The 144,179-nt window shown below is 42.7% G+C and overlaps 3 protein-coding genes across 5 annotated transcripts; 1 reads left to right on the top strand and 2 right to left on the bottom strand.

Annotated features, from left to right (window-relative positions):
• Positions 1 to 7,807: 7,807 nt before the first annotated feature.
• LOC118396469 (receptor-type tyrosine-protein phosphatase zeta-like) lies at positions 7,808 to 79,408 on the bottom strand. Of its 3 annotated transcripts, XM_035790704.2 has the most exons (31): positions 79,133 to 79,406; positions 49,385 to 49,456; positions 40,807 to 40,986; positions 40,193 to 40,344; positions 39,259 to 39,354; positions 37,284 to 37,350; positions 36,473 to 36,630; positions 32,545 to 32,695; positions 29,670 to 29,854; positions 29,268 to 29,394; positions 25,562 to 25,602; positions 24,796 to 25,396; positions 23,338 to 23,877; positions 20,192 to 20,330; positions 16,221 to 16,312; positions 15,850 to 15,935; positions 15,110 to 15,130; positions 14,821 to 14,917; positions 14,650 to 14,732; positions 14,366 to 14,500; positions 14,120 to 14,254; positions 13,715 to 13,878; positions 13,183 to 13,318; positions 12,796 to 12,942; positions 11,832 to 11,925; positions 11,221 to 11,297; positions 10,823 to 10,969; positions 10,579 to 10,731; positions 9,872 to 10,014; positions 9,242 to 9,377; positions 7,808 to 9,129 (listed from the first exon to the last, which is right to left on the bottom strand). In XM_035790704.2, the coding sequence occupies exons 1-31, from the start codon at positions 79,191 to 79,193 to the stop codon at positions 8,986 to 8,988; spliced, it is 4,560 nt and encodes a 1,519-aa protein (XP_035646597.1). In that variant the 5' UTR covers positions 79,194 to 79,406; the 3' UTR covers positions 7,808 to 8,985. The 3 variants fall into 3 exon arrangements, with proteins under 3 accessions (XP_035646597.1, XP_035646596.1, XP_035646598.1); XM_035790703.2 differs by having other exon boundaries at positions 23,338 to 25,396; positions 79,133 to 79,408; XM_035790705.2 differs by lacking the exon at positions 23,338 to 23,877 and having other exon boundaries at positions 79,133 to 79,405.
• A 16,748-nt stretch (positions 79,409 to 96,156) lies between these two features.
• Positions 96,157 to 104,442, top strand: LOC118396470 (dihydrolipoyl dehydrogenase, mitochondrial-like). The gene is made up of 14 exons (XM_035790706.2): positions 96,157 to 96,322; positions 97,219 to 97,294; positions 97,446 to 97,525; positions 97,780 to 97,848; positions 97,981 to 98,050; positions 98,186 to 98,286; positions 99,126 to 99,269; positions 99,371 to 99,472; positions 99,610 to 99,800; positions 99,945 to 100,115; positions 100,271 to 100,460; positions 101,895 to 102,032; positions 102,131 to 102,220; positions 103,741 to 104,442. Exons 1-14 carry the CDS (start codon positions 96,284 to 96,286, stop codon positions 103,804 to 103,806), a joined length of 1,527 nt encoding a protein of 508 aa, XP_035646599.1. The 5' UTR covers positions 96,157 to 96,283; the 3' UTR covers positions 103,807 to 104,442.
• A 22,055-nt stretch (positions 104,443 to 126,497) lies between these two features.
• Positions 126,498 to 133,597, bottom strand: ppp1r3ab (protein phosphatase 1, regulatory subunit 3Ab). Its single transcript, XM_035790707.2, has 4 exons — positions 132,732 to 133,597; positions 132,368 to 132,420; positions 132,157 to 132,245; positions 126,498 to 131,126 (listed from the first exon to the last, which is right to left on the bottom strand). Exons 1-4 carry the CDS (start codon positions 133,595 to 133,597, stop codon positions 128,124 to 128,126), a joined length of 4,011 nt encoding a protein of 1,336 aa, XP_035646600.2. The 3' UTR covers positions 126,498 to 128,123.
• Positions 133,598 to 144,179: the final 10,582 nt, after the last annotated feature.

Consider the following 144,179-nt stretch of genomic DNA (forward strand, 5'->3'; position numbering starts at 1 on the left):
TATGACTGGAAGTCTATGGTTATCTACTAAAGTTTCAGTCATGGGATTTGTTTTGCTTTAAGCCCTGTAAATGTCTTTAATTAATACTGTTTGTATGGTCGGGTTCGGGATGCTGAGTAAGGAGGTCGTCCCACATGCAAACACCCTGCTTCACTGGCTAAGCACTTAGAGGCCCTCCTTTGGTAATATGTGCAGAAGTTCTCCCTCTACTTTTTTTACTTCCACAAACACCAATATGTATATCTTTCTCCATAATCTTTATATTCCTCCTTCTCTTACTTTCTTTATACAGAAAATAGCAGTAAAGATGATTTAAAAATAGTATAACCCTCTCTCTCCTTCTCGGTCCATCCGTGTCCTCTCCTGTGGATAAAGGCGAGCGGGACATGATCATCATGAGGAATGACGTGGGCCGGCGCCACGCCACAGGCGAGCTTGAGACCAAGCACATCAGCCTGGTGGTCTACAGAGACCCCAATGGCTACTCTGCCATGGCCAAGACCGTGGGCAACCCTGCTGCCATCGCTGCTCGCATGGTGCTGGATGGTCAGTAGGGTACAATTGAGTCCTCATTGCACTTGTCATGTCTGAGATGTTAAGTATGGTTTCGTGAGGTAATCAGCCATTTTGCTAAAGCCATCAGGTAACCACTAATTTTGCTAAAGACGAATGTACAACCTTAACGTGTCTGTAAAAGTGAAGTGAAAACTGACTTTCAATCTGCAGAAGAAATCCGTATGAAGGGACTGGTGGTGCCAATGACCAAGGACATCTATGGAGTGGCTCAGAAGAGACTGCAGGAGGAGGGCTTACAATTCACTTCAAAAGCACCATCCAAGAGTAGTAACTCATGAATCATCAGCTGTGTCTCAAATAGTGTATATTGATTTCCTTTCCTGGTGTCCTCTCCTTCATCTACACTGATCCAAAAATGACCCCACACATGAAAAAATACAATTATATTCAATTCAGTTAAATTATTTCAGAAGAGTGCAGATAAAGAAAAGGAGATGAAGAAAAAAAGCTAGTTTAAACAATTGAGAAATATATATTCAACGCCAAGACAGATGGGAAATACAGCCAATCATTGGCTGTCTACCAAGGCCCAGAGAAACCATCTCCATAGACCCAAGTTACTTCCTCTGTTTATCTCCATGCCTTCATCTGTGCTCATCTGAAAAGGCAGGGTGGTGAATGCAATATGGTAGAAATTGTAGGAGGACAGGAGACAAGGAGAGGAAGCCTCAGGCTAGTGAGAGACGCACCCTGACTTTCTGCTTGTTTCAAAGGCATTTCCTCACAGCCTTGCCTCACCTCAACCAATTTATTGTTTCAAACATGTGGCAAATAGAACAGTTACATTGCAGGTGAACAGTTTCCAAGCAACTTCTTTAAATAAGGCTGTACAATTCATGACATGGAGAACCACAAAACTTGCTGAGTGTCGTTTATAACATGTAACAATCCTATAATCTTTGCAGACCTGCTAAGGCGATGTGTATCAGAAACTCACCCAAAGGGTCTAGTCTTTCCTTGACCATAACATATTCCTGTTATTGATCAGCTGCTGCAGTTCCATTTTACACATATTCTTCCCACAGTTGTGCCAAATTGACTGGATGTCCTTTGAGTGGTGGACCATTCTTTTTTTTTCTGTTGAGGCTGAAAAACCCAGCAGCATTGCAGTTCTTGACACAAACCAACCAGTGCGCCTGGCACCTACTACCATCCCACGTTCAAAGAAACTGAAAACTTTTGTCTTGCCTATTCTCCCTCTGAATGGCACACAGACACAATCCATGTCTCAAGGCTTACTTTTTTTAACCTACTGTATCTCCTCCCCTTTATCTACACTGAAGTGAATTCTTATCGGCAGACTCAACAGCCTCGGTTTTTCGGATGACTGCCTTGCCTGGTTCACCAATTACTTTGCAGACAGAGTTCAGTGTGTCAAATCAGAGGGCATGCTGTCCGGTCCTCTGGCAGTCTCTATGGGGGTGCCACAGGGTTCAATTCTCGGGCCGACTCTTTTCTCTGTATATATCAATGATGTTGCTCTTGCTGCGGGCGATTCCCTGATCCACCTCTACGCAGACGACACCATTCTATATACTTTCGGCCCGTCATTGGACACTGTGCTATCAAACCTCCAAACGAGCTTCAATGCCATACAGCACTCCTTCCGTGGCCTCCAACTGCTCTTAAACGCGAGTAAAACCAAATGCATGCTTTTCAACCGATCGCTGCCTGCACCCGCATGCCCGACTAGCATCACCACCCTGGATGGTTCCAACCTTGAATATGTGGACATCTATAAGTACCTAGGTGTCTGGCTAGACTGCAAACTCTCCTTCCAGACTCACATCAAACATCTCCAATCAAAAATCAAATCCAGAGTCGGCTTTCTATTCCGCAACAAAGCCTCCTTCACTCACGCTGCCAAGCTTACCCTAGTAAAACTGACTATCCTACCGATCCTCGACTTCGGCGATGTCATCTACAAAATGGCTTCCAACACTCTACTCAGCAAACTGGATGCAGTCTATCACAGTGCCATCCGTTTTGTCACTAAAGCACCTTATACCACCCACCACTGCGACTTGTATGCTCTAGTCGGCTGGCCCTCACTACATATTCGTCGCCAGACCCACTGGCTCCAGGTCATCTACAAGTCCATGCTAGGTAAAGCTCCGCCTTATCTCAGTTCACTGGTCACGATGGCAACACCCATCCGTAGCACGCGCTCCAGCAGGTGTATCTCACTGATCATCCCTAAAGCCAACACCTCATTTGGCCGCCTTTCGTTCCAGTACTCTGCTGCCTGTGACTGGAACGAATTGCAAAAATCGCTGAAGTTGGAGACTTTTATCTCCCTCTCCAACTTCATACATCAGCTATCCGAGCAGCTAACCGATCGCTGCAGCTGTACATAGTCTATAGGTAAATAGCTCACCCTTTTTCACCTACCTCATTCCCATACTGTTTTTATACTGTTTTTATTTATTTACTTTTCTGCTCTTTTGCACACCAATATCTCTACCTGTACATGCCCATCTGATCATTTATCACTCCAGTGTTAATCTGCAAAATTGTATTATTCGCCTACCTCCTCATGCCTTTTGCACACATTGTATATAGACTGCCCATTTTTTTCTACTGTGTTATTGACTTGCTAATTGTTTACTCCATGTGTAACTCTGTGTTGTCTGTTCACACTGCTATGCTTTATCTTGGCCAGGTCGCAGTTGCAAATGAGAACTTGTTCTCAACTAGCCTACCTAGTTAAATAAAGGTGAAAAAAAAAAAAAAAAAGTGGATTTAATAAGTGACATCAGTAAGGGATCATAGCTTACATCTTGATTCACCTGGTCAGTCTGTCATGGAAAGAGCAGCCGTCCTTAAAGTTTTGTACACTCAGTGTATATTTGTATTTTAAAACTGCTCAGATATTATAATGTGGCATAGAGTACAGTTGAAGTCAGAAGTTTACAAACACCTTTGCCAAAGACATTTAAACTCAATTTTTCACAATTCCTGACATTTAGTCCTAGTAAAAATGTCCTGTTTTAGGTCAGTTAGGATCACCACTTTATTTTCAGAATGTGAACTGTCAGAATAATAGTAGAGAGAACGATTTCTTTCAGATTTGATTTCTTTCATCACATTCCCAGTGGGTCAGAAGTTTACATACAGTATTTGGTAGCATTGCATTTAAATTGTTTAACTTGGGTCAAATGTTTCGGGTAGCCTTCCACAAGCTTCCCACAATAAGTTGGGTCAATTTTGGCCCATTCCTCCTGACCGAGCTGGTGTAACTGAGTCAGGTTTGTAGGCCTCCTTGCTCGCTCACCCTGTTTCAGTTCTGCCCACACATTTTTGATAAGATTGAATGTGATGGCCACTCCAATACCTTGACTTTGTTGTCCTTAAGCCATTTTGCCACAACTTTGGAAGTATGCTTTGGGTCGTTGTCCATTTGGAAGACCCATTTGTGACCAAGCTTTTGTGACCATATCTTGATGTTGCTTCAATATAGGGGTGGTAGGGTAGCCTAGTGGTTAGAGTGTTGGACTTGTAACCAGAAGGTTGCAAGCTCAAATCCCCAAGCTGACAAAGTACAAATCTGTCGTTCTGCCCCTGAACAGGCAGGTAACTCACTGTTCCTTCATTGAAAATAAGATGTTGTTCTTGACTGACTTGCCTAGTTAAATAAAGGTAAAAATATATATATATGTATCCACATAATTTTCCTTCCTCATGATACTATCTATTTTGTGAAGTGCAGCAGTCCCTCCTGCAGCAAAGCACCCCCACAACATGATGCTGCCACCCCCATGCTTCACAGTTGGGATCGTGTTCTTTGGCTTGCAAGCCTCCCCCTTTTTCGTCCAAACATAACGATGGTCATTATGGCCAAACAGTTCCATTTTTGTTTCATCAGACCAGAGGACATTTCTCCAAAAAGTACGATCTTTGTCCACATGTGCAGTGGCAAAACGTAGTCTAGCTTTTTTATGGCGGTTTTGGAGCAGGTTATGTCGATATAGGACTAGTTTTACTGTGGATATAGATACTTTTGTACCTGTTTCCTACAGCATCTTCACAGGGTCCTTTGCTGTTGTTCTGGGATTGATTTGCACTTTTCACACCAATGTACGTTGATCTCTAGGAGACAGAACACGTCTCTTTCCTGAGCAGTATGATGGCTGCGTGGTCCCATGGTGTTTATACTTGTGTACTATTGTTTGTACAGATGAACACAACTTCAGGCGTTTGGAAATTGCTCCCAAGGATGAACCAGACTTGTGGTGGTCTACAAAAAAAATGTCTTGGCTGATTTCTTTTGATTTTCCCATGATGTCAAGCAAAGAGTCAATGAGTTTGAAGGTAGGCCTTGAAATACATCCACAGGTTCACCTCCAATTGACTCAAATGATGTCAATTAGCCTATCAGAAGCTTCTAAAGCAAGACATAATTTTCTGGAATTTTCCAAGCTGTTTAATAAGGCACAGTCAATTTAGTGTATGTAAACTTCTGACTCAGTGGAATTGTAATACAGTGAATTATAAGTGAAATAATCTGTAAATAATTGTTGGAAGAATTACTTGTGTCATGCACAAAGTATATGTCCTAACCGACTTGCCAAAACTATAGTTTGTTAACAAAAAAATGTTGTTGAGTGGTTGAAAAATGAGTTTTAATGATTCCAACCTAAGTGTATGTAAATTTCCGACTTCAACTGTATGTGGTTTTCCTTTTTTGTATTTCATAGAAAAATTTAAGGGAAGTGATCCGCATGAAGGTTTCTTGTGGCTCTGTGATTAAATTGATTGAATAGTGAGTCATTAATGCTCAAGTACCTACACAATGTGAAAGGTCGATTGCATAAAAAATATCTAAAAACTATTTTAATCTTGAATCAGTGGATCATTTTCAGCTCATCTGTGTTATCGTGGAGCAGCTTTTTAACATCCTTGCATTTCAAAATTTTGAAGGACTCGATAGTTATTTTCGTATTAAAAAATTTGGTAACACTACATGGCACTGAGATTTTAGATATTTTTGTTATAAATACTCTAAATATATATATTTTTTAAATCCAATTTTCATAATGATAATGTTGGAAATATAGCTGAATTGCTTTCCCTAACATCATTGTTAGGTCTGGTTCCTAAAGAGATTATTTTTAGTTGACATGAGCTATGGTTCCCGTGAGGCACCAATTATCAATAAGGTATGCATTTTATCTGTGTACCATATCACATGTTACTCATCAACTATTAACATTTCTGCATAAATCAATGATAAATACAGTGTATGCATCCATTCTGTTTTCAATGGATATAGCGGTGTTGTCTCATTACATCCTCTTTGAAAAAAACAATCAGCTTTTCCTTCCACTCAATGTGGGCCCGCCCATGCAAACTAGGCCACCAAGCCATGGATAATTGGGCATGTAATTATTAAAAGTCAAAAATGCAAATTGGGGTATGGATACAGCCCCTGATTAAGACGGTGTCTGGACACTTGACCTAATTTCCCCTGAAAATGCACATTTCTTTTGGAGTCTTATATGGATTAGAACATGGAAATCTACTGGAATAACCAATTCTCCACATGGATTATTCCATAACTCCATAGAGTCGCATCTCTGTCTCCGGGAATCCATAATCCAGTGTCTAAAATGGATCCGGTTTCATCAAGACACCCGTTTGTCTTCTGACCTCACATATTGTTTCTTAAGGGCTTATCAGGAGCCTGCCGAAAGATCATTTTATCATAGCAAATCTTTGATCACCCCCACAAAGCCCCCTGATCACATTTGGGTGAAGGGTGTATATAGGAGGTAGGTGGTTCAAGAGGGGACAAGACAATGAGGAAGTGGCAGTTATCTTTTTTCTAACCATAAACAAATACTTTCTTTGGGCCTAGTCTAGGCAGACTGGGCCCAATTCCGATCTGAGTTAAGCATGTGAAAATGTTAAGTAGTTCCCTTTTTATGCACTTTTCTTTCTGTGTATTCTGACCTTGAATTTAAGCTTAATGCTATTCACCTGCTACACCTAATGAAGGTATGGCGGAGGTGTGTCTACAGATACTGAACGCAGCCCAGGTCAGATTATGGTGTAAATTTTTACGTTCTGGTACGTTCAATTGAAAGGAAACAGTACTAAACGACCAGTTGAAAAACAGCTCTTAAATCCCAAATAATGCCACCACCTTAACGTGTAAGGAAATCATGAATAATGTCTCGAGATCCTACCGGCATCTACTTGATTTTTTTCAGATAGAGATAACACCATTCTCAACGCACTGTAATTTATAACCTGATAAGAACTATTGATAAGAGCTAGGTAAATGAGTACTCTGGTTGGATAAGAGAATTGAAAACATAAATTACAAAAAAGTTTTACATCTGTTTTACCTGGAGACAAATGTGAAGCCAGTCATATGGCAGCAAATTGAAGCATAACTTTCCCACTGTAAAATGTATGAAATGCTGTGTGGTTGTTGCGGAGAATCATTAGTAACGGTTGATAATATATAAATAAAGACATGTAGGCTAATTAAATTGTTATGGAGCGGAGAGCAGACCACACCATAACAGTTTGAACCTGACGCATGGCGCCATTCTTGGCTGTGTAATCACACAGTTGCATGGTTAGTGCAGGCAATAGAGGGTATAGCCTACTATTGTACACTCTTCTCCCTGTTACAATTCTATATACACTAATATTCCAACATTACCATGACTTTTCTTCCTTTTGTGCATAAAGGCTCTCCAAACCTCTTTTTTTATGATTCAGAAACACATTCCTGAACCTAAATAATCTAAAAGAGCATTTTTAAATCGACCAATTGGTGCCGAAACGGAGACGAATATGCATATATTTAGATATCTTTCTTTCATTGATTCCTAATATTCAGAACCTGTTCTCTCAATATACTGAAAACCATATTGAATGAAAACTCCACAAGAAAATTTGTTGGCCAGCAAGTGGGAGGGTTTTGAGCAGTTGAATGAAATGTATTCAGAGTGCGCAAGGTAGCCACACCTGCAGACCGCATTACACGACTGAATACGGTAAGCCTGAATACCAAATACTGAGAAGTTCGCAAGAAAGGCGTGCATAGGAAAGGCATCAATTCCTAAATTGGAATCAGGCCCACGGTGAATACTGTCAAAAAATCCATTAACATTAAGAACTATCTGGTTGAAAGCTCAGTTTACATTTTAGTTAGTTCATTTGTATCTGTTCATCTTATGAATAGTAGTGTCAAGGACAGAGCAAATGCATTCACTCATTGCTATACTTGTGCCCTTTATTGTAATGTACTTTTCTTGAGCGATTACAGATTCCCATTATTGGACAGCTCATACCTTGGGTTGATTGTTAAGGCTTAGCCCTGCTGCCTCATTTGGAAATGATCATGCATAATAATTATTTCAAACATCTGCTGAACAATTTGATGGGGTCAGATGAACTCTATTGAGTCACTAATAACATACTGTATATTCACAATGCACCTGACCTGAGGGCATGATGCCGCCCACGCCTCAGGCTGTATAGTGCTAGCATCCAGTTCAATGTGAAGTTACAACAATTATGGAACAGTTGATCTTTAATGTACTGTGCACCCACAGGTCTAGATTGACCTTCACAGTAGTTTAAGAAAAATGGACAGACCAAAAGCTCCTTCCTTGGTTTTCTTTCACTTGTTTAATCCTATGTCTAATCATCCAGCAAAGTTTCATGTACAGCTAAAACGTGTCAGTACCCCAAGCTTCATATTTAGTCCGTTACAAAATACAGAACATTAGCTATAACATTAAAACATACAAAAAAATGCTTTGACTAAGTTATTAGAATGCAGCCATACATTGAAAATTGACTAAAAAAAACTGTAGTAAAATATAAAAATCTAGAAGTATAAATAGAAATTTGGTCCATTGTCTTGGTTGCTATAATATTATTTACATATTAGATTTATTATTTATGCCAATGTGCATTTTTGATTTCAAAAGCTCACCGTTGCTACAAACAAAATAGTATTTACATTGTCTAGATGGAAGAATGAGTTGCTCAATGCATTGACTCTACAAAAAATAGGCTAACAAAATGTTGTTTAACATAAAAGTTGCGTTTTCCCTTCTTTTTTTATAGCTTACTGCCAATAAATACGAAAGTTTAGGGAAAACAGTTAGTTAAGCAAACATCTCAAGATGACGGTATCGACAAAACATCGTAAAGTTAATCTACAATTGTATGAACGCCGTTAGAAGTACAAGATGAATGTACAAAGGCACACATTACAGGGTCGTGCGGTATCATGTCCAGCGGTCAGGAAACTGCCATTCAACGACAGAACAGAAGAGGAGAAAAAAAGGAGGGGGAAAAAGGCAAAGCTGCTGTCTTTAAAAACGGAACACAGTGAGACAGGCAAGAGTCCATACTGGCAAGTTAGGGGCCCCGTTGCCATGGTTACACCAGGGACTCAAGGCTCTCGGCTGTGCTGACAGGGCCCCCTGGGACCGTTCCGTTGTTGTCAGAGGACTGGAGCGTCCTCTCGTCCTCCTGTGTGCCAACCAGGCTCAGCATGGCTTTGTACAGGAACTGGTACTGCTCCTGAATGAGAAAGAAATAGAGAAACTGTGCTGTTGAACGGAGAATGTTTTAACACAAAATGGCTAATGTGCATCACTCAGGTACAGTCAGGTGGTGATTCAGATTGACTAACAACATCATTGAAGGTCCCGGGCCTCATGAGGTTGATCATCTTGGCCACCTGGTACACGTCCACAGAGCTCTCATACTCTAGTTGGCACACCAGAGTAGACAGGGCACAGAAGGTTCCCGCAGTCACACCGCCAACCCTGCAAAATCAGACCGGTGCCATGAAGTACCGAAAAACTGAAAATAATAGCCAGGGGATAAGCCAGTTTTAGATACTTTGGAGTAATTCCAAGACATATTTGGAAAATGTTACAAACTGGAGCATAGAGCACTAAACCTGTCAGTATTTACTGCACCTTTACAGTATTATCTGTGGTTAAAACCAAGGTTTGAGTGCCATACAAGAGTATTGAGACAGGTGCAGTGTTTCAGTTCCAAGAAATATTAAGTGTATTGGAAATATGGACATATCTACTTATCCTCTTAGGTCAGAGTGGATCGTCTTTAATCTATTACCAGTGGCCAAAATAAAAAAATAGAAGGCAAAAGAGGGATTCAGGGGTATTGAGCTTGCCTGGTTCCAGGTGGGTGAGATTTGGACTTTTGGGACTATTCCATTGGTTCCAGGCCTTGAAAAAGGTTTAGAGTGGATATCATTACCTTATTGCACAGATAAATAATCAATAGGTCTTACTCATCATGGACAACCATGGGGCCCTCCTTGGAGGAGCTCTCCTCCCTCACCAGGCTGAGCAGCTCGAAGGTGCTGCTGATGGGGCTGTCTGGGTTGGGCCAGCGAGGCGCCCGGTAGTGCCTCACCTCCAGAACATAGTCATCCTGGCCCAGAGGGGGACAATAACACAATAAGACAGAGTGAGAGATCGAAAGACTGCGAGAAAGAGAGAGAGTGTGTGTGTGCCTGTGTGTACGTGTGTTGAAAGTGGTCCAGTGATTGGAGGTACAGATGGTTGAGTGAAAACTGTGTGAAAAATAACAGCTGTGCTCCATTGATGTGTGGGGATTGTGTATTGAATTCCATTTCCACCCTTCATTTGGTTTCACCATGGGCCAAGATCCAGGGAAATATGAGCAGAACAACTCCTAAATGGAATACTCATGTTGCTATATATTCCCTCTGTGTAACAATAAACAGTGGTTAAATGTTTTTGGGGTATAGACACAGTAATAACATTTGCTGAGCACTAGCTACTGGTCCATAACGACTGTTCCATAGCGACTGGTCTTTTCTATGAGGCTGTTCTTTTTGGGCTGATCCCACAGTGTGCGGCTGATCCTCCTCTTCAATGTAGTTAGTCTATTCTAAGTAGACTATTTTATTGTGACTGATCTCTTATCTTATCAAGCTGATCTCCCTGGTCTTACTGATCTCCCTCAGCTCACCTGTGTAGCCTCCAGGACATAGTCCTGCACCACCAGCATCTCCTCGTTGGCCAGACACACATGGTTCTCGCTCCGCAGGCTCACTGTGAACGCCTCACAGCTGATTGTCTGCTCTTTGCGGGGCCAGTACACGTACGGCTCCTCCCCCTCTGCCTGAAAACACAGAAATATGTGATAAGGACTTCCTATTTGAGGCACAAAATGGCTGCCAGTTTTGTGTCCAGGAGGACAGATAGATACCCACCAGGCTTGGTGTTCCCAGTGTTGCTGGTGTTCCCGGCAGTGTGACGATGACCTGAGAGTTGTGATCCCAGATCATCCTCCAGAAGTCTGTCACCGTGCCGGCCAGTGGGTTCTGGGTCACGATGAACTCAGTGCTCTGCCGGTACCCCTGAGGAACACAACCGGTGGTAGAAAATTTAGACAGGTGGTATAAACATTCAGACAATTTAGACCAGTAACCAAAAGTGGAATTTACTGAAAATGATGGCTGGAATGGAGTGAATGGTATCAAACACATAAAAACCATACATTTGATACCATTCCATTCACTCCATTCCAGCCATTATTATGAGTAGTCCTCCCGTTAGCAGCCTCCACTGATGCATCTGACTCTTTAATGTAGAATGGTTGGGTTCTTACTGTAATGTATGAGGCGTTGATGTAATCTGATGTAGTTTCTCCCACCACCGTGGACAGACACACCCTTGACCTTTCAACTGGAGACAAAGCCACACGATGTTAAACTTCCTCATTAGGTATAGAGAAGGTCATTTTGTATAATATTAATATTACAATGATTAGCTTTATTAAAGCAGTATTACTTAACCATAACCACTGCTTATCTACCTAAAGTGATTTTGTCACACACATTTGCTTACACCAAACAAGAGTAAAACAGTTCCCAAGGTTTAAGCTTTCAAATAACGTTTTTTTTTTTACATTTTTTTTTTTATAACAGTTTTTGTTGAGGGGTTCAAGTGTGGGGGAATTTTGTTAAATGTTCAATTGAAAGTGACAATGTTGAGGCCGGGTGCGGTCTCATTGTATACACACTGTTAAAGGGATTTGACATGTTAATGTCTCTGTGTCCAGTATGAAGGAAGTTTGAGGTAGTTTCCCGCTAACGCTAGCTAGCATTGGCTCGTGAAACTACATCTAACTTCCTTCATACTGGATGCAGAAACATAAAAATGGTGTCCACACGTTCGTCTGCCTCTGGAGAAGTATGAACAAACCTGTCTGGAACTCACCGGGTATTAAAGAGGAGTTTCTGTTCTTCTCTCTGTTACACTCTTTCAGGGCTGCCGAGTAGTCACACTGTTTGGCATTAGACTGGGATACCAGCTGTAATCACATTGACTACGGTTACATGCACACAATATGATTATTGTGAATAGTCAGATTAATATAATTTAATCGTTTACATGTTTTCCAAGAAGAACGAATTCCCAAATAATCCTGCTTACATAAACACATCTGAAATCAGACTACCCGATGGGACTGTGATAAATGCAGAAAATCGCCAATCTAAATATATGTTCTACCACAGCAACCATGTTATTTTTGGGAAGCCTATTCGATTCTGAGTTTCGGATAGCTAAAGTTTGTATGTGAAAATCATTTCTAAAGATACACACTTTCAGTTTTTTTCCGAACTCACTTCACTCGTGCAAGAGATGGAAGTTTCACTCGCGCTGCTCGTGCTAGCACACGTGCAGATCAAACACCCCGCTGGAAGTCCGATTAAGCTGCTTACGTGTCCTAATCATTTGAGAGATTGCTCAGAAAACCAGGTGTTTTAATAGGCGTATATGTACTTCGATTATGACCGATTAGGATGAGCAGAGTAAGGCGTATGCCATATTCGGCTTACTGACATAATCTGTTAATATTGAATTACTCGTGTGCATGTAAACGTACTCAGTGGCACTAGATTAACTGTTAGTGTTTAAACATGATGTGCCAGCGGTTGCAACTGCTCTTTTCAAAGGACAAAAAAATACAATTGTCTTTAAACCCCATAGACAAATTCTCCTTTAAATGCATGTTTTACTTTCTGCCCTTCATGTCCTTCTGCCCTTCATGTCCTTCTGCCCTTCATGTCCTTCTGCCCTTCATGTCCTTACTGGAGTTCTTATGGAAAGTTTACCAGTTGTACATTTTGCTGTAATGCAAATACATCCTCTATGACTTGTTGTAAGCATGTGTCTTTACCTTAAACTGTTTCTCCAGCTGCGTCCTGCCGGAGGGCCCTGGGGTCAGGAGGTCATTGACGTAGCTGTGGATGAGGCTGGAGGAAACCTCCGTCTCCTTGCCCAAGATGGCCTCCACCAGGGCGTCGTGGATGAACACATACTGCTCCTGAATGCACAGGGAAAGTAGGGTTGAAAGCCTTAGTTGGGTGTTGACATTCGTACAGTTTTGGAAAGGTAACAGCACAACTGATCATAGCAGATTCACTGTTTTCTTGTTGGTATCAGACCTGGGATCAAAAAGTATTCTTTCAAATACTTTAGAAGCCTTTATTTGAGCTTTTCTGGCGCAATGGCACCAATGGAAAAGTCCCAAAAGTGCAACCCCCCCCTCTGGCTGAGCTCTCACCTCTGTCTGTACCAGGTGGTTCCTCTGTGTGCGGATGTGTTTGAGGAAACCCATGATGTTGACCGTGCCCTCTTCTTTGATCTGCTTCAGCATGCTATCCAACACTATGTAGGTGCCAGTCCTGCCTACGCCCGCACTGGAAACACACCGAGGTACACAATTTGGTTTACATTTAAGAGACACATTTAAATAGAGAATTGTGAAGAACTTGGATAGAGGAAGGTTCTTATATAGATTGTGAATCCTGGTATTTTGAGTTCACTCTAGTTCTCTATGAAATAATGTTCCATGTTGACCTTCTCAGCTGGACTAGATGAAAGCAGCCACAGAATGCATGTTAAGAGATTGCATTTAATGGAGGACCAAGTCCATTCTATTCTATTTCTATGCCAGTCCGAATGTAAATGTACTTCCTAAATTGAATCATTCACATATAGAAGATGGGACATTTTTAATTAATTGAATTTCGGTGGGGAAAATGATATTGACCTCAAAGCTATTCTATACATTCTGCAAATCTATGGCTTCCCACCTGCAGTGCACTACGACAGGCCCCATGTCATCTGTCCTGGCTTTGGAGGACTTCTGGACGAAGGTGAGCACGGGGAGTGTGTACTCAGGCACGCCCATGTCTGGCCACTGGGTGTAGTGGTACTGTGTCACGGTCCGCTCGTTAATCCGCCCCTTCAGTGAACCCTGGGGTTGGCGGGAGGAAACAGGAAGTGGTGAACAGGATGGGACTTTGGCTGTCACTTTGACACTTGGGATTCGTGAGCTCCATACGAAATGTTCAGAAACTAAAGTTGTAATGATGTAGTGCTTCAACTGACTTGTAGGGTAGGGGCAACAAAAGTAGATAATATATGTGAGGAAGTAGAGGTGAAACTATTAATGGTGAATGAGAGGTAAATGTGATGTAAATAGTGTGACCTCTAACCTTTTGGACCTTGGTGTTCCTGAGGGTGAAAGTTCTCTCGGTGTAGTGGGCCAGAACCTTGCTGCTCTTCACCGTCACCAGGAAACCACCGTACTCATCCTGGCTCTCCAGGGGCCAGTACTGGTCACACTTCCTCTGAGAGACACAGCGAAACACTTTCGTGTACTTTCATGAATAAGCATGAATAAACTATTTATAAACTATTACTAAATATGTATAATCGTATAGGTGGCCCCGGTCTCTCACCCGTCCCTTCTCCATCAGGTTGGTAATCATGATGATGACGCCCACGTTCTGCTCCCACACCATCCTCCAGAAGTCCTCGGTGCTGGACTTGAGAGGGCCCTGGGCCGCGATGTAGGCCCTTGACTTGTTGAAACCCTGTGGAGGGAAGGGCGGCAGGGGAAGGTAAAGAGAAAGAGAGTGAACAACAGATTAGCTACTGACACGTCAACAAGACATTTGCCCTCATAACACTGCTAACATCTGACGTTATTGTGCAGATAGAAATGCAACAAAAAACGTATTACGTCAACGTAGTTTGCGTTAATGTAATCTCCACTCTTCCCGTCTTTGTCAGCCTGGGTTGAGAGTCTTACTCGGCTGTGGTCATCTAGGAGTAGAGGAGGAAAGAGATAAGCTGGGTGCGTTCAACAATGTATGTGTGTGTACATGCTTTTGAAGCTGCATGTTTGACTTACAGGCCAGGATATTGATGTATCGGTTCTTGTTCTTGTTGTCTGGATGGTTGGAGCCGTCTGCGGTGATACCCAGGTCCACTGTGCACACCTGCACCTCCTAAAAAAACACATGACCTTCAGCACTCCGCCCCTAACATCCCACCATCCTCCATTACTACGCAGCCAAACAAAAATGTGTCATCATGCCTGACAAAAACGTCAACATGGGCAGCTGGAAATGTGACAAACATCTACACATGATTACTACAGAAATAATCTAATCAAAAGAGAAAAGGGAGACACAGCTTACCTCGTAACACTCTTTCAATATCTAATGGAGGGGGGTGAGAATGCAAAAAGCACAGCAATGTAATGTCATGACACAAGGTGAGCAAAAAAGTCCAAATAAATAACAAGAAAACGGTTTGTGGGCAAATCTCAACTTAAAGACACTGTTCATGCGATACACAGGGCTTAAAAAGTGGCTTTCAGATTCACTCGATGTACCATGTGAATGTCCTTATATTAGCTTTGACTTACAAACCTATTTTTGTGTTATTGACAACATTTACACATGTATGCATTTACACAGCACTGATAAAATGCCAAGCTGGATTTAACATGGTGAGCAATGGTAAATATCCAGTTGAACCTATCTTAACAGAGAAACATCAACATCCATGAATGCAGTGTAGATTATGATACACTTGTAAGTCACAGTGGTAAGGACAACAGACATGGCTCCTCAGAGGAATCTGGGCCTGTAGCATGTAGCATGAGAGAGAGTGTGAGTTTGAATGGCCATCACAGTGCATAGCCTACCGCCTCATAAGGTTTCTGCATGCTAACCTTAAAATAATGACAGCCGCCATGTAACATCGCAAACGACACGTAACAATTTCGCCAAGATGGATACACACAGAACAGCATTAACTCAAAAAACAGGTAGACAGCTGACTGGAAACACGTAACAAATAAATACTAGTGTTTTTGTCATAAACCATATCCTGTCTTCTGAGGGGGCAAAGGTTACAGAACTTGACAGCACACCTCAAACTCCCGGGAGAATGCGTTGGTGTGGTGGAGCTCTGTCACGTGCTTGACAAACTGCTTCACCGCAAGGGCTTCATGTTCATCTGAAAGGCAGAGAGCAAAGGTATTGAGATGATTAACAAAAGTCCTTTATCAGAATGAACGTTTGAAATGCCACACTCTGTCAGAAGCAGATGTTGAGTGAGGTAGTGTTAATGACAGAGGTAGGCTTGATGAAAATGTAGAGCATGGACAGATGGAGAGGGTAACTGTCTACATGGCTCTGTGCTTGTTAACACTTTTGTGTGTGTGTGTGTGTGTGTGTGTGTGTGTGTGTGTGTGTGTGTGTTTTGTATTGCGTGAGAGTGTGCTTGTCTCAGGATGGTTACCTGTAGCTGTAAGCAATGGTGTGGGTGGAACAGATATGACTCTGGGCGATGTGTTGTCCTCTATGTAGAAATGGGCAGTCTGGAAACACTTTCTGTGGAAACATATGTATGATGATATAAGTTAATAAACAATAAACTTGTATTAGATGAGATGGAAAAAAAGCTTTATATTTGTCTCCGTGACCTATTGCCATTGATTATTTTACTTTTTGTAAAAAAAAATATATAGCTTTTATCCATCTCATCTAACCCAAAAGGGGTATTTGTATGCTTTGTTCTCATTTGGAGAAAAATGTGCAAAAAAATTATGACAAAGACAATAATAATATTGGTGTTATGATTGAGTAAAATGTAATACAAAGACAATAACTGTAGATATATTTTTGAGACGCTCAGAGACAAGAAAGGCCTAAAAAACACTTTTGTTGTTGTGTTTTTTAAGATACAAAGACAACCACAGATGTTGGCGAACACATGGTAATCTGTCCGTAACACAGGGGGAAAAAAATCCTTCTAATCTCGGACACGTTTTTAACAGGATCACGCATGCATTTCTCTTTGATGAGCCTGTGTTCAGCTACCCAAAAATGGACATCGCCACACAGATTACTCTGGACGACAAAACCATCAAGGAGATGTCCCCAGTAGACAACATGTTTGTGTTTCTAAAAGACGTACCCACTTTGCTAAACCCAAGTGCACAGCTATGGGGTTGCCAAATGAACACCGTGTCACCAGGGGAAGTACAAGGATGCGACACGGAAGGGATTACAGCAATTTAGCCTCGCGCCACTCGTTTTACAAGACGCTGACACGACGCCTTCATGTCGGACATAATGAGACACAGGCCCTTTCCCCAACCACTGGACGACCCCGAGCTCAACACTCTACACCCTGAGTGGGGTACATCTATCAGATTTAATCCCTTAGCAACGCCAAGATTACTGTGGCTTAACATGAAAATACAAAAACAGGGTAGAAAGCATGAACAATATGTCACGTCTCCAGCCCAGTGGATGAGAAATGTACAGTCTTAAAGTGTTTACATTTTTGAAAGTGTGTCCTTGATTGGATTGCAGAAGTTGGTTATTTTTACTGTCCGACCGGTCAGTATGCCGCCACAGGGAAAAGTAGTATTTTTCTATGATCTCAGTTTGGGCAAAATATCTTTATTCCCGAAGACGCGCAACTCTGAATGCTGTCAGTTATGTGTAAGTGAACCTACCCAAACACAGCAAAGCTCATGTGAAAAGCCAGACATCAAACCGTAGTGATAGATATTGGATGTGTCATGTGGAAGTGTGTGAGAGTGAGAAGGAGATTGGGCCCATGTCACAGAAGATTAGGCCTCCCAGTGAGACAGACAAATATGAGGTTCTTAAGGTCAACCCCCTCCCCCCTTCGCATACGCCACCTCCCGCTTCACTCCACCCGTGCCCCCTGATGTCTGGGGACCAACCAGACCCAATCCTCAGCGACAGATGAATAACAATATGACAGGTATCAACCCTGGGGCAGTTCCACACAGCTGTTCCATTGGGAGGCATGAGGTTTACTGGTGCCAGTGTGTGTGGAGCCTATCAATGCAGAAAGGAAGCTGTTGTTCATGTTCTGTATCTTAGCTGTCTGATTATACAGATGATGCTTAGGGTCAGAGGGGTCAGTGCGGAAACGATACTCATCATCATAATTGGATTTAATAATAATAATAATCATAATGGATCTCCGAGTTGGGCATCTCCGGCGCGGCCCACGCTTGTTGCGTCCTACCTGACAGGTCGCTCCTACCAGGTGGCGTGGCGAGAATCTGTCTCCTCACCACGCGCTCTCACCACTGGTGTCCCCCAGGGCTCTGTTCTAGGCCCTCTCTTATTCTCGCTATACACCAAGTCACTTGGCTCTGTCATAACCTCACATGGTCTCTCCTATCATTGCTATGCAGACGACACACAATTAATCTTCTCCTTTCCCCCTTCTGATGACCAGGTGGCGAATCGCATCTCTGCATGTCTGGCAGACATATCAGTGTGGATGACGGATCACCACCTCAAGCTGAACCTCAGCAAGACGGAGCTCCTCTTCCTCCCGGGAAGGAAGGACTGCCCGTTCCATGATCTCGCCATCACGGTTGACAACTCCATTGTGTCCTCCTCCCAGAGCGCTAAGAACCTTGGCGTGATCCTGGACAACACCCTGACGTTCTCAACTAACATCAAGGCGGTGTCCCGTTCCTGTAGGTTCATGCTCTACAACATCCGCAGAGTACGACCCTGCCTCACACAGGAAGCGGCGCAGGTCCTAATCCAGGCACTTGTCATCTCCCGTCTTGATTACTGCAACTCGCTGTTGGCTGGGCTCCCTGCCTGTGCCATTAAACCCCTACAACTCATCCAGAACGCCGCAGCCCGTCTGGTGTTCAACCTTCCCAAGTTCTCTCACGTCACCCCGCTCCTCCGCTCTCTCCACTGGCTTCCAGTTGAAGCTCGCATCCGCTACAAGACCATGGTGCTCGCCTACGGAGCTGTGAGGGGAACGGCACCTCAGTACCTCCAGGCTCTGATCAGGCCCTACACCCAAACAAGGACACTGCGTTCATCCACCTCTGGCCTGCTCGCCTCCCTACCACTGAGGAAGTACAGTTCCCGCTCAGCCCAGTCAAAACTGTTCGCTGCTCTGGCCCCCAATGGTGGAACAAACTCCCTCACGACGCCAGGACAGCGGAGTCAATCACCACCTTCCGGAGACACCTGAAACCCCACCTCTTCAAGGAATACCTAGGATAGGGTAAGTAAGGGTAAGTAATCCTTCTCACCCCCCTTCTCACCCCCCCCAACAAGATTTAGATGCAAGTGGCTGTTCCACTGGTTGTCATAAGGTGTATGCACCAATTTGTAAGTCGCTCTGGATAAGAGCGTCTGCTAAATGACTTAAATGTAATGTAAATGTAATAATAATAATTATGGATCTAATAATAATCATTATGGATCTAATAATAATGGATTATGGATCTAATAATAATCATTATGGATCTAATAATAATGGAATATGGATCTAATAAGAATCATTATGGATCTAATAATAATTGATTATGGATCTAATAATAATGGATTATGGATCTAATAATAATCATTATGGATCTAATAATAATTGATTATGGATCTAATAATAATGGATTATGGATCTAATAATAATCATTATGGATCTAATAATAATGGATTATGGATCTAATAATAATCATTATGGATCTAATAATAATTGATTATGGATCTACTAATAATGGATTATGGATCCAATAGGAATGGATTATGAATCTAATAATAATGGATTATGGATCTAATAATAATGGATTATGGATCTAATAATAATGGATTATGGATCTAATAATAATGGATTATGGATCGAATAAGAATGGATTATGGATCTAATAATAATGGATTATGGATCTAATAATAATGGATTATGGATCAAATAAGAATGGATTATAGATCTAATAATAATCATTATGGATCTAATAATAATAGATTATGGATCTAATAATAATGGATTATGGATCTAATAAGAATGGATTATGGATCGAATAAGAATGGATTATGGATCTAATAATAATGGATTATGGATCCAATAAGAATGGATTATGAATCTAATAATAATGGATGATGGATCTAATAAGAATGGATTATGGATCTAATAATAATCATTATAGATCTAATAGTAATCATTATGGATCTAATAATAATCATTATAGATCTAATAATAATGGATTATGGATCTAATAATAATGGATTATGGATCCAATAAGAATGGATTATGAATCTAATAATAATGGATTATGGATCTAATAAGAATGGATTATGGATCTAATAATAATCATTATAGATCCAATAGTAATCATTATGGATCTAATATAATCATTATGGATCTAATAATAACCATCCTCCTTCTCCTCCTCCACCTGCTCCTCCTGGTCTTACCTCCAGTAGATGAGGATGCCCACCAGGATGATGAGTCCCACGAAGGTGAGGGTGGAGACCACCGCCAGAGGGACCACGGCCCTCCTCTCCTTATCCCTGGCCAGACCCACCCTGGACTCATGGCTGCTGTTACTGGCCTCTGTAAGTGGGGTGAAAATAGATAAGGAGGGGACAATGGATGAGGAGTGAGCTAATGTTGACTATTGAGACACACAACACAACTCCCACAACAAATCATTCACTCAATCAGCTTCTACAGTGGCAAGAAACCCTTTGGAATTACCTGGATTTCTGTGTAAATTGGTAATACAATGTGATCTGATCTTTATCTAAGTCACAGCAATATAAAAAAAAAACAGTGTGCTTTAACTAATAACACACAAACAATTACACATTTTCATGTCTTTATTGAACACACTGTGTAAACGTTCACAATGCAGGGTGGGAAAAGTATGTGAACCCTTGGATTTAATAACTTGTTGACCCTCCATTGGTAGCAATAACCTCAACCAAACATTTTCTGTGGTTGCGGATCCGACCTGCATAACGGTCAGGACGAATTTTGTCCCATTCCTCTTTACAAAACTGTTTCAGTACAGCAATATTCTTGGGATGTCTGGTTTGAACCACTTTCTTGAGGTCATGCCACAGCATCTCAATCAAGTTGAGGTCAGGACTCTGACCGGGCCACTCCAGAAGGTGTATTTAGTTTAATCTGTCCACAGAACATTTTACCAGTAGAGCTGTGGAACAATCAGATGATCTTTTGTGAAGATCAGATGTGCAGCAATGGGTTTTTTTGGACAGCAATGGGGTTTTTTGGACAGCAGTGGCTCCTTCCGTGGTGTCCTATGAACACCATTCTTGTTTAGTGCTTTACGTATCGTAGACTCGTTAACAGAGATGTTAGCATGTTCCAGAGATTTTTGTCATCTTTAGCTGACACTCTAGGATTCTTCTTAACCTCACTGAGCATTCTGCGCTGTGCTCTTGCAGTCATCTTTGCAGGACGGCCACTCCTAGGCAGTGTAGCAACAGTGCTGAACTTTCTCCATGTATAGACACTTTGTTTTACTGTGGAATGATGAACATCAAGGCTTTTAGAGATACTTTTGTAACCATTTCCAGCTTTATGCAAGTCAACAATTCTTAATCTTGGGTCTTCTGAGATCTCTTTTGTTCGAGCCATGGTTCACATCAGGCAATGCTTCTTGTGAATAGCAAACTCAAATTTTGTGAGTGTTTTTTTATAGGGCAGGGCAGCTCTAACCAACATCTCCAATCTCATCTCAATGACTGTACTCCAGCTTAGCTGACTCATGACTCCAATTAGCTTTTGGAGAAGTCATTAGCCTAGGGGGTCACATACTTTTTTCCAACCTACAGTGTGAATGTTTAAATGATGTATTCAATATAGACAAGAAAAATACAATAATTTGTGTTATCAGTTCAAGCATACTATGTTTGTCTATTGTTGTGACTTAGATGAAGATCAGATAACATTTTATGACCAATTTATGCAGAAATCCAGGTTATTCCAAAGGGTTCACATACTTTTTCTTGCCATTGTACATACTGACTCACGAACACTTCAGTAGTAAATCAATACACCAACTCAGTACTCAAGAACAAACATCGCAAAGGTTGAGCAAGTAATGCAATATAAACATGTGATTTCACATAGAGGTGAGACAAAACTTGGCAAGTGAAACGTGTTAGCATCGAACTACTCTAGCATTTGAACTACTACTATTGTCGTTTTGTACCAAAAGAAAAAGCACTTTTAAACAATTGTCCAACTTGTCTTTGTGTTCTAATACATCGACTAATTCAGAGCTCCTGCTTGAACTACGTTGACTTGTTGACTTCAATTTGAAACGCTACCCTTGATCTTTGCTTCAACATCTTTATACCCATTCAGCCAACAAATCTAAACCCGTAGCGACCTCTCTAAACCTTATACAATGGCGGCAATAAGGATGAAAGTGAACACAAATGCTTTCACATAGTTAACATGCACTAAAGGTTAGTTCATGAGTATGGCTCGAAGCTTGTAGCACACAATGGCTTAAATCTATGGGAATCTCAACGCAGCAAAGGTATAAGAAGTGTGAATGAGTGGAGACCATAAAAACCTATTGGGCAAAACTGTTTTCTGGCCGCTTCTAATGCAAAGACTTAAATGCAGGTGATAGTTTCTATCGATGAGTGTTTTGTGAATTACATTGACTGTTTAATGGGGAATTTGACCACTCGTGGTCTGCCAAGGCAAACAATCTATTGGTGCGAGTTGGGATTTGCAAGAGATCTGATGCCCTTGCAGGATGTCACATGATGTCACAGCAAACACACAGTAGAGACACAGCAAACACACAGTAGAGACACAGCAAACACACAGTAGAGACACAGCAAACACACAGTAGAGACACAGCAAACACACAGTAGAGACACAGCAAACACACAGTAGAGACACAGCAAACACACAGTAGAGACACAGCAAACACACAGTAGAGACACAGCAAACACACAGTAGAGACACAGCAAACACACAGTAGAGACACAGGAAACACACAGTAGAGACACAGCAAACACACAGTAGAGACACAGCAAACACACAGTAGAGACACAGCAAACACACAGTAGAGACACAGCAAACACACAGTAGAGACACAGCAAACACACAGTAGAGACACAGCAAACACACAGTAGAGACACAGCAAACACACAGTAGAGACACAGCAAGTAAATGTGAATGAATATAACAGAAAATACGTAACAAAGAACACTGAAATGATGATGACTATGGAACTGATTGTGAACTTCAACATGATGCGGCATGGATCTAAATTGTTAGGAGGTCTACAATCAAAATGTATAAAAAAGTGATGTCTTTGTTCTACAAAGAAAGGCCACGATGGTGAACACACACACACAGGCACAAACACTCTCACACACACTTTCATCTTATGGGATTTTAGTTATCGTAGACAGGTGGTGTGTTAGGTGATGTGCCTCCTAAATTCCAGAGTATTTCCTGTTCCATTGGCATCATGGAAGCTGTAGTTTTCCCCAATCCAACAGGTGCAGCACTGTGCCTTGCCTTGATGTACGGGGAGATGTTGCCCCCTTGTGGATGTTTGTTTTACCTGCGATTGGCTCCTCCTCCTCAGAGTCTCTCTCTGTGCGCTCGGGGATACTGAAGTCTGAGGACATCTCGTTGTCGTATGGGCTCTCGCCCTGTCCCGAGCCACTCTGCTCCTCCCCACCTAGCGGCCAGGGCACCGCCACAGTTATCGCAGATACCGTTGCCGTGCTCCCTGCCGTCTCCGTGGCGACAGCGCTGCCACTCTCACTCTCAAAGTAAAACGCAGAGGAGCGTTCATCATTGTCGGAATCGGGAGAGGCGGCAACCTCAGAGGTGAATGAGGGGGGGGCGGTGGGGATGTAAGGGAGCATTCCCTCCCCTGAGGCCGAGGCCGAGGCTGAACTCTGAATCCTGTCCCACTCTTCATCTCGCTCCTCCTGAGCTTCTCCCGACAGGGTCGAGCCAGACGCATTACTGTCTACCGTCTGCAGGTCAGGGGTGAGGGTGGGGGTGACGGGGGAGGCCGTGCGGGAGGAAGAGGAGGAGGGGGCGGAGGTTCGGAGGGCCGAGACCCAGCGGTCCTTGGAGCGGGGCGGCGTGGCTGTAACAGAAACGTGCAGGTCACCATGGGAACCGGAGAGAGGAGGATGAGGAACAGGAGGAGAGGAGGAGGAAGAGAAGAGAGGCTGACCTACAGACGGGTTGGTGGAGCCCGCCAGAGATGAATGGATGAGATGGTCTAAGTCGCTACCGGAGGAGTAGAGCGCTAGGCTAGCCGCCCCCCAGTCAGACGTGGGCAGGGGGAGATGAGGAGAGGCATGCAACCAGGAAGAGGACGAGGTGCCATCCAGAGAGCAGCTACACAACGACTCCACACCATTGCTAGCTACCGTGAACCCTCCGCCACCATCAACAACCCACGACAGAGAAGACTCTATTACACCGCCCGTAGCATAACTAGAGTCCCCCAGCCTGCCATAGACATAGTCAGTGATTCCCGGGGTGGCCCCGGACAGAGAGAAGTCACTAGAGAGGAGAAGAGAGGGCTGCAGGGAGAGAGAGGCTGTAGGGAGCGGTCTAGAGGCTAGCTCAGACAGGTCCCGCTCGACGGGCGAGTCAGGGAGAGTTTGAAGGGGGGGAGTGTCACTAAATAGTGCGGGGTCACCTGAGGCCATGGATGAAGAACCAGACAACACATCGCCATCACCACTATCATCATCGCCTTCATCGCCAACACCACGAGAGACTACGGTCTCCCAACCAGACAGGGGGTGTGAGGGGTCAGGGAGGAGAGGCAGGGTGGGGGAGGAGAGGGAGGAGGGAGCGAGGAATGAGTCACCACTAGACAACAGTGCTGTAGCAGCATGCGGGGAGTCCCGAGCAGGAGGGGTCACAGACGACACAGGTCTAGACGAAGGAGGGGCATGCAGGCAGGCGGTGGGGGCATTGCTAGGGGCGGAGCCGGGGTAACCAGGGGTCGACGTGTCACACACAGGAAGGGTGGAGGGGAGGATCTCACCGTTGAACACCGGCTGCGTGGTCTGCGAGAGAACACTGCTGAAGGAGGAGGCAGTGGACGAAAACAAGGGCATGCTGGGACTTGTAGGCTGTGGTGGTACCCCCTGAAAAAGGGAGGGGGAAGAAGTGGCCACGGTCCAGCTTTCTGGGAGAGGGATGGCCATGGGAACACCACTGCCTTTGCCGCTTGGGACGGTCACGGGGTGAGCCACCCCTCTGCCCTTCTCCTTTCTGGTTGAGGAAGTGGTGACGCCATCGGTGCGAGACAGTGGCATGGAGGCTGTTGTGGTATACTTCTGGGTACTCCCGCTCCCTCTGCTGCCTGGTGAGATGGCCCCCTCTACTGGTGCTCTGGTTGTGGTGCGGTACCTTACACTCGGCTCCGTGGACGTATGGGATCGGTTGGGCTGAGTGGTCTTGACAGGAGACCCTGGAGTGGTGGTTCTCCTCTGGACAGAAGGGGTGGTTGTTCTGATACCAGGCAAGGGGAGGCTTGGTAGGCCAGTGGTTGTTTTGGGCCTGGTCGTCGTAGAGCTTGGGGTGGTCCAGTCCATGTCATTGTCCTGGTCTTCACCCGGTTCAACCCGGGGTCCATAGTCCTCCTGGTGGGGAAAGACACAGTCACACACCACATATACTGATGCCTTGTTATGAGACACTACTCCTTGTCCTATGTTTGAATTCATGTTTTTTCTTGCAGTGCGCTACAGACAGTATCACCACATTGCATTATGAAATAAGTCAGATGTATGTTATGTTATGCTTACTTCCTCTGCAAATCCAGTAGAATCTGGATCAGGGGTCTCCTCTGAAAATAATCACAGATGAGAGCGTTAGAAACATTTTGGAAACAATTAAGAGCTAAATAAGTTTTTGGGAGGTAGAAAATATGTATATATATATATATATATATTTTTTTTAATTAAATACGCCTTTTCAACGTCTTGTGCTCACTGGGTTACTGTAAGTATGTTCATACAAATAAATAACTAAGACTGATACTTGATATATCTCAACATATTATGGTCAACAGTCTGACAAGTTAGGAAGATTGTTTTTCTTCTGGCCTTTCAATTTAGGGCTCTAATCAATCTGTAAAGCTGAAGCATTACAGATTCTGTGAAATAAATTGAAGGGTCATTTCCGATTGAGCCGACATATGCAGCGTTTACTGTGCATAAGAGCATCAGCTGTTCCGGACGACTGTGTGATCACGCTCTCCGCGGCCGATGTGAGTAAGACCTTTAAACAGGTCAACATTCACAAAGCCGAAGGGCCAGAAGATTACCAGGACGTGTACTGCGAGCATGCGCTGACCAACTGGCAAGTGTCTTCACTGACATTTTCAACCTCTCCCTGTCTGTCTGTAATAGCAACATGTTTCAAGCAGACCACCATAGTCACTATGCCCAAGGACACTAAGGTAACCTGCCTAAATGACTACCGACCCGAAGCACTCACTTCTGTAGCCATGAAGTGCTTTGAAAGGCTGGTCATGGCTCACAGCAACACCATTATCCCAGAAACACCAGACCCACTCCAATTTGCATACAACAGATCCAGATGATTTACATTTACATTTACATTTAAGTCATTTAGCAGACGCTCTTATCCAGAGCGACTTACAAATTGATGCAATCTCTACTGCACTCCACACCTAAAAGGAACACCTATGTGAGAATGCTGTTCATTGACTACAGCTCAGCGTTCAACACCATAGTGCACTCAAAGCTCATCACTAAGCTAATGACCCTGGAACTAAACCTCCCTCTGCAATTGGATCCTGGACTTCCTGACGGGCCGCCCTCAGGTGGTAAGGGTAGGTAACAACACATCCACCACGCTGATCTTCAACACGGGGGCCCCTCAGGGGTGCGTACTCAGTCCCTTCCTGTAATACCTGTTTACTTATGACTGCACGGCCAGGCACGACTCAAACTACAGCTGCACCATTGAGAGCATCCTGACAGGTTGCATCACTGCCTTGTATGGCAACTGCTCGGCCTCCGACCGCAAGACACTATAGAGGGTAGTGTGCACCGCCCAGTACATCACTGGGGCCAAGCTTCCTGCAATCCCGGACCTCTATATCAGGCTGTGTCAGAGGAAGGTCCAAAAAATTGTCAAAGACTCCAGCCACCCTAGTCATAGACTGTTCTCTCTGCTACCGCATGGCAAGCGGTACCGGAGCACCAAGTCTAGGTCCAAGAGGCTTCTAAACAGCTTCTACCCCCAAGCCATAAGACTCCTGAACATTTAATCAAATGGCTACCCAGACTATTTGCATCCCCCCTCCTGTTATCTATGCATAAGTCACTTTAATAACTCTAATAATAATATGATCTCAATTACCTCGGCTAACCGGTGCCCCAGCACATTGCACATTACACACATTGCACAGCACTCTGTACCGGTACCCCCTGTATATATCCTCTCTATTGTTGTTTTACTGCTGCTCTTTAATTACTGTTACATTTATTTTTATATTTTTGTCCGGGTATTTTTCTTAAAACTGCATTGTTGGTTAAGGGCTTGTAAGTAAACATTTCACTGTAAGGTCTACACTGAATAAAACAGGTGTATGTGACAAATAAAATGTATTTGATTCATTTGATTTGAATGCAGTGTCCGCTAAAGCAGGAACATTGCCTTTAAACCCTTAGTTACAACTTTGACAATTAGTAACAATGACATTGTATTCTGAGATATTGGCCCCATTGGCAAACCCGATGACGTTCTTACAGACAGACACTTCACTTCAAACGTACTTTAAACTGTAACTGAGAGAATAACCACAAGGAGACACTCACACACACAAACAGATTGAGTATTTTGTGAAAACCACTCTGTTTTTGATGGTATTTGTTTGATGAACTGGGTGCAAAAACTTTATTTTAATTCACAGATTGGTCTTCGGGTCCAGGATAGAGGCTTGACAAAAATCTTCGGAAGCTTGATATCCACATCTTTCAATGGGTCCACAGTATATGGAGCGGCAAGTCATTAGATAGTATGAACCTATATTAGAAATCTTGGTGAATATGTTGCTGTCTCACCAGGTGAGGGAGAGGGAGAGGGAGAGGGAGATGGAGAGGGAGATGGAGATGGAGAGGGAGAGGGAGATGGAGAGGGAGATGGAGAGGGAGAGGGAGAGGGAGATGGAGAGGGAGAGGGAGATGGAGAGGGAGATGGAGAGGGAGAGGGAGAGGGAGAGGGAGAGGGAGAGGGAGAGGGAGAGGGAGAGGGAGATGGAGAGGGAGAGAGATAGAGAAATAACAACAGGAGGGAAAGTTATCCACAGGTAGTACTTCCGCGTCAGCACAAACTGAGTGTTAACGCACCCATGCACATGCACACACAGGCCCACGCACACACACATCCTCTTACCTGGATGGGACTAAGTTACACATCATGGAGGCCTCAGGCCAGATCAGAGTGGGTTTGTAAAGCATGAGGTGGGTTTTTCAAAAGTTAAGTGGAGAGGGAAGGGATGAATGAATGAATTCACAAACACGATTCACAAATGAGTTGTTTTGTCACCACAATTGTCACAGCACATTCGGTCACACAATTGTTTCAAGTCATTTGGATGAGTGTACACAATTCATGCACATCGAAATATGATGCCGAGTATTTTTAGCAAGACAAAATGTGTTTATTATAAACTTACAATTCAGGATATACAGAGAACCCATCATTTCATACAAATGCTGCACATAAGCAAACATTCTCTTACTGTGACAGGAGGAAAAGATGCCATTTCAAAACAAAAGTGCCATTTTTTATATTTTGTGTGACATAGACGGTACACGTGGAATAACCTTTGACCTTAAACAAACAGATTGAGGGGGGCATTCTTCCATCTTAGAAATCAAAGCACAGTTGAAAAGGGTTCAAAGAAAGATGAACAGAAGATTTCACCAGAGACAGAGTACAATACACGCAATACATTTACTGTGGCACATAGAGGAACTGGGTGCATGTTTAAAGGAACAGAACTGGACAAAGAGAAGACACAGAGAATCAGGGGGGGGGGGGCTTCTCAAATCACAAACAACGTCATACAGAGAGCATGGCCAAGACGGCTAGGGAAACAGAAGTGGCTCTGGAAACCAGCGACAGTTCGGTGGGTGTGAAATGTGTGGTCATTTGCGGACACCACGTGGACACCAATCAGAAACCACGACAGAACTACATCTTTAACTTCTTCAGAATTCCCTTAACACAATCTGTTCATACTCTATCTGAGAAGCCTTCAGGGCATCTTATCGGCAAACTGACTGACTAGACTACACTAGCGGTAAGTGTGACTTTGCTGTTAAGACCTACCATTAAGTAAAGGGAACTGGTTTGAAAATGATCAACCGTCTATGTTTGGTCTCTACTCTCTGTGTCAGCAGAACGCTACGGCAGAGTATAACACCCCCTATGTACGGTCTGTGTAGACGTATTGGCGGTCGCGGTCGCTCTTACCGGGGTCGTCGATCGGCATGTCGACAGTCAGCTGCTCGCTCACGCGGCCGTACAGACCGTTGGTGCAGACGGCCAAGACCTGAACCACGTAGCTGGTGTTGGCCATCAGGTCCTGCAATATGGCCCCCTGTGGAACGACGGGAAGAGGGGAGTACATGGGGTTTAGGGTGGAGGCGATGTGGAGGGTTATACCTTAGTAGGATCTGTTCTGGCTTTCAATCATACTATGGTTCTCTAGTTTCTTTGTTTGTTTCTTCATCCATTCCCTCATTCATTTGCTCATTCACACAAACCTTCCAAAATGTGATTGGCCTCAGTTGGTGATTTGCGTGTTAGTTTGCTGAGCTCCAGATCACAAGCATTAGTTCTGTGAACAACCCCCGCTACATAAATGTCCCTCACCACATCCTGGTCTCCGTCGGTCAGGTACTCAATGGCCGGAGGGTCCTCTCCCTGGGCCAGCTTGTAGGTAACTGAGTACTTCTCTATCCCGGCGTCGTACACCGCCCGTGGCCGCTCCCACATCACCAGCAGGCTGGTCAGGTTATGGGGGTCTGCCTGCACGTTCTCCGGCTCTGAACTGCAGACTGACAGACAGACAGACAGACAGACAGACAGACAGACAGACAGACAGAGAGAGAGAGAGAGAGAGAGAGAGAGAGAGAGAGAGAGAGAGAGAGAGAGAGAGAGAGAGAGAGAGAGAGAGAGAGAGGCAGAAGAAACAGAGAAAGAGTGAGAAATAAATAAATCAATCCAAATTATTTTAGATTCATAAGAATTCCACGTAAAATAATCACTTGCAGTGGTAGAAAGAAATGCTGTGTAGAATAAATGTCAAACTTCATTCCGGGCACCAAAACCAAAATATTTGCATCGGGGAATAATGGTCATCACAAGTGGGTGTTTCTCCCGTTAAGAGAGGTAAACCCATGCCTCATGCCTGTGTCAAAGGTCACCATCAAAGATTAGTGCTGCGGCACTAATGCAGCTCACAGACACACTGAGACTCTGGGATTAACACAGATTAGAGGGGGGAGAAAGAGATTTAAATCAATCAAAATGAGACCTGAGACAATGGCCAGGGACAACAACTAAACCGTTGACACATTATCTACACGATCTACGCTAAAGCCTGCACTTCAGTTTACTTAGTTAAGTATCCTCTTTTCCCAGAAGGGTCATAAGGGCGCCACAAGATTAGACCATGGAAATCATTTGTGGTGAGGGGGTGAATGCATTCATTTCATGTTTTTAATGATGCTGAGGGATTCAAGAAAGATACTCACATTTGTACTAACCCCTTTTCAACACAAGAGGGCAGAGAGGAGCAAAGAAACAGCAATATTGTTCTCCAGTTCTTTTCTTTATTTTTTGGTGATGTGCATCTCACACCGATTCATGTACATTATACATCATATTCAATGCACTGTATCCATTTTCCGAAGACATTTGGAAAGTGCTCTGTGAAAGGGAGGGGGCAGCCACAGTAACCTAGCAACACCTAGCGACCACCAGGTCTAAAGAGGGGAGAGAACTTTAAACTGAAAGACTAATACCATTGCTGGCATGTAGGGAAAGAGAAAGGGAGAGAGACATAAAGATGAGAGCGCGAGAGGGGCTAGTGTATTAGCCTGGTGCCTAAGCATCCACAGCAATTCAATTCTCCCTTCAAGGATAGAGAGTCCGGGTATAATTAAGAGAGGCACACACACACACAGATGCTGACACACATGCTGTCTTATATTGAATGCCTGCCAGCATGCCACATGCTAGTTAAACTCCTGATTAATGCTGATGTCTAACCAGAAAACACACAACAAACTGCCATCACGGCTTTAGTAGGGTCAGGAACCAGTCATAGTATGATACATCAAATGAGCTCTGAGACAGCCACAGTGTACCATGTGTATGTGTGTGTGTATATGTGTGTGTGTGTGTTTGTGTGTGTGTGTGTGTGTGTGCACGTGTGTGTCACAGATTACCTTTGCCCATAACAAGCTGCAGGTTCTCAGTTGGGTTACCAGTCTTGCCTCACATGTATCAAAATCCACGTATGACATTTTATTTGGCCACCAAAAGTGTCACAAATATATTTAAGATGTTTGTTATTGGTATGTTGCAAACTGCTGGAGCTGAAGAAGAGCGACGTCACACTCACTGTGCCCCAGTCCCCCAACTTTTCTGACCGTTTCCGCATGTAATGGCTGAGGGAAAGATTTTGTGTGTATATATCTCTGTGCTCCGTTTTGTCTGCCTTTTTAATTAGCTACCATTAACTCCCATGGCTCCTATAACTCTTATTATTTTGCACGCAACAATGCTAATGCTAATATGTGAGAAAGTAAACTCCCAAGTTCCATCGATGACTTCCCATTTATCAATAAAATTAGGTACATTTGTGATTTAGGATAAATATAATTTTTTTTCTGCTCAGAATGAAGCATTCTATGCTCTGCTGCAATGACAATGTAGGCTTAATACATATTAATGCTCTATTTGTCTGCGAGTTACTTGGCAGCAGACTTTATTCAGCAGACAGCATTAACAAACCTGAATCTATTCATCACCTAATCATCAAGACCATGATTAGTTGAATCAGGTGTTAGTGCCAAGAACCAGGAGTGAATACGATAGATGGTTGGATGGATTATTGGAGACAGACAGACAAGACAGACAGGTACATACTGGGAATGAGGACCTCCTCTGACAGACAGACAGACAGACAGGTACATACTGAGAATGAGGACCTCCTCTGACAGACAGACAGACAGACAGGTACATACTGGGAATGAGGACCTCTGACAGACAGACAGACAGACAGACAGACAGACAGACAGACAGACAGACAGACAGACAGACAGACAGGGAATGAGGACCTCCTCTGACAGACAGACAGACAGACAGACAGACAGACAGACAGACAGACAGACAGACAGACAGACAGACAGACAGGTACATACTGACAGACAGACAGACAGACAGACAGACAGACAGACATGTACATACTGGGACAGTGAGGGACCTCCTCTGACAGACAGACAGACAGACAGACACAGACAGACAGACAGACAGACAGACAGACAGACAGACAGACAGGTACATACTGGGAGTGAGGACCTCCTCTGACAGACAGACACAGACAGACAGACAGACAGACAGACAGACAGACAGACAGACATACTGGGAGTGAGGACCTCCTCCTCCTCTGACAGACAGACAGGTACATACTGGGAATGAGGACCTCCTCTGACAGACAGACAGACAGACAGGTACATACTGGGAGTGAGGACCTCCTCTGTGCCAGTGTAGGAGGAGAAGGCCTGGCCCATGAACTGCTGCTGCTGCTCCCTGTAGTTGTTCTGCAGGTAGTCCATCAGCATCACGTAGCCCGCCTGCTGCATGGTCATCACCTCACAGAACATCTCCAGCTACAACACAATGAACAGTTATAACCTCTTATAACACCTCATAGCATAAACTCAAAATAATGTCACAGAGGAAGTCTGCTGTATGGTCATCACCGCACAGAACATCTCCAGCTACAACACATGCAACCAACACATTCATACACACATTATTACATAGCTATAACATGTCTTAATGTTATATAGTCTGCTATATGGTCATCACCTCACGGAACATCACCAGCTAGAATACAATACAATCAACACATTCATACAGAACAATGCCTCTGAGATTTCTAGGAATATTTTAACCAAATTAGTCCCAACATTTATCCACGGCATAGCCATCATTGTAAAGCCCTAGTTATTTTTTGTTGCTTCGACAAAGTCATTTCTTGAGATTTTTCATTTATTTTATGTGATCAGTGATTCATTTACGTCTGGCCCTCAGTTTAAGATCGACCCTGTCACGTGAACTGAACTCCCCTTTAAATATGGTGAAACTATTCCTTTTTAAATATTTCATTCAAGATAAATATTGAACATTTCATAGTCAAATCATGGTGTAAAAGCAGGTGAGATGGTTCTACTCTTTTTGGCCATTTTCTGGTCAACCCTCTTACAGTCAACCTTGTTACTTTACTTGGCACTTAGTATGCACTTACTATAGTCTTTTTTAAAATTATAAATGTAACCTCTTGAGATGGGAAGACGTGTTTTCTTATTAAGTTGAATATGTTTTCTTTATGACAGAATGTTAAAATGAGGTGAAATCTTCTCAAAATGCACTAACTTGATGGCACTACCCACATACTAGCTAATTACTATTATCATGATACATTCTCACAGACCTTCAAAACTATGGGTCATACAGTATTCAGACGTCACACAACCTAACACACAGGCCATCAAAAAACAATTTTCTGTAAATAAGAACTTTGCAAATACGAATTTGTTCTTTAATTGACTGGTAAAATAAGGTAAAATAAAATACACACATGCTAGACACATCCTATATGCCTGTCCTATACACCTCTTCTACAGTTGATTGCGTAACACTGTACAGAACACTGGTCCTCTGACTCACACAGCATTCCAACCAGAGTGGCTGTGAGTGTGACCGGGGGCCAAAAACCATGACTCGGGCAGCCTCTGCAACAGCCATTGGTATGTACAAATGTAATGATAGGTGTGGTGTTGTCTAGAAACACACAGTAGGATTCATGATGATCATGGCGCTCTTATGACACAACTTTTGAAAAAGACTTTTGCATATGCACAGGCATTGGTTATTAGTTAAGGTTATCAAAACAACAAATATGTGGATACCGTTGTTTGAATATATTGGCTACTGTATGCACGACTGGCGATATGGTAATTCTATCACATAAGAGCTAGTGTACGCCTCCAGGGAGTGTTTGAAAAGCTACCAAGCTACACAATAGAGGAACAATTCTCCCAAAATGGCCTTCCAAAGTGTTTTGAAACTTGAGACGTGACATTACCATACCATACAGAAACCCGAAAACGGGCAGACTGAAAGCCAGTTTAAATGGAAAGAGGGTGTGTGTCAGACAGTTAAAGACTTAAAAGGAGTGTGAGTGCGTGTATGTCTTCCCTGTTACCCTCGGGGTATTTGTGATTGACAGGTATATAACAGCTGTAATTAAAACAAACAAACAAAGGCGCACAGAGGCCTTTACTCTACTTAAAACTGAAACGCATGGTGCTGACACACACACACACACACACACACACACACACACACACACACACACACACACACACACACACACACACACACACACACACACACACACACACACACACACACACACACACACACACACACACACACACACACACACACACACACACACACACACACACACACACTCAGAAAGCCACGATCAATTATGAATGCAGACATAAATCAAAAGCAGAGGTCTGGCACAAAGTCCGACACAAAAACAAAAAGACACTGGCGCCGGCATAATGAAACAGTTTAGAAGTGACTTGTGAAAACAACCTTGTGCAATGCCTTTTATCTATACAGATGAAGGAGTGTATGTTAAGGTCCCGCCCAACCCATTCACACTCTAAAAGACATCTGTCAATTCCCACTCGCCCTCTTCGTGTTGCTCACGCTATCTCTTCTTCTGTACTGACAAAAACAACATTTCCACACACTCTCTGATTTCATAAATGCACACACAGGTGCTCAGTTGAAGTCAGAGGTTTACATACACCTTAGTCAAATACATTTAAACTCAGTTTTTCACAATTCCTGACATTTAATACTTGTAAAAAAAATCCCTGTCTTTGGTCAGTCATCACATTCCCAGTGGGTCAGAAGTTTACATACACTCAATTGGTATTTGGTAGCATTGCCTGTAAATTGTTTAACTTGGGTCAAACGTTTTCGGGTAGCCTTCCACAAGCTTCCCACAATAATTTGGGTGAATTTTGGCCCATTCCTCCTGACAGAGCTGGTGTAACTGAGTCAGGTTTGTAGGCCTCCTTGCTCGCACACTCTTTTTCAGTTCTGCCAACAAATGTTCTATAGGATTGAGGTCAGGGCTTTGTGATGGGCACTCCAATACCTTGACTTTATTGTCCTTAAGCCATTTTGCCAGAACTTTGAAAGTATGCTTGGAGTCATTGTCCATTTGGAAGACCCATTTGCGACCAAGCTTTAACTTCATGACTGTGGTCTTGAGATGTTGCTTCAATATATCCACATAATTTTCCTTCGTCATGATGCCATCTATTTTGTGAAGTACACCAGTCCCTCCTGCAGCAAAGCACCCCCACAACACAATGCTGCCACCCCAGTGCTTCACGGTTTGGATGGTGTTCTTCGGCTTGCAAGCCTCCCCCTTTTTCGTCCAAACATAACATATGTCATTATGGCCAAACAGTTTTATTTTTGTTTCATTAGACCAGAGGACAAAACGTACGATCTTTGTCCCCATGTGCAGTTGCAAACCGTAGTCTGGCTTTTTTATGGCAGTTTTGGAGCAGTGGCTTCTTCCTTGCTGAGCGGCCAATCAGGCTATGTCGATATAGGACTTGTTTTACTGTGGATTTAGATACTTTTGTACCTGTTTTCTCCAGCATCTTCACAAGGTCCTTTGCTGTTGTTCTGGGACTGATTTGCACCTTTCACACCAAAGTACATTCATCTCTAGGAAACAGAACGCATCTCCGTCCTGAGCGGTATGACAGCTGCGTGGTCCCATGGTGTTTATACTTGCATACTATTGCTTGTACAGATGAACATGGTACCTTCAGGCGTTTGAAAATTGCTCCCAAGGATGAATAAGACTTGTGGAGGTCTACAATTTATTTTCTGAGGTCTTGGCTGATTTCTGAATATTTTTTCCATGATGTCAAGCAAAGAGGCACTGCGTTTAAAGGTAGGCCTTGAAATACATTCACAGGTACACCTCCAATTGACTCAAATGATGTCAATTGGTCTATCAGAAACTTCTAAAGCCATGACATAATTTTCTGGAATTTTCCAAGCTGTTTAAAGGCAGTCAACTTAGTGTATGTAAACTTCTGACCCACTGGAATTGTGAGACAGTTGATTATAAGTGAAATCATCTGTCTGTAAACTATTGTTGGAAACATTACTTGTGTCATGTACAAAGAAGTTGTCCTAACCGACTTGCCAAAACTAGCTTGTTAACAAGAAATTTGTGGAATGGTTGAAAAACAAGTTTTAATGACTCCAACCTATGTGTATGTAAACTTCCAACTTCAACCGTACATGGACACACTCACACACAGACCCACCTGCGTGTCGGAGATGGCCACAGTGTTCTTGAAGACGATCCACTCCACGGTCTCAGTGCAGGGTGGGGTGGTGAGGGAGCCGTTGTAGATGAAGTACTTCTCTGTAGAGTTGGGCAGGAGGCCCCGGAGAGAGAAGGGACCCACCCTCCCACTCTTACCTAGACAGGGGGAAAGTGTAAGGAACGCAGACAGAGAAGCAGAAGTGAAAGGAACAGATCAAAAGGAAGAAAGAATGACAGACGATAGAGATGAACCGATACAGGATAATCAATACAGGATAAACGATAGAGTATGAATGATAGAGGATAAACGATAGAGGGTAAACAATAGAGGATAAATTATAGAGTATGAACGACAGAGTATGAACGATAGAGGATAAACGATAAGAGTATGAACGATAGAGGATAAACAATAGAGTATGAATGATAGAGTTTAAACAATAGAGGATGAATAACAGAAGATGAATATATAAGAAAACAGTGTGTGTGTGTTTATGCATTAGGGCGTGCCTGTGGGTTACATTAAGGCACAGTGAGGTAGTGGGTGTGTGATTGTGGGGGATAGTGGCCCTTGAATTTACATGAAATGAGTTGATGCACTCTGTAATGCCTACCTGCATTGAAAACTTCAACCTCCATTAGCATGAACTATCTACTGTACAACATACATGTACTGAAACTTAGGAACAGTGCTGTGCAGTAATACATCAATAATGAAATGCAAGGGAGATAATTATGGTTGTGCTTACAGCAGGTGAGTAAAAAAGAGTTGATTGGTTGAGAGTTATTAGGGTTAAGTCAGGTTGACATACCGAATCGGCTGACACTGTTGATTCCATCGATAATGGCTATGTAGTTGTCATTGTCTTCGATGCTAGTCTGTGAAGAGGGAAAGGCAGTAGGTTAGTCAGGCATCTCAAAAGTCTACAGTAGCTTCTTCTACTCATCTCCTCCCCCTTACCTTTTTGTGTCCCTACATTTCTTGGGCTGCTTTAAAGAGGCAATCTGCAGTTGCTACATCCATTTTGGGACATACGTGTATTTATGTTATACTTTATTTAACCAGGTAGGCCAGTTGAGAACAAGTTCTCATTTACAACTGCGACCTGGCCAAGATAAAGCAAAGCAGTGCGACAAAAATAACACAGAGTTACACATAAACAAACGTACAGTCAATAATACAATAGAAAAATAAATGAATAATGATGTAGCCATTGATTCTTGAAGAATATAACTTATAAATGCCTCATGATCTCATTTAAACTGTCGTACCCAATCAGAACCCAAAAACATAACCTTGTTTAACTACATTGGTTGTAAACAAAGTAAATGTAAATAAACACCTTGCAGCCTCAAAATAATTGCTAAAACTATAATGTTGTTATAATGGACGGTCAGTCCTTGTATACATAGCTCTGTCAATGAATTTGAGAGTGCTTACATTTCTCCAGCCCCATCCCTCAGCTTTTTACTAAAACAATGCCATGGATATCACTTTGTTATTGCTTGAACTGCTGAATGCCCCTTTAAAGCTGTGACCCGCTTAGCTGAAGCTAACACTGATGCTAAGCTAAAGCCAACACTGATGCTAAGCTAAAGCCAACACTGATGTTAAGCTAATAGCTAGAGACGTGATATTCCACAGCTGACCGTCTATGTACTGTGGCATGTCTAATCTCTGCTCAGTCTGATGCTGTAGTGGGTAATCCGTTCCACTCTTCTGTCCCCTTTGATTTCCCAGGTGGGCAGCAGAGTGTAGCCTAAAATGTGTGGGCTAATCTCCTCAACAAACACACACACGCTCACATACATGGTATTGACCTGCTGGTATTCTACACTGTCAGTTACTGCCAGGCTGTTTATTCAGTAGAGGTACTGTTCAGACTAGTTATGTAGACACAGTAAGTCATCCCTCATCGACTATGAAAATCATTGCTGGTATGGATGCAAAATGATCCATCAAACACTCTTGACACAGGTCACAAACACATGCACACCTGCACAAAATCAAATCCATCAGCACACTCCGCTTCCTGTCAGTGTCAGATGACATACCTGTCAAGGAAACCCACTCCCCCCAATCTACAGTACCTACCTACCTGAACACACAGGTAGGTCGGTACTGTGGCCATAGGAGGTCAAAGCATACAGACCAATGGTAGAAAAAGTACCCACTGTCATACTTGAGTAAAAGTAAAGATACCTTAATAGAAAGTGACTCAAATAAAAGTGAAAGTCACCCAATAAAATACTACTTGAGTAAAAGTCTAAAATTATTTGGTTTTAAATATACTTAAGTATCAAAAGTAAACATACTTGCTAAAATATACTTAGAAAGTAAAAGTATACATCATTTCAAATTTCTTATATTAAGCAAACCAGACAGCACCATTTTCTTGTTTTTATTTTATTTACAGATCGCCAGGGGCACACTTCAACACTCAGACATAATTTACAAACCAAGCATTTGTGTTTAGTGAATCCACCAGATCAGAGACAGTAGGGATGTTCTCTTGATAAGTGTGTGAATTGGACCACTTTCCTGTTCTGCTAAGCATTCAAAATGTAACGAGTACTTTTGGGTGTCAGGGAAAATGTATGGAGTAAAAAGTACCTTATTTTCTTTAGGAATGTAGTGACGTTAAAGCAAAAGGTGTCAAAAATAGAAGTAGTAAAGTACAGATACCACTAAAAACGACTTAAGTAGTACTTATTAGTATGTTTATTTAAGGACTTTACACCAATGATACAGACACAGGCAGAAAAGAACCACACACTCACGCCCACCTCAAACAGCACAGAGAGAGCTGTGATCCTGCCCCCGTCCTTGATGGCGTAGTCTAAGGACTCAAAGCGATGCGCTTCATAACAGTAGATCTGCATCTGGAACAGACAGATACAAGGTACAGGAGATGGTTGATATCCTGTGTACTGTCCTTGAGAGTAGGGCTGAGTGCTATATCCTATTTTAAGGTATACTGGCATGGATCCACATACCGGTTTGGATTTGAACAATACTGTCTATAGCGATATTTTGATACAATGCTAAACTGATCGGACTACTTCACAGTCAATTTTGTCCTAGTTTGGTTGTCTATAAAACCATCAGAATGGAGAAAGCCCATTAAAACCACTTAGAATTCCTACGGTCATGTACAACGCATAAAACATGTTTAGAGCTTTTCATAAATATGTTACAAATATCTCTAATGTTCGCCCCAATGTCAGTTTTTTTTTATGCGAGTGATGTCTGAATGCACTCACTGTTCAAAAATGTGATTGTTACGCAACAGGACAGTTAACCCGCACTGCCCTCAAACCAAGACATTCTGCCTGCTAATTATCTATAGGCTATGTATCAACGTTTGCATTTTCTAACAACAGTTTGAATTGAGGTGTGTACCGCCTCCTCTTGAACTCTTACAGTAGTAGTCCATTTCACTGTTGCGGACGTTTGAGGCTTTACTGAGCCGAACAATCTCTCTTCGAAGAGAGCCCAAGCACTTATTCGGTTTGAGTGTACACTGCAGGGAACACTGTAGAATGATCACATCCGTTAGTTGGTAAGTGTCAAAGGGATAAATACTGTCAAATACAGCCAAACAGTCAAAAATTTGAAAGCCCTACTTGGGAGGTTAAAATGAGGTCATACTCTGTCATATGGAGGTTATAACATGGTTATACTCTGTCATAGTTATAATGGGCGAATGTCAGGTCTTACCTCAAGGGGGTACTTCACCCCGTTGAGGCTGTGTTCGGAGCCCTCTGAGGAGGCGTTGCAGCGTCCCCAGTGGAAGGTGATTCTTCCCACCTTAAACCTGCCCCTCAGCCCCCCTCCACTCACATAGAAGTCCCCCTCTGGGTTCACCGCCACTGGAGAGGACACACAGAGGGTGTTAGTTGACCCCATTAAACAACCCACACATACACTCACACACACACTATATTGATGTGGCCTGAAGCTTTCCAAGTGAAAACACAAAAAGTCACGTACACACACACACATCCATCGGCTTTAAAAGTGGCATAAGTATACACTATAACAATGCCCAATCTTTCAGTATCTAACCATATATAATCATTTCCACATCATCATATTGTATTGCATTCTTCCTTCCACTCTTCTTCTCCACCTCCTCCTTCTACTACGACACTGTAGTATTGAAGCCCAGACCACAAGGCTCTGAGGCAGTTTCTACCCACAGGCAGTGGATACTGAATAGGTGACTGAATGGCTGGTTGCATATAGGACTGTTTTACTGTATTACTTTGGCTTTACAGCTTCATTGCTGGCTGCTGTAATGCTGTTTTTTATGGGGACGTGAGAGTGCATACCTGTCTTGCCGTCATTCTTGATGGTGGTCCCATCAGACATCACTTCCTCCCAGCCCTCGAACTTCAGCTTTTGGAACTGAACTTTGACCTGTGTCAGCTCCTCCTCGATGTTGATGGGTGACTGTCTGGCATTGTTACATGATGGGTACTTCTTGGCCCAGTTGTTTTGGTTGAGAGTCCCTGCCAAAAGAGAGTTTGAATGTGTTTATTGCATGGTAGAGGTAGATAGCTAACATATTGGTGGTGCGTCAGCTACATTAATCTGCCCAAAAACACCTACACCACCCGATGTCACCGGAAGGCCATAAAGATCATCAAGGACAACAACCACCCGAGCCACTGCCTGTTCACCCCACTATCATCCAGAAGGCGAGGTCAGTACAGGTGCATCAAAGCTGGGACCGAGAGACTGAAAAACAGCTTCTATCTCAAGGCCATCAGACTGTTAAACAGCCACCACTAATATTGAGTGGCTGCTGCCAACACACTGACTCAACTCCAGCCACTTTAATAATGGGAATTGATGGGAAATGATGTAAAATATATCACTAGCCACTTTAAACAATGCTACCTAATATAATGTTTACATACCCTACATTATTCATCTCATATGTGTACGTATATACTGTACTCTATATCATCTACTGCATCCTTATGTAATACATGTATCACAAGCCACTTTAACTATGCCACTTTGTTTACATACTCATCTCATATGTATATACTGCACTCAATACCATCTACTGTATCTTGCCTATGCCGCTTTGTACCATCACTCATTCATATATCTTTATGTACATATTCTTTATCCCCTTACACATAAGGTAGTAGTTTTGGAAATGTTAGCTAGATTACTTGTTGGTTATTACTACATTGTCGGAACTAGAAGCACAAGCATTTCACTACACTCGCATTAACATCTGCTAACCATGTGTATGTGACAAATAAAATTTGATTTGATTTGAAAATTGTACATGCCGTTTTCCATTTCAAAACACAACTCAGTTGTTTTCCCTTTTCCCGGAAGTGTAATCTGGTTTCTTCCTCTCTAATTAGTGACCAACTGATTGCAGGTGTGATCCTGCGGGGAGCTAACGTGCTAATCACCTTCAGGTGTATCTGCTTTGACAGGTTATCTCTGGGGTGTAACATGCAGAACTGTGGAATTTCTCAAGCCTTTCCTGGGGGATCCCCAGGGTGTGATAAATATTTTTTTTTTATCCCAGCACTAATACCTAGGGGTGCACGATATATATCAATTAACATATTAGCTAAAAATGCCACCATCGGTATCGGCCGATGTTAACCTCTCTAGGGTAGGGGGCAGCATTCAGAATTTTGGATGAAAAGCATGCCCAAATTAAACGGCCTGCTACTCGGGCCCAGAATATATGATATGGTAGATTTGGATAGAAAACACTCTAAAATTTCCAAAACTGTTAAAATAGTGTCTGTGAGTATAACAGAACTGATTTGGCAGGCAAAAACCCGAGAAAAATCCATTCAGGAAGTTTTTTTTATTTGTTTTTTTAGTTTTCTATTCAATGCCATTACAGTATCCATGCCTTCCAATAGATGTCAACAGTCTTTATAAATTGTTTCAGGCTTGTATTCTTATAAATGAGGGAGTAAGACCAGTCTGAATGAGTGGACCCTGCCGTGTCACAGAGGTTTTTCATGCACAATCCCGAGAGAGTGCATTTCTTGTTTACCTTTTATATTGACGACGTTATTGTCCGGTTGAAATATTATAGATCATTTAGACTAAAAACAACCTGAGGGTTAAATATAAACATAATTTGATATGTTTCTATGAACTTTACGGATACCATTTGTATTTTATTCTGCCTGTTTTGACTGCGTTTGAGCCTGTGGATTACTGAAGAAAACGTGCAAACAAAACTGAGGTTTTTGGATATAAAGAGACTTTATCGAACAAAAGGAACATTTATTGAGTAAATGAATGTCTTCTGAGTGCCACCATATGAAGATCATCAAAGGTAAGTGATTCATTTTATCTTTTTTGAGTTTTGTAACGCTTCCGCTTGGCTGGTTACTGTTTGTAATAATTTGTCAACTGGGCGATGTTCTCAAATAATACGGTATGCTTTCGCCGTAAAGCATTTAAAAAATCTGACACTGTGGTTGGATTCACAACAAGTAATCTTTAAACCTTTGTAAAATATGTTTTGTTTTCAGAATTTATATGAATGAGTATTTCTGTATTTGCGCTCTGCAATCTCACTGGATGTTGGCCAGATGGGACGCTAGCGTCCCTGAAGAAAAGCTTGGGCGGCAATTCTCAAGACCAACTCCAGGTATCGTCGACAAGCGGACCTTCGTCAGACCCCAGCTCCCCACTACCACATTGGGCAGAGGGTATGGCTTTCCACTCGGGACCTGCCCCTTCGGGTGGAGTCCCGCAAACTGTCCCAAGATTCATTGGTCCTTTTCCCATCTCTAGAGTCCTTAGTTCCACTGCTGTCCTTCTTGTGTTACACCGTACCCTCTGTATTCACCCTACCTTCCATGTGTCTACGATTAAGCCTGTGTCTCACAGTCCTTTGTCTTCTGTTTGTAGGCCCATCCCTCCCCCCGGGTCATCGATGGCCAGCCAGTGTATACGGTGAGACGCCTCCTGAGAGTTCGACCAGGGAGCAGGGGTTTCCAGTACCTGGTTGACTGGGAGGGTTATGGCCCGGAGGAGAGGTGCTGGGTCCCTGCTAAAGTCATCCTGGACCCGGCCCTCATCGCCGATTTTCACCGCCGGCACCCCGGGCCAGCCAGGTATGCGCCCAGGTGGGGGGGTGTGTACTGTAACACCCTGATCTGTTTCACCTATCCTTGTTATTGTCTCCACCCCCTCCAAGTGTCGATTGTCTTCCCCAGTGTATTTATCCATGTGTTTCCTGTCTCTCTGTGCCAGTTTGTCTTGTATGTCCAAGTCAACCAGCGTGTTTTTCCCGTGCTCCTGCCTTCTCTATTCTCTTTTTGCTTGTCCTCCCGGTTTTGACCCTTGCCTGTTTCTGGACTCTTTACCCGCTTGCCTGACCATTCTGCCTGCCTTGACCTCGAGCCTGCCTGCTACTATGTACCTCCTGGACTCTGAACTGGTTTTGACCTTTTGCCTGTCCACGGCCATTCTCTTGCCTTCCCCTATTTGGATCAATAAACATCTAATACTCCAACCATCTACCTCCTGTGTCTGCATCTGGGTCTCGCCTTGTGACCTGATAGTGTCCATGTGTGTGTGTTAACTATTTAACTGTACTGGAATGGCAGTTAAAAGGCAGCTAAAATTTTAAATATCGGTTACCGGTATCATTCTTTTTTGTAATCATGGGTTGGGTGATATGATGAGTAGTTCAATCAAGTCCAATCTACATGAAGTGCTTATGGCAAAGGGTTGCTATGGGGATGTGCATAGAGCTGATGTGCCTATTCCACACAATAGAACAATTTAATGTCATGCTTTCATTCCAAAATTTGCTCCAGCTCATTCATTGCTGTACATTTTCCAGTTTAACTGGAGTCAACTAAGGGGCTGGCAGTATAATTTTCAGAGTATTGGTCGCATGGGAGGCCTAAATTGCCTTCCTGAGTTTTGTAACCTAACTCATCCTATCAAACCTGGTTGCCAGTCTGTTTCTGTTTTAGCCAACACCTGTCTCATATGACATAGACAACAACAAAAGCTGGCTTAAACATCAGTGACAGTGAGTATGGGTAGTGTTTATTTCACTTGCCTTGGAGTTTCCAGCAGATAGATTTGATATGCATTGCTTAGGCTATATACTGTGAGCATGTAGATACACACACAAACACACACACTCACACACACACACATACTACTACTACTACTACTACTATTACTCGTTACAATTTCTAACTGAATTTTAGTCCTGGGGCCCAAATACTGTAGAGACCCATCTGAGCCAGAAGACAATGAGGCTGAATGAGGTCATTCTGAGTTCTGGGTCAGCTCATTAGCATGTCAATGGCTCCACACACACAGTAGAGGGGATATGATGCAACAGTATATTCTTCATCATCTATCTGTTATGGGCAATTGTAGCTTCTGGTGTGCTTACCCCGTGATAATCGTATAAATAAGCTGTTGTGAAAAGCCAAATGTAAAAATCTTTGTTATCTAATGTTTTTTTCTAAATGGTTCTGATGGTTTTCATGCTCAAATTCTCAACATTCGCTAAAACTGCAACAAAACCTCCGGAAAGGCACCTGGGTATTCATGATTCCAGTCACTGCTAATCGACAGGGTCAGCGCTACTTTGCTCAGCTTCATTTGTTGCATTCAGCCAATTTCATAAAATAGATACAGTTACATATTGCAATATTATACTTTGACCTCAAGTATCAATTTGTACTTTTTTGTTGTTGCTAGGTAGCGTTTTTGCGGGTTAGGCTACCGTTGAACAAACATGAAAATGGACTAAATTCCTTTGAATGATTTATCAAGCTAAAATTTCATTTTCACTTTTTTGATGTTTTGATCTACATTTTTCAGTCATTTCAATTGTTGATATGAAAATTCCGTTAGAACCGTATTTATTATATACAGGTAAATGCCAAAATAAAGGGAACCTCCTAAATGAGGGATACAACATATATATTGAAAGCAGGTGCTTCCACACAGGTGTGGTACTTGTTCCTGAGTTAATTAACCAATTAACATCACATCATGCTTAGGGCCATGTATAAAAATGCCCAGTTGCCTATTATTTTGGCTACTATGGCTAGAAGAGATTAATCAGTGAATTTGAGGGGTCTCAAAGCAGCATTTTTCATGGAAGAATGGTGTCGAATCCTCCAATAGAGTTTCAGACACTTGTAAAAATCTATGACGAGGCGCATTGAGGCTGTCCTGGTGGCTCGTGATGGCCCACCGCTCTATTATTAAGAACTTTAATGTTGGTGTTTCCTTTATTTGAGTAGCCACCTGTATGTGTGCGTAATAATATTTCACATGATAATATTGTTATTAGTGTGTTTTTGGGCGCGTGCAAAAAATAATCTGGTGCATTGGAAGAATTGTAAATCCAAAGTGAAAACATGTTTTTAGAATCTTTTGCAAATGTCCTGAAAATTAAATACAGAAATAGCTAATTTACATAAGTATTCACACCCCTTTGCTATGACACTCCAAATTGAGCTCAGATGCATTAGGATAAATGCTTGGTAAAGATACCGTTCTTCCCTTTCTAAGAGAGGTAATAGACCATTCATTTAGCGGTGATAATGACGGTACTGTACAGTGTTCGTATCCCATAAAGGTATGTCAGAGGAGCCTGTCTATTATGGTTTTAGGATAAGAAAGATCAGGGCTGAAGGGATGCATCGCTCAAAAGGCATGCACAGCAAAAGATAATCCTTTCCACACACACAACCCCAAGAGCATACACACACACATACAGATGATCAAATGGAAGCACACACACACCTGCATTATGATAGCACATACACACAATGCAGATTATCCAATAAAATCACACACACACACACACACACACACACACACACACACACACACACACACACACACACACACACACACACACACACACACACACACACACACACACACACACACACACACACACACACACACACACACACACATCCACAAATCACCACTCCAAGCCCTTTGGCTGGGAGGGCCCACCATGCAGAATGATTCTTTAACTCTCATTAGCTTCTATATTGTGCCTGAACAAAATAGTCCTTGCAATATTAATAAGCAATGTAGTGTATGTGTGTGTGTTTGTCTGTGTGTGTATGGGGGATGAACAAGTTTATCTGAACGTCGAACTCTCTCAACTGTTTTTCTATTTCTAATATATCTTCAAGCCTCCAACATAAACCTTCTGAAGCACAGGGTAAGTATAGCGTCCATAGGGCCATTGGACCAGGGCTGTTTTTCTGTTTATGCTAGTTATACAATAGGCCTATAGATGGGGAAGGTTATTGAGGACGGGGAAGTTGGGGAGGGACAGGGGCATGTAAGGGTGGCATTGGCAGTCGGAATACAGTTTGTCCCCCCGCCTGGCTGCCTGTGCCCACATGTCTGTGCCCTCACCCAATAATTTCCCCATTGTTGTGCCAGTCTCCCCATGTGTCACCCAGATTCAGTTTGTTGTGACGCCGACCGAGGCGAAAGGGGAGGTATGGGTAGGAGGTGCGGTAAAGAGATAGAGAGGGAGCAAAGGGAAGACGGAGAGAGAGCGTTGGGAAAGGGGTAGGAGTAGACTAGACAGTGTGAAGAAGAGGGGGAGTGAGAGAGAGAGAGAGAGAGAGAGAGAGAGAGAGAGAGAGAGAGAGAGAGAGAGAGAGAGAGAGAGAGAGAGAGAACACAAAGAGAGGAGAACACAAAGACAGCAAGGGGTGGAGAGAGGGGTGCAAGGAGGGAAAGAGAATATATTTTTTCTTGTCATGTCTAGTGAAAGCAACGATTGACAGAGAGATATGGGTGGTGGGGGTGATTATTGTGTGCTCCTGCCTGAGGGTCATTGTAAATATATATGGTACATTTCCATGCCAAATGATGAATCTATTTTGTAGAACATGCTCTATTACTGACTTTGACAACTGTATAAAATATAAACATGCTAATAATACAAACTGTATCAAAGTCAATGTTGAATTGAAGAGAAATACACACATTTTGCTACACATCATACATTCTATGCCGTATTGGCTAGTCATAACCCATGTCATGTCTCTTTCCAACACAGATCAGACAAGCTAGGCTAAACAGCCGCTCCAAACCAGGAGCTGAATGTGCCCTGCTTTCCAAATATGGGTCCCAGAGCTTAACACAGTGAATTCTCTCACCACCAGGGAATTCTCCATGGCTGAAAAAATAAATAAAGGAATAGTCCCTGAGAAGAGAGTCCCTAGTGTTTTGTGTGTGTGCGGTGGGGTGTAATGTGTGTGTGTGTGTGTGTAACCCTCTGTCAAATGAGGCTACGCCAATACACTGCAGCTCTTGCACTGTTTAACAGCTTGTGTTACAATATTGTGTATATTTGGATGTTGTCAACATTCGTTGAAAAGAGATTGCGGGCCATATTCTGAACTTGAACCTCAGTTTAAATAACTCTTCCTTTCTCATCTCCCCATCAATTCTTAACTGAAAACATTTCGGTTGAAACTTGCCTGCTCTTTCCCCCAACCAGTGGTTATTGAGTAAAGGAGAGAGAGAAGGCCATGCCATTTACTATAGGAACAAGGCACCAAATGACCCCCAATGATAACCAATCCATTTCCTTGTTGATCTCTCCCCACACACAATGCCAAACGTCAGGCGAATTCATGAAGATCAAATGAATTTCTAAGGGGATACGTATTCAAATGCAAATCTCAAAATGGGACCATGGGGGGAAATTGGAATGGGTTCAGATGATCTTCAAGAGAAGGGGGAGAATGCGTGAATGTTTTCTCAAATTATATTTTCAAATAGGACATTAATTCCCAGGGCTCTTTGGCGTCCCCGTTTCAGAAGATATTCATGAAACCAAGCTATTCATTATGACCTGCATTGTAAACAGAATTATTGCCAAATTATTGCCAAATTATTCTCCAAATGGCCTACTCTTTTGATGTCTGCCGCACATGCACACACACCTTTGTTCTTCCTCTCAAAAAATGGCTTATATAGAGATGCCAGGAGTGGCCATTCCTAAGAAAATCCCAGTCTACTCCAAGGTACAAGCTTCGTGAGGAGAACAAGCTTCATGACTAGGCTACTCCATTTTTCTCTAACCAGTCAGAACATTCTAGTCTAAGGCAAGACCAGTCTAGCCTAATAGGTTTATTAGAAACCATAACAGCTCTGTTAAAGGATGAATCAAACCGATAAAGACAAAGTTAATCCCTTCTGATATTTTACACATGCACAGACTAGACCGTCTCTGTGGTTATCTGTTATCACATTACACACATTACACGCGCACATTACACGCGCACACACGGTACACGAGTCACAAGCAACTACTAGTCTGTCACTACCAGCTCAAAATACAAGCGTTTCCCAGTCATCTATTTGACGCACACTACTTATCGATCACATACTGACTCACTGTGTGCCTGCGCACTTGCACACCCACGGGTGCACGCATTCACACACACACGCACGCACACACGCACACACACACACACACACACACACACACACACACACACACACACACACACACACACACACACACACACACACACACACACACACACACACACACACACACACACACACACACACACACACACACACACACACACACACACACACCTCATAAGAGGAGCTTTGAGGACACATTGTGGCAGTCCAGCAGACATCAAAGTCTTGTCTCCGCCAGAGTACCACTCCACTCCTGACCACCTTGTGGATTCACGGCTAGTGAGGAACACGTTCAATCTACAGGGTAACACTTCCAACTGGTCTTTGGTATTATAATGCTTCAAAATCACTTAGCTTCAATATATCAATCATTTATCCCAATGTATGCTACTGAGATAGACGTAGAACATTTAACCAAACTCGTCGGGTCCCCTACACACTTACCTGCATAGGACCAGTCGATGTCTTCTGAGAATTTGCGCTGGGCCCGGTATCCGTATCCTTGCACCAGTTCAGCTGCAACAGAAAGAAAATAGCTCTCAAAAACAGCTCTGCTCTCAAATATGAAATTTGGTTAAATCAGACTGGATTATTCTTATCATGGCACCAGAATTATTATACGTTCACACAGCCTCTAGTTGGTCTGTTTTTATTTGAGAACTGAAAGACATACACGTCACTTTGAAAGATCAATTCACGATACCCTCATTCCAAAAGATCATGGCAACAAAAAAAATAACAGTGCGTTATTACACGTAACAATATTGCTTATAGGCCATTATGTGCAGTGCAACATTGAGGACCACTCATTTAGAGTTATATATGAGAAAATATCAGCAAAAGAGGGAGGTCTGAGATTGTACAATAAAAACAATCTGTTATCTTTTCCGTCTGACGAAATTAGCTCAATTTTGAGAATAATGAGTAAGATTTACAGTGCCTTCAGAAAGTATTCACACCCCTTGACTTACTCCATAAAATGTTGTGTTACAGGGTAGGATTAACATTGATTTAATTGTCATTTGTTGTCAAAGATCTACACAAAAAACTCTAATCTCAAAGTGGAAGACAAATTCTAACATTTGTAAAAAATATAGTGAAAAATTAAAACACTAATACATATTTTTTTAATTCTTCAAGCTCTGCCAAATTGGTTGATGATCATTACTAGACAGACAATTTTAGATTTTCAAGTCGAATTAAGTAAAAACTGTAACTAGGCCACTCGGGAACATTCAATGTCGTCTTGGTATATTTGGTTTTAGGTTATTGTCATGCTGTAAGGTGAATTTCTCTCCATGTCTGTTGGAAAGCAGACTGAACCAGATCTTCCCGTAGGATTTTTCCGGTGCTTAGCTCTATTCAGTTCTTTATCCTAACAAAACTCTCTAGTTCTTGCCGATGACAAGCATACCCATAACAAGATGCAGATATCACCAGGCTTGAAAATATGAAGAGTGGTACTCAGTGATGTGTTGTGTTGGATTTGCCCCAAACATAACACTTTGCATTCAGGACATAAAGTTAATTCATTAATTTTTTGCAGTTTTATTTTAGTGCCTTATTGCAAACAGCATGCATGTTTTGCAATATTTGTATTCGGTACAGGCTTCCTTCTTATCACTCTGACATTTAGGTTAATATTGTGGAGTATCCACAATATTAAACTCTGTAACTGTTTTAAAGTCACCGTTGGCCTCATGGTGAAATCCCTAAGCAGTTTCCTTCCTCTCCGGCAAATGAGTTAGAAAGGACGCCTGTATCTTTGTAGTAACTGGCTGTATTGATACACCATCAAAGGTGTAATTAATTACTTCACCATGCTCAAAGGGATATTCAATGTTTGCTTTTTTTACCCATCTACCAATAGGTGCCCTTCTTTGCGAGGCATGGCAAAACCTCCCTGGTCTTTGGGGTTGAATCTGTGTTTGAAATGTACTGCTCGACTGAAGGACATTACAGATAATTGTATGTGTGGGGTACAGAGATGAGATAGTCATTAAAAAATTATGTTACCTTTTCACGTGTGAGTTCCAAATATCAGTAACGGTTGACCCCAATGTCAGTTTTATTATGCGCATGTCAGAATGCACTCACTGTTCCAAAATGTGATTTTTACGTAACAGTACAGTTAACCTGCGCTGCCCTCAAACCAAGGCACGCTACGCTGCCTGCTAATTATCTATAGACAATGTTTCAACTTGCCAATTTCAAATTATTTTCTAACAAGTTTTATTTTCTAACAACAGTTTGAAGTAGCCCATTTCACTGTTACGGACAATTTATCTTTGAGGCTTTACTGAGCCGGACAAACTTCTCTCTTCAACAAGAGCCCAAGCACTTCCCCAATGTTTCCCCAGATCAAATATGAAGACATTGTGCTTCTCTAGTCAGAACAGGCTCCAAACTCCACTATGGCCAAGACCAAAGAGCTGTCACACGACACCAGAAACAAAATTGTAGACCTGCACCAGGCTGGGAAGACTGAATCTGCAATAGGTAAGCAGCTTGGTTTGAGGAAATCAACTGTGGGAGCAATTATTAGGAAATGAAAGACATACAAGACCACTGACAATCTCCCTCGATCTGGGGCTCCACGCAAGATCTCACCCGTGGGGTCAAAATGATCACAAGAACGGTGAGCATGGGGGTGGAAACATCATGCTTTGGGGCTGTTTTTCTGCAAAGGGACCAGGACGACTGATCTGTGTAAAGGAATTACACAGATCAGGGGCCATGTATCATGAGATTTTGAGTGAAAACCTCCTTCCATCAGCAAGGGCATTGAAGATGAAACGTGCCTGGGTCTTTCAGCATGACAATGATCCCAAACACACCGCCCGGTCAACGAAGGAGTGGCTTCGTAAGAAGCATTTGGAGTGGCCTAGCCAGTCTCCAGATCTCAACCCCATAGAAAATCTTTGGAGGGAGTTGAAAGTCCCTGTTGCACAGCAACAGCCCCAAAACATCACTGCTCTAGAGGAGATCTGCATGGAGGAATGGGCCAAAATACCAGCAACAGTGTGTGAAAACCTTGTGAAGACTTACAGAACGTTTGACCACTGTCATTGCCAACAAAGGGTATATAACAAAGTATTGAGATAAACTTTTGTTATTGACCAAATACTTATTTTCCACCACAATTTGCAAATAAATGCATTAAAAATCCTACAATGTGATTTTCTGGATTTTTTTTCTCATTTGTCTGTCATAGTTGAAGTGTACCTATGATGAAAATTACAAGCCTCTCTCATCTTTTTAAGTGGGAAAACTTGCACAATTGGTGGCTGAATAAATACTTTTTTGCCCCACTGTATATCGTCCTGTCATTTCTACTGTAGCATACCGTATGTATGTATGTATGTATGTATGTATGTATGTATGTATGTATGTATGTATGTATGTATGTATGTATGTATGTATGTATGTATGTATGGAGCAAAATGTATTTCACTGTTTTATTCGCATGTTTTCAAGTACTGCTGACAAATAATGCATTCTGATTCTTGCATAGATTTTAATGGACACATAGGATGTGTGTAAAATATTTTTTGAATGTTGTACTGATTATGATGAGCTAATACTAAGCTATTTTTCAGCTATATGTGGCGCCATGTTTGCACAATGCATTCTGTAAGACCAAAGATGATAGTTCACTCAACTGACTTATGGTGTATTCAAGACAACTGGGAACTCAGAAAAATATTAGGTCAAATCATGATGTCAGTGATTTTCAGGTCAGAAGGTCAGAGCTCCAGAAAGAGGCCAGAGGTCTCATGTTTAAATTCCGAGTTGGATGACCATTCAAAACAGTTTTCTCCAGTCGGAGCTCGTTTATTTTTCAAGTTCCCAGTTGTCTTGAACGCACTGAAGTCGGAAGTCAGAGATTTCCGAGTTTCCAGTTGATTTCAACGCGGAATCAGATTGTAACTATGGTAGGTCAGGGTTGCCAGCTCAGACTGTAACGATCGTCGTCCTTCTCGTCTGAGGAGGAGTAGGAAATATCGGACCAATGCACAGCGTGGTACGTGTTCATGATGTTTATTTGCCTGAACACTGAAATACAAAATAACAACGTGAATAAACGAAACAAACGAAACAGTCCCGTGTGAAACAAACACTCACACTGAAAAATAATCACTCACAAAACACAGGTGGGAAAAGGCTACCTAAGTATGATTCTCAATCAGAGACAACGAACGACATCTGCCTCTGATTGAGAACCATACCAGGCCAAACACATAACCACAACATAGAAAAAGGAACATAGACTACCCACCCCAACTCACGCCCTGACCATACTAAAACAAAGACATAGCAAAATAACTAAATCCCCCCTTCAAAGTCATTTTCCCTGCATCTTATCCCCCCATGATACCTTCCCCGATATCTACCCCCCATGAACTTATACACTGTAACAAGTACGTCGAAGATTTGTAAAATGCTTTCAAGTGGCCAAACTAAGTTAATATTTTTCAGGCAATGAGTGCAGCCATCTTTGTCTTTGACTTTGTTTACGTGCATCTTATAGTGAATGGCATTCTGGGATTAGAGAGTTTTCACTTGTCAAACATGAACCATCATAAAGAATTTAGCTGCTGATAGCTTAGCTGACACGCATCTCTTTTCTAAACAATAAAAGGTGAAGTTGAGGAATAAAGTTGTGAAGACCTTTATTTCCCAGCAGTACAAAACATTGTTTACATGCTTTTCAAACAACAATGCTTTTTAGACGCGTTTGTTGCATTATACGTTCTGTCGCTACTGTTCCAATCACATATTGGTGATGGAACGCTGCAGGTACCAGTCAAAAATGATCACAATATGTGAGCGTACGCATCAAAGAGTTCAACACTATTATTGCACATAGAGTGACTCCATGCAAATTATTATGTGACTTTGTTAAGCAAATTCTTACTCCTGAACTGATTCATGCCATAACAAAGGCGTTGAATACTTATTGACTCATGACATTTCAGCTTTTCATTTTCTATTCATTTATAAAAATTTATAAAAACATAATTACACTTTGGCATTATGGGGTATTGCGTGTAGGCCAGCAACACAACATCTCCATTTAATCCATTTTAAATTCAGGCTGTAACCCAACAAAATGTGGAAAAAGACAAGGGGTGTGTCTACATAACTGATGGCACTGTAGGTCTGCAGCACACAGACCATTAACATAATGCACTCTGGGGGTTGTCTGTGGAATATATCTATGCGTGTTTGTTGACTTGTCTCTAGAAAACCATCCGTGCACGCACGCACGCACGCACGCACGCACACACACACGCAAACACACACACACACACCTCACCAGCAGACATAATTATCCTTGCATTTCACTGTACCAGTGCTGCAGAATGATTAGGAGGGGATAGTTTATTATTACAATGCCCTATGAGTCCTGTCTGGGAAATGAATTGGAGCCAGATCCCTCAGGGCTACACTGCCAGGCAATTACAGAAGAGTTACTGTCAGAACCAACATGCCTCATTATCATAGCTTGCACAAAGCACCTGCTCACTAAAGCATAGGGAAACAAACCGATTCCACCAAACGTTCTGAAAATGTTGCTGAAGCCAAGTGATGTCCATGAATGGGAGACGAGGATGTGCTACATTTCTGCAACATTAATAACGCCAAAGGTTTTCAAAAAGCGTGGACACCAGGGACCCTCGCAGAGCGACTGATCGAAAGCAGGAGGAACTGATTAGAAGAGAGGGTACCGGTTTGACCTTTTCCAAACATGTTCAACCTTTAAACAACATTCCTCCGTAGTTGAGCATTTTGTCTACAAAAGATTGTCATCTGGGGGGGATGAAAGAAGCTTGTTATCCTTTATAAAAAAAACGAATTCACTTACAAATGCTTAGGCCCCAAAGTCCAACAGTACTGGAAACGTGCTGGAAGGGTCAATGTAAAAAGAATATATCTACGTCAACACAGTACGGCTCGGGTTGGCACAATAGTGTGAAAAGGGTCTTAAACCATGTCCAAATCTTGACCTGACCTGACTCTGGTTGGAAGAAGATGAGGATGGGGACTCGTGCTCTGCTGGGCTGTTTTCATGTTTGCCTGTGATATCATTTCTCTGTCTAATCCTGGATTAAATGGCTTAGCCCAAGCAAAAGTCCACTTTTCTCACAATCTTCCCAAAGCGGTATACCAGTAACTCTTCTGGGGAGTTCAAAGAATGCCGCTGCAGAGCATTTGCTATGTGTTGTATACTGAGCTGGTTTAAATAGCCATTAAGGATATCATCCAAAAGGTGCAAAGGGATATAGTCCCGCAACTAAATAATATTTAGGAAACTAGAAGTGATAAATAGCTCTCTTTTTTTCCCTTTTTGCATTCTCTTCACTATTATCTCGATCTTGTGGTCTTCCTCACATTGTTGGACTTCACTAGTCTGTGCCCGCCTAACAGTGGGGTCAGCCAAGGGTCATGACCTCTCGTTAAAAGGTCAGGGGTTGGAAGTTCACTCACACACAACCCTTTGTCTTCTTAGGCCTTAAAGCAACGCATTTCTTTCCAACACAGGGACATCTCTACAAGGGATTCCTCTCCTCCTCTCCTCTCCCTCGCAAATCCGAGAGATATGATTGCCTACAAGAGTATTTGGCGTCCTATTCTTTCTGTTCAGTGAAGATGAGGGAAGGGTACAAGGAGAGGAAACCTTTAATGATTATTGAGATACAGCCTCACTGTCCCTATCTCCCTTGGCTGACCTTCTGATGTACCATACTGAGACCATACAGAAAGGAATGGAAGCCGGCAATGATATTTTCGACTCATACTTCTGTTATGCTAATTGGCTAATTCATGTAGGAGAGACAACTGTAGCTCTCTTACCGCTCATCCTCCTTTCCTCTCTGTTTCGCAAATTACTTTTATTTATATCTCTGCCATGTTCCTTTTCCTCCCTGAGATGTGTTGGACATACAGTAAGTAGGGTCTATAGCAGGGCTGTTCAATTCTGGTCCTGGTGGGTCGAAAAACGACTGTTTTTTGTTCCTAACTGTTAGTTAATTGCACTCACCTGGTTTTGCAGGTCTGAATTAGTCCCTTATTAGGAGAAGATGAAAACTAGTAGTGTTTCGGCCCTCCAGGACTGACATTGAACAGCCCTGGCTACTGAACTCCTTATGCCCATCTGTCTCTCTCTCTCTCAGCTCATTCCTCTCCCTCTTGTCTCTCTTCTCTCTCTCTCCATCCATCTCAATCTCTCTCGAAGCTACATACTTCTTCTCTCCCACTTGATCAGTATCTGCATTTATCTCTCTCAGCCTCAGTCTTTTCTCCTCTGTCCCTCTCTCTTTATCTCTCTCTCTCTCTCTCATCTTATCCTGTTTGTCTAGAGACCTAACTTCTCTATTTCACCAGTACAGCAGTCACTCACATGCCAGTGTTCTGTCTATAGAGTGTAAACAATGGCTTTCACATGAGACACCTGTCCATTCAATAGGCTTGATTATATTACACCGTGTGTGTGTGTGTGTGTGTGTGTGTGTGTGTGTGTGTGTGTGTGTGTGTGTGTGTGTGTGTGTGTGTGTGTGTGTGTGTGTGTGTGTGTGTGTGTGTGTGTGTGTGTGTGTGTGTGTGTGTGTGTGTGTGCCTGCTTGACTACATATGTGTTTGTGTATGTTGTACATGTGCATCTGCTGTGTGTTGCATGTGTGTGTGTGAGGTGAAGGGCACCATGCATATCCCTATTTAACATCAACAGAGGATTACAACATGGGCTCGTCTTGCTTTGTCTGGTGATCCTCTTTAAGGATCAGTGGTGCACCTGTGACTGAAAGGGAACAAAAAGCTTTCCTTAAATTACAACCTGGGCTGCTTAACTCATTGTGGCTCAGTGTCTCCTTTTGTGGCGTTTCCGAATTGAAAACTACAATTGTCTCGACAGACATTGAGCATCTTTCGAAAATGGATTGTGTGAAACTGTCGAAGCACATTTGCTTTACACGGCTTGTACAGTGCTACCATCTCATGTAGTTATCACAAGAGGTCGTCCCAAGTAACTGAGAGCTATACTCCCAGACAGATACTTCTTGTCCCGTTGTCTTGAGTTGTCTCCTTGATTGCCTTCCCCTGTCTAAATGCCCCCCCCGCCCGGTTCGGTTTCACTCATTCAACAGAGGTTTTTATTTCACCAAGGGGGGCAGCCTCATAGCCTACATCCAGACACCAGGTTTCAATTTCCTGTTGTAACTTTGTCTGAATGGAGTTTCAACAAACAAAAACCAGTCTGAATGGCACGTCGCTCGTACATGCACAGATCAAACAGCCCATAGATTCAGTTACAGTGAGACTACAAAGAGCACATCTGCTAAAACAAGTGTGACCACTGTAGAACGGAAATATTCATGCTCATTCAGTAAGTACAGCAGGAAGGCCATTGGAAAACGTTCTATTTCAAATCGGGGAGCGGACTGTGGATCTGTCTCTGTCCGTTCCAACGTTCGTCACATGCGATATCTCAGCACTGGGAGGATTTTCCAGAAACTCGGTTTAATGATGCATCTAGCCATAGAGATCAGGCTTTTACAAAACTCCACTGATTGGCCTAAGGCGGGAACTATAGTAATTAACTGAAATGTGTTTGTCACAAGCAGTATCTCAATTGGCCCAAGGGGGGGGTGCTGCCTCACTCATGGGGGACGACATGTTTACTGTTGCCTTGTTAATTGCTTGTTTTATTCAAGGGAATAATGTCGGTGAAGAACGAATGTCAATCCCTAAAAAACATTGACTGTCGAAAGCTTTGTTGAACTCCTGCTATAAAACTCTACTACCTCATTATCCTCATCAGAATGTAAAACGTCAGTTGGTAGTAAATCAAGTGGTGCTGGTGGGTTTGATGAGCCATATAGTGTGTGAAACAATGGTGGGAAGAATGTGCGGTCTCACTTTACAGTGCTCATGAATTAATGAAGAAGGTTTAAAACACACACAGACGGTCAGGGTGAATGAGGTTAAACTAATAGTAACGATGGGGCGGACAGATTCATTCTGCATTTCTCTGAACGATAATACTGTAGTCAGCTGAACAAAACAATAGTCTCCTACTTTAAGAGTGATTTTCTAAAGAGTTTTTATCACACATTTTCCCATTACAATATCCTTTCAGTGATAATTGAATCTGAATCCTGCCTGACGCTCAACATCGAGGACGGGAGTTATGAAGTCCTGCAATTCAAGAGAGGGACTGAATAGTTCCCCCACAATGCTTGTCCAGTGAGGGGAGATACTTTATTGTAAGACTTCTCCTCAGTATGAGTAATCCTGAGCTTACTAGTTAGAGAGAAGGAGAGACACAGAGAGGGAGAGAGAGTAAAGAGAGAGAGAGAGAGAGAGAGAGAGAGAGAGAGAGAGAGAGAGAGAGAGAGAGAGAAAGAAAAAGAGAGCAAGAGAGTAGAGGGAGAAAAAGAGAGAGAGAGAGAGAGAGAGTAAAGCGAGAGGGAGAAAAAGAGAGAGAGAGAGTAAAGCGAGAGGGAGAGAGAGAGAGAGAGAGAGAGTAAAGCGAGAGGGAGAGAGAGAGAGAGAGAGTAAAGAGAGGGAGAAAAAGAGAGTGAGAGAGTAAAGAGAGAGTAAAAAGAGAGAGAGAGAAAGAAAAAGAGAGCGAGAGAGTAAAGAGAGAGAAAGATAGGCCACGACCACATCTGTGTGTTTCTCCAACAGAGGGTGGCCAGCCAGCCTTGTGTGTGTATGTAGCCTATAGAAGGCTGTGGGTCTGTGAAGCATCCATCATGCTGCTGCATGGTGAATAAGAGGATTAACCAGACCCTGGGAGGCACAGAATTCTACCTTAGCCAGAAAGGTTGAGTAAGGCAGCCCATGGCAATGGGGACCTCTTGAAACCCAACAAATGTGCAGTTCCTCTCCAGAGGTCACTGAGAAAGTTACAGCAGAAGACCCTGTTTGATATAAGAAGTGTCATGCTAAGTGTGGCTGTCTTCCTTTGTAAATCAACAGACAGACTATTTCATAGTCCTGTAGCTCAGTTGGTAGAGCATGGCGCTTGTAACGCCAGGGTAGTGGGTTCGATTCCCGGGACCACCCATACGTAGAATGTATGCACACATGACTGTAAGTCGCTTTGGATAAAAGCGTCCGCTAAATGGCATATATTATTATATATTAGGCAAAGGAAGTAGTCAAAGTGGTCACGGGTAAACAGACAACCGGCTTCTATTACTACACCCCCTCACACACCCTGCATTCACACAGAACCTGTGCCAATAATTTCATTGGCAATAGCCAATGTCATATCTCAGTTCCCAGGTTGCATCGAGACAGTAGGGTAGAGGTGCAAATCCTCCATGGAGTGATGCCACCAAACACACAAAGGCAGCCTGTCATTCATTCAATAAGGATTACCATACACATATAAACTGGCAAGTTCTACAATGCATCATTTTGCTTGGGTGGGAAAGCATGACTGATGGTCTTTGGGGATTCCTGTTTGATGGTGTGTATATTTATTTATTTATTTTTTTACCTTTATTTAACCAGGCAAGTCAGTTAAGAACACATTCTTATTTTCAATGACGGCCTGGGAACAGTGGGTTAACTGCCTGTTCAGGAGCAGAACGACAGATTTGTACCTTGTCAGCTCGGGGGTTTGAACTCGCAACCTTCCGGTTACTAGTCCAACGCTCTAACCACTAGGCTACGCTGCCGCATTCCGCATATATATATATATATATATGCGGAATGCGGAATACATATTTTGGTTGAATGCATTCAGTTGTGCTACTGAATTGGTATATATATATTTATATATATGTGTGTGTGTGTGTGTGTGTGTGTGTGTGTGTGTGTGTGTGTGTGTGTGTGTGTGTGTGTGTGTGTGTGTGTGTGTGTGTGTGTTTCGTGTGGTGTGAGTCCAGCTGCTGATCTGAGATCTGCAACATGCCACACTTATTAGCCCAGGGCAGTCTGCTCTCTAAACTGATAATGTGGCAGCACAGCTGGATCATTAGGAAAAGGGGATACCAATTCAGTAGCACAACTGAATGCATTCAACCGGAATATGTATTCCGCATTTAACCCCACCCCTCTGAATCAGTGAAGGGTGGGGGGTGGGGCTGCCTTAATCGATGTCCACGTCATTGGCTCACACACTTCAACAGCGGGGGTGGCAATAACACTCAATGCATCATCAATTATCCCGAGGGCCATCGTTTTTTACATTTTTTATTGTCAGGGCCACTGACCAAAGCGCCTGGAATTTGCACACAAGGAAGAAGTACATGGACACTGGTTCAAACCAACAAAGGGAGTTGTAATAGAATACTTTAAACTTCCTTGTTGGATGTTGAATACGTCAAATGAACCATTTGCCGGCACATCAGGACTGAGTTGATGATAAACATCTGTAACTCAAAAGATAATATTTGACTACGGGCCGGGTTTAATCAAACCTGCCTTAGCAATGTTTATCCAGTTTCATTATTTACATAACTAAACCTACTGCCCACAGACTGATCTCAAAGATCCTACCTGTGAGAGGAGTCGACGTTGTAGTTTATAGTGTCCAAGCACATCATGCAGCTTTAGTGACGACGTAGAGAAAAGGTTTCTGTCTAAACGCCGATGTCTAAAATCAGGGTTCTCCAATCCTGGTCCTGGAGAGTAAGTCCAGGCTTTCATTCCAGCCCCTCAGTAAAACACAACAGACCGAAGGCCCTGAACAGTTGATTATTTGATTACTGTGTTAGTAATGGGCTGGGGGAAAAGCATGCACACACCCAGTATTTCCCCAGGACTATAGTTGGAGGATCCTGGTTTAATTGTGGATTGAACTGATTTGATCCTTGTATACACATGGCTGTACAGTGCTGGCTCTTGTCCAGACTGTGGAGGATTCTAGAATGATTCCACATTCTGTAGAGTAAAAGCTCATGTCACTGTGAGATGGGTCAATTGGCATTGTGGGCCTGTGTGGGAACAGGCTGTATGACAGGCATCCTGCTGGTTCTGGCACACTCTCATTGTGCCTTTTTTAAGTGACACTGGAGAGTGTCTGTCGATGCCCGGGAGGCATGACGACGTGCCACAGTGTGCGTCCGACGGGAGGAGTGTGAAATGAGTTGGAGTGTAAAAGTGTGTGGTCACACTTTTCGTTGCATTCTGATCTCTCCGGCCTGTATTCTCCAACACCAGGTCCCCTGTACCGGGGTGATAAGACTGAGTGGCCCAAAGTGTGTGTGTGTGTGTGTGTGTGTGTGTGTGTGTGTGTGTGTGTGTGTGTGTGTGTGTGTGTGTGTGTGTGTGTGTGTGTGTGTGTGTGTGTGTGTGTGTGTGTGTGTGTGTGTGTGTGTGTGTGTGTGTACCTGCATGTGTGTATGTGTGCTAAGTGCTTAGGGCTGGGAATTGCCAGGGACCTCACGGTACAATATTATCACAACAGTAAAGGGGCCGGTACAATACGTATTGCAATTCTCACGATTCTAGATGTACTGCGATTCGATACTGTGATTCTATTGCGATTCGACGTTCCAAACATATTGCTCACCATATGTCTGCTGCAGAGGATCCAGAGAGAGCCATGAGAAACCCAGTTTGGATCAGTCATGGAAATAAAAGTGCGGCAAAAAAATACTAAGATAATACTGGAGTTTTGGAGCAGGTACAGCCAACTAGCGCAAAAAATAACGTATTGTCAAAACGATGCGATATACTGTCAAAAATAACATCCCAAAATGAAACTTTATCAATAATTTCCCCATCACTATACATGCGTACAATTAGGAGTATGTGTGCATGTGATAAAGAACAGATGAGGGAAAGAAATATAGTATCTCTGTGTGTGCGTGCATTAGTGCGAGCGTCCGTGCATTAGTGCGAGCGTCCGTGCACGCGTACGCTCCTTCCTGTACATAATGACCCATCCAGAGAGTCTGTCTGATTGTGGACTCTGTCTAATGGCTCCAGCCGTTTAAGGTTTCCATCGTTATCCTCCCTGGACTCGGGCCAGACACACAGTGTTTATCCAGCGTTTCTAATGTGTCATCATAACGTTCCCCTGCAGAACTGAACTGCAAGAGGATAAGCAAGGCCTGGTCCAGTAGCCAGCCATATTCCGAGCACCTGATCTAGCTCTTGAGGTCATCTGGCCAGAGCAAATCAGCATGCAGGATTCGTGGGGCCCAACTCCCTGGAAAACAAGTGGACCGCATTATGACCTACAGGCACAGTGACTTCCCCCGGTCTCCCACACATTGCCATGGCCACAGATTCAGCCTGTTTCCTCTCACTGCCTGTCTTGGTTAGGATGTACTGTATCATTTCACACCACAGAGAAATCACGATCTTGCAATCTGCATCTCTGTCTCTCTTATCACCTCTGTCCCGATCACTCTCTGGGTGGTGTGAGAAAAAGGATCGTGTCGTGTCATTCAGACAGTCTTCCAGAAGTCTCTTTCTTTTTCTCCCGCTTTGTCATTAGTTCCTCGCCCAAACGTCTCTAGAGCGGGACAGTGAACGTTTTAAACAAGATATCACTTAGCCCGGCTTGTTTAGAGGAAAAGAGAGAGACTTACTGGAATCAAAAGGGGAGAGTTCCATCATAATGATCTCAGAGGACTTCTTTATTTATTTTTTAAATCAACTTTGGGTAAAACGCAATAGCGTACATTGAAGTGTGGGAGTGTCTACAGAAAAGACCATTAAGGATTATATACAGGCTGTGATTTATGGAACAAGAGCCATTTGAAAGCAATTTAAAATGTATTTGCTATGGCTACATGACATCACTGTATTTGGCAAATTGCTCCTTCAGGAAGAACGGTGTGCATTCGGTCTCCATATGGTACTCTGCCAATTATGAAAGTATTCACACCCTCGGTTCTCTGATTGTCCCCTGTCCCCTCAGCTTGAAGCTCTCACCAATTAGAGCTACCAGCTTTCATGTTCCTGTCCGGTCATCTTGATTAGGTGTCTGTCACGTCAATAAAAATGAAGGGAACATGAGTAACGGCAGCTTCTAGGCTAATTTGTCATCATTCTTATGAAAAAGGTCGAGATCATGGTTGTTAGGAGGCATAGAGGGCGGTTACACAGTCTTCTTGATTATTTACACTGCCCCATTCATTGATGGTATCACAATATGAGGCAGGTGCTGAACATGATAGTCTCAGTTGTCTGGCTTGGGAGATCAAATCTGTGTGTGTGTGTTTGATGAAATGCAGGATAGATGCCAGCCCTTACATAACCATTCTATCCTGAATCCAGTCATCAATCAGGTACTATCTCCGTCCTCACGGATCGGAATAGCATAAGATAGAAGACTGGACCCCTGTCATTATTCACCAAGTAACACGCCTGTGGCAAAGAATTAAATAGGAGTTGAAAGCTAAGCATACAGCTAAGTACATTTTCTGAGGGGGGGACGGCATTGATGTTCAATGAAATTAAATATGCTTCGCCAACACACAAACACACACACACACACACACACACACACACACACACACACACACACACACACACACACACACACACACACACACACACACACACACACACACACACACACACACACACACACACACACACACACACACACACACACACACACACACACACACACACACAATTGCCTCTATAAAATGCAGTTGACAAGACAGAAACTGTCTTCCCAATTCCACCGGGACCAATGGCAGAGATAAAAAGTCCTATTCCACAGAAGAGATACTTTCGGCAACTGTGGCAAATCGTTTTAACCAGATTTCAAAATGCATAAAGGATTTGTTCTGATCATGGAGCCTGGTGAGGCTATTTTGGCATGGGCTCGTCTAGACATAGATCTAATCTAATTGGACACATGGAGCCTGAACAACAACAGAAATAGAAGAAGAGCAACTAAACCACATCTGAGCCGGATGGGTGCATTTTCGGGCCAACATTGTCTCCACATTGTCCCGGGGGTGTGGGTGGCTTGGAGGGTTTGTGAATGAGTGTAGGAGGACTCCGCTGCTTGCTTTCATGGTATTTCTGATAAGCAGATTGGATTTCTTTATGGGAGGGAAGGAGAAAAACATTTTATGGGTAAGTTCAAGGAAGCACCTGATCATAGGATGAATTGTGATTGCTAAAACTATGATGCAATTAGGACAATATAAATGCTCTCAAAGAAATACCAGAAATAAAAGTTCAAATAAATGCTCTCACTAAGAGCAATGAATGTCTCCATCTCTGAGTTGTGTTATTGTAAGTGACAATGGAAGATACTGACAACTGACACAAAGGCTTTGAAGGGAAATTACAGCACTCCCATTGAGTTCCCTGCCTTCCCCTGAACATGCTGGACACAAGAGGTTGCACAGCCGGACGCAGTCAGCCTCATCCGAGCGTGACTGTGCTCTACTTCCCAGAAACACCTATTCTCCTTGTACCCTGATGGTGGAAACATGGACCGACACAGATGACCAACAGACCAGAGAGGATATCGCAGGGCTACAACATGCTGCTTGCTCCAAGCTCTGGGCCAACTCATTCCCTTTAATCTCTCTGAACACTCTCTCTGGCCTCCAACACAACCATATTTCTCAGTACTGAGTTATCCTTTAGTCTTCGTGCAATATCCGTCTTTATGAGCAAGTAACATTTTATTTTTAAGTCATAAAAGCTCAAGGATTCTTGTATTGGAACATCTCTAAGGAACAAAAGTCCTCCCACATGTTTCATTGTTAGCGGGGTCACAGAAATAAGATGACACAATATCATAAACCACCAACCTGGAGCTCAGTAGGAACCACAAAGCAGGGCTTAGGGGTTAGCCTACGCACTAATTGCTTTTCATGTAGATTAATCCACTGTGGCTGTCCCTTGACCATCCATCAAGGTCAGAGTGAGTAAAATTACCAACTCATTAACAATCACCCAGTATTACCATGGTGGCTTGGGGGATGTACGTCTGTAGCCATTTTGAGAGATACGTTAACTGTGATTACATAGTACCTGTCTTGATTGCATCAAATCGTGAGAAGCTAGTTAAGCTAGCTAACTTAACCTAGCTAGGCTAATTGAGGCTGCAGTGCATGCGCTTTCACATCCAACAGTCAGTGCTTGACAAGGACTGAAATAGGTGCCTGTACTCATTTTGGGTGCTGGTACTGTTTATATTTAGATTCAGGAGCTCCACAATACTTTTGAGCTAAAGAGGAACAGGAGCTCAAGCAGTAGAACATTTGAGGTGCAGGTACTCAGCTCCGACAAGCTCCTGCCCAAGTCAAGCACTGCCTACAGTTTAGAGGTTGACCGATTAATCGGAATGGCCGATTAATTGGGGCCGATTTCAAGTTTTCATAACAATCGGATATCGGTATTTTATTTTTTTACACCTTTGTTTAATCTTTATTTAACTAGGCAAGTCAGTTAAGAACACATTTTTATTTTTAATGACGGCCTAGGAACGGTGGGTTGACTGCCTTGTTCAGGGGCAGAATGACAGACTTTTACCTTGTCAGCTCAGGGATTCAATCTTGCAACCTTATGGTTAACTAGTCCAACGCTCTAACCACCTGCCTCACGAGGAGCCCTGTTACACGAATGCAGTAAGAAGCCACGGTAAGTTGCTAGCTAGTGTTAAACTTAATCAATCATAATCACTAGTTATAACTACTCATGGTTGATGATATTACTAGTTTATCTAGCGTGTCCTGCGTTGCATATAATCGATGCAGTGCGCATTCGCGAAAAAGGACTGTCGTTGCTCCAATGCCTTTCTTAAAATCAATACACAGAAGTATATATTTTTAAACCTGCATATTTAGCTAAAATAAAACGAGGTTAGCAGGCAATATTAACCAGGTGAAATTGTGTCACTTCTCTTGCGTTCATTGCACGCAGAGTCAGGGTATATGCAACAGTTTGGGCCGCCTGGCTCATTGCAAACTAATTTGCAAGAATTTTACATAATTATGACATAACATTGAAGGTTTTGCAATGTAACAGGAATATTTAGACTGATGGATGCCACCCGTTAGATAAAATACGGAACGGTTCCGTATTTCACTGAAAGAATAAACGTCTTGTTTTCGAGATTATACGTTTCCGGATTCGACCATATTAATGAACTAGGGCTCGAATTTCTGTGTGTTATTATGTTATAATTAAGTCTATGATTTGATAGAGCAGTCTGACTGAGCGATGGTAGGCACCAGCAGGCTCATAAGCATTCATTCAAACAGCACTTTCGTGCGTTTTGCCAGCAGCTCTGCTGTTTATGACTTCAAGCCTATCAACTCCCGAGATTAGGCTGGTGTAACGATGTGATGTGAAATGGCTAGCTAGTTAGCGGGGTGCGCGCTAATAGCGTTTCATACGTCACTCGCTCTGAGACATGGAATGGGTAACGCTGCTTCAAGGGTGGCTGTTGTCGTTGTGTTCCTGGCTCGAGCCCAGGTAGAAGTGAGGAGTGGTATAGAAGCTATACTGTTACACTGGCAATACTAAAGTGCCTATAAGAACATCCAATAGTCAAAGGTATATGAAATACAAATGATATAGAGAGAAATAGTCCTATAATTCCTATAATAACCTAAAACTTCTTACCTGGGAATATTGAAGACTCATGTTAAAAGGAACCACCAGCTTTCATATGTTCTCATGTTCTGAGCAAGGAACTTAAACGTTAGCTGTCTTACATGGCACATATTGGACTTTTACTTTCTTCTCCAACACTTTGTTTTTGCATTATTTAAACTAAATTTAACATGTTTCATTATTTATTTGAGGCTAAATTGATTTTATTGATGTATTATATTAAGTTAAAATAAGTGTTCATTCAGTATTGTTGTAATTGTCATTATTACAAATACATTTTTTTTAATCGGCCGATTAATCGGTATCAGTCTTTTTTTGTCCTCCAATAATCGGTATCGGTGTTGAAAAATCATAATCGGTTGACCTCTACTATAGTTACAAATACAGTTACAACAACTCCATTCAGAATATTAAGTAGCAGCCTATCTGTTGGCTCTTAGTCGTTGTAGCCTATCCTCCTGTAACTTTTAATTCCGTCATTTTAATTCCATCTTCCATTGAATAGATAACTACTAACTTTTGCACAGAGGCTTTATGACAGTAGCCTATTGCCACTTTGATGACTTATAATTAGCCAACAACAACAACACGCTACACTTGCCACGCGCAATGCTCGTGAAAAGCAAGAGCAGCAGCATAAATCCCAAAAATGTCTCGCGGATCTGTACGGGTCCTTCCGGACTAGTCAGTTATAATTACACATACCCGAAAACCAGTGACAATTATATCGGATCTGACCCCAGACCTGTGAAAGTACCCGCTCGGGTCCCGGATCGGGTCTCAGGCACCCGGGTACAGGTGGATCTGTGAAGACCTCTAGTGCAGACAACCAACTTTTTGTCTCCGATAGTCTCTTATTTTCTGGGTTGATTTATCAGTAAGCTTTCTGAGGTTCCACTGATGGCCTACTTTTGAGTGGTATCATTCATCACCAATACATTTCTGTCACAGAGGATGAAAGTTCTATTTCAATGGGCATGACATGTCTGTCATTAACCTCCTTCGATACGGGCCAGCATCACAGATTGGCCTCTCCAGATGTACCCGGACATGGTTCCGGACCCCTGACGGGAGCATTAGTATTGGCCACCCGCTGCCATGTGTCCACCACCAGCTGGGGCCAGCTGCCACCCTCCACCAAAGACCTGGCTAGTCTGCCAATCAGGACATTTGGGAATCATGGTGCGGTACAGAATAGGATACAGTTGAAGTTGGAAGTTTACATACACCTAAGCCAAATACATTTAGTTTTACACAATTCCTGACATTTAATCCTATAAAAATTCACTGTCCTGGGTCAGTTAGGATCACCACTTCATTTTCAGAATGTGAAATGTCAGAATAATAGTAAAGAGAAAGATTTATTTAAGCTTATATTTCTTTCATCACATTCCCAATGGGTCAGAAGTTTACATACACTCAATTAGTATTTGGTAGCATTGCATTTAAATGGTTTAACTTGGGTCAAACATTTCGGGTAGCCTTCCACAAGCTTCCCACATGTCACACCCTGACCTTAGAGATCCTTTTTATGTCTCTATTTTGTTTTGGTCAGGGCGTGAGTTGGGGTGGGCATTCTATGTTTTGTGTTCTATGTTTTCTATTTCTTTGTGTTTGGCCGGGTATGGTTCTCAATCAGGGACAGATTTCTATCGTCGTCTCTGATTGGGAACCATACTTAGGCACCCTTCTTCCCACCTGTGGGTGTGGGAAGTTGTCTTTGTTTGTAGCATTATAGCCCTTAGGCGTCACGGTCATTGTTTTTTGCCAGCGTCATCCGAAATAAAGGAATATGTATGCTCACCACGCTGCGCTTTGGTCCTCCTCATTCAACGATCGTGACCACAATAGGTTGGGTGAATTTTGGCCCATTCCTCCTGACAAAGCTGGCGTAACTGAGTCAGGTTTGTAGGCCTCCTTGCTCGCACACACTTTTTCAGCTCTGCCCACACATTTTCTATTGGATTGAGGTCAGGGTTTGTGATGGCCACTCCAATACCTTGACTTTGTTGTCCTTAAGCCATTTTGCCACAACTTTGAAAGTATGCTTGGGGTCATTGTCCATTTGGAAGACCCATTTGCGACCAAGCTTTAACTTCCTGACTGATGTCTTGAGATGTTGCTTCAGTATGTCCACATAATTTTCCTACCTCATGATGCCATCTATTTTGTGAAGTCCCTCCTGCAGCAAAGCACCCCCACAAAATGATGCTGCCACTCCCGTGCTTCACGATTGGGATTGTGTTCTTCGGCTTGCAAGCCTCCCCCTTTTTCATCCAAACATAACAATGGTCATTATGGCCAAACAGTTCCATTTTTGTTTCATCAAACCAGAGGACATTTCTCCAAAAAGCCCGATCTTTGTCCCCATGTGCAGTTGCAAACCATAGTCTTTTTTTATGGCGGTTTTGGAGCAGTGGCTTCTTCCTTGCTGAGCGGCCTTTCAGGTTATGTCGATATAGGACTTGATTTACTGTGGATATAGATACTTTTGTACCTGTTTCCTCCAGCATCTTCACAAGTTCCTTTGCTGTGGTTCTGGGATTGATTTGCACTTTTCGCACCAAAGTATGTTCATCTCTAGGAAACAGAATGAGTCTCCTTCCTGAGCGGTATGACGGCTGCATGGTCCCATGGTGTTAATACTTGCATACTATTGCTTGTACAGATGAACATGGTACCTTCAGGTGTTTGACAATTGCTCCCAAGGATGAACCAGACTTGTGGAGGTCTACAATTTGTTTACTGAGGTCTTGGCTGATTACTTTTGATTTTCCCATGATGTCAAGCAAAGAGGCACTGAGTTTAAAGGTAGGCCTTGAAATACATCTACAGGTACACCTCCAATTAACTCAAATTATGTCAATTAGCCTATCAGAAGCTTCTAAATCTATGATATTATTTTCTTGGATTTTCCAAGCTGTTTAAAGGCACAGTCAACATCTGACCCACTGAAATTGTGATACAGTGAATTATAAGTGAAATAATCTGCCTGTAAACAATTTTTGGAAACATTACTTGTGTCATGCACAAAGTAGATGTCCTAACCGACTTGCCAAAACTATAGTTTGTAAACAAAAATTTGTAGAGTGGTTGAAAAACAAGTTTTAATTACTCCAACCTAAGTGTATGTAAACTTCCGACTTCAACTGTACATGTTGTACACAAAACAGGAGGCAGACAGGCAGTCAAAGTAGTACTGTTTTTTTTCAGCAACTCTGACTAGTGGCTATGATATGGCAGCAACTACAAAGATTAGCCTACATCATCACACAAAGCGCAGATAGCTTTTTACTCCAATATAATGTGTAGGGACTGTGTCCTGCTTGTGCAACTGCAATATCCATTACAATAGAGAGGTTATAGCCTTCAAAATGGCTTTGAATGTTCGTTCAACTCGCTGCAGGGTTTTAATTTCAGCTGTTCGTAAATATGAGGCAGCAATATGAGGCAGAGACGGGCTACATCATCATGAGTAAAGAGAGGAATATGAAGGGAGGTGGAGTGTGAGTAGCAGCTACAGATGTAGGATCTTAATATGAGACCATATGCTACAGCAGGAAAATAATCCTACAGAAACAGGAAATGTGAATTATTATGTGCATTATAATTAATGGACATTTTTGTAGGGGTTAATACATTTTAAGGGAAAATCAAGTCTGAAATTTCAAAGTGGAGATTACAAACTTTCAAAAGCCTTTTTAAACTTCAAAAACACAACAATTTTGACATGTCATGCATTGCAGGAAAGTTCTCCTGCAACAGAAATTAAATTAAGATCCGGTACGTAGAAAAAATTTGTGCATAAAATTACACATGCGCAGAACGTGATCCAGATCCGTAGCTTTGAGAAAGAGGTTTTTGAGAAAGAGGCTCTAACTCCTCTAGCTCCACAATGAAATACGGTGCATGCCTGCCAGCTTAGTGGGGTCTGCCACTAGCATAGTCAGTATAGTCAGCTCAGCTTTCCCCATTGAGACCATGACTGTGCCTCGATCTAGGTCGGGCAAAACTAAACATGGCGGTGTTTGCCTTAGCAATCTCACTGGAATAAAGACCTCCAATCCTGTCATTATTGAAAGAGATTGTGATAATATCTTACATCTGGAAATATAACTACTTAATGTTAGATCCCTCACTTCCAAGACAGTCATAGTCAATTAACTAATCGCTGATCATAACCTTGATGTGATTGACCTGACTGAAACATGGCTGAAGCCTGATGAATTTACTCTGTTAAATGAGGCCTCTCTTGGATACATTAGTGACCATATACTCTGAGCATCCCGCAAAGGCAGAGGTGTTTTTAGCATTTGCGATGAGGGTGACGGTGTTCAGCGGTGCGCAGCGACATAGCAGATGACTGCGATTTTGTATTTTGAGCATCTTGTCATTAAATCTATGCAGTCTACTCAATCACCTTTTATAGCTACTGTTTTACAGGCCTCCTGGGCCATATACAGTGTACATCACTGAGTTCCTGAATTCCAATTAATATATATTCACATTTTTGGTGACTTCCAATATTCACATGGAAAGAGTGGCCTTTTTATTGTCCCCAGCTCAAGGTGATTCTGTGTAATGATTATGCTGTTTAATCAGCTTCTTGATGTGCCATACCTGCCAGGTGGAAGGATTATCTTGGCAAAGGAGAAAGGCTCACTAACAGGGATGTAAACAAATGGTTGCACAAAATGTGAGAGAAATTAGCTTTTTGAGTGCATGGAAAAAAACATTAAAATGTTCTGTTTATATTTTTGTTCGGTGTAGCTCCCTTGTATACAGATAATACCCGAGCCCTGAATGCAAACTTCCAGAAAATTGGAACAAAAATGGAGCTAGACCAAAATGGAACTCTTCCGACTAGCTTGGAAAGACAGTACTGTGCAATATTGAAGCGCCCTCACTGCTGCTCGATCAGCCTACTTTTCCAACCTAATTGAGGAGAATAAAAACGATCCAAAATGTGATACTGTCACAAAGCTAACTAAAAAGCAGCATTCCTCAAGAGATGATGGTCTTCACTTAAGCAGTGATGAGTTCATGAACATTTTCGACAAAAAGATCATGATCATTAGAAAGCAAATTACAGACTCCTCTTTGAATCTGCATATTTCAGTTGTCCTGAGTCTGGACATAACTGCCAGGACAGGACCTAGGATCAATGGAGACACTCAAGTTTTTAAATCATGTATCTCTCTTCACATGTACCAAACTCACTAAAAATGGCAGTAATAAAGCCTCTACTGAAAAAGCCAAACCTTGACCAAGACATTTTTATAAAAAATATGAACCTATATTGAATCTCCCATTCCTCTCAAAAATGTTAGAAAAAGCTGTTTGTTCTCTGACAAATCCATTGTAAGTTTCGGTGTCCTCAAGGTTCCATTTTAGGACCACTATTGTTTTCACTATATATTCTATCTCTTGGTGATGCCATTCGGATATGCAATGTCAACTCACTGCTATGCGGACAACACACAGCTGTACATTTCAATGAAACATGGTGAAGCCCCAAAACTGCCTGCCCTGGAAGCATGTGTTTCAGACCTAAGGAAGTGGATGGCAGGAAATGTTTTACTTTTAAACTCAGACAAAACAGAGATGCTAGTTCCAGGTTCCAAGAAACAAAGATATCTGCTGTTTGATCTGACAATTCATATTGATGGTTGTACAGTCGTCTCAAATAAAACTGTGAAGGACCTCAGCGTTACTCTGGACCCTGATCTCTCTTTTGACGAACATATAAAGTATATTTCAAGGGCAGCTTTTTTCCCATCTTTGTAACATTACAAAAATCGGAAACTTTTTGTCGAAAAATGATGCAGAAAAGCTCAACCATGCTTTTGTCACTTCTAGATTAGACTACTGCAATGCTCTACTTTCCCGCTACCAGGATAAAGCACTAAATCAACTTCATTCAGTGCTAAATACGGTTGCTATAATCTTGACTAGAACCCAAAAAAACATATCATGTTACTTCAGTGCTAGCCTCTCTACACTGGCTTCCTGTTAAGGCTAGGGATGATTTCAATGTTTTGCTGCTAACCTACAAATCATGACATGGAGTTGCTTCTACCTATCTCTCCGATTTGGTCCTGCCGTACATACCTACACGTACACTAGTCACAAGACGCAGGCTTCCTTATTGTCTCTAGAATTTAGAATTTATGGTATGGTCTGCCTATACATGTGAGAGACGCAGACTCTGTCTCAACCTTTAAGTCTTTATTGAAGACTACTCTCTTCAGTAGGTCCTATGATTGAGTGTAGTCTGGCCCAGGGATGCGAAGGTGAACGGCAAGGCACTGGAGTGACAAACCGCCTTTGCTGTCTCTGCCTGGCCGGCTCCCTTCTCTCCACTGGGATTCTCTGCCTCTGAAACTATTACGGCTGACTAGTGCTCTTCCATGCCATCCCTAGGAGGAGTGCGTCACGTCGTGCAAGGCTTTTTTCGATATAGTCGACTTGAGTGGGTTGAGTCATTGATGTGATCTTCCTGTCCGGTCATTCGCCCCCTCTGGTTTGTGTGGTTGGTGGAGATCTTCGTGGCCTATACTCAGCCTTGTCTCAGGGTAGTAAGTTGGTGGTCTGTTGATATCCCTCTAGTGGTGTGGTGGGTATACTTTGGCAAAGTGGGTAGGGTTATATCCTGCCCCCTTGTCCGGGGGTATCGTCGGCCTGGGCAACAGTGTCTCCCGACCCCCCTTGTCTCAGCCTACAGTATCTATGCTGTGTTTATTCTTTCAATGTAATATGGAACCGTTACGTATTTTATCGAACGGGTGGCAACCCTAAGTCTAAATATTGCTGTTACATTGCACAACCTTCAATGTTATGTCATAATTATGTAAAATCCTAGCAAATTAATTACGTTTTTTTGTTAGGAAGAAATGGTCTTCCCACAGTTCGCAACGAGCCAGGCAGCCCAAACTGCTGCATATACCCTGACTCTGCTTGCACTGAATGCAAGAGAAGTGACACAATTTCCCTAGTTAATATTGCCTGCTAACATGGATTTCTTTTAACGGAATATGCAGGTTTAAAAATATATACTTGTGTATTGATTTTAAGAAAGGCATTGATGTTTATGGTTAGGTACAATGGTGCAACGATGATGATTTTTTCGCGAATGTGCTTTTGTTAAATCATCACCCGTTTTGCTAAGTAGGCTGTGATTCGATGATAAATTAACAGGCACTGCATTGACTATATGCAACGCAGGACAAGCTAGTTAAACTAGTAATATCATCAACCATATGTCGTTAACTAGTGATTTAAGTTAAGATTGATTGTTTTTTTATAAGATAAGTTTAATGCTAGCTAGCAACTTACCTTGGCTCCTTGCTGCACTCACATAACAGGTGGTCAGCCTGTCACGCAGGCTCCTCGTGGATTGCAATATAATCGGCGTCCAAAAATTATGATTACCGATTGTTATGAAAACTTGAAATCGGCCCTAATTAATCAGTTTTGCCGATTAACCGGTCGACCTCTACATGAAAACGTTTTTTTTTTTTGTGGTATTATCTTAAGCAGACTGTGTTTGTCTGTTGTTGTGACTCAGATGAAGATCAAATTTGATGACCAATTTATAAGTCCAGGTAATTCCAGAGGGTCCACATACTTTTTCTTGCCACTGTAGAGGAGGTAATCAACAAAGTAATGGAGTCCAGGTGAGTCCAATATTGTGCAGCTGCGTATAATGATGGTGACAGGTGTGCGTAATGAAGGGCAGCCTGGCACCCTCGAGTGCCAGAGAGGGGGTCCGGTAGCAGGCGTGACAGTAACCACCCCTTCTAGGGGCGCCACCTGGCGTCCCACCTGGGCAAGCCTAACGGGCTGGCTGAGGCATGGGCGCTGGAAATGCTGGCTGAGTCATAGAAGCCCAAAGAACCGGCTGAGGAGTGGGATCCTGGCGAGCCGGCTGAGGCGTGGGACCCTGATGATCCGGCTGAGGCGTGAAAGCCTGACGAACCGGCTGAAGCATGACCTGAGGTGGGCGCCTGCCAAGCCAACTGAGGCAAGGAGACCTCTCGAGCCAGCTACGGCATGGAAGCCCGACGAGCTAGCTGAGGCACCCCCTGGTTCCATCGGCGACGGCACCCGGACCCAACATCACCAACCAAACCAAAAACTCCCTGATGCTTCCTTTAGTGGTGTCAGCATTCTGTGAGAATCGACGCTGGAGACGAGAAGCAAGTACAGGGAGTGAACATTTAATAAACAACGGACATTAAACAGAACAGGAACAGCGTCGGGACAGGGGGAAAATAACAACATCAATGCTGACACAGGGAACAAACTGAGGAGCAGGCAGATATAGAAGGGGTCATCTAGAAATATTGCGCAGCTGCGCATAATGATGGTAATAGGTGTGCGTAATGAAGGGCAGCCTGGCCCTCGAGCACCAGAGAGGGGGAGCGGGAGCAGACGTGATAGTAAAAGCACTTTGTGACATTTTCTGATGGAAAAAGGGCTTTATAAATACATTTAATTTGATTTCCAAATGGGCGGGTGAAGGTGAAAACTCTGTATTTGCAGCCATGGCCTACAAAGAAATACAGTCAAAAACTTGACCAACTTGAAGCTTGGCTTGAGTAAAATATCTGCCCGTACAGCCTTAGGCTTAGCACTGCCAAAAGATTCTTAAGTTGTTCAAAGTCCCAGTTATTGTTATTTGCGTAACTACACAGGCATGTCATACTACACACATGTTTAATAGTTCTGTCAGTGCCTAGACTGCATTCTATGTCAAGTTCAATTTTGTTGCAAAATGTTACTCTTGTAAGCAATTACATTCCATTTGTACTTTACTGATTTTTAATATACATGAAAAGAGCATGGGCCTTTTGGGGAGTGTTATGTGCAGTCATGTCCCAACACATTTACAAATTCCATTACTTGTGTCCCATTGAGAATTAGAACTAAAAGGAAGATTAAAAAAGAAAAGGGGGGATACACCACCAATCCCCCCGAGCAAAATACACCTTGACCAACAGTGTTGTTCACACAAGCCAGCTGGCCTTTATCTTAGTCACTTGGGGATTTGCATTCAGTGTCAGGACAACAGCCATCGATATACAGGACAGTTAAGAGACCACACACTAACAGGCAGCTGAAGAGAAGAAGAGGGGGAGAAATCAATGGCTCTCTACCAGCCACTCTACGGGGCTCCTCTTGTTCTCCCCAATGGCCCCGGTGTGAGAAGCCCTCTTTCAGTTGCAAGACGGGCCACCCGGATCTGCCCTGTCATCCATTAAGCAGCCAGTGGTGGGCATCGAGGACCCGGCTGGCAGAACGCCAGGAAGACACCAGCAGAACCTGGTTGTTTGTGAGACAAATGAGGAGAAGGAGAATAGGTAGTGGGTAGAGATGGTGGGAGGGAGACAAGAAGAGGACGAACAGGGGGTGAGATTGGAGGAGTGAGAGGAGAATGGAAAAAATGATGAGAGGAAGAGAAATTAGAAATAAGAGAGAAAATTAGGTTGACGACGATGAGGGAGAGAAAAAGTTTAACAAATATATGGGACAAAAAGGAGAAGAGAAGAATGCATGTGAAAGTTTGGAATAAAGACAGTGAGAGTGAGCATGAAAAGGGGAAAAGGTATGGACAAAACTAATGACATTACAAGTGTGGTTGAAGCCTCAACTCCATCGCTCTCCTAGCTTGGGGGCATCGCTGAGGTGTCAAGAAGGGGAGCCTGGGAGCCAGAGCGTCGGAGCATTGCCATGACACTCCTGTGACGGTCGCAACACGCTGCGCTCTCACACATCCCCTCCAGTCTCGCAGCGTGAGAGCCTCCTGCTCCACGCCACCACTGCCTCTGGGACAAATTGGTGCTCGATCTAGCGTCACGCTTACAATGGTCCCCCCTTGCTGTGTCGCTGTGCACCGCTGAACACCATCGAACACTGTCGCCCTCTGCCAGCTTCTCCCCCACCCACACAAAACAAATCTCTCTTCTGACAGCATAATTCACGGGGGAGGCCTTGGGAAGACGGAGGATATGGAGGAGAACCAGTGTCCTGGGCTCCGCTATGGAGGCTTGGCTGGTCTGTACCACCACGTAACCATAGTCCTATTCAGCCATGGCCGGAGAGAGAGAGAGGGGCGACTCAGAGAATTCAGTGTGGCCCCTGTGCAAACTTGAGTGAATGCCGTTGAGCCTAATACCAACTAATCTGGTCATCAAATACCCCTCCTGCCGCCGATTGTAAATCTGCTCTGCTTTTTACCAGCAACCCTGCTTGGATGGCTAAGAGGACCAGCGTGCCAAGCTGCTCTGGTAGGGTGTCCCGCAGCTTCCTCAGAGAAAGAGGGAGAGAAGGCGAAAGAAGAATGGGAGACGGTAGGAGAGGAAATGAGAAGAACGAGTAGAGAGGGGCAGAAAGAACAAGGTTGATGTGGCATGGAGAAAAAGCTTTTTGTCTTCGTATCAAATGAGCTGGGAAGCTGAGTTTCAATTACTGTTGGTAATAAGTGTGATTTTGCACAGTTAACAACAGCCATACTCAGACTAAAGTTGACAATGTTTGACTCACACACAGTCATTTGAGATTATGCAAATACACTCTATGCAACTAAACTATTGAGCTGTGTACTCTACAAGTGTAGTTTATTGTGTTCCTCGGTGTGATATCAGCTGCATGGGCAACATGAAGTTATGAACTGGCACACTGTCCTCATTATACCAGTAGGCCACATCTGAAACTGGATTAAGCATTGGACCAACAGCTTGTGACACACCCTTCTAAGGTGGACTTCCAAGAGGCAAAGGGGTATGGAATCTGGAACCCCACCAACCAACCATCTACCTGAATGACTGAGTGACAAACTATGACTGCCATCTGTCACGAGTCACGACCATCCTGCTCTAAAACAACAGGCACAGAGACTTCCTCATCCGAGAGAAAGCGGGGCACTGTGGATGATGCCCAGTGTAAATGCCCCATCTATAGCCCACCACATTGGGAAGACAGATGGTGCAGAGTCTGCGTTGTATTCATTCACTTTGTGTCTTTTTTCTGCCATCAATCCCTATGCTGCCTTCCCAACAAACGACTGCTTCCTTTGTCCTCCACGTTTCATCAAAGCGTCATTTAAAGCACTCTACTGAAAGGGGCAAAAAGAAGGGAGAAGAAGAGGGGAGTGGTGGTGTTGGGGTGCATGTGGTAAAGCATTCAGCATGTACCAACACATTTGATATCCCAGTTCACAAGGCCTGTCACAAAAGGCTTTTAGCTCTTAAGCAAACTAGCTTTAGCAAGCTTTTTTCAAGTCTTTGTCTAATGCCTCACCCAAAAGATTAAACCAAGCATATCAGTCTCCTCCTTGACACTTTTGCACTGTACGTGTATGCCATATTGATGCTGAACGGCTACAACCAACTGAGTGAATTAAGAAAACCCTCCTTTCACTAAGTTCTGTGGGGATATGTAAATTATCAGTTTATTCAAACATTTGCCTGTATTGTCCTGTAACCAACGGTGGTTGTAACAGCAACCCCATTGATAGATCAATTTGAATTTGGTCAAAATGACAAGATAACTATCAAAATATGTGCAATTAAACGTACTTATAACACATCAATAGCACATTATTTATAGGCTACCTACAGTACCGTAGGCTTCAAATAAAGTGTCACCAAAGGCTATCTGTTTCAACTTTTCAGGATAGCCTTAGTTGAATGTCAGGAGAGAAATACAGTTGTGGAATGTAACCCAAAACATTAGCCCTAAAACGCTGGTGGTTAATGGCTCTGCTGGGGTAGCAGAAGCACTAGTTTCCAGGCAGCTTGAGACTGTCATACCATTCATTTCAGTAGCACCTATCGACCAAATCACTACTAGCCCCCCTTTCCCCCAAAAAAATGCGTTTTACTTACGTTCATGATTCACAGCTCCACTAACGTTATATTTACGGACCAAATAAATACCACACACCCGATGAATGGGAATGCACATTCGGGTGGGATTCTTTACACTTGGCCCCTTCATACACAACACAGAAACAATGTTGAATGTTTAACTAGCTTTGCGTAGCTACCCCAAAGTGATAGACTTTAGATGTTCCTCGGTGCTCTTTTGCACAACAAATATCGCTAACGCCAATTATCTATAAGCACACGACTGTCTTTTAATCATAAGGCTTACAATACGTTGTGTATTTTCGAATTTAGTCAGGATCCTTATGAGATGTGAGATGATAATAAGACATTATAAAGGGGTATTGCATGATTATGACAAGTCTTACATTGCATTATAACCGCACTTCAACATGATGTTTAAAAACACAGAGCCTACTTCTCCAAAGACGCACACCGCTTGTGCATAATCATTCGAATATAATTGAAATAGACCGAAAGGTCGACTATTATCTTCAGGTTTATAAATAAAATCAGCAAAATAATCCATGAAACATAAAATTGAGGTGTACAAAGTAGGCTAGTGAAGCGAACCGAGTTCATTTGAACCTGAACTTCACGCGCATTTGCATTCTCGGAGAGAAACAGGTAGGCTACCTTCACAGAATCAACAGTAACCATCAAGTGAAAAAAAAGGCGGTACAAAAATGATATAATAATAATTAACAGTGAGAAAAACGAAATGAAATTCAAGCTCTTTTACCTAATTGACAGACGATCAAGAGCTGAACGAGCAATAAGCCTCTTGAAACAGCCGTTTCCATATTTCACCAACCTCACAAATCTCGACGAAGACAATAAAAAATCGAATGTATGCTTCTTGGGAAAGATAGTCCCGTGAAGGTTTCACATTTGTTTCATGCTGGGAGTTGTTGTGTTGTCCGGTCCCGGTGTATCCTCACTCCTTTCTTTTCGGTATCTCCGGTGAGGTTGTTCGTCTCCTACTCGGAGATGAACGGTGAGCGCGAGGAGGGAAAGTGTATGAGAAGCGTGCGCCTCCCACAGACCATAATGCACGAGCTTCATTTAACGGAGTTGATAGGACTTTTTTGTAAGGAAATAGCCTGCGTTCATTGATTTATTGATTTCATTAATTCATTACAAATAGTGATAATTCCATGTAACTCTGTTGCAACAGTCGTTTTGTAACTTTATTGTGAATATGTTTTATTTTATTTTTATTTTAACACAAACCATTAGTCTATTTGCATAGCCAGCAACAATGCTGGATTGTTTTTTATTGCCAAGGGCCATATCTATATCCCATACAGAAGTCTATATCAGTCTGCTAATACAGGACTAGTAAAGGCCGAGTGCACCACTTTATTGTGTTTGAGCGTTTACCAGGATTTGTAACTTGAGGCTGTTGATTATCTGTACAAATCAAAACATTATTTGTCACATGCGCCAAGAGTACAACAAGTGTAGACCTTACTGTGAAATGCTTATTTACAAGCCCTTAACCAACAGTGCAGTTCAAGAAGAGTTAAGAAAATATTTACCAAACACAATAAATACAATAATTATGAGACTATATACAGGGGGTACCGGGTCAGTGTGCAGGGTACAGGTAAATTGAGGACATTTGTACATGTAGGTAGTGGTGAAGTGGCTATGCATAGATAATAAACAGGAGTAGCAGAAGTGTACAGAACAAATGGGGGGTCAACATAAATAGTCCGGTGGCCATTTGATTAATTGTTCAGCAGTCTTATGGCTTGGGGGTAGAAGCTGTTAAGGAGCCTTTAGGTCCTAGACTTGGCTCTCCGGTACCGCTTGCCGTGCGGTAGCAGGGAAAACAGTCTATGACTTGGGTGACTGGAGTCTCTGATAATTTTATGGGCTTTCCTCTGACACCGCCTATTATATAGGTCCTGGATGGCAGGAAGCTTGGCCCCAGTGATGTACTGGGCCGTACTCACTACCCTCTGTAGCGCCTTGCGGTCAGATGCCGAGCAGTTGCCATACCAGGCAGTGATGCAACCGGTCAGGATGCCTTTTCCTGTAGTTCACGAACAGCTCCTTTGTCTTGCTCACATTGAGGGAGAGGTTGTTGTCCTGGCACCACACTGCCAGTTCTCTGACCTCCTCCCTATTGTCTGTCTCAACATTGTCCGTGATCAGGCCTACCACTGTTGTGTCATCAGCAAACTTAATGATGGTTTTGGAGTCGTGTTTGGCCACACAGTTGTGTGTGAACAGGGAGTACAGGAGGGGAATAAGTACACACCCCTGAGGGGCCCCAGTGTTGAGGATCAGCGTGGCAGACGTGTTGTTACCTACCCTTACCACCTGAGGGCGGCCCGTCAGGAAGTCCAGGATCCAGTTGCAGAGGAAGGTGTTTAGTCCCAGGGTCCTTAGCTTAGTGATGAGCTTCATGGGCACTATGGTGTTGAACACTGAGCTGTAGTCAATGAACAACATTCTCACATAGGTGTTAATTTTGTCCAGGTAGGAAAGGGCAGTGTGGCGTGCAATTGAGATTGCGTCATAAAAAAAAAATCACCTTTATTTAACCAGGTAGGCTATTAGAGAACACGTTCTCATTTACAACTGCGACCTGGCCAAGATAAAGTAAAGCAGTGTGACACAGACAACAACACAGAGATACACATGGAGTAAACAATAAACAAGCCAATAACACAATAAACAAGTCAATGACACAGTAGAAAAAAGAAAGTCTATATACAGTGTGTGCAAAAGGCATGAGGTAGGCAATAAATAGGCCATAGGAGAGAATAATTACAATTTAACAGATTAACACTGGAGTGATAAATGATCAGATGATGATGTGCAAGTAGAGATACTGGTGTGCAAAAGAGCAGAAAAGTAAATAAAATTCAAACAGTATGGGGATGAGGTAGGTAGATTGGCTGGCCTATTTACAGATGTACTATGCACAGCTGCAGCTGCAGCGATCGGTTAGCTGCTCAGATAGCAGCTGTTGGGGGCGATATGCAAATGGGAGTGGGTCTAGGGTATCCTGGAGGATGCTGTTGATGTGAGCCATGACCAGTCTACAAAAGGGTTAAACAGATAATACCTGTGCAATATAAAAAATACTTGCTTACATGTTTTCCAGTTTCTAGAAATACTTTGTAAATGCAACTTATTTCTACATGAAAACTGAAATGGTCTATTCATTGCTTTTACATTTCAGTAGATGCTCTTATCCAGATCAACATACAGTAAGTAGTGAGTGCATACATTTTTGTAATGGTCTACCAACAGCTCTACCAACAGAGCCACACCATCACATCTTCACAAACCACTTGATGTACTCAATGTACTCAATCAATTGCGGTATTGTGCATTTTTTTTCTTTATGCCGATGGAAAGTCTACAGGTACAAACCTAGATGACCAGCCTATGTACAATACAGTAATGTACATTCACATTTAAGTGGTTTATAAGGATGGTCAATGAATTCAATTCATTCTGCTCAAAAAGTCGTTGTACTGTTTTGTACTGCTGGGAAATAAAGGTCTTCACAACTTTATTCCTCAATTTGACCTTTTATTGTAAAAGATAAATGCAAACTTCATCATCCAAACATCACACGGAACACAGCCAAACTCATTCCATAAACCAATCTAAATAACAGGTTGCCCTGACAAAAAACAGCTAGACTTGTTTCCAATGTATCTCATCTCTGGTGAGCACACGGGAGAAATGTAATATTGTTTAGAAAAGAGATGTGTCAGGTAAGCTAACAGGAGCTAAATTCTTTAAGATGGCAGCCATGTTTGTTCATGTTTAACAAATGAAAACTCCCTAATTCCAGAATGCCATTCACTATAAAACACAAATAAGTCAGATGGCTGCTCCCATATTTCTATGATGGGGGATTTAGCAATAAATGAGGGGAAAACACAGGAGAAGTTTATACGCTAAATAAAAATAAAACCCCTGGAAATGGGGTCTGAGCTGGCAACCATGAGGTACCATGCTTACAATCTGATTCCACGTTCAAATCTCCAACACCCACAACATCCCTACTTCCCACGGCTACGGCTACTTGTCAGGGCACCAGACTGAAGTGGAATGGTTGACTATGGGTTGCCAAACTCCACTTCTCAACATGAAACGGCAATGTATTGGGAAACTTTAGGTTCACACGTATAGATTTATTCTGAGGAGCTAGCTATATGGCTGGTAAGAAAAGAAAAGCAAAGAGCAGCATGGAGCCAATACAAACCATAGGCTAAGTAACAGAGATGCTGGGGGAGGACTACTTTTTGTGAAGTGCCAATGACCTCTTGATTTAGAGGGGTTAAACTCTGGTGAAATGGAGACTAGCACATCACCAGTGACCCTGAAATCACAATTCAGTCAGGGAATGTGGGACAAGTGCATGTGGGTGTTGAGATGTGGGGTGGGGGTGATGGGGTCAAGGAGCATAAGTCGGGGGGGTTACATATCTTCAAGCTTGAGTGTTTCAACAAAATGACACTCCCTCAATATTGAGGGGAAGGGAGGGGTGGTCCATCACAATTCATGTGACACTAAACTCTGAGTCCACTAGCTCACAGAGCCGGTTCACACATGTTTTAATAGATTAGGCCTAAGGGGTTTGAAACTAAACATACAGGCAGAATATTTTGGAAAGCACCAGATAAGACTTGCCAGACAGGTACTCTAAGTCTGGACCGATGATACACATACACCATTTGTTTAAACAGGATTGAATAACCATACAAATCAAGATTTCCCTCAAACAGATCATTACCATCATTCAATCAAGTGGATTTTATTGATGGTTTTATGGTAATGATCAGTTGGGTGGAAATACCACAATAAGATCATAAAGTGAATGTATTTTATTGAGTTTGGTGTAGTATTTCCCCAGGCCTGAGACGTAACAAAGAGAGCTACATTTTAAAGGGCAACCCCAAGCCTTTGGGATTCTCTACTTCAATATCATGCTTCCATGTGCCCCCCCTTTTACCCCTGTGAATACATTTGCATAATTTAGCCAGGATTATCTTTAATTTATGCAGAGGCTGCTCCTCACTTGTTAGATTGTAGTAGGTTTCCAGGGGGCCTGATAAAATTACTTTTACACTGGAGAGCAGGTAGTGCGTGTGGGGGTGTGGGGGTGGGGGGTTCTAAATGCTTTGGTGCTCATCACAAGTACTACTACACTATTAGAAAAAAAGTTCAATCTCAAACCTATAAAAGTTATTTGGCTGTCCCCACAGGAGAACCTAGCACATGAATCTCTGTCCTCAAATGACCCCTGTGAGAGACCAATTAAGAAAACATTTGGAAATGTATATTTCTTCTATCTCAATATCCATACATCACTGGGCAAATGTTCATTTTTCGATGCCAATGGATCTATAATTTTTCCTCTAATGCCATCTTAGACAGAACCAGAAGATAATGCATTCCCAAGATAAATCATGCCATTCAGAAAAGTAAGAAAACAACTTCCAAAACCTTTACCCCCAACTAGGTATCATCGATCTTGGGCCTGGCCAGAACAGCAGAGAGCAACCATCAAGTGACCATCTCCACTGATCAATATGGGAAGTGAAGTGGACAACACAATCTCATTAGGGCCTGTGGAAATATCCCAATCTGCAGTAGCATTAGAGCGGACGGTTCGGAAATGAATGGTAGGCCTATTGTTAGGAGAGCACTAAGAAAAACCATTGCAATGAGAAATAACAGAGAAATTATCAAAATAAAAACATTTTTGTTCAGTATACTGGTCAATACTGCTAACAAACATCCTGCTCAGACTCCTAAGTTCCACCCATGGATAATGTTACATAGGAATATCCAACGGGCGTATCAACAGCAACAATTTCCCAAGGTGTTTCAGGACATCCGATGAGCCTCCATTATAGGCTAAATTGAATTGTCTAATGCTCATGCTGTATAATTGGATTTTCATGAGTCAAGCGATGGAGAAGCCATCATATAACTGCTAAAAAACAAGGACAGATATCGATGAGAATTTTGCAAATGTCCAATGAGTATTTAGTTTCTATTTGTAAACATTTTGGTCAGTCCAGCTCAAGTAGTAGGGAATATGTGTCTGTGTTCAAAGGGAAGGTCAAGAGGACAGGGGAGGAAAGGAAAGGGGGGATGATTTTGGGGACAGACCAGTTCCAGAGTCCTGCCCCAGATTCAACTGTCCCACAAACGAAGGGAAAATGTAGAAGCTCTGAAGTTGCCAGAAAAGGCATATCCACAGTGATTCTCTTTTTATTCGGATCTCCATTAGCTGTTGAAGAAGAAGCAGCTATTCTTCCTGGGGTCCACACAAAACCTACAACATGTCAAAATACAGAACTTTAATGGACAAAAACAGCAACACAAATTTAAACTAATAACACTACAACTAAAGAAAAGTGCGACTAAAGTCTCTTCGGTTTCAAAAGACATTCCCATTGAGGCAAGTTTCCAGAAAACTGACACAACACTGTGTGATTTAAACAGTCAGTTCCTCCGTGTCCAATCTGCTCACAGGGAGCTTCAACTGCAGCCAATCAAATGTCCTTTGACCAAAAGGGAAGAGAGAACGGGGAATTTGAAGCACAGGAATGACCACTTTGATGGATGATTCTTCAAAAAAGGTCACACCACCCTCAGAAGTGGATAATTGACTATCTCTAATAATCCTTCCATTTATTTCCCCTTGCACTGAACAAAATTCTAATAAATATAGAAGTATATACAGTATGCATACATATATATACAGTATATATATATAAATACAGTATATGTATATATACAATGTATATGTATGTGTAACGGATGTGAAACGGCTAGCTTAGTTAGCGGTGCGTGCTAAATAGCGTTTCAATCGGTTACGTCACTTGCTCTGAGACCTTGAAGTAGTAGTTCCCCTTGCTCTGCAAGGGCCGCGGCTTTTGTGGAGCGATGGGTAACGATGCTTCGTGGGTGACTGTTGTTGATGTGTGCAGAAGGTCCCTGGTTCGCGCGAGGGGACGGTTTAAAATTATACTATTACATATGCATACAGTACCAGTCAAACATTTGGACACACCTACTCATTCAAGGGATTATTTTTTTCTACATTGTAGAATAATAGTGAAGACATCAAAACTATGAAATAACACATATGGAATCATGTAGTAATCAAAAAAGTGTTATGCAAACCAAAATGTATTATAGATTTTAGATTCTTCAAAGTAGCCACTCTTTGCGTTGATGACAGCTTTGCACACTTTTGGCATTCTCTTAACCAGCTTTATGAGGAATGCTTTTCCAGCGGTGTTGGAGAAGTTCCCACATATGCTGAGCACTTGTTGGCTGCTTTTCCTTCACTCTGTGGTCCAACTCATCCCAAACCATCTCAAATTGGTTGAGGTCGGGTGATTGTGGAGGCCAGGTCATCTGATGCAGCACTCCATCACTCTCCTTGGTCAAATAGCTTTTACAAATCAAATCAAATCAAAGTTTGTCACATGCGCCAAATACAACAGGTATTTACAACCTTACAGTGAAATGCTTACTTACAGGCTCTAACCAATAGTGCAAAAAAGGTATTAGGTGAACAATAGGTAAGTAAAGAATAAAACAACAGTAAAAAGACTATATACGGTAGCGAGGCTACATACAAAGATAGGTTAGTCAGGCTGATAGAGGTAGTATGTACATGTAGATATGGTTAAAGTGACGATGCATATATGATGAACAGAGCGTAGCAGTAGCGTAAAAGAGGGTTTAGCGGGTGGTGGGTGGTGGGTGGTGGGACACAATGCAGATAGCCCGGTTAGCCAATGTGCGGGAGTACTGGTTGGTCGGCCCAATTAAGGTAGTATGTACATGAATGTATAATTAAAGTGACTATGCATGTATTTACATTACATTTAAGTCATTTAGCAGACGCTCTTATCCAGAGCGACTGTATGATAAACAGAGGGTAGCAGCAGCGTAAAAAAAGGGGGGGGCACACAATGCAAAGAGTCCAGGTAGCCATTTGATTACCTGTTCAGGAGTCTTATGGCTTGTGTGTAAAAACTGTTGAAAAGCCTTTTTGTCCTAGACTTGGCACTCCGGTAATGCTTGCCATGCGGTAGTAGAGAGAACAGTCTATGACTGGGGTGGCTGGGGTCTTTGACAATTTTTAGGGCCTTACTCTGACAGAGCCTGGTGTAGAGGTCATGGATGGCAGGCAGCTTAGCCCCAGTGATGTACTGGGCCGTAAGCACTACCCTCTGTAGTGCCTTGCGGTCACAGGCCGAGCAATTGTCGTACCAGGCAGTGATGCAACCAGTCGGGATGCTCTCGATGTTGCAGCTGTAGAACCTTTTGAGGATCTGAGGACCCAAGTCTTTTTAGTTTCCTGAGGGAGAATAGGCTTTGTTGCGCTCTCTTCACGACTGTCTTGGTGTGTTTGGACCAATCTAGTTTGTTGTTGATGTGGACACCAAGGAACTTGAAGCTCTCAACCTGCCCCACTACAGCCCCGTCGATGAGAATGGGGGCGTGCTCAATCCTCCTTTTCCTGTAGTCCACAATCATCTCCTTAGTCTTGGTTACGTTGAGGGATAGGTTGTTATTCTTATTTACAATGACCGCCTACTCCGACCAAATCTGGACGACGCTGCGCCAATTGTGCGCCACCCTATGGGACTCCCAATCACAGCCAGATGTAATACAGCCTGGATTCTAACCAGGTAATATAGTGATGCCCCTTGCAGTGAGATGCAGTGCCTTAGACCGCTGCGCCACTCGGGAGCCCAAGAGTTCCGGATTGACTGACCTTCCTGTCTTAAAGTAATGATGGACTGCCGTTTGTCTTTGCTTATTTAAGCTCTTCTTGCCATAATATGGACTTGGTCTTTTACCAAATAGGGCTATCTTCTGTATACCACCCCTACCTTGTCACAACACAACAGATAGCCTCAAACACATCAAGAAGGAAAGAAATTCCACAAATTAACTTTTAACAAGGCACACCTGTTAATTGAAATGCATTGCAGGTGACTACCTCATGAAGCTGGTTGAGAGAATGCCAAGAGTGTGCAAAGCTGTTATGAAGACAAAGGGTGCCTACTTTGAAGAGTCTCAAATATAAAACATATTTTGATTTGGTTAACACTTTTTTGGTTACTACATGGTTCCACATGTGTTATTTCATTGGTTTGATGTCTTCACTATTCTACAATGTAGAAAATAGTCAAAATAGAGAACAACCCCTGAATTAGTAGATGTGTACAAACTTTTGACTGATACTGTAAAAACATTTTTAAAGTATTGAAACATTTAAAATGCCATTCCAAACAAGAGAGAAAACTAAGGCCATGGAATACAACTTTCACCCAATAACGAATAACTCTGGAAATACGTTCAACTGTAGAATAAAGAATAGCATAACCCTCACTACATGACACAGTTCTACACATTTCTCCATTATCCTCTGCCATTGCTTTTACACTGTATTCCCCATTGGGATTAAAGTAATGAGGTCACATTGCGAAAAACAGACAGGGTTTAAAGATATCATCGTCTCCCCTGCCCCCTTCACACCCATCCACCTCATTTATTTGGTTCACTGCCTTGGCACGTGGTTTCCATGACACCAGGGGTTTGTGGCACGACACCAGCATTGTAATCGACAACCGAGTGCCAATAATGCAGGCCGTGAACTGAGAGACTGAGGATCGATGACTGTCACTGTTGATCATGGTGGGTGATGGAAGTGCAGCACACCACGAGACCTGGTTGTATCTCATTACCATTTTTCATAATCTTCCCTCTATAAAGCCAGGGTTCCATTGAGCCATTCATGTGGGCACCCACATAAATGTATATATATATTTTTTGTACATTTCTTATCAAGTTGCGGTTTTAGTTGTTCATCCTTTTCCCTCATACACCATGGCCTCAAGCATGACTTAATTAAAAAAGCTTTTAGCAGCTTGACGTAAACAAGCCAAATATTACCTCTACGAATCCTATGTTTTTAACAACTGTTTGTAATGGTATTAAAATCCTACCATATTTAATTTACAACTAATGTTGACATATTTTTGTAGACTTTTACTTGTAAAATTGGAGATGTGAACTTTCAGGAAACAAATGAATTGTAGGCCATGGTAACCAATAAAGTTTTTATGAAGATGAACTGTTATTATGGAGTTCTTTGTGTGATTCTTCAGCTCAGGTTCAAGGCCTGGGAGCTGTGGCTACTGCGTCAAGGAGCTTTCTGCATACCAGAGCAGAACAAAATGCTCCTTCAGCCACTCAAATGGAGGGCTTTAAATCAAAAGGAGTTCAGGTTCACGCTCGCTCTCTCTCACACACACACACACACACACACACACACACACACACACACACACACACACACACACACACACACACACACACACACACACACACACACACACACACACACACACACACACACACACACACACACACACACACACACACACACTCACACACACACACACACACACACACACACACACACACACACACACACAGACAGATTTGCACCCAGTGTCCAGAAACACACACTCTTACTCAAACACACAAACTCTCACACACGCCTGGATTCCCTGAATCCAAAGAGAAAAAAGTAGAAGGGTACTCAGTGGGCTCTCAAATGAACCTCCCAACTCCCAACCCTTGTCTCTGCCACTCAGACTCTGTAAAGGGAGAGATGACATGCATGCACGCACGCACACACACACACACACACACACACACACACACACACACACACACACACACACACACACACACACACACACACACACACACACACACACACACACACACACACACACACACACACACACATTTAATGCGATAACAGACTTATTTTTAAACAGACAAGCCAGGTATGATCTTAATAAAGAGACTGGAATGTGCCGAGGCTCCTCAGAGCTGGCATTCAAGTTCTTTGTCGCTGTGATGCATGCAGACACACAACATACACTTGTTCTCTCTCAGACACTCGCAGACCGCTTACTAACTCTGCTGATGAGCTGGTATTCAAGTTCTTTGTCGCTGTGATGCATGCAGACACACAACATACATTCATTCTCTCTCAGACACTCGCAGACCGCTTACTAACGCTGCTGATGAGATGGTATTCAAGTTCTCTATGAGTTGTTTAGTATTTTTGCAATGTACCTTTTACCCAACTGCAAGCACATGCACATCTGTACCGTATGTCCATGGTCCACATAACAGTCACATCAGAATAACTCCTGACATGCCAACAATGTAAAGTAGTGCAGAATGCAGAATCCATGGAGTATACTGTATGGGACTGCGTTGTGTTTCACATTTAAAAAAATAGGGCACAGAAGTGTGTTAAAGGTCACTGCACTCCATTTTCCTGGTTATGAAACAGTTTGAAGCTCTAACAATCTTTATGCGATCCACCTTAGGCGGTAGGCACAAACTGAACACTCCGGCTAATTAGTGAATATTGATTGTTGATCTGTTTCTGTACCGCCACACAGAGGCCTAGTTAATTACATTGGTATGTGGGCCCTGTTCAAATATAAGATACATCTTTCATTCTTCCTCAGCACGGATGAAAGTTTATTGAGGTAATGGTTGTTCCTGCAAAATAGATTGTACTGAGTGGGTGGCGCGTGACATCAACGAGCCAAAAATGTTGCACTATAAGGAATAATAAGTAGTTCTTCATTAGATGAATTGTCCAATTCAATCCATGTGAATGTTGGCTTTTCTGAAACATTCACAGTAGATTAAATAGATGTTTACTTGGTACTTAAAGCACAACAGAAACACCAGACATTGCTGCCAGTAAACAGTAATGCCCTGACTCCAAACTGCTTACACAGTCTTCAGAAAGCTGGTTGGCTGATCATGTTTCTTTTATACATGCTGCCTCCAAGAAGAAGTGAACGTTAGCCAGGCTAGTCCAGAAAGAAAGTGCCAGTGCAACTTAAAATAGTGCCCCAGGGTTTCCTAGCAACACTAAGTAAGCGAGATGCTGGGCTGAGACGAAAATTAACCAAGAAGTTCTGAGTTCAATGAAGTACATTGCTTGGGATTCAGAGAGCAGTTTCTTTAAGTGTAAAGTCATCATTTAACTTGTTTTTTCAATCTACATTTAGAAGGTTCTGTTACTCTGTGGGCTCGCTAGATGTTGTTCGGATTGCGTGTGAGTGCTCCACTGACACATTTCTATACTCCGTAAGGTGTAAAGTAATGCTGTGTTTCTGAGTGCTTGTTGTCACATCTGTATCACTTCTGTCGTTTTCACTCTCGTTCTCTCTTGTTGAATGTAATAATACCAATACAACTCACACTGCCACCATCTCTAAAAATCAAACAAAATAATGTATGCACTAATTAATACAGTGAAGCTGCATTTTTAATTGTTGTTCATCTTCAAATGTTGCCCAGTGGTGTTGTCCCAGGGTTGGGCTGGCTGCTTCCGATGACATTCACTCATTCATTGCGCTAGGTCTGAGGAGAAGCAGCCGCAGACAACAGCTCCAATACTCTCTTTCTCAGGGTGTCTGCACTCACAATGGACTTCCTCAGCCTTCATACAAAAGAGCCCGGTGCATAAAAACGGCCAATTTCAATGGCATTCCTCCCCACAAACCACCGCTAGAATATGAGCTTTTCTCTCTTTTCTACACCCCCCTTTCAGTGTTCGGTAATATTTTACGATGATTTGGAATAAAATACATCTCAACACTCTAATAAGACAAACTGAAAGGTTAGATTGTGCATGGAAGTAACTTGAAATGTGTAAAACAACAACAATGCAGTAACTCCAGTGTCGTTCTAATTTCATGGAAATAATTGTTTACAGTAACAAACAAGGATGCAATGATGAAATGTCAAATCAATGCCTACTCCCTCTCCTCCACAAACACACACTCACCCCTCCTGCCCTCCTAACCACCCCACCCCGTACCTCGCATGGGGAGACATTAGCTCCCCTATCACATCCTCAGTCTGGGCTGGGGGGTTGAACCATTGTCACGCTGTACAACGGGCCCCATTGGCAAGCCGGCAGCTTACCACCCCAAGGCTGCCCGGACACAATGAGGGGGTTTGGAAAGGGTGAAAAGGAGAGTCGCTGTACGTCACATAGACCCAGGGCCTAATCCCCTTGCCCCGTATATCTGCACAGAGCGGTTTTGCACCGCGAATCAAAAGGCACCCCCTTTTAATCAGGCCCCTTTTCTCTTTCACTTTTATTCTGTCTCAGAGAAAAGGCTTTTATAGAATAGGGCCCTTTAGTGTAAGCAAGACACAAGGCGCAGCCTTTTGCCAAATGGATGCCTCTGGAAGGCTCATTTTGCTCATGTCGTGTTGGAAGTGGACTTATTTTGGGTTTGGTAGCTGTTTTGGAGAGCACGTGAAAAGACTTGAGACGGGACATGAAAGCTGGCTCTTGAAATTCACACAATTGACTTTGAAAGCAGCCTTCTCTGTGTGTTCGGGTGTGTCTTTGAGGGTGTTGTTGGTGTTTTTTAATCTAATTTGTCTGTCCCTGCATATAAAAGAGCACAAAACAACCTCTATTTCAGATGATAAATGTACAGAATTTGCTAAATGTCTTTTAGCAACATTATTAACATTTCTTGCGATGACAGTGTTAGTTAAAATAAATATTAAAACCACTCACTTAAATAAGAACTTTGGCATTGGGTGTCATGTGTGTTGGTAAGAGCATGATGCTGTCAAGGCCAAGGTTGTTGGTTCAAGACCTGCAAGGGTCACATGATGTAGAATTAGTTGGCTCTCCTTTAAGTGTCACTTTTCAGGAACTGCAAATTATAGCCAACAGGCTAACAGCACATGGTTTTTAATAATAACATTTTGGAACTAAATGCCTGCATAATTTATACTTTTGGCAAAGGGAAGTGAAACATTTATAGTCGAGGAGGTGATTCAGTCAGATTTGACTTAGGTATTACTGCTTTTTAGACAATATATTTTGGAGAAAACGGCAGTATACGGCAGTATATTGGTTGTCTATGTTCGCTACATACTTCAGTATGAGACTGCATCATTGAAGTTGTTTGTGTGACGTCAAAACGACGGGTGTAGGACAAAACAAAGTCATCAGCGATTGGATCGTCTCTAACCAATCAGAGTATTAAAGCCAATGACGATTTTTCAAAACGCCACTCAGAACGGTTAGACCAATCAGAACGGTTAGAATGTGTTTGCGTTCTAGAAATCGTTGAGGAGGGACTCAAATTCGAGAGGAAACATTAGAGAAGAAAAGTTTGTGACTGTTGCATTTGGCGCAATGAGCTTGGGTAGCCAATATACTGCCAAAACTCTACACCATTCATAGGCCTATGGACCCAAAGCTCTCAGCCTCCATAATATTTACAAGGATAATATGAAACGGTCATTTGTGTAAGTAGGAGTCACAAAAAATATAAAAAATGGTTGAAAACCCTTTCCTCCAACTCTCCTTGGGGAAAATGTTTTTCCTTATCATGTCAAGAGAAATGTACACCAGTTTTAGAAATTGTACATCTATGCATTCAAGTAGTGCCCTCTAGTGTTCACTTTGTAGCAAAATACAACTTGAGGCCAATCAAGGACACGTTACCCAGGCCAACACATACTGTATCACTTTGGCAATGTTCAAAACCACCTAAAGATCAAGAATACATACGTATCTATAACCCTAGTACATACAGCATTGTGGCCTAAAGATTATAATCAATGGATAACTCAATTAGGTTAAAAATCTTGTTTTACAAAGATGGTGTCTGGTATGGAAGCGAATGGTAGCAATTAGATATTTTCACCTAAAAATAATCAGGTCTTCTGACAGTGGCAACAGATCCATGGCAACAGAATCTCAGGACCACTGTCAACCCACATGGAACCTACACACACACACACACACTACGGGGTCCATCATGCCACCCATTAAAACAGGTTCAGTCGAGTTCAGCTGAGTTTGGCGAGTACTTGTGCTGCGCCCCATTCAGGCCGAGTCAGTACCCCCCTAGATGGACCCTTTTCTCTGGACACACAATTGGAGAGTTCAGGCAGAAACAGAGCAGCTCGCAGCAGCATTCACCATTCAAACCGGTGAGCTGATGTCAAACGGTGTGTGATGTCAGACGGACATGGGCCAATGCTGAGTGGTTTGGACACCTGGGGGAATTCAAAAGGCAGCTCTTTTTTGTTCTGTCACTTTTCAGACTTGCCTCTTCAGCAGTCAATCACAATACCCAGCTTGTTGTTTTTACAAAGGGATCTTTTGGGTTAGTGCTTGAGAAGTCTGTACAAATAAATACACACAGAGCTCTACAAAGAATATCTGAAGATCAGTGCCTCTCTTTGTAGGGCTTGCCAGCTCAGATCTCAGGGAAAAGGTCCTTTGTATTATTATGAGAAGGAAAGACTCCTCCCAGCACTTCTATGTAATATCTAATGAACAAATCAATGACAAGTCATTTGTAATCTCATATGCTCATCATCTGTGTTCATGAATTAATTGAACATTCAAACTCAGCAATAATGGATAAGAGAGCGCAATCAATTTGACTATTCTCCAGATTCACAAACCCTTTCTTTCCACACGCTCTCTCGACCCACACACACATATACACACGAACACACACACACTCTCTCTCCCCACACACACTCTCCGCACTCCCGACACGTTCTGCCAAATCAAATGAAAGCGGGTCGAGCATAACACGTCAACCCTGTTACGCATAGATAGACAGGCTAGAAATATTTGAACAAGTTCTTTGTGAAGCTTGCATTCAATTGCCACTCCCTGTTGCACACAAGCTTCCATTCTGCCTGTCACAATGGGATTTATGGGAGATTTAAGAAGAATTCTTCAACCCAGTTACTTTATTTGGAACCTAATATGTTTTTTAAACCTTTTGAGATGGGAAAACATGTATTTTATGCTTGTGTGTGTGTGAAGTCAATGCAAATAATTTATCATCTGCATAATATTCTCTCCGGTGCAAATAGTCTGTAAGGTGCAGATCTGTGCAGGGAGACTGCTAGGTTTAGCTTTTCAGCAGTCTGTTGGCCTGGTGGTAGAAGCTGTCTCGGAGCCTGTTGGTCCAAGAGCCGATACTCCGATACCGCCTGACAGATGGCAACAGAGTGAACAGTCTGTGGCTCGGGTGACTGGAGTCCTTGACGACCTTTCGGGCCTTCCTCAGACGCCTCCTGGTGTAGATATCCTGGAGGGCAGGGAGTGATGTATTGGGCCGTCCGCACCACCACCCTCTGTCGGGCCTTCTGGTTGCGAGACAAATGGTCCCCCAAAGGGTTGGTGCACTGGCCGCCCGAGCAGTGTACAAAACACATGTATAAGTATTACAAATGTGACTTGACTTTAGGATTAATTAGACAGGACTAGGATCTCTCTCACACACACACACACACACACACACACACACACACACACACACACACACACACACACACACACACACACACACACACACACACACACACACACACACACACACACACACACACATTACTTAAGCATGAGATTGGTTCATGAAGCATCTCATTGTAACATTGTGGTAATAATGATAGCAAAACAAGATATTTTGTCTAACATACTATCTATCAATATATTGTGTGAGGTAAAAACTCAGCAAAAGGTGTCACATTGAGACTGATGTCAAATCAAAATCAAATCAACATTTTATTGGTCACACACATATTTAGCAGATGTTATTGTGAGTGAAGCTAAAGGCTTGTGTTCCTAGCTCCAACAGTGCAGTAGTATCTAACATTGCAGTAGTATCTAAATCAATTCACAACAATACACACACATTTAAAAGTAAAAGAATGGAATGAAGGACTATATAAATATTAGATTGAGCAATCTCGGAGTGGCATTGACTAAAATACAGTAAAATAGAATACAGTATATACATATGGGATGAGTAAAACAGTATGTAAACACTATTAAAGTGACTAGTATTCCATTATTGAAGTGGCCAGTGATTCCATGTTTATGTATATAGGGCAGCAGCCTCTAAGGTGCTGGGTTACGTAACAGGGTGGAAACCCGCTAGTGATGGCTATTTAAACAGTCTGATGGTCTTAAGATAAACAGCTTCTATCAGTCTCTTGGTCCCAGTTTTGATGCACCTCTACTGACCTCGCCTTCTTAAGCGGGGTGAATAGGCAGTGGCTCGGGTGGTTGATGTCCTTGATTATCTTTTTGGGCAGACCACACCACCCTCTGGAGAGCCCTGCGGTTGCGGGCGGTGCAGTTGCCGCACCATGCTCTCAATTGTGCATCTGTAAAAGTTTGTGAGTTTTTCCCCCCAGCTTCTCCACAGCTTCAGCTGTTGCGCCTTCTTCACCACACGGTCTGTGTGGGTGGACCATTTCAGATCGTCAGTGATGTGTACACCGAGGAACTGGAAGATTTCCACATTCTCCACTGCGGTAACGTCGATGTGGATAGGGGCGTGCTACCTCTGCTGTTTCCTGAAGTCCACGATCAGCTACTTTGTTTTGTTGACGTTGAGTGAGAGGTTATTTTCCTGGCACCACTCCGCCAGGTCCCTCACCTCCTCCCTGTAGGCCGTCTCGTCGTTGTTGGTAATCAGGCCTACTACTGTTGTGTCGTCTGCTAACTTGATGATTGAGTGACCACGCAGTCATGGGTTAAATTAATGTTTTAGACGCAAATAACTTTATTTTAATTTTATTGATTTCTAGAACACCTGTTTTGATCAGATTAAATGTAGTATGACGCCAAATATTTTTTACATCATAGGGAGGCGACAGACAGTATTTGTGTTCCTTGGATTGTTACTGCGCAAGCGCAATTTTGTGAGTCCTTGGATGATACGCCTGCTGTAGGTTACGCAGCCTGTAAAGGGACACATACAAAATGCAGAGCTGGAATCAAGTATATCGCACTCTGGCAACAGTAAGGAAAAACAATTATACATCAATTAGTTGTTCAAGTTGTCTGGAACAAATATGAGTTAATGCGACATACGTTGGAGAGTTATCTCTGCTGTTTTTCAACGTGATTTATGAATTACAGGCCATGCTAGCCACCTAGAGTAGCTATGTTCGTGAAACTCTCCAGCTATATACTAGCAGCTAGCTAGCCTAGCGTTAGCGAGTACACAGTTCGCTAGTTAACTAATGTTAGTTGGCTCTTCCTATATTATATGCCCTCCCAAGCTAGCCTTGCTTGGTGCGTGTCTTGTACGTACATTGGCGAACGTTAATGTCATTACAAAATAATCCATCTCAAAGTAAACTAAATTAGCTAGCTAGCTAGCTACCACAGTCAACACGCATCCTCTTGCGAATGACGAAAATGACATTCAGCCCGACAGGCTGACAAGCACGCGAGCCTGTTTGTGGACTGCTACCAATGTTACATCATTGACTGTCAAACTCCATGCACTCAATTTTGCTTTGTAAAGCTATTTGATTAATCATATAACTGTTGTTAGCCAACAATATATGTAAGTAAGATAACTATTTATTTTATTTTCACCAGTACTTGACAACTAACAGTAGTTAACAAATGTAGCTAGTATTGTAACTAGTTCATCCTTCTACGGCCTTATCATCGCATACATTCACACTGTAATACGTGCAATCCTGTTCAGATTGCATTGGCCTTTACAGGATTTTTGTCTTGCATTCTAGAGTGCGGAATAAAAAAAACTAAACATTAACTGACTTCTTGACATGGATGACAACTACAACATCATCACAGAAGAACCAGATACAACACAAGCTAACATTAAAGTCCAAATCTGTCTGCTCACTGTCCCAATTTGTGTCCTCTCCTAACACATACAGCGGAGCCACCAACTCCCGAATCGGCTCCAGGGTGCAACTGTTCTCTCCGTCCGAACATACGCTGACAAAGCACACAGTAAGTCAACGTTTCACTCCAACGTCCAATTAGCTAATCCGAGGTGCTGCTCTTATCCAACTGAATCCCAACATCTACACAAGGTGAATACAACATGCTCCTCTACAACTTGTTGCTTCTTCTGATAAACATGTTCTTTGCACTCCTACAGTTGATGCTGACGTCACAGTGGTGGGCTCTGGTCCTGGTGGATATGTTGCTGCAATCAAAGCAGCGCAGCTTGGTTTCAAGGTAAAAAATTAGGCCTCAGTGTATATACCTTCTGCAGCAATCGAATGTTCGCTCCCGTACGCACAGGGCTCTGCGCACCTCTCTGGAAAAGTGAGATTTCGGCGTTTGTGCAGAGGTGCCATCGGGCGGACGTTTTGATATAGCATCTTTTTGTTCAAGCTGACCTAGCCGAAGGTGTAAATACGGCTTAACCCTTTATTAGTAGTGATGCCCATCTTGTCGTCATTGTTCACCAACTTTGTTTTCTACTACAGACGGTGTGTGTGGAAAAGAATCCCACCCTAGGCGGGACATGTTTGAATGTCGGTTGTATCCCCTCAAAGGTAAACATTGGGAATGAGGGGGTTCGTAGATCTTTTGCTAGGTCTTATTGCGCAACACTGTGTCTGTGCAACTTCGTCTTTGCGAGTTGTTGAATAATGTAACATGTCTGTATCCCTTGTCACTTTGTATAGGCCCTGCTGAACAACTCATATCTGTACCACCAGGCCCATGGCAAAGACTTCGAAAGCAGGGGCATTGAAAGTAAGAGTCCACATCAGCTAGAGCATTGGTCACCAGCAGCCTGGTCCTAGAGAGCTGAAGGGTGTGGGGATGCCAGCAACAAATATTTACTTGAGACTCTTGCTCTCTCTCTGTCTCACTCTCTCTCTGTGCCAGTCTCAGGGATTACATTGAACCTGGAGAAGATGATGTCACAGAAGAGCGGTGCGGTCAAAGCACTGACAGGAGGCATTGCACATTTATTCAAACAGAACCAGGTGAGTTCTCAACTTTATAGTTCCTCCCTACGTTGGAAGAGCGATGCCTAGTTCACTCTAGCCTCTGCCAGGCTTTCATCTCACCTTCTATATATAATCCTGTGGAAGTTCTTGTCAGAAAGAGACTAAAAGAAGGTGGAGGGTATCCAAGCGGTTTCCCATCAATTGGAATCAGCACGTTCAGAGGCAGAGATTCTAAACCGAAAGCTAATCATTTTCAATGGTGCCCATGTGGGGTCTCATTACAACCAAAAAATAAATAGCCATCAAAAAATATATATAGCATGCTAGCACTGTAAATGAGCTACATTTGGGATATTTTGCGCTTCTGAAGAGGGATGGAAGGGGTGGTTGATTTTGAAAAATCGTGTCTTCTCACAGCCAATCAGTGCTCCACTCTCACCTATTTTTACAATATGAATTTCCCCAGGCTCTGGAGAACAATGTGAGCGAGGCCTGGAGCCGAGCGGAGGCCAAGTTCACTCAAATTACACATTTGGCTCACTTTATGGATAAATGGCAACATCTAGGCAACTAATCAAGACAGCATCTGGAAATATGGGTTAGTTAGTGAGATTTCACCTCAGCAGGATTATAAGCTTGAAACATCAGCAGCCTGTTTTGACAATCTTCTTTAAATGGAGGTGGCCATCTATGGACATTACATTGTCAATGGACTTGGGTATTTTTCCTGTACTCCCTTGTAATTTGAATCCATCACTAAGTTTGATACCAGTGCAAGCTGTTTTGATGCTTCCCCTTGGATTCTTTGTTCCAGAGTTTGTTATGAACTTGACCCTGTCTTTAATTGATGATGTAATGTGGCGGTTTCCCCTCAGGTGACGCACGTGAACGGCTATGGGAGGATTACAGGCAAGAACCAGGTGACGGCCACGGCCGAGGACGGTAGTGAGCAGGTCATCAACAGCAATAATATCCTCATAGCCACCGGCTCCGAGGTCACACCCTTCCCCGGGATTGAGGCACGTTGATGTACTACAGTACTAGTTTGTAGCAGATGACCAGCTGTTAGTTGACACGTGTCAAAGCTGAGTCCTAACTCTCCTAACCCCTGTGCTGTCAGGTTGATGAGGACACCGTGGTGTCCTCCACGGGAGCCCTGGATCTGAAGAAGGTCCCTGAGCAGCTCATCGTCATCGGTGCCGGAGTCATCGGGGTGGAGCTGGTGAGGGACGACACGCGCACATACATACACACGATTTACAGCATGGTCTGTAAGAGTAAGTGGCGGTATGAGGATTCCAACTCTTGGGGGACACCTAAGGTCCAGTCTAATATCCTGTTTGGCTTCTCGTTCTCCAGGGGTCAGTGTGGCAGCGTCTGGGCTCCAATGTGACAGCGGTGGAGTTCCTGGGCCACGTGGGTGGCTTGGGCATCGACATGGAGATCTCCAAGAACTTCCAGCGCATCCTGCAGAAGCAGGGTATTAAGTTCAAGCTGGGCACTAAGGTCATGGGTGCAATCAAGAGGCCTGATGGCAAGATCGATGTGGCGTGAGTTCCATCCCCCGGTGGTGTATGTGTGTATTTAGGGTGGATCTAGCTGTGAATGGACAAAATCACTAAGATGAATGTCTACAGTTAAAAATCAGTAGGTATGACCTAGCACAAACGATAACTGTGTGTTCTTGCCTCCAGTGTGGAGGCGGCTGCCGGCGGGAAGAACGAGACTCTGACGTGTGACGTGCTGCTGGTGTGTATCGGCAGACGGCCCTTCACCAGGAACCTGGGCCTGGAGAATGTGGGCCTGGAGCTGGACAACAGGGGACGGATACCTGTCAACAACCGCTTCCAGACTAAAGTACCCAGGTAGACCTAAACTACCGCACCCCTCTGTTATATTCAACACCTGCTTTTTCAATGCACACCTATATTCCAACCACCTCTCACCAAGGTCTCTTTCAAAAGGCACTAACTGTGATACCGCAATCTTTCCTCCCCATTTATTCTATCTCCCTCTGTAGTATCTATGCCATTGGTGATGTGATTGCCGGGCCCATGCTGGCACACAAGGCGGAGGACGAGGGCATCATCTGCGTGGAGGGCATGGCTGGGGGCGGTGTGCACATCGACTACAACTGTGTCCCCTCTGTTGTCTACACACACCCCGAGGTGGCATGGGTGGGGAAGACGGAGGAGCAGCTCAAAGAGGAGGTGATACACACATCTCCCCAAACAAATACCCATAGTTTTGACCAAATTAACTAGCTGGCATGGCTTTTATATATAATATAATCACTGGATCAATGCTTTTGTTTGGATATCAGCTGCCAAAATGTTGATTTGTGATTTAAAAATACACTGAACAAAAATATAAAACGCAACATGTAAAGTGTTGGTTTCATTGAGCTGAAATTAAAGATCCCAGAAATATTCCATATGCACAAAATCTTATTTCTCTCAAATGTTGTGCACAAATTAGTTTACATCCCTGTTGGTGAGAATTTCTCCTTTGCCAAGATAACCCATCCCCCTGACAGGTGTGGCATATCACAAAGCTGATTAAACAGCATGACCATTACATAGGTGCATCTTGTGCTGGGGACAATAAAGGGCCACTCTAAAATGTGCAGTTTTATCACACAACATGATGCCAAAGATGTCTCAAGTTTTGAGGGATCGTGCAATTGGCATGCTAACTGCAGGAATGTCCACAGAGCTGTTGCCAGACTTGAATATTAATTTCTCTACCATAACCTGCCTCCTAACTTTGTTTTCGAGAATTTGGCAATACGTCCAACCGGCCTCACAACCGCAGACCATATGTATGTCTGGGTGAGCGGTTTGCTGATGTCAGCGTTGTGAACAGATTGCCCCATGATGGGGTTATGGTATGGACAGGCATAACCTACGGCCAGCGAAAACAATTGCATTTTATTGATGGCAATTTGAATGCAGAGATACTGTACCATGATGAGATCCTGAGGCCCATTGTTGAGACATTCATTTGCCGCCATCACCTCATGTTTCAACCCGATAATGCGTGGCCCCATGTCGTAAGGACTTGTACACAATTCCTGGAAGCTGACAATGTCCCAGTTCTTACTTGCCCTGCATACCCACCAGACATGCCACCCATTGAGCATGTTTGGGCTGTTCTGGGTATGACAGCATGCTCCTGTTCCTACCAATATCCAGCAACTTCGCACAGCCAATGACGAGGAGTGGGACAACAGGCAACAATCAACAGCCTGGTCAATTCTATGTGAAGGAGATGTCACGCTGTATGAGGCAAATGGTGATCACACCAAATACTTACTGGTTTTCTGATCCACACGCCTACTTTTTTTTTAATGCTATGTAACCAACAGATGCATATCTTTATTCACAGTTATGTGAAATACATTGACTAGGGCCTAATGAATTTATTTAAATTGACTCATGTCCTTCTATGAACTGTAACTTGTTTCATTTGATATTTTTGTTCAGTATTATATTGAAATCCCTGCAGGTATAAGTGTTAGCCACAAGGTGGCAATACTCTCCCCAAATTGTTGACTTTCCAAAGGAGCCAAAGTATCACACACATACTATCAACACAGAAGAGTGACCATAAAGCATAACAGTAACCTCAACTCTACTTTGCAGGGAATCCCATACAAGGTGGGCAAGTTCCCATTTGCCGCCAACAGTCGAGCCAAGACCAACGCAGACACTGATGGCCTGGTGAAGATCCTCGGCCACAAGGAAACAGACCGGATATTGGGCGCTCACATCCTGGGCTGTGTGAGTCATGCTACCTCTGTGCTCCTTAGCAGATGAAAATGTGGGCTATAGCGTATGAAGTTGTATGCTAACTATGGTGACCTTTGACCCTTGTCTAGGGTGCTGGAGAGATTATCAACGAGGCGACGCTCGCCATGGAGTACGGCGCGTCCTGCGAGGACGTCGCCAGAGTTTGCCACGCCCATCCCGTGAGTTTAACACACACACACGAAAGGGGCATGATCAAATACTCATACATACATTTTATTTTATTTATCTGTTATTCTACCAGGTAAGTTGACTGAGAACACGTTTTCATTTGCAGCAATGACCTGGGGAATAGCTACAGGGGAGAGGAGGGGGGTGAATGAGCCAATTGTAAACTGGGGATTATTAGGTGACCGTGATGGTTTGAGGGCCAGATTGGGAATTTAGCCAGGACACCGGGGTTAACACCCCTACTCTTACATGCATACAACATGTCATGTTGTAGAACAATGCAAGTTCAACAATGCCATTGATATGTGGTAGTTAATAATATTTCAAATGGGAGATACTTTTTTTGTAAAACAATCACTGGGCGAGCCATCATACCCATCATAGAACAGGGGTTGGCTGGTCAGTCAAATTGATATTTAAGATACTATTAACATGGACCATCAAGCTATTTGATTATCTATTTTAGGACACTTGGGGGTAGGCCTATTAGGGGAAAAAATGTTATGACTCTTTAGAATCTGACCTTAATGCCATGATCTCAATAAGTTATAGCACAAGAGATGGCAAATCAGGTAATGGCAAATTTCAGTCTGAAGGAAGTATGCTTTGGAGGGATTGAAATGCATCAGGAAGGTATTGGGATGTTCAGGAAAACATCAGGGATGAATAAACAATATTTTTATTTATTTTATTTCACCTTTATTTAACCAGGTAGGCTTGTTGAGAACAAGTTCTCATTTGCGACCTGGCCAAGATAAAGTGTAGCAATTCGACACATACAACAACACAGTTACACATGGAATAAACAAAACATACAGTCAATAATACAGTAGAACAAAAGAAAACAAAAAGTCTATATACAGTGAGTGCAAATGAGGTAAGATCAGGAAATAAATAGGCCATGGTGGCGAAGTAATTACAATATAGCAATTAAACACTGGAATGGTAGATCGGCAGAAGATGAATGTGCAGGTAGAGATACTGGGGTGCAAAATAAATAAATACCAGTATGGGGATGAGGTAGGTAGATGGATGAGCTGTTTACAGATCTTATGCATGTTTGATTGGTGAATCAATTCCTTTCTCAGTTATTCTGTGCAGATTCATCTCTCATTTCTAACAAATCCTGCGCAGCTTGTATCATAGGTGAAAACATGCACATGTTCCAGTCTTAGCTTTTAGGGCTGGGGTCTGTAATAGATTCAACCGTTCAAAATCTGGAGGTACATTTGTGGGAAGAAAACGATTTGCCAGGATCGCTGGAAACGGTTTTACTGCGCCGTTTGTCCCAGCCGCTAGTAAGGTTATGCACGTAACCACGGTTCTGAAGTGCCGCATTCAACTGACTGAGGAAGACGACACATTCTTTCATATTATTACTGCGAGCAGCACAATAACTAATATAGGGCCTAGCCACAATGTCATTCAAATGGACACACATCCACATTTGTGGAACCACATCACCAACCTGTCAATCTAACCTCTTCTTCCATCCATCCCTCTCTTCCAGACTGTGTCCGAGGCCTTCAGAGAAGCAAACCTCGCAGCCTCCTTCGGGAAAGCTATCAACTTTTAACTGCCCGTCTTCGCTCACACAGCTGTGTACATAACCGTTCTGTCCATGACGTCCCCAAACCAGAAATCTGTCCACAAGCACACACTCTAGGAGGGGGACACGGAATGTACCGTGACCCCTCAACTCCAATTAAGGGACTCCTCTGTATACATACATAGAAAACAAAGACACACCGTGTATCACATTCAGTATGTAATTTAAATGTTGTCAATAAAGGGGTTTGGGTGGTAAAAACGGACTGGAGATCAAGTCTTTTTGACTTTCTACATTAGTGTCTTGGGTGTTGCACTCAAGGTTTGCTGCAATATCAAATAGCTAACTATATATGTTAGTCGCAGTGTATCTAGCATTTTTCAAACACCACTTTCTTATTAGTACAGTGCTCAGAGATGTATATTCATAGGTTGGTATTGGGTGGAATACTGCTGTTTTTAACAATAATGAGATGAGTCATGACTGAATATTTTTAAAGACTGAGGCAAAACTACTTTTCAATCGGAGTAAAGAGGTTGGAAAGTCCAAAGCAGCAACTCGCTTGTATGAGTTTCAATACTTAATCAAATATGGCTGTATTGTCTGTGTATACGTTCTTGCTTAACTCCGAGCTCTACAAAACCAATAAAATGTAGTAACGTTTCAAGTCCAGTGGTGTGTGATGCATTGAAGTGGTCTTCAGTGCAATGTGTGGAACAGCAGAGGGACCTATACCAACTACTTCAGTAAGATGTGACTTCCTCTCCATCTTCATGCATTTGGAGTCACTGTAAGCCAGGTGACAGCAGTGGTAGTCTGCTAAAGGGTTTTCCCAGACACAGATCAAGCATTCTGGACTTAACCATTTCAGTGATTGAGCATGCTATTAAGTCCAGAAGTATACTACAAAGGATCAATGATTTAGCCAGAACTCTCTAAAACAACCAGAAATAATTACTGCAACAGGGAGCCCCATTAAATTGTTTTCACTAATTAGTATTTTGACCGATCTGATGTGACTGGTCAAAAGACCAATTGGTGGGAAAAAATATCAGAATAGGGCTGCCTATGTAAATGCAGCCGTAGCTGGCTAACTCATTGATCCTGCTAGGGGTGTAGGTCCGCTTTAATGTTGCGGGTAGATTGACGGAAGCCTCAATGCCATTATCTGCATTTCCAATTCCCCATACATTTTTTTGGTAAATGTATTACATTTTTAGACACTATTTTACATTGGTGTCCCCCCCCTTCAACACTCCTCCCTTTTATCTCTGAACACCATCCCGTTTTGATTTTTATTAGCCATATATTTTTCAACTGTGGTGTAATGTTTCACAAAAGTCCTGAACCTTTTTATTCTCATAGTTTCTACAGATTGTAAAGTAAAGAATGTTTAGCTAAGAGTATATTATTGATCGATTGACTATGACTTTTCAAATCACACAGCAGTGCTATTTGCAGTGTTAGTTCCATGTAAATGTTGTAATTCTTCAGCCTTTCTGGAACCTCAGACCAAAAACAAGCTATGCATTATAAGTACCAAAACAAGTGATCTAATGGTTGTATCCCCCATATAAACTGAACAAATATATAAATGCAACATGTAAAGTGTTGGCCCCATGAGCTGAAATAAAAGATCCCAGAAATGTTCCATACGCACAAAAATGGTATTTTGTGTACAAATTTGTTTTCATCCATTAGTGAGTATTTCTCCTTTGCCAAGATAATCCATCCACTTGACACGTGTGGCATATCAAGAAGCTGGTCATTACACAAGTGCACCTTGTGCTGGGGACAATAAAAGGCCACTAAAATGTGAATTTTTGTCAGGCAACACAATGCCACAGATGTTTTGAGGGAGCGTGCAATTGGAATGCTGACTGCTCAAATGTCCAACAGAGTTGTTGCCAGAGAAGGTCCTTTTGGAGAATTTAGCAGTACGTCCAACCGGCCTCGCAATCGCAGACCACATGTAACCACGCCAGCCCATGACCTCCACATCTGGCATCATCTGAGACTGGCCACCCGGACAGCTGATGAAACTCAGAAGTTTTTCTGTCTGTAATAAAGCCCTTTTGTAAAGGAATAACTCATTCTGATTGGCTGGGCAGGGGCTCAGCCATGGGTGGCCATCGTGAAAGCCATAGATTAGGGTCTCATGAATTTACTTCAATTGACTGATTTCTTTATATGAACTGTAACTCCTAGGGTGCTTGAAAATCTGAGACAAGCATTGAATATTGTTGCCCATAAATGATTCCCAACCAAATTACTGAACTTGAGTATTTTTGACAAAAACAATGCATACTGTTGCCATAAGAGGTTAATAGAATCTTATTCAAAATGATTTACATCTGTAATGGCTGCCAAAAGTGCTTCCACCAAGTGTAAACTCTGGGTAGTGTGAAGACATATGCTATCAACACATTTTCATTTTGTATTTATTTTATTAATTTGGAAAATGTTCTATATTTTTCTTTCACTTTGAAAAAGGAATAAGTTGTGCAGATCTATAGGATTTTTTTTTAATGTAATCCTTTTTAGATTTAAGTTCAAGGCAGCAACATGTGGACTGTGCAAGGGGTGTGTAGACTCTCACAAGTAACTAACTGTATGTAGGATACAGATATAATTATATGATAATGAAAGTCATAATAGAATTTATATTTTAAAAATTATATTATCGATATCAACAAGTCTAATTATTGATATTGTCAATTTAATTGTTGATACACATTTTAATTATTTATATTGATACAATTTTTTAAAATTTGATATCAATAAATCATGACACAAAATAATACAATTATTGATATCAATTTCAATGACAATATGTTAAAACGGCTTTCCAAAATATATCATGGTACAAATTTCTGAACAGATCTTGTGCAATAACTTCTGTATCTATCGAGCTCACAAGTAACAAACGATCCTATGGTGGGAGACACATGGTTAAGTATCATAAAAGGACCATAAAAGGAAAATCACACCACGAACTATCACCCTCATGCACTGAAGGAGATCATGAATATTATGGACACATTATAACTAGCGAATATATGGAGGCTAAAAAAAACGGACCTAGTAAGATATACATGAGACTTAATCAAGCTAGCCATCTTGACTATTTCCGTGTTATTCTCACTGGCTCCAAAAGATAAAAAACAACAACATGTTGATAGGAGACAGAACGTGATCAGACCACCATCTGGACAGAGATGTTGGATGACAATCTTTTCTTAGCTAAGGCAAAATAATTTCCCAATGCACATCATACAGTACCAGTCAAAGTCTGGACACACCCTTTTGTTAAACATTAAAAAAACTAATTGTAGAATAATAGTGAAGACATCAAAACTATGAAATAATATATGGAATCATGTAGTAACCAACAAAGTGTTAAAAAAGGTCAAAACATATTTTATATAGTAGCCACCCTTTTCTTTGATAACAGCTTTGCACACTCTTGGCATTCTCTCAACCAGCAAATCGCTGTTGACTTTTTCCACATTTTGTTACATTACAGCCTTATTCTAAAATGTATTAAAATGTATTTTTTCCCCCTCATCAATCTACACACATACCCCATAATGACAAAGCAAAAACAGGTTGCTAGAAATGTTTTTTAAAAAACAACAACACTGAAATATCACAATTACATAAGTATTCAGACTCTTTACTCAGTACTTTGTTGAAGCACATTTGGCAGTGATTACAGACTCAAGTCTTCGGTATGACGCTACAAGCTTGGCACACCTGTATTTGGGGAGTTTCACCCATTCTTTCCTGCAGATCCTCTCAAGCTCTTTCATGTTGAATGGGGAGCGTCGCTGCACAGCAATTTTCAGAGAAGTCCGGGCTCTGGCTGGGCCACTCTAGGACATTGAGACTTGTCCCAAATCCACTCCTGTGTTGTGTCTTGGCTGTGTGCTTAGGGTCATTGTCCTGTTGGAGGGTGAACCTTTGCCCCAGTCTGAGGCTCTGAGTGCTCTGGAGCAAGTTTTCATCAAGGATCTCTCTACTTTGCTCCGTTCATCTTTCCCTCGATCCTGACTAGTCTCCCAGTCTCTGCCGCTGAAAAACACCCCCACAGCATGCTGCAACCACCACCATGCTTCACCGTAGGGATGGTGCCAGGTTTCCTCCAGACGTGATGCTTGGCCTTCAGGTCAAAGACCTAAATCTTGATTTCATCAGACTAGAGAATCTTGTCCTTCAGGTGCCTTTTGGCAAACTCCAAGCGGTATGTCATGTGCCTTTTACTTAGGAGTGGCTTCCGTCTGGCCACTCTACCATAAAGGCCAGATTGTTGGAGTGCTGCAGAGATGGTTGTCCTTCTGGAAGCTTCTCCCATCTCCATAGAGGAACACTGGAGCTCTGTCAGAGTGACCATCGGGTTCTTGGTCACCTCCCTGACCAAGGCCCTTCTCCCCTGATTGCTCAGTTTGGCTGGGCGGCCAGCTCTAGGAAGAGTCTTGGTGATTCTTCTTCTCTTTAAGAATGATGGAGACCACTGTGTTTTTTGGGACATTCAATGCTGTAGACATTTTTTGGTACCCTTCCCCAGATCTGTACCTCGACACAATCCTATCTCGGAGCTCTACAGACAATTCCTTCGACCTCATGGCTTGGGTTTTGCTCTGATATGCACAGTCAACTGTGAGACCTTATATAGACAGGTGTGTGCCTTTCCAAATCATGTACAATCAATTGTACTTACCACAGGTGGACTCCAATCAAGTTGTAGAAACATCTCAAGGATGATCAATGGAAACAGGATGCACCAAAGCTCAATTTCAAGTCTCATAGCAAAAGGTCTGAATACTTGTGTAAATAAGGTTGATTTGTTTTACCTTCATTTGCAAAAACTCAAAAAACTTGTTTTCACTTTGTCATTATGGGGTATTGTGTGTAGATTTGATACATTTTTATTTTATTTAATCCATTTTAGAATAAAGCTGTAACGTTGGAAAAAGTCAAGGGGTCTGAATACTTTCCGAATGCACTGTATGTACATGAAGGCAGGGTAAAGAGACTAGGCATCAGGATAGATAATAATATGAGTAAAACAAAGAACAGAGTAGCGGTAGCAAATTATGTGTACAAGTGTGCGTGTGCACGGTATGCTATGTTTGCGTGTGTAGTGTATGAGAGTGTCAATGTATTGTAGGTGAGTGAGTCTGTATGTATAGTCTAGTGTGTCACGGTTGTCCTAAGAACTCGACCAAGGCGCAGCGTACGTAGAGTTCCACATCTTTATTATCAAGTGAAACTTAAGCAAAAAACAAAACAATAAACGAACAACGAAACGTGACTATGTGGTGCACATGCACAAACACAAAATAATATCCCACAAACACAGGTGGGAAAAATAGCTACTTACATATGATCCCCAATTAGAGGCAACGATTACCAGCTGCCTCTAATTGGAAACCAAACCAAAACACCAACATATAAATGTTAAACTAGAACACCCCCTCGAAACAAGGGCTCTCTATGGTCAGGGCGTGACAGTACCCCCCCAAAAGGTGTGGACTCCAGCCGCAAAACCAAATGGGAGTGTTAGGGGGGGTGACTAGTGTCAGCTCCGGTGCGGGTTGTAGCCCCTCCCCAGACCCCGGATCCGACCATGGCGCTGGGCTGAACGACATGCCTGGACATCAGCGCAGAGAAGGGCTCCGCCCTGTAGCTGGGTTGGACACCATGCCTAGACTGGACATTGGCGCAGAGGAAGACTCCGGCCTAGGAGCGGGACTGGACGCCGACTGGACACCGGCGGAGAGGAAGGCTCCTGCCATGGAGCTGGACTGGACACCGTGCCTGGACTCTCCGGACCGTGGACCGTCGCCAGAAGCTCTGGACTGGGAACCGTCGCCAGAAGCTCTGGACGGTAAATGCCCACTGGAGGCCTAGTGCGTGGAGCTGGTACAGGAGGCACCGGACTGGTGACACGCACTTCAGGGCAAGTGCGAGGAGCAGGCACAGGAAGTACCGGATTGGGAAGGCGCACTGGAGGCCTGATGTGTGGAGCCGGCACGGGTTGCATCAGACTGGTGACCGGATCCTCTGGTTGGATGTTGAGCAGAACACACTTGCACAACATCTCTCTCAGTTATCCTAACTTCCCCATTGCCTCCCTGACGGTAACTGGCTCTTCAGGGCGAGTGCAGGGAGCAGGCACATGACGTACCGGACTGGGGAGGCGCACTGGAGATCTGGTGCATGGAGTCAGCACAGATGGCACCGGACTGATGACCCGATCTTCAGCCCGCCTGCGCTGCAGCCTACTCTTCGCCAACATCATTCTCCGATATCCCACTTCACACTGCTCCATCAACTCCCAGGCAGGCGCTGGCTCTCTCCTTGGGTCGACCGACCACTTCTCTTATCGCCTGCTCCATGTGCTCTGGCTCTTCCCGCGGCTCAGCCGGCCATCCCTTGTGCCACCCCCCAAAAAACTTGGGGTTGTCCTTAGGCATTCTGTGGCCGCGAACCCTGGCGTCGTCGCTGTCCTCCATTATTACCTTAAATCTGGCGCCAAGAAAGGGTTTTGCATCCACCCATCACTTCTTCCCATGTCCAAAACTCCTTACCTCGTGGATACACTGCTTGGTCCTCTTTTGGTGGGATATTCTGTCACAAAACAATAAATGAACAACGAAATGTGACTACGTGGTGCACATGCACAAACACAAAATAATATCCCACAAACACAGGTAGGAAAAATAGCTACATAAATATGATCCCCAATTAGAGGCAACGATTACCAGCTGCCTCTAATTGGGAACCAAACCAAAACACAACATAGAAATGTTAAACTAGAACACCCCCTTGTCACGCCCTGACCTACTACACAATACAGAAACAAGGGCTCTCTATGGTCAGGGCGTGACATAGTGAGTGTGCGTAGGGTCAATGCAAGATAGTTTGGGTACCATTAAATGGATTACTTAGCAGTATGGCTAATTAGCGGTCTTATGGGTTGGAGGTAGAAGCTGTCTTAGAGCCTGTTGGTCCGAGAACCGATGCTCTGGTACCGTTTGCTGGACGGTAGCAGAGTGAACAGTCTATGGCTTGGGTGGCTGGTGTCGTTGGCAATTTTTTGGTCCTTTCTCTGACACAGCCTGATATAGAGGTCATGGTTGCCAGGGAGCTCAACCCCAGTGATGTACTGGCCTATCCACACTACTATCTGTAACGCCAGTCAGCACTCAATGTAGCCAGTCAGCACTCAATGGTGCAGCTGTAGAACGTTGAGGATCCGAGGGGCCCATACCAAATCTTTTCTGCCTCCTGAGGGTGAAGAGGCGGTGCCTTGCCCTCTTCACAACTGTGCAGGTGTGTGTGGACCATGTTCAGTCCTTAGTGATGCGGACGCCAAGGAACTTGAAGCTCATGACCCACTCCACAACAGTCCCGTTGATGTGGATGGTGGCATGCTCTCCCTTTTCTCCTATAGTCCAAGATCAGTTCCTTGGTCTTACTGACATTGAAGGGAAGGTTGTTGTCCTGTCACTCCACTGCTACGTCTCTGACCACCTCCCTATAGGCTGATTCATTGCAGTCGCTGATCAGGTCTACCACCGTGTTGGAGTAGTGGGTGGCCACGCAGTCGTGGGTGAACAAGGAGTACTGGAGAGTAAGCCCCCACCCCTGGACTCAGAGTGAGTCCATGGAACGTATGTGATTTGTTAAGCCAAATTTTACTCCTGAACTAATTTAGGCTTCTCTAAACAAAGGGGCTGAATACTAAATACATTTTAAGATGACTGTAAATAACACAAAATATGGAGAAATCAAAGGGGTATACTTTTGCAAGGCAAAACAACAATCTCAGCTCTGCATATTTTTTTTAACGAAGAAATAATCATTATATAATTCATTCTGGAGGATGGTCTATGGAGATAGGTGGGATTATACAGCTCATGATTGGTAAGTAAATAAGGAAAACACTATATAGAGTACTATCTATCCAATATGTAATGTGTATAATCAAACCACTGTGTATAAAAGTACCACGTATCTAACAAAAAAGCTCTAAAAACTACAACGTTAAACAAAGTTACTTTTGTCCTCCGATGGGTCAAAAAAAAATGTCAATAAACGTATGCTTACTGAACAAAGCTCTTATCGACAACAAACTAAGTTAATTACGGATACAGTTCTGCAGCTCAAATGTGTGTCAAACTACGCTCTGAAAACGTAGCATGTCTGGTGACGCAGGCCAGTTAGATAGCAATGTTCTCATAGTTCAAGCATTCATTCGGTCATATCTTATCCACCCAAGAGGAGATGAATGGCCTTTAAATCATCTGTTTGATCCCCTTCCCCGACATAGGGCACAGTCATGTTTTTGTGCCTTCTCTTCATGTGTTCTTTCATGTTCTGCTTATGTCTGAAGCATTTATCACAATAACTACACTTGAAAGGTTTCTCCTCCGTGTGCAGTCTCTGATGACTAATTAATGCCACTCTGTCACTGAAGCATTTTGGACATGTAGAACACACATGTGGTTTCTCCCCTGTGTGTATTCTCAAATGCACATTCAACTGAAAGCCAGTGTAAAAAAAATTGCCACACACATGGCAATGATGTGGTTTCTCCCCTCTGTGTCTCTTCATGTGCCGATTCAAATTGGAACTCTGACTGAAACATTGGCCACACTCCTGGCAGGGAAATGGTTTGTCATTGGTGTGAATTCTCACATGCCCTCTATGATGATGGCTATAGGTGAAACATTTCTTACAAAAATGACATTGATGGGATTTCTCCCCTGTGTGAATCCTCATATGCATTTGCAGACTACTTCTCTTGAGGGAAGCATTTGGCACATTCAGGACAGCGGTGAGATTTTTCCCCTGTGTGAATCCTGCTATGGTTTTTCAGGTGATCCCTTCCAGAGAATGAATAGCCACAATCCTGGCACCGATGAGTCCTCATATGCATTTTCAGAGAGGTGCCAAGGCGAAATGTTTTGCCACATTCATTACAGTGATACGGTTTCTCTCCAGTATGAAGCCTCATATGCATTTTTAAATTTCCACTCAGAGCGTAACACTTTCCACATTCATGGCAATGATGCAATTTCTCCCTTGTGTGGACCATCCTTATATGGACATTCAAAGTTCCAATCGAAGTGAAACATCTGCCACAATCATTACAGGGAAACGGTTTCTCCCCTGTGTGGGTCCTAATATGATTTTTCAGATCCGTAGGAGAGTCAAAACCTTTACCACAAACTTCACAAAACCTAGTTCTGTGAGTTTCTAATATGTGATCCATCAAACCTTTTAGGGATTGACAGCTTTTTCCACAAACACCACAAATATGTTCCTTATCTTTTCTGTGTCTTCGCAAATGTCTCAATAAAGCCCCAAAGGAGTGACAAGGCATTCCACAAACCTTACAACTAGAACCAGCAGGACATTCACTAGGTGGTTTCAGATGGGATGTGTATGTGTATGTATGTGATCCCTCACACATTCTAGTGATGGACATCTTTTTCCACACTCACCACAAATATGTTCCTCATCTTTTCTATGACTTTTCAAATGAGTCAATAATGTACGCATGTACGCAATGTACAAGACCTTCCACACACCTTACAACAAGCAGGGATTTGTTCTTTTTCTGTCGGTGTCCTCTTTGATTTGCGCATCTTTAAAGCCGCCGGAGGTCCTCCACTCCACCTCGCGTCAACACTTTCACGGTTTTCATTCTGAGATGCAGAACATGGATTTACTAAAGAGAGAGCCTGAGAGTCACTGGTTGGTTCTGAAGAGTCCTCATGAGGTTCTGTTTTTATCTGTTTAGTTGAAGAGTCTCTGTTCTTGCATTCTTTACTTTGGGTAAAATGCATACTTCCTTCAGGTCATTGCAAAGTGGTGTGTGAGGCGCTGATAAAACCCATCTTTCGTTGCTTATGCATTTGAATGGCGATTTGGAAGAGCACTTCAACTACCAGTTGAGAAAATAAATATATATATACTGTATATATATTTTTAAACTCTGTTTATTAAGTTTTACACACACAAGATATTTTGTTCACGCCTACATGAAAATATATATTTTTTAATCGTGGCCAAAAAACGATATTTAACACACGATTGCATTTAGAATTGTTGCTTGCAATGATTGGGCTTCTGAAAGATTTTCTGCTAAAAGGCTCTGTATCTGTATGCTGCTAATGGGTTAATTTGCAACATTTTGTGGAATTAAATTGGTGCTTGTATATTTGTTATGCATCTTATTTATCGCACGCAACAATTTAATGCCACAAAATTAAACAAATGAACACATAGACCGATAAGCATGACATCAAATGTATTTACATCAATTGGTATTTACATAAACTAATAGGCTAAAAAGTATTATTTCACATTTTTATTCTTCTCCCAGACAATTGACCAGCAGTGCCAATTTTATTTATCGGCTTTTCATTTTTTTAAAAAATGTTTAATGCCGGCTAATGGAAACACAGATCTACAGATGTGGTGTGTTCCCTGACCTCTATTATCAACGCAAATGACTGTTTTCAAAATGATTCCCTTTTGATTTTCTACAAATATGTTTCCCATTACAGCTGTGGTTATTAATTCATACAGATCTAATTTTCAATAGCTTCCAGTCCAAATGACAAATGCATAAAACCACTTGATGTTAGGTCACTGACTTCCTTCCTCTGCCTGGTATCATAGACTAGACGTAACATAGTAAATGTACATCCAGGACACTCACATTTGTATGATATGTTACGTTTGGTATTGTTACATAAGACAGACGGTTACTTAAGGCAAAAACGAAGGTTGCACGTTCATGGGCAACTTTAGCAACTTTTTAACTACTTTGCATGTTAGCTAACTCTTCCTCTAACCTTAACCTAAATCCTAACATTAGCCACCTAGCTAATGCACATTAGCCACCTAGGTAACAAACGTTAGTCACCTAGCTAGAATTCGTAACATATAATACATATAATCAATAATATAATAATTTAGCTAATTTTGGGCTCCTGAGTGGCGCAGGGGTCTAAGGCACTGCATCTCCCAACTGGCCGTGATTGGGAGTCCCATAGGGCGGCACACAATTGGCCCAGTGTCGCCTGGGTTTGGCCGGTGTAGGCCGTCATTGTAAATAAGAATTTGTTCTTAACGGATTTTCCTACTTAAATAAAAAGGTTAAAAAATAAAATAACATTTAAAAAAAAACAGATTTACATACAGAATAATACTAAATGATCTGAGATCAGGTTGCATTCCCCCTAGTACACAATATAAATGCTATTTTTTATTTCACTGATATTACATGAATATTTACTGTGATATGACTACATTTCAATAGCTCACTGTCCATGAACTACAGACAAGTGTGGTGGGTTCCTTGACCTCTTATCAAAAGGTACTCTTTTTTTCTCCCTTGAAAATAGTTTTCATATTACTGCTTTGGTTACTAATTACCGTACAGACCTACTTTTCTATAGCTTTATATCCAAAATAATTTCCAATAATTTGACATATTTAACAGTCACCTCCAAAATATTTGGCAGATGAGCAAAAAAAAAAACTGTACAAAGTATGAATTTTATACTAACACAAATGGTCATAAAAAGAGATTGTTTAACAAGTCCTAATTTATTTTTTACAAAATTGGTGTCACTCCTGTTCTCAATACTCTAGCACCCTCCCCTTGCGAGGAGAATGACACAAACTTTTTCGAAAATATTTTATGAGATTGGAGAACAATTGGTAGAAGGGTGTTTTCACATAGTGTTTTCAGAAAGTATTCACACCCCTTGACTTTTTCCACATTTAGTTGTGTTACAAGGTGGGATTAAAATTGATTTAATGGTCATTTTCTGTCAACAAATCACACAAAATACTTGAATGTCTATAGGGGAAAAATGGACAATCGCAAAAATAATTGGACACCAATATATCTACATATATATCTAGATTATGTAAGGATTCATTCAACCCTGAGTCAATACATGTTAGAATAATTTTTGGCTGTGATTACAGCTGTGAGTCATGAGTCTCTCTCTTTCAACACTTGGATTGTGCAAATGTTCCTTTTATTATTTTCAAAATTCTTCAAGCTCTGTCAAATTGGTTGGTGATCATTGCTAGACAACCATTTCAGGTCTTGCCATAGATTTTCAAGCAGATTTAAGTCAAAACTAACTTGGCCACTCAGGAACATTCACTGTCTTGGTAAGTATCTCAGATTTGGCCTTGTGTTTTAGGTTATTGTCCTGCTGAAAGGTGAATTCATCTCCCAGTGTCTGGTGAAAAGCAGACTGAACCATGCTTTCATCTAGGATTTTCCTGTGCTTAGCTCCATTCAGTTTATTCTTATCCTGAAGAACTCCCCAGTCCTTAATGATTACAAGCATACCCATAGCATGATGCAGCCACCACCATGCTTTAAAATATGAAGAGTGGTACTCAGTGATGTGCTGTATTTGTCCCAAACATAACGCTTTGTATTCAGGACATGAAGTTAATTCCTTTGACACATTTTTTGCAGTTTTACTTTATTGCCTAACTGCAAACAGAGTGCATGTTTCGGTATATTTTTTATTCTGTATAAGCTTCCTTCTTTTCACTCTGTCATTTAGGTTAGTATTGTGGAGTAACTACAATATACGTTCCTCCATTCATTGCCCATTAAGATTCCTACCTCCTTTCTTTAATATCACTGACCAGCATCAATTGCGTTGGGTCAAGTATATTTATAACTAACACAAGATAGTTCATCTGTGTTATTTACGGTGGGAGCAAATTGAGCATAGTGGACAGAACATGCACGGACTTGGCAAGGCCAAGTGCGAGCTAGCGTGGTGTAGTAGCATTCATTTTCACATTCCATTTAGGGATCGCCTCATATGGGAAGTGCGTGTGTACATAAACTCAATTCGACCTTGCACTCGTAAACAAATATATTTGAATCTGCAAAAGTGGGTGGGAAATACTCAGTTGGGTCTCTACCAACCAAATATGATTCGTTTTGGAGGGGAAATGTGTCGCACAGCCTGCTGCTGACTTTTCACTCTGCCCCGTCCATAGCTCCCACCGCCTGCAGCTGGCTTTTCACTCTGCCCCGTCCATAGCTCCCACCGCCTGCAGCTGGCTTTTCACTCTGCCCCGTCCATAGCTCCCACCGCCTGCAGCTGGCTTTTCACTCTGCCCCGTCCATAGCTCCCACCGCCTGCAGCTGGCTTTTTACTCTGCCCCGTCCATAGCTCCCACCGCCTGCAGCTGGCTTTTCACTCTGCCCGTCCATAGCTCCCACCGCCTGCAGCTGGCTTTTCACTCTGCCCGTCCATAGCTCCCACCGCCTGCAGCTGGCTTTTCACTCTGTCCCGTCCATAGCTCCCACCGCCTGCAACTGGCTTTTCACTCTGCCCCGTCCATAGCTCCCACCGCCTGCAGCTGGCTTTTCACTCTGCCCCGTCCATAGCTCCCACCGCCTGCAGCTGGCTTTTCACTCTGCCCCGTCCATAGCTCCCACCGCCTGCAGCTGGCTTTTCACTCTGCCCCGTCCATAGCTCCCACCGCCTGCAGCTGGCTTTTCACTCCGCCCCATAGCCCCCAATGCAATGGACACTGAAATGGATTTAGGCTTGCCTACGAGACACAATCAATCTTTTTTTTTTCCAAGTACAGTGCTGTATTTGTACCGTATAGTGCCCAGGCACCCAATTTTAAGCTGTATGACCACAGTTCAAGTCCAGCAACAGTTGCTATGACCTAGCTTTTTATTCAGGCACCTTTTTTAATTCTAATGACTCTAGTGAGTAGACTGGACCCTGGTTTATAGACACACAGTCAATTGTTTTTGCACCTGTACAATGCAAATTGTTTGTGCAATACAACACAAATACAGTAATACTTTGCTTAAACATTACAATTCAAAATGTCTTTCTTGAACAATAGCACCAAGTGATTTAACAAGAATTATACAATGAAAATATATATCTATTTTTTATTTTGCCATTATTTAACTCGGCAAGTCAGTTAAGAACAAATTCGTATTTTCAATGACGGCTTAGGAACAGCCTAATGATTTGTTATGTATTTGAAATTGTACAAATTCATTTACGTAAGCTCCAACCATTTCTCAATTTGCTCCACCTTATAATATTCTTCATCTTATATAAAGTAATAATTCTCTTTAGTTTAGATTTTTCCCCAATGTAGTTATACTTAAAAAAATATATATTCCGCATGTTTTAGCATGGACAATGCCAGGGCGTCCACCATTTTAATGTAGTCAACTGGGTGGGGATTCCTATGAGTTGATAACAATAAGCCAATGATGAAGAAAAAACACACGTTTTTTTGTTTGTTGATGCCATATGGCCTCTGGTTCTATAGGAAATCACTAACACCATCTGCTGGTCAGTGACTAAACTTGTACCCATTCTAAACGATGACTGATCAAATAATATTATACTTTCTATAAAAATGTATTTCCTTGCATAACTCTAAAATTGTATGCCAGAACCTCCAACCAAAGACAATTTCTGGTATTGTATGGCACTTTGGCGTATGGTAACCTTAGGCACGATTCTGAAAAGGATCACTTCACTGTGTACTTAGTGCTCAATCCTATCACATGTAACTGAGTTACACTCACATACCTCAAGTTAAGATATAGCCCTTAATGACCACAGGTCGGTACAAGGACTAGATAGGGGAATATGCTTCCCCCTATTTTATTCCTTCAGGTCAGTGGTCACTAAAAAGCCTTATCACTATACTTACCATGTACACACACTTTCTATGGAGGCTTTGGCAAACTTAAACTGTCACCTTTGTGACAAGTTCTCTTTGCAGACAGGGAAACACTTCAATGCAGGAAGCTCTGAGACTCAACCATGAACCTGCAGTCCGACAACTCAAGAAATATGAGGTGCAGTAAAGGCACCTTTTCTCAATGACTGACTTTTGCAGTGTTGCAGACATGTGTGCAGGCATTTGTTCACGACACTGAACACCCCCAGAACTTGAGTTGCCCAGTGTTTTAATGGAAAACGTGTCGTAACGTGTATGGTACTCTATTATATTGCATATTTCCCCTTCACCTGTCCACTCTGTATATTATCGTAATCCTCATACTGTATTTTGTGTTTGCCCCAATACAAGTAAAAAGCATGAGCTGACGCACACCCAACATTTTTTGTAGAGGTGCTGCCTGCTGACTGATGGAGAGAGAACTGTATAAAAAGAAAGTCACACACTCTATATATACTCCCAACAATTGAATGGGTAAACAACACAAACACATTGTTATCACCAACCTTTGTTGCAGTGTTTATATAAGTCTTACACTACATCTTTATATCTTTAACAGGATGCAATTCGCTAGATGCTAGGGTGGCAGGTAGCCTAGTGGTTAAGAGCGTTGGGTCAGTAACTGAAAGGTCACTGTTTTGAATACATGAGCCGATTAGCTGAAAAATCTGTCGATGTACCCTTGAGCGAGGCACTAAACCTGAATTCCTCTTCTAAGTTGCTCTGGATAAGTCTGTCTACTAAAATGTAAATACAATTCTTGTCATCAACAGTAGCGTGAGTTAATTACGGACATAGTATTGCAGCTCAACTATTATACTCCTGAGCAAACATTCCATAACTGCAGGTGGCAGTATATCTTCAACCTTGGCTTCATATCTGTTCAAATAACACACTCCAGGTGGCAGTATACAGCTTTTCAGTTTGTTTGCCAACTCATAGAAGTAGTAGAAGAAGAAAATGGACTACTTGAAAATGGCGATGGCCTCACCATTACAGACGCCATTAAGGCACAGATATAATGTTGCAATTTCCATATAACTCTGTGGACTCTGCCTCTGCTCCCCCCCTTGAGTTTGTTAATTCATTAACATGTGATTGAAGTGAAAATGAACAACACCACCAACCTCACACTTGTGTTTTCTCTAAGGAACGGAAAAAGGGATGGAGGGATGGATGCATTTCATACAAGAAAAAAAACGACTATTTGGAGCATATTGGAAGATAAGTCCTGTCATCATAGCCCTTATCTACTGTGAGAATAACCTTACTAATGCGTTTTGATGTGCCTTTCTTGTGTTTGATTGGTTATATTGATTAGTGCTTATTATATGAATACATGTAAAACATGTTTTACTGCACTTATGTTAATAGGCATTCCCTATTTTACGCTTGGGGTAGAGCTCATGGGTAATGTCTTTCCTGGGTTTCTGGTTGTGAAAGAAGACTGAACTGGTTTCCATCCAATCTTTTTAGGCAAGTAAAGTACTGCATGTCGGATAAAAAAATGTCACAACAGACCTAATGGAAACAGCAAATTTGTTGATAAACTTTCCAAATTTCGACAAAACAAAGTTTCAAGGTTTATTTTTCTGTGTTGGTAAAATTAATTGTGTTAGAAATGGCAGAGGAAACGTTAATGCGTAAATATTGCTATAATAACCATCATATTGAAGTAGACTTGGGAGTCACGCAATGATATGTTGTGCTGAAATTTGTTTTTATTCATGTAGGCTACACTACCTAGGTATCCATCCAATTGGCAACAAAAGTTTCAGGCAAATATTTAAAAAAAAGCACATTTTTTCCCACCAGATGTGTTTTTCCATAAAATGGACTTGTTGTGGATAAAAGGCTGTGCGTGATGATGTAATCAATCAATCAATCAATCAAATGTATTATAGAGCCCTTTTTACAACAGCAGATGTCACAAAGTCCTTAAACCCAGCCTAAAACCCCACAGAGCAAGAAATGCACATATTGAAGCACGGTGGCTAGGGGAAATCCCATAGAAAGGCAGGAACCTAGGAAGAAACCTAGAGAGGAACCAGGCTCTGAGGGGTGGCCAGTCCTCTTCTGGCTGTGCAAGTGGAGATTATAAGAGTACATGGCCATTAAGGCTTTTCATAGCCGAGCATTCAGAGGTCGAGACAGCAGGTGCAGTGGAGATAGAGAGAGAGAGAGAGGGTAGAAACAGCAGGTCCGGGATAAGGTAGCATGTCCGGTGAACTGGTCAGGGATCCAGGGCATACTACAGTCATGCCCGCAAAAAATACTACAGTGAATACTACAGTAAAGTCCGTAAAAGCACTACTATATTTATATAGTATATAAATATAGTAATACTACAGTATTTAGACCATAGTATACTATAGTATTTTTTCATGTGGGTTAGCTTTGAATTTTTTTTGTGTTATTCTTGACACATTTCTAAATGCATTGTATCCACACTTGTGGTTGTACTATGTTTTTAAATAGTCAAATAAAATCAATCAATCAAGGGATACTAAAGTGTGGAATATAGTATTCGACAGTATACTACAACATTCTATAGTAAGCACTACACAATCGAGTTGGAACCTCAGAGGAAATCTCCTGCATGAGCTCCCGAAGGACAGCACGTTCAAATCAAACCAGCATCGACAAAGTTAGTAGCTAGCAGATCGAGGGATCCAAAAGTGTGTAGTGTAGTATTCTACAGTATAGTACAACATTCTATAGTAAGCCTGGCTTACATGATCGAGGGGGATACTACAGTGTGTAGTATAGTATTCTACAGTATACTACAAAATTCAAAAGTAAGTACTCTCTCATGATCAGAGGAGAATACAGTGTGTAGTATATTATTCTACAGTATACTACAAAGTCTATAGTAAGCACTACACGATCGAGGGATACTACACTGTGGAGTATAGGATTCTACAGTATACTACAGTTTACTACAGAATTATATACTAAGTACTATAGTATTCTATAGTAAATTGTAGTATTTCTTTTACGTGGGTACCCCTGACATAGGCTGAATTGTCACGCCTTGGTCTTAGTATTTTGTGTTTTCTTTAATTATTTTGGTCAGGCCAGGGTGTGACATGGGTTTATGTTGTTGTATTTCGTATTGGGGTTTTTGTATTCGTATAGTTATTTCATGTATCGCTTTTTTTCATTAAAGTCATGAGTAACCACCACGCTGCTTTTCGGGCCGACTCTCTTTCAACAAACGAAGAACGCCATTACAGAATCACCCACCACACTCGGACCGAGCAGCGTGTTAACAGGCAGCAGCGAAGGGAGGACGTTATGGACAGCAGAAGCTTGGAGGTTACGACGTGGGAAGAAATAGACAGGAGGGCGGTCGACCCAGAGAGAGTGCCGGAGCCCGTCTGGGATTCGCTGGAGCAGTGCGAAGAGGGCTATAGGAGAATGGAGTCGAAAAGAAAAACACGGCGGCACAGAGCGAAACCCGAAAGTCACCCCCAAATATTTATTGGGGGAGGGCTCAGGGAGAGAGTAGCAGAGGCAGGAGTCAGACCTGAACCTACTCTCCCTGTTAATCGTGAGGAGCAGCGATATAAGGACTTCTGGTCTTGGGAGGAGATATTAGACGGAAGAGGACCCTGGGCTCAGCCTGGAAAATATCGCCGTCCCAAGGAAGAACTAGAGGCGGCTAAAGCGGAGAGGCGCTGGTATGAGAAGGCAGCACGGCGACGCGGATGGAAGCCTGAAAAGCAGCCCAAAAATATTATTGGGGGCTTAAAGGGAGTATGGCTATGCCAGGTAGGAGACCTGCCAAACTCCCTGTGCTTACCGGTGGGCTAGAGAGACCGGGCAGACACCGTGTTATGCTATGGAGCGCACAGTGTTTCCAGTGCGGGTGCATAGCCCGGTGCGGTTCATACCAGTCCTTCGTATTGGCCGGGCTAGAGTGGGCATCGAGCCAGGTAAGGTTGGGCAGGCTCGGTTCTCAAGAGCTCCAGTGCGCCTGCACGGTCCGGTCTATCCAGAGCCACCTCCACACATCAGTCCTCCGGTAGCAGCTCCTCGCACCAGGCTTCTTGTGCGTGTCCTCAATCCTGTAGCACCAGTTCCAGCACCACGCACCAGGCCTTCTGTGCGCCTCACCTGTTCAGCACAGCCAGAGCCTTCCTTCCCTCCTGCGCTGTCGGAGTCTCCCGCCTGTTCAGCGCTATCAGAGCCTTCCTCCTCTACAGCACTGCCGGAGCCTCCTGCCTGTTCGGAGCAGCCTGAGCTGCCAGTCTGCAGGGAGCTGTCAGTCTGCAAGGTGCTGTCAGTCTGCATGAAGCAACCAGAGCTGTCAGTCTGCAAAGAGCTGCCAGTCTGCAAGGAGCTGTCAGTCTGCAAGGAGCTGCCAGTCTGCAGGGTGCTGTCAGCCTGCATGGAGCAGTCAGAGCTGTCAGTCTGCATGAAGCAGCCAGAGCTGTCAGTCTGCAAAGAGCTTCCAGTCTGCAAGGAGCTGTCAGTCTACAAGGAGCTGTCAGTCTGCAAGGAGCTGCCAGTCTGCAGGGTGCTGTCAGCCTGCATGGAGCAGTCAGAGCTGTCAGTCTGTATGAAGCAGCCAGAGCTGTCAGTCTGCATAAAGCAGCCAGAGCTGCCAGTCTGCAAGGAGCTGCCAGTCTGCAAGGAGCTGCCAGTCTGCAAGGAGCTGTCAGTCTGCAAGGAGCTGTCAGTCTGCAAGGAGCTGCCAGTCTGCAGGGTGCTGTCAGCCTGCATGGAGCAGTCAGAGCTGTCAGTCTGCAAGGAGCTGTCAGCCTGCATAGAGCAGCTAGATTCGCCAGTCAGCCATGATCTTCTAGATCTGCCAGTCAACCAGATTCTTCCAGATCTGCTAGTCAGCCATGATCTTCTAGATCTACCAGTCAACCAGATTCTACCAGATCTGCCAGTCAACCAGAATCTTCCAGATCTGCTAGTCAACCTGAATCTTCCAGATCCGCCAGCCAGCCAGGATCTACCGGAGCCTACTACCGACCTGAGCTTCATCTCAGTACTGGGCCTCCTCTCAGTACTGGGCCTCCTCTCAGTACTGGGCTTCCCCTCAGTTCCTGGCTGCCCCTCAGTTCCGGGCTGCCCCTCAGTCCCGAGCTGCCCCTCAGTCCCGAGCTGCCCCTCAGTCCCGAGCTGCCCCTCAGTCCCGAGCTTCCCCTCAGTCCCAAGCTGCCCCTCAGTCCCGAGCTGCCTCTCAGTCCCGAGCTGTCCCTCAGTCCCGAGATGCCCCTCAGTCACGAGCTGCTCCTCAGTTCTGTGGGGTTCTGGGTGAGGACTATTAGGCCATGGTCGGCGGCGAGGGTGGATGAACTAGGAAGGGGAGGAACTAGGACATTAATGGAGTGGGGTCCACGTCCCGAGCAGGAACCGCCACCATGGACAGACGCCCACCCGGACCCTCCCTATGGTTTTGAGGTGCGTCCGGGAGTCCGCAGGGGGGGTTCTGTCACGCCTTGGTCTTAGTATTTTGTGTTTTCTTTAATTATTTTGGTCAGGCCAGGGTGTGACATGGGTTTATGCTGTTGTATTTCGTATTGGGGTTTTTGTATTATTGGGATTGCGGCTGAGTAGGGGTGTTGTATGGGCTTGGCTGCCTGAGGCGGTTCTCAATCAGAGTCAGGTGATTCGCGATGTCTCTGATTGGGAACCGTATTTTGGTAGCCTGGTTTCGCTTTGTATTTCGTGGGTGATTGTTCCTGTCTCTGTGTAGTTTCACCAGATAGGCTGTAATTAGGTTTCACGTTCCGTTTGTTGTTTTTGTATTTGTATAGTTATTTCATGTATCTCTTTTTTTCATGAAAGTCATGAGTTACCACCACGCTGCATTTCGGTCCGACTCTCTTTCAACAAATGAAGAACGTTACATGAATAAATCTATTACTTATAATACATTTTATCAAAGGGTGATTTTTTTCATTAGTCTTGTAATATTGCATTACATGGGATTGATTTTGACTTTGGTGTAGATATAATCTGTATGTGCACAAATTGATACAATTAAACCAGTTGTTCTCTGTTATAAGTAAATTGTAAACTGTAAATTCTCCTTCAAATCCCTGGGTGAATAATAACTTGTTTGCTGTCCTAAAAATAACTAACACATGATGGTGACTGCTTATACCTCCTGAATCTGGGTCAGACTGAATCTGTGTCTGAAATGGCACCCTATTCCCTATATAGTGCAATACATTTGACCAGGGCCCATAGGGCTCGAGTCAAAAGTAGTGCACTATATAGTGAATAGGGTGCCATTTCAGACAGATCCTGACACACCCTTCTGATGTATGTAAACAGCTGCTTGATAGAGTGGAGTGTCATGTGGAATATAGGCCTGTCCCATTCCACCATGGTGACCACATTTTGACATCCTAGGCAGCAGCATGTGAGGACCTTTACACACACTGAGCATCATGTGTTTGTGTCATAACTGAATTATTACGGTTAAAGTGTTTCTGCGAGCCATTGTGTAAACAGCAATTAGCCTTGGGGTCGTTTTTGAATTACGGAGACATTTGTGCCCTTCAACTTTGCAACCATGAAAACACTTAAAATGACAAATAGTTATTCATCATGCTTGTGTTTATATTGAACTGTTAATGAATGTAAAACATAATGCAAGTCCTCTATACTGTAAAACGTGATTAAAGTAAAGCAAATGTGCTTGTCCCAGTAGCGATGAGCAGAGTTTGACATATTCTTGGGATTTAGAGATACTGTATCGAGGTATTATTTGGAATGATAGAAAGTATACAAAAGTATTCAATATATTATATAGATCAAATTCCATGCCCAAATGCCTTAAAGAATGACCCATGGTGTCACAAAATAATTGCGTTTTGTATTTTGAGCATTGATTGTTATAGACTGCTAATGTGTACTGGCACACAAAGTAAGTCATGTTTTTTTTGCCCCTACACTTGTTAGCAAGCAGTAAGAAAGTGAAACAGACAGACACTTACAGAAATATCCTAATAATCACAGAACGTTCCATCAGTCTTCATCATACAATAGGGAAAGAGAAAAGGTGTTATCACGATGCCGAGTCTCGGTGAAAAAGCTGGATGAATGTGATATCATCACCTTGCCCTGGCTGATGGCGCATGACTCTCATAATCGTGACGCACGGCTCTAATGTCACTCCAATGTCACACCTCACCCTCAGACGTACACAGCCACTTCAGCCACATGGCTCTCATGGACCTCATGTTGCGGAATATCCTGACATTGCTCAAATGTGGCTGATGGACACAAATACATCCCCCTTTTTAACCTGTAGATGAGAATTTAAGATATTAAGGAAAATATTATTTGCCATGTTAGCTAAACATTCCTCTTATTTCTCTTTGCACAGATAGAAGAGCCTCTCTGTGTGTCTGCCCTTTTAAGAATGTAATTGTGTCTCTCTGTGGCTAAAAATGTCCACATGTTCTTTTGCACAGCTAAAGGGTGTGATAATCCTCACACAGGAAGCTCCCGAAAGCCCCTGACAAGCGGTTGCAGCTGTAGTACCCCGATCACAACCAACAGCTAAAGTTCAAACACGCCCCAAGGCGCTAGCTATCAAGTTATTCGAATTGAGCACAAGCTTATGGTATTGACCACCTATTTAATCATATTGGTGTTTGCTGGGAGAGTCTTTGATGTATGGTGAAGTTAGCTACATAAATCATGAGGTGAATAACTGCACTTGGTTTGAAAGAGACATTACATTTCGTACAGTGTGTGAAGAGAGACCTGCTTGTCCAGATTGGCAGTTGCACTGTGACGCTATAGGGAGTATACAGTACGCGAACTAGGCTGCGTCTTATGTTCTGTCATCCCCACTCTATTTGGCAAAAGAAAATCTGTGCCTTGGAAAACAGCCTTTCACACTTTCTCAAGGCATGAGTCAGATAGAGACAAAGAGATTGAATTCAGTTACATTCAGTTCGGTCTATATTGTATATTAAGAAAACCATTTCAACACACCAGAAAGACTAATATACACAGCATTGTCTTGACATGAGAACAGATTCAAACTGTCTCAAGCTGATATGCGGTAAGAAGTGGACTATGGTTTTCACACTTTCTGTTTTCCCAATCAACCATACATCAACATTGACCCATGATAGTGTTGTAATCTTACTATTAGGTATATACCCCTTGCATAACTTCTTCCATGTTTATTTACCAAGAGAACGCGTACAATAAAGTTGTCCATGAGCCCTATACATGAGCCCTATACAGAGCCCCATACAGTATCTAACGAATCTAACAGTAATGCATCAGAGTACAGGAAACGGATGTGTCATCACAAAGCCCTAACAAGCCTGGATGGGAGCGAATTGAAATCGAATACGTCTGCTAAAATTACAACCACACTCACTACTGCTTGACAACCTCCAGTGGTGCCATGCAGAGTTCACCTCCTAAAGGTCAGTGGTGTGATGGATGGAGTCCAACAGTAAGAATAAGGCATGAGATGTCTTCATCACAGAAACGGACGGTGGGCCGGTCCATCTTTTTGTAAAATAAATAAATAAAATGGCCCTGTTAAGAAATGTTATTATGATTTTGATGCAGAATGATCATCATTTGACTAATGGGCTGCTGTCCCATTTCACGTCCACTGACCCAAAATAGTTTAGTGAACTGGCCCATTTGACCCCAGTGTGTCAGAAATGCTTGGGACGATTTATGGTCCCAGTCCGCCCCTGCTTCATCACAAAAGTCCTGCATGCAGTATACTTCACATTGTGGGAAATGTCTACATGTTTTTTTAAATGTCCCCCAGAGTACTGTAAATACACATGTGGTCAATTATATTATTTGTTGAAAGATTGCAGGAAATTTAAGTTTTTTTTCTACTACTGCTGTTATCAGAAAAGAGATTCATAGATATAATAGTTTTTGTTAAGCCTATTAATTTATTAAATAACAAAGTAATAACATACTGTAAATTGATATTATGAATCTGGAGGCATCTGTTACAAAATACATCTAATTTAGACTGTTTTAAAATCAGTTTAATTTACACCAAATACAATAATGCAATAAAAGTTGTTATAATCAATAATCCATCTAAGCAATGGTCCACAGCTTTGTAACTGGTGTGTTGTTTGAACGTAAGGCTTTGAACTAATGTGTTCAAATAACATACATGCTGCCAAGATGCATCAATAGTATGGCCAATGTGTAGAAAAGCCACATAACATTCTATTAGAAAAATAATATTATTGTGTGCTCCATTGAACTGAAAAAGGGTCTGCCTTGAACTAGGTGACGCTCATAAGAGTATAGCTAATTAAAGGTTAATATCCTTGCCTGTTAATATCATTTTAATAAGAATGTTATTATGTTATTTAATAAGAATGTTAGAATATATATATATACATACACAGTATTTCACGTTTTTAACGTACATTTACATGATACTCTTTGCAGTATGCTACACACCAATCGTTTTACACTTTTGATATTTGCGAGTTCATGTATTCTCAGATGAGGCATAATGAAAAATAATTCAACTTAATTGTGGGGCACTTTATAAACACTGGCATATATTTTCACGGGTCTCGACCTATTCTATTATTTCCTTTCATCGCCGGTTTCTCCCCCTGACAAACCAGCCAGATCACAGATAACAAGTAAAGACAGAAACAGGCCAGAAAGTCATAATGGTAAGCAGCAAAACCAAACACCACAAACAGGACGGTGTATAACAGTGCTTTTGAGAGATTATGCCAAGAAAATGTTTCTCTCCACCACATGACATTGCTCCTGGTGCTATCCTGCCCTCCCTCCACAACGGGCACTGCACTTGTAGATTGATGCTCCACAGACACTGTGTCTGGCTGATCTTCCTGGTTGCTTGTCTCATCCACAGACTCACTGATGGACGGCATGGACAGCCTGCTGCCTCTTCTACTTATCGAGGGCCGTTTCCCAAGACTCAGGTCCTTGTTTCGCTGCTTCTGTGCAGCCCTCAGACTGTGCATGTACAGCTCCATCTCATCATCTGACGGGGACTCTGTGGACGCGTCGTCCGCCTCAGCCCCACCTTCACCCTCTTTCTCATGGGCAGGTTCATCTGTTTGAATGTAGGATTCCCCGTCTCCTTTGATGGAATCCATTTCCTCTCCTCCAAGATGATTGGTGTCCGGCGTTACGTCATTGTAGCAAAGATTTGACACTTTATACGTCTTTAATGTATTTTCTTCTGGGCCTGATTTTTCTGCAACATTTACATTTGTGCTCTCACCCCCCTTACACTCACAAGGATTGCCCATTGGCTTGCTTAACTCATCCACCAATTCATTTTGATCACCGAGTAATTCCACATCTACTTTGTCTTTCTCTGCTTCCTCCTCCTTCTCTTCCTCTACAATCTCCTCTTCCTCCCACTCTATCCATTTCACATCCCCCTCCTCTAATTCCTCCAGTTCTTCTTCAACAACCATCTTGTCCTCCATTTCTTTCTCTATTTCCTCCTCTCCTTTCACCAGCTCTTCCTCCACCCTTCCTTGTACCTTTTCCCATAACATAATTTCTTCTTTGTCATTATCCACCTCTTCTACTGCCAACTCGTCCTTGGTCACCTCCTTCCCCACTTCTTCCTCTGTTGCCTCCACCTCCCCTACCTCCTCCAACTCCCTTTCCCCAGCCATCATCTCCACTTCTACTTTATCTTCTTCCCATTGGCCCTCTTCCACATATTCCCCCATCATCTCCTCCTCTTCCTCTTCCACAGTCCCCTCCCAGTCTTTTTCTATTATATTGTTCATCAGCAATTGTTGTCCATCACTTGGACCTTTCTCGTTCTCTGTAGGAACTACATCCTCCTTATTTTTCACAATGACCAGGTCATCTTCCTTATGAATATCTTCTTCTTTGAACATTGGGACCTTGTTAGTGTCTTCATCATAATCATCCTTTACATAGTTTGTCATCTCGCCTTCTTCCTCACTATAAACCTTACTGTCAATAGAATGCCTGTTTTCTTCATCACCAAAGGTGTTTGACACTTCAACTGATGGTTCACCCTTCACTTGATCCGTTTGTTTTCTCATCAACTTCTCCAATGATGTCCAACCCTTAACGACAATGGGATCCTCTTTTAACATTGTCCCACTGGTTTCTTCCTCCAGTGTGTCTGTACAGGTCACAGCTACGCTTTGGTGCTCAGTGGGGATCTTTTCCTCCACCTTTGTTGTTGAAGTGAAAACCTTTAGGTCAGCATACACAGGCTCTAGCATGGCTATATATGTGCCTACTAATTCTGTGAATGTGCCTGTTGACCATTCGTCAGTGTTGGCTGGGGAAGGGTTCTCCATTTCCTCTGACTCATCAGGTCTCTCATATCCACCACTGTACCCCTGCATATTCATTTCAGCAGAAACATGTTTAGACCCCATTTCAGTTTGTGACCGTAAGAGACTGCCTTGTGTTGTGTCTATCAATGTTTGTGTTTGGGAAAGTGTTGTGTCTGGAGGAGTTTGTGAAAGTGTTGTGTTTGGTAATGGAGTTTGTGTCTGGAAAAACTCGCTGTCCTGGTGGATCTTGGACTGGGGAGGCAGAATGTTCTCTTCAGGCCCCTGGAGGCCTGAGTCCTCTTTGGGGATTTGTGCCCTGAGAGCAGTAGCAGTGTGCAGGGCTGTGTGAGCCCTGGGAAAACCTCCTGCCTTTTCTGACAGAGGTTCAAGTTCAGACTCTTTTTCTGCACTTAATCCAAAGATGAACTGTCCTTGGTTTGATTCAAGATATTGCTGTTGATCTACAGGCTTTTCTTCAGGTGTCCCGTGGGTATCAGCTGAAACACAGGAGTGAGTTTCTACGTAACTCTGGACTGTACAGGCTGTTGAATCCCTTCCATGCAATGTCCCCCTTGTTAGATTCCCAATATCGGTTGAGCTCTGGCTCTCGCTCACCACTCTACCAAATACCTGACAGTATAGTGGGGCCACAACATTTCCAAACGTAAAGCAATTGGTCTGGCTGCCTGGGTCTGAGCCTGCTGTGCTGTTCTCCAACCTCACAGTGTTATCTGAACGTGTTCCTTCTGTGCTGATGGCAGATCCACCCTTCTCAGATGCCATCTGCATCAGAGCACTTCCTTCCACTTTAGAAACAAACGTATCACCATTTTGGCACAGAGCAGCGGGTTGATCAGTTAAATCTGACTTGTTGCTGGGGATCGGTGAGGCATGTTCCTCTCCCAGCTCAGATGGGGCTGAGCTGACCATTGAGTCTATGTTCTCAGGTTTCACTGACTCCTCACAAGACGTGCTGTCCCTGAGACCAGGAGACAATTTGTTGCACGTAACTAGAGAATCTGAAGTCGCCTGCAGCCCAAACTTTTTCCTGTGCTGTGGTGGCAGTGGTTGTACCACAGGCCCATTTGAAGGTGTTTCCTGTGGGAATGTGCTTTCCTGTAGGATCTGTGATGGTTCCACTGCTCCCTTCTCATTCTCTTGGGTCTCATCCTCTCTCTGAATGAAGTATTCCTGCACCTTCACCAATCGTGCTGCCGTTCGTCGGTTTCTCCGGATGGAGTTTTGGCTGCTCTCAATCTGTCAAACAGCAAGAAGGATAGATTCAATTTAGCTTTCTCACACAATGCCTCCTCAATTGTTAGGCTAGTTTGGGGATGATGACATTTAGATTGGCACATTCAGATTAAATATTGCTCATGACCAAGCCAAAATATATTTTTAGACATTTAATTTTGGCACCCCAAACCAAATCTCACATGAGCACTGGCCTCTGGCCAGTAACATTTGAATGTTTGAGATTGTAATGTAGCCATTGCAATGTGTTGCTTAGTCACTCATGTGACCATGTAACACATCTCTAAGCTCCTGTCATGGAATATATATAAATACTTGGCATTTGACTCAAGTGTCATAAATATGCAACTAGTACAGTATGTTAAAGTAGTGACTACCAGGGCTCGGACATCAGTGATCACATGACATATTGAGAAAGAGCAACAGGGTTCACTGTCTCCTGTTTCTGAGGTCACCTCAAGCTGTTTAAAGATGACCTATAAAGAAATCACTCCTCCATTTCCTGGTTGCTAAAATTCTAATAGTTCACTTAATTTCAATTTATGTGACAAAATAAGCAAGTTTAGTGTAGAGAATCATTGTACCATCTAAACTGCTGTGAAATATATTTTCAATAACCAAAAACATTGCATTTTCAGCTGGTATACAAAACCGAAAGCAAAAGACACAAAAACGAAACTTAGAGCACATAGAACAGGTCTACCGCTTCTTATACTTGCTTTCAATGAGCATGACAGATCTTTAACACACAGTTCTATGTGAATTTAGTGGGTCGCTCAAAAAGTTACATATTGCAGCTTTAAGCCTAACCATTGCATTTTACCATGCCATTTACTGTAGATTACATAAAAACGCAATTAAACCTTGCATTAATCATCATTGAAGGCCACAATAACAAGTAAGGCTCATTTGAAAATCGTACACAAAAGTTATGTCAAGCTATGTATCACAAAAGCGTATGTTGTAAGAAAACCATGGATACATGACTCATCTGTAAAACTTCTGAAACCCAAATGCTGCAGGTGTTACTCACCAGTAATCTCTGATGATCATCTTCGAGTGCTCCTGACTGAGACTCAGAGATGTTCACACTAGTCATCTCTCCTCCACGTTTGTTTACATCTAGAGAGAAAAATCACAATTTACATTAGTTAATGATTTAATGTAATTGATTTAATGTAATTGAATTTAGTGTATGGCCGAGTCATTTAACTTTTTAATGATTTAGTACAATGAATGATTACCTGACGATTCATCACTGATTGATGACCAGTTTTCGTCACAGGGAAATTCATGACTGTTAATAAATTAAACGAAAGCTCAGAAAAAAAGACCCAACAACAATTGCCCAACATTTACTGTAAAATCATAATTTCATAATAAACTGCAAGTTGGCTTATTTTTAGGAAGCAAATATATCTAGATATATGTAAAACGGTGTATTTTGAGGTGAGACATTATCAATGTGAAAGCATCAAAGCTTTCACATGACTGGACCATTAGAATGGACCACACATTTTCAGAAACGTACTGCTGTAGCATTCAATCATTCCAGCAATCTACACACACTCAAAACAAGCCTGTTTTGATTAATCTGATCATCCTCACATGTTGGCCTTCAGGATGCTTTTCCTACGCCCGTTTTCGTATTTTTGTGCTTTATCTTTCAGCTCTTTGACTTTCTGGTGACAAAACATCACATAGTTCCGGTCACTATTGTTGGCCCAGAAAGTCCCAACAGGGGTCTCATACCGGAGACAGAAGTCCACTCTGGCCCCCTTTTCCCCAAAGGGGGGCACCAGGGTGAGCTTGAAGGAGAAGCAGTCAGTGTCTCCATTGCTGGACCCTGGTATGAACTCTGCCAGCAGGTCAAAGTGCGTGACCCAGGCATCCAGAGAGGTGCGGATGTACACCATCTTATCAAATGAGACATTGAGAACACGGACCACGCCCCTCAGTATCGTAGTCCCGCGGAGTAACTCAATGCTCTCCAGCTCTAGCTTCTGCTCCTGAACCCTCAGGACCATGGCTTCTTCGGACGGTGGAGGAGTGTATAAGGAGGACAAGTAGTATTCCTCTACCTCTTTCTCTCCCTCAAGGGCGTCGAAATTCAGCGGGATGGTTATGTCCCACGAGTCAAACTCTTTCACGTTCACCAGGTTTTGGCCGAGGGCGTCCGCAAAGGACACCCTCCTGGAGCTTGACGGCGTCAGCTCGAGCTCACAGTCCTTTAAGTCACTGGAGCTCCTTCTCCGTGGAAGAGGGGAGGACCTGGGCCTGATGCCACCGATCACCTCCGCATCAATCGCCTCGTTCCCGTCCCAGGTGATGAGCCCTGGGACACCCAAGAGGCTGCTGACCCCAGTGGGTCTTGGTTCAGCCGCAGCAGACTCCATTGGGCTGTCTAGAGACAGAGTGAAGGGGAATCGCAGAGCCAAGTTCTCTGCTTCTCTCTGGCAACTGACATTCAACATGTTGTGACTAAACAGATGGAGTCGAGTTACAGATGACATTGTAGCGAGGGCCAGCACTATAAATAGGTCAGAAGGGACTTCAACTATGCTGTGTGGGCTCAGGAGAACACTGAGAAAATAATATCAATGGCTGTTCTTTGAGACACTGCTTCACAACAATGATATAAATAGTCAAACATTTGAGATATAGGCTGATCTTAACTAACTTCGTTATTTGATTCAAACTAATCTCGGCACCCAGAACCAGACCTCGGGTGAGCACTGTTAAGTCTGTCACCAAAACAAACATTTTCTAGGATAGTTTGTTGTCTCCTATGTGTAATGTTATGTTAGTCAACTTCTCCTAATAAGGGTCAAAGGGTTAATCATGTCATAAATACTGGATAAAACACGTTTTGTTATAAAGGTGAAACTCCTTGTATAGACACTTCAGGTTAACTGCCGACACGTCCCAAATTGTTTAAAATATTAGAAGCCTTTTTTTCTCTCAGAATGACAAACTCTGTATTACGTGGAACATTACATAATTTGCTTCATCAAAAATGACAAGTGTTAACCCCCTTGTGCAACTCAAAATGGCAAACAATGACCACATAGCTCCAGTCTTATCTCAGTGAGAGTTAGCTAGCTGCGTCTTGTAACAACTCACAATCTACAGTTTCCGATTTGATGAATGATGAATGTTTCATGAGAGTTGACCTTTTATCTGTGAAGGAATGTGGCACGCAGGGACTGAATGTGGTTAAGAAAAGAGGAGAAACAAAAGAGTCAAACAGACCGTGCAAACCATCACAGGAAAGACAAGTAGCCTACAACAGAAATGTCTTTCCACTAACACCAAAGCATGTAGGAAGGCTCTCAACAGACACTCTTAGCATTTGTGCTGTAAAGCTGACTACTAAAAGTCATGACAAACACAGACATGGACATAGAGAAAAATAAGTTAGAAGTAGAGCCAGTAGAAGGGAAGGTCAGAGAGGTATAGGCAGGCGGAGAGGCTGGAGGACTCATTTCCAAGGAGACATAGATAGAAGAGCTGGGGTCAGCGTCAGGCAGGGATGCAGAAATTGCTCCAGTAAAGAGGGAGTTACTCAAGACAGGCCTCAGCACTGTTCGCGATGACATCCCACAGAAACATCCAGCCTGCCGGGTGACATTCAGTCCGAGCCGCTCTCAGACAACAACACCTGGGACGGTGAGGACACAAAACATGGCAATCCAGAGCCCTCTGCAAAGCCCTCGCTCTCCTACATCGCCCTGATCACCTAAGCCATCCTCTCCGCCTCCTCTTGGAAGTTCAACTTGGCCTACATCTGCAGCACCATGGAGGACCAGTTCCCCTACTTCAGGGCCTGGGTGTTGGAGGTCAAGGCCATGGCTGGAGAAACAACGTGAGGCACAACCTGTCCCGGAATGAGTTCTTTGTGAAGGTTAATAAAAGGACCACAATGTAAATAAGTAATTATTGTGTTATCCTTGATAGTTTAAAAAAAGTAGGTATTGGCAGTTTATATTTGTCAAAAAAATGTAATCAATAAATCAAGGTGGGACACTGTGAGGATGGGAAGGGCCACTACTGGGACATCCACACAGGCCACCTGGGAGACTTCCTGCTGGGGGATTTCAGGCAGCACAGGAAGACCAGGAGGAGCAAGTGCCAGAGGGAACTGGAGGCCGGGTGCAGTACAGCTGGCTCTCATGGCTGGATGAAGCCACAGTGCCATCCACAGAAACCTAGAGGTTATTATGACACTACTGGATCTGTGGACTGGACTTCACTATCACTCACAGAGGCTTCATGGAGGTGGAGTGAGATCTATGGGACCTTAGAGCTGTGGGAACAGAGAGATGGTGCTATGATCATCCCATGACACCAACTTGAAAACTGCATAGCTGGGACATACATGAACAAAATCATGTGTGCATGACCGGGGTAAAAGAGTCATGTAACAGGATGTTAGTGAGACCTCATCCCCTTAACTCCCTATTGGGCTGCCAGTGTAGGTTCCCAGACGTCAAGGACATTATATTCCCTGAGGCATATTTTTCAAATAAATGTATACATTTTTTTACTGACTGTTTTGAGGGATACTACAACAAGAAGATTAGATAGGGATGCATATCTGACTCAAATATTTATATATACACTAGATGATTGACAGGGTGTGCTGTTTTGAAGCACCCGCGCCTGCCTCCAGTTTGGAACTCCCCCACCGTTGTAAAAATATATGCTCTATAGAAATGCATTTATTAATGTCTATATTTGTTTTTGCCACATTTATTCTATTTCTTAACGTATACTTTAAATTATATTATGTGCGCTCAACATAAACATAAAAAAAGATCAAAAAAATTCCTTAAAGTAGAATTGTTCCTGAAAAAAAATACTAATACTACTGTCCCCACCACAACAAAAAAAATAACTTAAATGCATGTAATTTTAACGTAAATACTGTAGAATTCAGTGGAGGCTGCTAAGAGGAGGACGGCTCATTATAATGGCTGGTACAACGCTAATGGCATTCCGTGGAAACCATGCGTTTGGTGTATTTGATACCATTCCACTAATTCCACTCTCACCTCCCCATTTAAGGTGCTTACCAACCTCCTGGGGTAGAATTCCATTCATTCCGAAGGAGGACTGCTCCTTCTGGGGAGTGCCAGTATGTCCGACCGGTGGCTTCAAATCCTCTAATTGGCCAATTCATAGCATCATAAATACAGGGTTTATACACACCATTGATCTGACTAGATTGCATCATGTATCATGACTGACAAAATTGAACTTCACTTGGTTTATTTTGCTATCCCACATACTACATGTTTTTTCCCCCTGACATTTCTACGAAACCTCCATTCATTTAAATCTTTGTTTTTTTGCACATCTTGTTTTTTAATATCAAATGTTATTTACCTCTAGAGTCTAGACTATTGATATAATCAAATGTTGTCATGCTTTAATTCCTTAATGCTGTTCTATGATACATACTGTACACTGTAGGCATTTTAAAATTAAACCTGAACAACAGTCTGAGTATCAACAAATAGGTTCAAGCTAAAAAAAAGACTCAACTCAACTCAAATTCAACAAAATAATGAACACAACACACTGAATTTGAAAAGGGAAACAATTATATTACACCAATTAAATATAAACAAACTTTTCAAATGTTATTAATCTTATGTGATTATGTGTGTCCTCTCATTCTCTCTGCACCTGAGACTGCAACATTCTCTTCCGGATTTGCAATGACAGCTTTTGCATGCAATGGCAGTTAAATGGTATTGGGTATTAGAATATCTGAAATAATTTGTTTAAGCAATCAACTAATGTAACATTGAACTGTGACCTTATTTGTTAAAGTGATACAGATTTTTTTTTTAACACCATCAAAAATATAATGGCCCTCAAGAAGAAAATAAAGAGATTTTCTGTTCCAAAAGTAAAAAATACCCTAAATGATGACTCCAAAATAACTATATATTTTTTAACAACACCACATTTAACTTACCACATCTTTCTTAGATCATATCCAATTTGAAACATGTCATCTTCATCTCCATCTATACCCACCCACTGGGCAAAACCTGGTTGAATCAACGTTGTTTCCACATAATTTCAACCCCAAAATTATATGGGATGACTTTGAATCAATGTGGAAAACTGTCATAAATGTAAGGGTATTTTGTTTCAGTCAACTTTGACCTAAATCAAACTAATTCCCATTAGTTGACAACTCAAACTAATGTAAATCATAACTAGACATTTGTCACGCCTTGGTCTTAGTATTTTGTGTTTTCGTTATATATTTGGTCAGGCCAGGGTGTGACATGGGTTTATGTTATTGTATTTTCGTATTGGGGTTTGTAGTATTTGGGATCGCGGCTGATTAGGGGTGTTGTATAGGCTTGGCTGCCTGAGGCGGTTCTCAATCAGAGTCAGGTGATTCTCGTTGTCTCTGATTGGGAACCGTATTTAGGTAGCCTGGTTTCGCTTTGTAATTTGTGGGTGATTGTTCCTGTCTCTGTGTAGTTTCACCAGATAGGCTGTAATTAGGTTTCACGTTCCGTTTGTTGTTTTGTATTTTGTATCGTTATTTCATGTATCGCTTTCTATTAAAGTCATGAGTAACCACTACGCTGCATTTCGGTCCGACTCTCTTTCCACAAACGAAGAACGCCGTTACAACATTGAACTGATGTCTGTGCCCAGTCGGCACAGTCATTTGAGAGTCATTCCCAATCATGATGTAGCGAACAGTCTGGATAAGGATATTTCCTATTGGGAACATGGAAAAAAACGGTCATCCATCTCAGAATTCCAAGCTGGGAAACTCTGGCATCTTTCTAGAGTGCCGATTTTCTGACCTGAAGATCACTGATTTCATGATTTGACCTCAGTTTTTTTGAGTTCCCAGTTGTCTTGAAAGCACCAATATTGGACAAATGTACAGGTGGACCTGAACTGGAGCAGCGAAAGCAGTGAGGCATTGCGGGAGTATAGGGTTGATTGGCAGATTGTTTTTGTAACAAATGTTGTTGCTCAAGCTTTTTCATCTCCTGACATTCACGAATCAAATCCATTTGAAGCCTCTTCTCCAGTTGTAGTCTCTCACGTTAAGACTCATTTTATGTGGGCGCCGTATCCCGAGACATAACCCTCAAAGTAAATCCACCCTTCGCCTTGTGTATATGTACCGTAATGCATGCTCTTCAACCGATCGCTGCCCACACCTGCCCGCCCATCCAGCATCACTACTCTGGACGGTTCTGACTTAGAATATGTGGACAACTACAAATACCTAGGTGTCTGGTTAGACTGTAAACTCTCCTTCCGGACTCACATTAAACATCTCCAATCCAAAATGAAATCTAGAATTGGCTTCCTATTTCGCAAACAAAGCATCCTTCACTCATGCTGCCAAACATACCCTCGTAAAACTGACCATCCTACCGATCCTCGACTTCGGCGATGTCATTTACAAAATAGCCTCCAACACTCTACTCAACAAATTGGATGCAGTCTATCAAAGTGTCATCTGTTTTGTCACCAAAGCCCCATATACTACCCACCACTGCGACCTGTGTGCTCCTGTTGGCTGGCCCTCGCTTCATACTTGTCGCCAAACCCACTGGCTCCAGGTCATCTACAAGTTTCTGCTAGGTAAAGCCCCGCCTTATCTCAGCTCACTGGTCACCATAGCAGCACCCACCCGTAGCACGCGCTCCAGCAGGTACATCTCACTGGTCACCCCCAAAGCCAATTCTTCCTTTGGCCGCCTCTCCTTCCAGTTCTCTGCTGCCAGTGACTGGAACAAACTGCAAAAATCTCTGAAGCTGGAGACTCTTACCTCCCTCACAGCTTTAAGCACCAGCTGTCAGAGCAGCTCACAGATCACTGCACCGGTTCATAGCTCATCTGTAAATAGCCCATCCAATCCCATCCAATGCACCCCAGTATCTCTACTTGCACATCCATCTTCTGCACACCCTACCATTCCAGTGTTTAATTGCTATATTGTAATTACTTACTATGTTTGTTTATTGCATGTGTTGTTGTATGTGTCGAACTGCTTTGCTTTATCTTGGCCAGGTCGCAGTTGCAAATGAGAACTTGTTCTCAACTAGCCTACCTGGTTAAATAAAGGTGGATAAAAAATAAATAAAAACAATTTGGAATTACCACAATTTGGATAGGCTCCAAATTCATTGGAGCAGGAGGCTGGGAAAGATGTCATTGGTTCAAAGCCAATCGTTTCGGATGCACTGATCTCCGAGTGAGAAGGGTAGGAATATATGGAGGTGTCATCACGTAAAGGAGCAGGGCGGACCGTGACCACTTCCTGTCTGGTAAGGAAGGCCTGATATTTGTAAAGCTGTGCTCCCTTGGTGCAGTGGGAAGATGGAGCAAAGCCCTGACAGGGACTACTTAGGGAAACACGTCCCCCTAACTGTTTCCTCAATCTGAGGCCCGCAGACCCTCGTAGCCTCCTGTCCAAGCAGCTCCATCTGTATGTATTATTATTCTAAACTCTCTTCACCACTGTCTTGTGCTTGTATGTGGCTAGAGCTGTCTGGTAAGCCAAATCCCTCAGAGATGAGTCACACAACCTCTCCTCAGTCAACACCTTGAAAATCCTCGCTACGTCTACTAAGGTAGACTCCTGGAAAGGAACAATGCTCATTGTTATGTCCTCCAACTTGACTCCACACGTTCTCACCTTTTCAGACAGATGGTTAGCGATGATGTTTTTGTCCCCCACAGCCTGGAGCTTGTTCAGTGCCTCTGAACTCTTTCTGAGGCTGATGAGAGAAATGGTATGGACCAACTCCTCAGCCAGACTGCCAACCAGCTTGAAAGTCAGGCTTAGCTGTCTCTCAAATCAAATCAAATTGTATTGGTCATATACACATGGTTAGCAGATGTTTTTGCGAGTGTAGCGAAATGCTTGTGCTTCTAGTTCCGACGGTGCAGCACGAGACGTATGAGGATGCAAGGAATCAAGGAAATGGAATTGAGATTTTTCCAGGTGTAGGTGGTAAAATTAGGCCTGCTACCTGGGCGCATGAATTTAGTGTTGTATGAGGCCATGTCAGCAATCTTTACGTAATGAAAGTAGCCTAATTTCTATGGAAGACTGTTACGGATACAGTTATCCTGTGTGTGTGTGTATCCTGTGTGTGTGTGTTTCTTTTCTCTCCTTCTCCCCTCACAGGTGAAAACCATCACTCCCCAATCAGTCAACAATCAAAAGACACACCTCCTCCTACTTCCTATCCTATCACAGTTCCTTCCCCATGGTTTAAAAACCCCATCATTTGTTTGTTCTAGAGCTCAGCTCAGCTCAATCTCTCTGTAAATGCCATGTCTGTAGGTCTCTGTGTTTCACTCTCGCTTTGTGTCTTAACCTCTCTTTTGTTTAAAGCACTTCATAGCACTTTGTCATCACCTGTGAGTATTATTTTTGGTTATGGTATTTGTTTGTTGCTGGTGGGAAAAGGGGGAAACCAAGACAAGTCGCCCATGGGCATACATTACCCGTAGGTGAACTTTGTTAAATACACTAGTTAGAACTGGGCGGACCACCCACTGTATTTTTGGCTAGTTAGTTAGCTGTTGTTAAAGTAGGCTAGTCTAGCTTAGGGGTGTGTTTTTGTATACTTATTGTTTCTTTCCTTGGGTCCAGCTCAGCCCCTTTTCCTGCTCCCCCCCCCCCATTACCGTGTGTTTATAAATAAACCTAGAGTTTGACGGTAGATTTCTGTTGTCGTGGTTATTTCGTTCACACTTTTTACTTTGTCACAATAATAATTTGCATGAGTTATGTTACGGGTCTCATTACCATCCCCCCTAGACCGTCGGGCCAAAAGGGATTCGTAACAAAGACCAAAGTACTCAAAATGAAATATAAATAATGAAATACCACACAGTCCAGATGAAATTTAAAAAATCATACATAACTGAATGAATACATAATTAAATGTAAGACTTTATTGTGAAATGATTCTAGAATATTGAATGAGATTTTGTCACTTTTCAAAATAATGTTACAATATTTAATAATAAAATGGCTTTTTTCATTAGAACTTTTACCATTTCATAATGGTGCTTCATCGCATGATATATTTCTGAATTTCATGGCCTTTTTTGTTTCATGGCCACTCTTTCCATAATTGCAAGGGATATGTCTTTCAATTCTATTTGGCAAGGTCAAGTAGGTCATTGGTTCAAAGCCCTTGAGCAAGATTGTAAGGCAAAAGTAGTGACCACTGGCAGATTTACCATTAGGCAGAAGAGGCAATTGCCCCAGGCCTCATCATCAAGGGGCATCATGAGCTGGGCATGGAAAAAAAAAAAAAAAAAATGTAATAAATAATATTCAAGTAATTTATCCTCTTGAGCCCCCCCCCCCATTCTCCACTCAAGGCATAATAAATACATTTGAAAAAATACCATCAATCTGTCTGTTTAAGTTAGACATTTTTAGCATGGGCTGCGTCTCAGTCCACCGCATCCGCCCATGCCGATCTTCCGCATCTGCGGTGGCAGGTGGCCGAGCTACAGCAGTGTTTACCAGATCAGGGGACATCTCGGAAATCGGTCTTCTCACAAATGATGTGTAATGAGGTGTCACTAATTTACACCACTATTTAGCCATTTTTCTACCATGTACTTCCCCAGGCTTACCCGTATTATTAGAGAAGCCTGGTTCTCGACGAGGCTAGTAGAAACCCAGCCCCGGGCCCTTAGACTTTAGGGGGATACAATATGCATTTCTTTAGTAAAAATACATTATCTTGAGCCCCCCCCCATTCTCTCTCCTGTAACTATTCCCCAGGTCGTTGCTGTAAATGAGAATGTGTTCTCAGTCAAATAAATACAAATGTTTTTTTAATTCTGTCTAGCCAAAAAGAGTATGACATGCTCAGATTGGCCTCTGCTAGTGGCCTGCAAATCTCTATGTTACATATTGGCTAAAGTAAAAAAATATTGCTCAAGTCAACGGCATCTAGCGTGGACCTATTTTTTTAAGTAGCTACTCTGCTCAACAATGGATGAAAACCACAAGTGTATATCAGAGCTTCTCCTTAAAGCCGCTGATTGTTTGGAAAATTACACACCAAACACTCCACATGCTGGCAAAATACCTAGTTCCCTGCACGTTTATAGACCAAAAAAGCTGCAGATTAGGAGCAGCGCGTGAAGGGGTGTGTGTGGGTTGTCATTAAGCTTCCACAGCCACAGTCACAATTATGGATAAATCCCGCACATTCATCACTTTATTTTCCTAAAATGTGGTTTTAAACCTAACCACACTGCTAACCTTATGCCTAACCATAATCTTAAATGAAGAACATTTTTGTTTTCATGAATTTGTACAATCTAGCCAATTTTGACTTTGCGGCTGTGGAATCTTGTTGAAACTGTGAGTGTGTCCAACTTTGGCTGTCCTCAACTTTTGCTGTCCTCAACTTTGGCTGTTTGCTGTCACTCAGTCAGAATGCACATCAGCATTTAATGTGTTTTCCCTACCTTCACCCCGCTTGTTAAATACTATCTATGCACATAGAGCTCGCCAGCTTGTAGTCCCTAAAACCCAGAAATGAGTTAGTTACCTCAAGTTCGTTCAGACATCCCTATGGAATTAAAGATGAAAGAAAAGGGTTTTCGGGTAAAATCCAAAACTAAGGTCTGAGGCTAACAAAGGCTTAGATCTTATCTGTTTTGTTCTATGAGATAATACCAGTCAGTTAACATGACCTTTATGAATTATTATATAAATGCTTCAAAATTGACAAAAAGTGATGTTAACTGATGAAGATGATCTCATAGAACCAAACGTATAAGATCTCTTAAGCCTGTGTTTACCACGGACCTTACTTTATCCAAAACCCCCACAAAAACACCATTAATGTCCCTATAGTCTTTGTCCAACGAACCATGGTGGAGTTAATGCCTAAAAAAATACGCCATTTCTATTTCTCTCAATTGCTTCCCAGCAAACATCCTCACCATTTGACTTAGCCATCACTAACAGAGGCTGCTGCCAACATACAGACTCAAATCTCTGGCCACTTAAATAAATGGACTTAATAAAAGGTATCACTAGTCACTTTAATTAAATAATGTTTACAAATCCTACATTACTCATCTCATATGTATATACTGTATTCTATACCATCTACTGCATCTTGCCTATGCCGCAAGCCATCGCTCATCCATATATTTATATGTACATATTCTATTCATCCCTTCACATTTGTGTGTATAAGGTAGTTGTTGTGAATTTGTTAGATTACTTGTTAGATATTACTGCATAGTCGGAACTAGAAGCACAAGCATTTCACTACACTCGCATTAACATCTGCTAACCATGTGTATGTGACCAATACAATTTGATTTGATTTGATGATTAGACCGAATCACGGATAATAACAAAATATACTCAGGTTAATCATAATCCTATCAGGACAATTGCCCATATCCGTTAAAGGTGCAATATAAGTTTTGGGCGACCTGACCAAATTCAGATAGAAATGTCAGTTATAGATCTCAGTATCATTAAAAGCAAGTCTAAGAAGCTGTAGATCTGTTCTGTGCACTATTTCTATGCGTCCTGCGATTAAGTTTAGTTTTTGCTTCTTATACTTTCGGTTTTGTACACCAGATTCAAACAGCTGAATACACAATATTTTTGGTTATTGAAAAATATATTTTAGATGGTACAATGATTATCTACACTGTACATTGCTTTTTTTGCCACATAAACTGAAATTAGGCAAACTATTAGAATTTTAGCAACCAGGAAATAGCAGATTGATTTCTGCATATTGCACCTTTCTGATACTCTTTTTGTCCGACAACTCGCCACACCCCTACACAGAGGTATGGCATACCTAGCTCCACCCTAAATGTCTTATTTCTTTGATTCGTTTTTTAAAAACCTTTATTTAACTGGGCAAGTCAGTTAAGAACAAATTCTTATTTACAATGACGGCCTACATCGCCCAAACCCTAAACTGGACGACGCTAGGCGCCGCCCTAGGGACACCCAATCACGGCCAGTTGGGATGCAGCCCG

The sequence above is a fragment of the Oncorhynchus keta genome, chromosome 17 (assembly GCF_023373465.1).
Source record: "Oncorhynchus keta strain PuntledgeMale-10-30-2019 chromosome 17, Oket_V2, whole genome shotgun sequence".
Lineage (NCBI taxonomy): Eukaryota > Metazoa > Chordata > Actinopteri > Salmoniformes > Salmonidae > Oncorhynchus > Oncorhynchus keta.

What these genes read in the sequence shown, in the direction of transcription:
- LOC118396469 (XM_035790703.2), bottom strand. Translation starts at nt 79,193, where the DNA reads ATGGAAACGGCTGTTTCAAGAGGCTTATTGCTCGTTCAGCTCTTGATC. An exon ending in CAAGAATGACGGCAAGACAG is followed by an intron (nt 40,345 to 40,806) that starts GTATGCACTCTC and finishes TGTCCTCTCCAG; the next exon opens with TGGCGGTGAACCCAGAGGGG. An exon ending in CTCTCTCTGTGCTGTTTGAG is followed by an intron (nt 37,351 to 39,258) that starts GTGGGCGTGAGT and finishes CCCTCTTCACAG; the next exon opens with ACTAGCATCGAAGACAATGA.
- LOC118396470 (XM_035790706.2), top strand. Translation starts at nt 96,284, where the DNA reads ATGCAGAGCTGGAATCAAGTATATCGCACTCTGGCAACA. An exon ending in GATGGCAAGATCGATGTGGC is followed by an intron (nt 99,801 to 99,944) that starts GTGAGTTCCATC and finishes TCTTGCCTCCAG; the next exon opens with TGTGGAGGCGGCTGCCGGCG. An exon ending in AGGAGCAGCTCAAAGAGGAG is followed by an intron (nt 100,461 to 101,894) that starts GTGATACACACA and finishes TCTACTTTGCAG; the next exon opens with GGAATCCCATACAAGGTGGG.
- ppp1r3ab (XM_035790707.2), bottom strand. Translation starts at nt 133,597, where the DNA reads ATGTTGAATGTCAGTTGCCAGAGAGAAGCAGAGAACTTGGCTCTGCGA. An exon ending in AGCATCCTGAAGGCCAACAT is followed by an intron (nt 132,421 to 132,731) that starts GTGAGGATGATC and finishes ATTTATTAACAG; the next exon opens with TCATGAATTTCCCTGTGACG. An exon ending in ATGATCATCAGAGATTACTG is followed by an intron (nt 131,127 to 132,156) that starts GTGAGTAACACC and finishes GCTGTTTGACAG; the next exon opens with ATTGAGAGCAGCCAAAACTC.